General features: G+C 38.0%; 10 protein-coding genes and 1 long non-coding RNA gene across 18 annotated transcripts in view; 6 read left to right on the top strand and 5 right to left on the bottom strand.

Annotated features, from left to right (window-relative positions):
• The window catches only part of LOC307133598 (craniofacial development protein 2-like), a 1416430-nt gene extending 1345485 nt beyond the window's left edge, over positions 1-70945 (bottom strand). Inside the window, exons 1-2 of the mRNA XM_079828716.1 lie at positions 70778-70945; positions 70468-70724 (exon numbers count right to left, since the gene is read on the bottom strand). Of these exons, the coding sequence (XP_079684842.1) occupies positions 70468-70486 (19 nt within the window). The 5' untranslated portion in view covers positions 70487-70724; positions 70778-70945. The remainder of the gene's footprint in view (positions 1-70467; positions 70725-70777) is intronic.
• On the top strand, positions 5936-26841 carry lipea (lipase, hormone-sensitive a). 5 transcript variants are annotated; one of them, XM_079828702.1, is made up of 12 exons: positions 6011-6193; positions 8295-8408; positions 9049-9304; positions 10132-10416; positions 10590-10680; positions 15566-15711; positions 16310-16495; positions 16685-16837; positions 16926-17070; positions 18672-18899; positions 23719-24104; positions 24180-26841. In XM_079828702.1, exons 3-12 carry the CDS (start codon positions 9059-9061, stop codon positions 24411-24413), a joined length of 2100 nt encoding a protein of 699 aa, XP_079684828.1. In that variant the 5' UTR covers positions 6011-6193; positions 8295-8408; positions 9049-9058; the 3' UTR covers positions 24414-26841. The 5 variants fall into 5 exon arrangements, with proteins under 5 accessions (XP_079684826.1, XP_079684825.1, XP_079684828.1 ...); XM_079828701.1 differs by having other exon boundaries at positions 6038-6201; XM_079828700.1 differs by lacking the exon at positions 8295-8408 and having other exon boundaries at positions 5936-6193.
• LOC307133599 (putative ATP-dependent RNA helicase ddx6) lies at positions 29594-42690 on the top strand. 2 transcript variants are annotated; one of them, XM_079828718.1, is made up of 14 exons: positions 29594-29737; positions 30558-31438; positions 31884-31947; positions 32091-32195; positions 34895-35024; positions 35116-35262; positions 35356-35450; positions 35601-35723; positions 35820-35948; positions 38079-38195; positions 38298-38361; positions 38478-38579; positions 39962-40209; positions 40764-42690. In XM_079828718.1, exons 2-13 carry the CDS (start codon positions 31254-31256, stop codon positions 40186-40188), a joined length of 1488 nt encoding a protein of 495 aa, XP_079684844.1. In that variant the 5' UTR covers positions 29594-29737; positions 30558-31253; the 3' UTR covers positions 40189-40209; positions 40764-42690. The 2 variants fall into 2 exon arrangements, with proteins under 2 accessions (XP_079684844.1, XP_079684843.1); XM_079828717.1 differs by having other exon boundaries at positions 40759-42690.
• Positions 44182-55937, top strand: tomm40l (translocase of outer mitochondrial membrane 40 homolog, like). 2 transcript variants are annotated; one of them, XR_013817448.1, is made up of 11 exons: positions 44182-44259; positions 44728-44933; positions 46128-46195; positions 46299-46391; positions 46522-46623; positions 48394-48499; positions 48650-48772; positions 51342-51418; positions 51526-51628; positions 52770-54336; positions 54775-55937. XR_013817448.1 is itself a non-coding variant. In XM_079828724.1 (10 exons), exons 2-10 carry the CDS (start codon positions 44729-44731, stop codon positions 52907-52909), a joined length of 1017 nt encoding a protein of 338 aa, XP_079684850.1. In that variant the 5' UTR covers positions 44182-44259; position 44728; the 3' UTR covers positions 52910-55937. The 2 variants fall into 2 exon arrangements, 1 of the variants encoding a protein (XP_079684850.1); XM_079828724.1 differs by having other exon boundaries at positions 52770-55937.
• On the top strand, positions 57569-58372 carry apoa4a (apolipoprotein A-IV a; the record flags this gene model as incomplete). Its single annotated transcript, XM_079829715.1, has 2 exons — positions 57569-57705; positions 57796-58372. The coding sequence occupies 2 exons, from the start codon at positions 57569-57571 to the stop codon at positions 58370-58372; spliced, it is 714 nt and encodes a 237-aa protein (XP_079685841.1).
• A 2871-nt stretch (positions 70946-73816) lies between the features above and the next one.
• Positions 73817-78380, bottom strand: LOC307133615. The gene is made up of 3 exons (XR_013817450.1): positions 78346-78380; positions 76447-76599; positions 73817-75603 (listed from the first exon to the last, which is right to left on the bottom strand). It is a non-coding gene; the product is annotated as an uncharacterized lncRNA (long non-coding RNA).
• Positions 74774-76935, top strand: apoea (apolipoprotein Ea). Its single transcript, XM_079828737.1, has 4 exons — positions 74774-74857; positions 75095-75245; positions 75370-75657; positions 76431-76935. Exons 1-4 carry the CDS (start codon positions 74815-74817, stop codon positions 76741-76743), a joined length of 795 nt encoding a protein of 264 aa, XP_079684863.1. The 5' UTR covers positions 74774-74814; the 3' UTR covers positions 76744-76935.
• LOC307133589 (uncharacterized protein) lies at positions 77310-100448 on the top strand (the record flags this gene model as incomplete). The annotated part of the gene is made up of 5 exons (XM_079828696.1): positions 77310-77573; positions 88492-88609; positions 89689-90003; positions 90079-90375; positions 90477-100448. Exons 2-5 carry the CDS (start codon positions 88526-88528, stop codon positions 100446-100448), a joined length of 10668 nt encoding a protein of 3555 aa, XP_079684822.1. The 5' UTR covers positions 77310-77573; positions 88492-88525.
• A 636-nt stretch (positions 100449-101084) lies between these two features.
• Positions 101085-112366, bottom strand: psmd4a (proteasome 26S subunit ubiquitin receptor, non-ATPase 4a). Its single transcript, XM_079828720.1, has 10 exons — positions 112285-112366; positions 108851-108991; positions 108628-108742; positions 108305-108391; positions 108100-108168; positions 107784-107999; positions 106041-106149; positions 102027-102158; positions 101883-101935; positions 101085-101680 (listed from the first exon to the last, which is right to left on the bottom strand). The coding sequence occupies exons 1-10, from the start codon at positions 112308-112310 to the stop codon at positions 101510-101512; spliced, it is 1119 nt and encodes a 372-aa protein (XP_079684846.1). The 5' UTR covers positions 112311-112366; the 3' UTR covers positions 101085-101509.
• Positions 112367-112836: 470 nt separating this feature from the next.
• On the bottom strand, positions 112837-137179 carry pip5k1aa (phosphatidylinositol-4-phosphate 5-kinase, type I, alpha, a). Of its 2 annotated transcripts, XM_079828707.1 has the most exons (17): positions 136965-137177; positions 136590-136693; positions 135479-135512; positions 134882-134916; positions 132538-132627; positions 131267-131397; positions 131052-131169; positions 129755-129907; positions 129333-129632; positions 123124-123320; positions 120853-120936; positions 120730-120778; positions 120519-120603; positions 120239-120430; positions 116293-116419; positions 116062-116155; positions 112837-114656 (listed from the first exon to the last, which is right to left on the bottom strand). In XM_079828707.1, exons 2-17 carry the CDS (start codon positions 136602-136604, stop codon positions 114654-114656), a joined length of 1707 nt encoding a protein of 568 aa, XP_079684833.1. In that variant the 5' UTR covers positions 136605-136693; positions 136965-137177; the 3' UTR covers positions 112837-114653. The 2 variants fall into 2 exon arrangements, with proteins under 2 accessions (XP_079684833.1, XP_079684834.1); XM_079828708.1 differs by lacking the exon at positions 135479-135512 and having other exon boundaries at positions 136965-137179.
• A 5003-nt stretch (positions 137180-142182) lies between these two features.
• On the bottom strand, positions 142183-143377 carry ecm1a (extracellular matrix protein 1a). The gene is made up of 3 exons (XM_079828741.1): positions 143239-143377; positions 142736-142995; positions 142183-142644 (listed from the first exon to the last, which is right to left on the bottom strand). Exons 1-3 carry the CDS (start codon positions 143294-143296, stop codon positions 142441-142443), a joined length of 522 nt encoding a protein of 173 aa, XP_079684867.1. The 5' UTR covers positions 143297-143377; the 3' UTR covers positions 142183-142440.
• Positions 143378-144179: the final 802 nt, after the last annotated feature.

The raw sequence follows: 144179 nt of genomic DNA, 5'->3' as shown, positions 1-144179 counted from the left end.
TTTAAAGATAAGATAAGATAAGATGAGATAAGATTTTTCTTATCTTTATTTTATATTTGTTTGAACTCTTATCAGCTAAACCCCTACTTAAACCAAGAAAAAAACCCAGTTAGCTTCCCTGACTTTTAAGTAGACATTTAAGTGGTGCTACTGATGCTCGCGAGCCATAGGTGATGCCAGGCCATAGCATGCTGAGTATGCAAACTGAGTTGCCATCTGTAATATGAGAAACAAAAGAATAATTAGAGCCTGAGCTGGTGGCAGCTGGTGAATGGCACCGTAGGCCAGGTGTAAAGAGATTCAAAGGTTAGAGTGTAATATCAAGGCATCACACCTACAAAAACTCAGTGATGTGACATACAGTTCTTTCAGGAAGTTCTCTGCTTTAAGTGGAAGTATATTATAGTACTGGTTTGCATAATATTTTATGTAATATGCAGTTGCAATCAGCCCCCCCCCCCCCCCCTCCCCCTTCTAAAGATACAGAGTTTAATTTTTTTGGTTTTTTTTATCTATAACAGTTTAGTGGCATATCAAAAGTGCTAATGTCAATATATAATGTAATGTTTTGAGTTACGGGATTTTTTATTTTTTTGTAATACAGCTTTATATACAGCTACACTAAGGCTAAGAAGGAAAGTAAAACTGACTAGATATAGAACCCAAAAAAACATTAATACATTTAAGGAGGATTCATTGAAACAAGATTGGAGTAAAGTGTATGTAGAAAATGTGAATGAAGATTACGACTAATTTTTGGCTATTGTAGTGTCCCTCTATGAAAAACACTGTCCTCTGGTAAAGAAAGAGGTAAAAAAGAAATCTGAGGAAAAACCATGGATAACTAATGGAATACTAAAGGCATGTATTAAGAAGAATGTGCTTTATAAAGAGTTTTTAAAGAAGAGGACAGAAGAAGCAGAAAATAAATATAAGACATAAAAATAAACTGATTAGAATCAAGAAAAATAATAAAAATAATTACTACAGTAAATTATTGGAGGATAATAGAAGTAATATAAGAAACACATGGAGAGTGTTAAATGAAATTATCAAGAATAAAAAAGGACACATAGGAGATCTTGAATATTCTTTAATTAAAAACAATACAGAGGTCAAGGATATAACCGTAGTGGCAAATTAATTTAATTATTTTTTTATTGGAGTTGGTCCAGGTTTGGCTGAGGGGCTTGTAAAGCTGGCAGCATAAATTATGTGTTAAGTAAGAATGTACATATTGGTGAATCTATTTTTGTGAAGGGAACTGATGAAAAAGAAATTATAGAGATTGATAAAACATTTAAGAGTAAAAGGTCAACAGATTGGAATGGTATTGACATGTGTATAGTTAAAAGTATTATTGGAAGTATTGTTAAACCTTTAAAGCATGTATGTAATCAATCTCTGAAATCTGGATTTTTCCCAGATACAATGAAAATGGCAAAGGTTATACCCATATATAAGGCTGGTGAAAAAAATATACTCTCAAATTACAGACCAGTTTCAGTGCCCTCACAGTTCTCAAAAATACTAGACATTTTTTTTTTGTAAGACTTAATAGTTTTATTACTAAACACAATATAATGTGTGATCAGCAATATGGTTTCAGGGCTAATAGGACAACTTCACATGCACTTATTCAACTTGTAGAGGAAATAACAACAGCAATAGAACAAAAAAAAACAAAAAAAAAATGCAATGGGGATATTCTTGGATCTTACAAAGGCAATTGACACAGTAGACCATAAATTATTATCCATGAAATTACATAAATATGGAATCAGGGGGACGGCACTTTCTTGGTTAAAAAACTATTTACAAAATCGATATCAATACGTAGAACTGCAAAACTGTAAATCAACGTCCAAGATAATTACCTGTGGGGTCCCCCAGGGGTCAGTGCTGGGACCATTGTTGTTTAATTTATATATAAATAATGTATGGGAGGTGTCAAATGAGCTGAAAACTATTTTATTTGCTGATGACACTAGTTTAATTTGCTCTGGGGAAAATTTGGATCAACATCATGAATTCTTTGAAGTATCAAGCCATTTTGGCAAAGATGGTGATGCCTTCAGTGCAGAGACTGAAGCTTGATCATCAATGGACTTTCCTGAAGGACAGCCATCCCAAAGCATACATCCAAATCTACTCCAGCTTGGTTCAGGGATGAGTCGTAGAATGTTCTTGAGTGGCCTGTACAGTCTTCAGATTTAGATCTCATTGAAACTATTTGGTGGAATTTGAAGAAAGTAGTGGTAAGATGAAAACCAAAGATTATCAGTGATGGTTTGGGCCAAAATTGCAGTAGGTGACAGAAGCTTTTAAGCACTTACAGGAAGCATTGATCGGAGGTCATAAAGAATACAAGATTCTGCACAAAATGTTACTTTTGGGGGTTGAATAATTTTGAACACGTTTTCATTTCTCATCAACTTTACATTCTCAGAATCACTCAAATGTGTATTAATAAACTTTCTATAATAGTTTACCAATGCCCTTGTTGAATTATTTTCATAAGATGTTGTTCTTGGCAGAAAAATGTCTTGCAGGTCAAGTGGGTTGAATAATTTCAATTGCAACTGTATATAGTGGGTCATTAAGGGATTGAGTGCTTCATTGCCTTGTGAAGTCTTCTCTGTCTGTTAAACAAGCGGTTAAAGAACTGAAGAATGTGTAAGTCATTGAGGGCTATACCATATTAAAGTAGGCTATTATTATAAGGAATCCTAAAATAGACACAAACTGGAAGCTGCCTCTTTATAGATGAGATAAGAAAGATAAGATTTTTTTCATCCCCTTGGAGAAAATAAAGTCTTACCGCAAAACATAAAGGGACCCCCTAAATAATTGTGTAGTAAGAAATATTTTGATCCAAGGGCTCAAAATGAGACAAGGATAAATTCTCCAAAATATATTTATGCATGTTGATTATTTTACAACACAGGTTTATCATCTGGAGAGGAACCAGTTTTCTCGTTGACCAGTAGAGGGTATCATGGGAGAAGGAGGCTGAACATGGAATCAAATATCTTGGTAATGACTGCCTCTCAGTGCTCACTGTGACCATTTGTATGTGAAAAAACAACAATAGTAATGCTAAACCATTTAAAGAATTGTATTATTATCGTATTATTATTATTATTATTATTATTACAACCCTGGTCTTACCTCGCATGGAAAATAAATATAGGAAAATTAAAGGGATAGTTCACCCAAAAACGAAAATTAGCCCATAATTTACTCACCCCCAAGTCATCCTAGGTGTATATGACATTCTTCTTTCAGACGAATAAAATCGGAGTTATATTACAAAAGTCCAGGCTAATCCATGCAAGCATTAGAATTGGATTTATAGTTGCTCTGTTTTTGAAGTCCATAAAAAGTGCATCTGCCCATCAAATAAATGCTCCATGCGGCTCTGGGGTGTTAATAAAGGCCTTCTGAAGCGAATCGACATGTTTGTGTAAGAAAAATATCCATATTTAAAACTTTCTGCACTCTTCTCTCACGCACATTGACAGTAATAATAAGAACTATGCAAGGCTGCTATTTATCGACTATAGCTCAGCTTTCAATACTATAGTCCCCATAAAGCTATAGCGTCTAAACTCATGGACCTTGGCCTGAATTCTTCGCTTTGCATCTGGATTCTTGATTTCCTTACCGGCAGACCTCAAGTGGTGAAAGTAGGCCAGTACTCATCCAACTCTATCACCCTGAACGTAGGAGCCCCACAGGGCTGTGTCCTGAGTCCCCTGCTCTACTCTCTCTACACACATGACTGCGTGTCATCCCACAGCTCCACATCTATTATCAAATTTGCTGATGATACTGTGGTTCTGGGCCTCATTTACAACAACAATGAGACCGCATACCTGGAGGAGGTAGAGAAATTAAAATCATGGTGCCAGGACAACTGTCTCTCTCTGAATGTGAGCAAAACTAAAGAACTGATTGTGGAAGAGACAGCAGCAGCCCTACACTCCTCTTATGATCAGCGGGACCCCTGTGGAGAGGGTGAGAAGCCTCAAGTACCTTGGTGTAAACATCTCTGAGGACCTGACTTGGACTATTCAGACACAGAGAAATAAAGCCAGGCAAAGACTTTACCATCTGCGACAGCTGAGGAAATTCAGGGTCTCACCAGCAATCCTGAAAACTTTCTATTCAGGGGCCATAGAAAGTGTACTGACTCAGTGTATCTCAGTGTGGTATGGGAACAGCTCTAATCAAGACTGCAAAGCCCTTCAGAGAATTGTGCGCTTAGCTGAGCGCATCTCAGGGTCTGCTCTCCCCTCTCTACAGGACATCTACCTCAAACGCTGCAAAAGCAGAGCTGTTAAAATTATCAAAGACTCCATCCACCCCAGTAACCTTCTTTTTACTTTGCTGCCATCTGGTAAGCGCTTCCGTAGTCTGATGGCAAAAACTGAGAGACTCAGGAGGAGTTTCTTCCCCCAGGCAATTGGAATCTTAAATACAAAACCAGCCTCTTAACATCTTGATGTCGCTACTAATATCCACTTATCAGTAAGATCTTCATCATTCACTACCTCGATGTGACATACTGTCAGTGTCGACCCGTTTGCACTTTTGCACTTTTACCTCTTATACATTCCTGTGTATCTTAATATTTAAGACTACAGTATAATGCACATATGCACATTGCCTCTTGTACATCATTAACCTTAAATCATTTTCTCATAGCTTTATTTATGAATATTTTTTAACTGTGTATATTGTACTTCTATGTATATTTTCATCTGTGTTGTATTTTTTTCTTTTTGTTTTTTTCTTTTTTCTTTAATATTGCCCTGTCCATGGAGCGGACCTGACTTTCATTTCACTGCTGATTATATATGCTCTATATAATTGTGTATGTGACAAATAAATCTCTTGAATCTTGAGTTTCACTTTCAACATTCAACACTTTTCCACAGAATGCGGTCCGCCAAAAGTTTACTTAATAAAGTTTTAAATATGGATGACTTGAATATTGAATATGACTAAATATTAGGATGACTTGAGGGTGAGTAAATTATGGGCTAATTTTCATTTTTGGGTGAACTATCCCTTTAATTTTCCTATATTTATTTTCCATGCGAGGTAAGACCAGGGTTGTCAGTTTTTACTTTAGTGTATATTTCACAGGGTGGGCTTATTTTCTGTATGTCAGTTTCTTGCTTGTATACCTTAAAGTTACAATAGCTATTATGTACTATTAGATCTACTAATATAATTTATTATACTATTAATTTATCACACTGTTGCGTAGCCTACATAAAATTGCCATTAAACAGCCTATTAATAGGCATAGCAAATATCTGCAGATATAGGATTCAAAAACATAAAACCCCAAACAAATATTAATGAAAAAAAAAAAACTCTTGTGCCGAAAACACAGGTAAACTGTATTTATCGATAAATTATGTTTATGTATGTAGCCTATGTAGGCTATAGCTAACGACTATATTTTTATATAAAAGCCTACTAGTATTATGATTATTTGATTCCCCTATAGTCTATACCACACCGCTAAATTGGAATAGTGCATAGCAAAGTCCCTATTTCACCCAAAAATATTGTCATTATTTACTCACCCTCATGCTGTTCCAAACCTGTATGAATTTCTTTCTTCTGTTGAACACAAAATACGATATTTTATAGAATGTTGGTAACCACCAGTTGACGGCACCCATTGACTTCATCCATATATATATATATTTTTTTTACTACTATGGAAGTCAATGGGCGCCGCCAACTGTCTGGTTACTGACATTCTTTTTCGGGGGTCTTTTTTGTTCAACAGAAGAAAGACATTCATGCAGGGTTGGAACAACTCGAGGGTGAGTAAGCAATGACAACATTTTCATTTTGGGGTGAACCATCCCTTTAAGACTATTTACTGTCTTGGATAGTAGGCGTCGATTGCAATGGAAGCGTTCGCGTCGCGTCACTCGGGTAAACAGGACTGCACTGAACTCGTGTACCCATGATGCTGTGAGTCAGTCGAAACTTTGACAGGCACGGAAGAGGATACAAGCGGGCAAAAACACAAGACATCATCTACCATACTGTTTATGAAAATGCACGAGTGTCGATAGCATTCTGCTGTTCGATATGCGGGGCCGCTGTCAGAGATCGCTCGCAGTTCAGGCGCGACTTGCACGCGCAGTTCATTGAGTGACAGGTAAGCAGGTAAGAGATGTTTTACAAAACATTCAGTTTACTTAGGTAAAACTTTTCTGTGCGTGGGCAGCTGTATTGGCCCTCGTTAACTAAATGTGTGAGTCGGGGGGCACAAAACAAAAACGTTTCGTGATATCTATTTCATCGCATAGAAAGTTAATGAGCAACCTATCGCACCCTGGAGCAGCAAGTGCTGCGTCAGTGCGTCGCGCAAAATGGGTTGCCAGATCCTTTTCGATTACACGTTGTATTCAGCAATGGCTACTATAATAGGCCACACTAGCATTTATTGATAAATACTGAGGAAAACGGGCTACATAACTAAAACACGTTTGTCAATCAAGAATAACATTCACACAGAGAATAAGGGTGTCATAATTGTACCTTTAGGGGTACAACAGCTTGTCACTGGGGTGGGGAAGTAGGCCTACCCTTAAAAGGACACATTTTTACCTTTTTTTGTCACCACAAAAAGGTTCATAGTAGTACTCTTTAGGGTACAACAGCTTGTCACTGGAGAAGTACCCTTAAAGGTGAACTATGTAGGATTTTTGCAGTAAAATATCCAGAAACCACTAGGCCAGTGTTATATATTTTGTTCAGTTGAGTACTTAGAATGTCCCAAATGTTTTCAACTATTTGTAAATCGTGAGAAAATTGCTATTTTAACCAAGGAACCGGGACGTGTGAGCTATGCATGTTAGGGAGTCGCCTGTCGATTGCGTCATATCTGCGTCACCCTCGGTCTCGGTTTTATTCAGTGAAACACTTTACTCTCACTGCAGTGTGAACAAGTGTCATAGCAGCCGCCGAGTGAAAGTCATAACTTCCTTTTCAACACACTCAGATATATCTAATACGATAAACAGAGTTGCGTTACCTCAAACTCATGACTGGAAAAGAGGAAGTACCGCCGGCAACCGTGTCATAATAAAAGTCCCGCCAGCGACTATGCCATAATAACAGTCCCGCTCTTCAATCGCTCCTGCGGCCTTGCTCAGCTCCACAACACTTGGTCCTGCTCTGCTTCAGACTACAGTAATGTTAATAATCGCATCCATGAACATGATTTCTGCCCGAGTCCTATCCTGACTGTTTCCCACCGGCTGTGAGGTGAAGACCACATGTCCCGAGATTCTGCGCTCAAACGTGCCGTCATCAAACTACGCCTTTGTTTTGAACAGGCGACCTCTAGTGGACGGAAAAGTTACATAGTGTAGCTTTAAAAGGACATCTTTGTACCTTTTTTTACTCCTAAAATATACATATTAGTACCTTAGAGCAGTGGTTCCCAACCACGTTCCTGGAGGACCCCCAACAGTGCACATTTTGCATGTCTCCTCAATCAAACACACCTGATTCAGGTCATCAGCTCATTAGTAGCTACTCCAAGACCTGATGTGGGTGTGTCAGACAAAGGACACATCCAAAATGTGCACTGTTGGGGGTCCTCCAGGAACGTGGTTGGGAACCACTGCCTTAGAGTACAAATACGTACCTTAAGGTATTACTATGAACCTTTTTGTGGTTAAAAAAGGTACAAATATGTCCTTTTAAGGGTACTGCCCCAGTGACAAGCTGTTGTACCCCTAAAGGTACAATTTTGACACCCTTTTTCTCTGTTGGGTGAAACCTCCATCATCCATTTTCTCAAAATTTTTTTTTTAGAAAATTGTCTATTTTCTCCCCTTGCCAGTCAAAGCAAGCATGGAAATGTCAAATATTTATAATAAATATGTATAAACATTTTAATACAATATTTTAATTATTAAAATAATTGTATTAATATTTAAATACTTAACGATGTTGACAAAATACCATATTCTGCACATCACCACACATCGATTCATTGCAGCTGTCATTTTGTTTTTTTCTGGTGATCTACTAAGACCTACTTAAAACAAGGACAATTATGTGAGGAAAATGAATGTTTTTATTTTTAGATTTAGCCTGTGACAGAGTTCATCTATTTTGATCCAATATTTTACTATACTGTATTTGTGTAGCCTAATATCCAATACTATCACTTAGGCTACATGGTGGTGGGTTTAAAGTGCAATGGGGCTTTTTTTCATTGATCAGATGTGATTGTTTTCCTCCAGGACATGATCTGATTGTGAAACTGTGAAAGCAAATGGGAATCTCCGAGTATTTAAGTGTTTGTTGAGTAAAGTGCTGAATAGGGATCAGTTCAACTGTAACAGTGGCTGCAGTGTGTAAGTGAATAATTCATTTCTAAGCTATTATCCGTATCCATGTTTGAGTCTGGTTTCCTTTACAAATTTTGCATTTCCTGGGGCAAACAGTTTAAATTTTATATATTACAGGTCACAGCTGATTAGTCTACTGTATCTAATGATAAATTGGGTCTTTTATTTGGCTACTGAGATCCAGTGTCATGACTAACATGACGCATTGGCACTGCATGTTTTCATCATGTTCTGGAACTCCTATTACAGTGATTATAGCAGAGGATAATCAAATCCTTTTAGGAGCTTTTTCTTGACCTCTTGTGTCACACATCGAACCACTAAATATCATTTACAAGTATTACAACTATCATGTGGCGTTCCTCCAAGCATGTGTTTTCAGAGAGTGGCCGGTTTTGTAAATTGGACTTTGATGACGCAAGGGTTGGATGCTGCAAGAATATGCTGTGATCCAACATTGAGTCTTTGTGTCGGTTGACTAAGGCCGGTATCTGCCAGTCTCTGCTCTCTCTAGTTAATATTCATGACATTGTTTGGCCACTGCCTGACAGAGTTTTATTGTTTGTGTTTTGTTTATTTGTGCTTTGCTACCTGTTCCATTCACATTCGTAGTGATGTTGTTTATCTCTGCTCTTGCCTCTCTCAGTTTGTCAGACATGGATCATAAGGATGTATTCGCATCATTGCAGACAGTATGTTCAGAGGTTATCTTGGCTCTTAATGGATCCCTCAGCAATTCTTCTTCACATGTTGATGCTACGGATCGTCTGTTGGGGGTGATGAGACAGGTTCAGGAACATGGTCGTGCTGTTGAACCCTTGATCACTGGATTTACTACTGTCTATCACCATTTTGATTTGGATGCACAGACCCCCGGCAATGGATATCGGACATTAGTCAAGGTAACTGCTAGTTGGTTGCAAAACTGATGAGTGCATAAAAAAAGGGAATTTTTTAAGCTTCAAATTTGCAAGTAAGTTTGTTTTACTTGCAAATGAGTGGTCGGATGCAAAAAATGGCTTGTCGTAAAAAAGAACTTGTCAGCGGTCAAGATAAATGCTTTTGGCTGTAATTTAGCGGTTTACTAATTTTATAGGCTACCTGTTAATGCCTTATTATGGTATGTGAATTCCTGTTGAAGTTTAAATTAATCATTTTAAATTATTTATAATTTTAATGATTAAAATAATTAAATTGTTGTTATTGTTATGTAAATGTAATTTTTTTTATTGTTTATGTACACTTCCGTACACTTCCAATTGTTTTGATCAGTAAAAAGAGTGATATTGTGAAATATTGCTAAAATTTAAATAAACGATTTTTCTTCTATTTAAATATATTTTAATAAGTAATTCATCCCTGTGATGGAAAAGCTGAATTTTCAGCATCATTACTTTAGTCTTCAATGTCACATGATCCTTCAGAAATCATTCTAATATTTTGATTTGGTGCTCAAGAAACATTTATTGTCAAATTTGAAAACAGTTTTGCTGCTTAATATTTTTTTGTGAAAACCGTGATTCTTTTTTCAGGATTCTAGATAAATAAAAAGCTCTAAATAACAGCATTTATTTGAAACAGAATATTTTGTTACATTATAAATGTATTTGTTGTAGCATTCTTCTTTGCTGAATAAATACTGTAAGCCCTATACTAAATTCGGACTGACCCTTAAACTTTTGTACGGTACTGTTAAAAAGGAGGCCATTGACTTTTCTTGTTCCCATAGGTGGTCCATTCCTGCGTCATCCACATCATCCAGAAGGCCCGTTACATCGCATCAAACTGTACTGGAGCGTTTTTCCGGATGGACCATAATGTGACGGAAGTGGAAGCATACTGTAGTGCCCTGTGTCAGCTGCGAGCATTACTTTACCTGGCACAGATACTACTCAATGACAATGCCCTTGGTCAGCTCTATTCACAGGACGAAGGGGGTTTAAGCAAGAGGTTTGTGCAAGAGTACATCTCCATGGACAAAGCTTGTTTCTATGGCCGCTGCTTGGGCTTCCAGGTGAGATAATGTGATCACCTCTTTTGCAAATGTTTTTCATTTCAAGTTTTTTACTGTACTATCAACCACCCATAATTAAAGGTGTTTATCGTTTCACTGGTGCATGCAGTTTATGATGTATGTAAATTTGTTCCAGAAACACAAAGTCTCTATTTCTTTGTCTCTCCTACAAGTTTCCCCCCTCTCTCAGGCCTTTTCTACAGACAGTGGTCATCAGTATGGTGTCCTTTGGTGAAAACTACAAGAAACAGCAGACTGGGCTTGGTAAGTGCAGCCTCAATTGGATGCATCAAAATCCTCTCATAATATTAGGGCTACATGATTTATTCTTTTCATGCATTTATGTCTGTTATTTATGAAAGCTTTACTTTTTTTCTCAGAATTGCAGAATCTCAAAATTCAGAGAAAAAAAGTCTAAATTGTGATATAAAGTCGCAATTCTGAGAAATTAAGAATTGCAAGATATAAACTCATAATTCTTACTTTTTTCACAATTACGAGTTTATATGTCACAATTGACTTTTTTCTCTTTTTTATCAATATATTTATTATTTTCACATGAACGATTTACAGAATGCGTTCAGTATAAAAGTAGACAATCTTCTAACCACCCTACCATCCCTATCCGACCCCTCAATAGACAGAACACTCAAATAGGCATTATTACAAGAAAAAAATTATAATAATAATTATAATAAAATAAATAGAAAAAAAAAAAAGAAAAAAAAAAAAAAAAATATATATATATATATATATATATATATATATATATATATATATATATATATATATATATATATATATATTTAGGGGTTCAAGTAAAGAAGGGTTACATTAACACATCAGTATGTTCAATCAACATCCACATTATTCATATATAATATTATTTAATACATTTGCCCCAAATCTTTTCGAACATCGATGGGTTTTTTTTTTTTTTTTTTTCAGATTAAACATTATTTTTTCAACAGGAACATAGGATGAATGTTCTCTAAGCCATACAACATGACTGGGTGGTTCTTCTGATTTCCATTGTATAGCTATACATTTCTTTGCTGCTATAAGAGCCATCTTAACAAAACGTAAATTCCTTTGATCAAGTTGGAGGACCGATTCATTTCCCAATAGCATAAATCTTGAATCAAATGAAAGCTTAACATTAATAATCTTAACAATAGTTTGTATTATATTTTCCCAATCGGTTTCTAGTTTCGAGCAGGTCCAAAACATATGCAATAATGTACCAACCTCTGTTTTACATCTAGGACAACTGTCTGAATATGAATCACTAAACTTTTGTAATCTTTCAGGTGTATAATATACCCTGTGTATAATATTAAACTGTATTAGTCTGTGTCTACTGTTGAATGAAAATGTTTGAGCATTTTTACAGATGTATGATGTAAGAATCTTGCTCAAAGGAACATTCAGATCTGTTTCCCATTTAAGTCTGGAAGATAAAACATCCTCCCCATATAATTCAATGACGTTGGTATACATATAGGACAAAACCTTTGGACCCTTTTTTTCCTCTTATAATATTGTCTATTTAGAGTGAGGAGAGGGGCCTTAAATGACCTCCTTGTAATGTAGTAATATAATGCCTCACCTCAAAATATTTAAAAAAATGTTTAACAGGAAGAGAGAACTTTATTCTCAATAGTTCAAATGTCATTAGTGTGTCGTCCTCATATAAATCTCCGAACACTGGAATACCCTTATTATACCAGTCCAGTATTGTGTTATCCCATCTCTTAGTACCTCAGGAAGAGCCGGGTTGCAATAAATTGGAGTATTGTTATATACTGGTAATAGCCATTTAAAAAAAATGTTTAATCTCGAACCACAATTTGCATGTATGTCTAATGAATGGGTTATCAATCTCCTTTGTAACACAAGTCAGGGGGATGAATTACGCCTTGTCTAGAGGAATTTCTCCTGCGTGGTATTTTTCAATTTGTATCCATGCAGGTGGAGATGTACTATTCACCTGTCAAAATCATACCACTCTCATTTGTGCTGCCCAAACATAAAGCAAAAAATCTGGGAGTTGTAATCCACCTTTTTAAAATGCCATATGTAATGACTTAAGTTTAACCCTTGGAGTTTTATTATTCCAAACAAATGTTCTAACCGAACTATTGAGATTATTAAAAAAACTTTTGTGGGATAGAGATCGGAAGAGTTTGAAATAGATATAAAAATTTAGGAAGCATGTTAATTTTTATGCAATTTATCTTGCCAATTAGTGATAATGGTAGTGAGTTCCATCTTACCAGGTCTATCATTACCTTTTTAAGTAGTGCGGAATAGTTCAAAGAATATGCTTCTTCCAACTTAGAAGGAATATTTAGTCCTAAATAAACTACCTTTTCTGAATTCCATGAAAAAGGGATGTTATTTAAGGGCATTTTCTCATTTTCTCCGCAGCCAAATTCAGTGGCATCATAACACTTTTATTTACATTAATTTTATATCCAGATATTTCTCTACATTTTCCCAATAATTGAGATAAGTTAGGCAGCGATGAGTCAGGGTTAGTAACGTATAACATTACATCATCTGCGTACAATGATATTTTATGTACATAACCTCCTATCTCTAGCCCAGAGATTGATTCGTGTGCCCGAATTGCAATGGCCAGGGGTTCCCCCGCTAGTGCAAACAGTAACGGTGATAAAGGACATCCCTGTCTGGTTCCCCTTGACAAATTAAAGCTCGAAGATAAATCGGAGTTAGTACGGACAGTTGCAGATGGATTTCTATACCAAAGAATAAAAGATGGACCAAAATGTATTTTTTGCAAAATAGCTATCAAATAAGGCCATTCAAATGCTTTTTCTGCATCCAACGAAAGAGCAATCACTGAAGAATCGATTTGTTTTGCTGAATAAAAAATATTTATAAACCTCCGTATATATTATCAAAGGAGGATCTATTTTTAATAAATCCAGTTTGATCCATATGAATTAAACTAGGCAAGACCTGCTCTAAACGTAAAGCGATCATTTTAGTGAAAATTTTGTAATCAGAATTAAGCAGTGAGATTGGTCGGTATGAGGTACATAGATTAGGGTCTTTGCTGGGTTTCAGCAAGACTGTAATTAAAGCCTGATGTAAAGTCTCTGGTAATTATTTTTTATGAATTGCCTCCTTGTACATCGAGAGCATCGGATCGATTAATTTGGGAAAAATTTTTTTTTATTATAATCCATTGAGAAACCGTCCAAAGTTGTCTATATTATTCTTTATAAAGTGCAACGCTTCAGAGTTATTCAATAAATGGTTGCTAAATCGCCAGAGCTTACAATTCGGCAATTCCAGAGAGTGTTGCATTGATATAAGTAAAGGGGCATGATCTGACAATATTCTTGGTTAAGTACTTTACCAAAGTTATTCTCTGCATAGCAATTGTTCCTCTTAAAATAATACTGTATATATACCGGATTTGTCTTTATCCACAGACTCCGTTTGAAAGGGTATATTTTTGTCAATAAGTATACCCACCCCTCTGGATTGCAATGTAAAGGAAGAAAAGAAAACCTGTCCAATCCACTGCTTTTTAAGATTTTGATTTTCAGAGTCAGTCAAATGCATTTCTTGTAGCAAAGCGATTCTGATGTTATGTTTTTTAAGGTATAGAATGACTTTTTTCCCTTTAAGTCTTTGATTTAACCCATTGACATTCCAGTAACATACTTATATTTCAGTGTACTTGACATTAACTATGGATTAATGCAGCCAAAAAAATTTAATAACTAAAACATGTGTTCTGTCTACTATCCCCAACTACTCCCACCACTTCCCCAAACGAAGTGTGGAACTTTGAATCCCCATGACTGATTGTGCACCGTAATATGCGGTCGAATTTGACTTCCTCTTCCTTATCCAACCTAACTAGCTCCCAAGCTCCGTAAAATGTTTGACTTAGAATACCTTGTGGCTTGCCATTTTCCGTTGGTCGTTGCTGCAAAGTGCGATGAGCTCTTTCAATTTCGTAGATCTCGTCCTCCTTCCCCAGAATCTTAGGTAGCCATTCTTTCAAAAAACCCACTGGGTTTTTACCTTCCACTCCCTCGGGGAAGCCGACAAGACGTAAATTCTAATGGCGAGATTGATTTTCGAGTTCATCAATTTTGTCTTTCAACTGCTTAATTTCGCCGTCAACAGCCAGCTTGACATCCACCACATCCTTGTGAAGTCCCGTTATTGCTTCTTCCATCTCCATCTGTTTTGTTTCTGCCTCGACCACTCTCAGATTTGTTGATTGTAGTTCATTACACATTTTCTCCAATGATTCTGCAAACTTACTCAGACGTCCGTCGATTAACTCTTGAATTCTGAGAAATCCTTTTTCCATTTCTGCGTGGAACCATGGCAGAGGGTCCGATCTTGGCAGCCTCGCGTCTTGGGCATCCTCTTTTTTATCCGTTTTCTTTGGATTCTGCATATTTATCGGAATGTTCGAGATGCAACAGAGTTATTATTTTTAAAGAAAGTACTATTAAGAGTCTTTATTGAGGATTTAGATGGAATTATTCGGGAGCTCCATGCACCACGTCTTACTCTAGTGCCGCCATCACCGGAAGTCCAGTTGACTGTTTTCTCAGAATTGTGAGATACAAACTCGCAAGTCAAAAGTTTTATCGCAATTCACTTTTTTTCTCAGAATTGTGATATATAAACTCGGAATTCTTACTTTTTCTTGCAATTGGGAGTTTATATATCACAATTTACTTTTTTTTCTCAGAATTGTGAGATATAATCTCGCAATTCTTGCTTTTTTCGGGCAATTGCAAGTTTATCTCAATTGACTTTTTTTCTCAGAATTGTCAGATATAAACTAATATAATTATAATATTATAATATAATAATTATAATATAATAGAAATATAATATAAACTTGCAATTCTGAGAAAAAAGTCGGCTCACATTTTTCTCGCAATTGCGAGATTATATTTCAAATTCTGGAGGAAAAAAATCTGAATTGTGAGATAAAAAGTCTCAATTACCTTTTTTAATTTTTTTTAATTCCATGGCGGAAACAAGCTTCCATAATTATTCCCGTAAAATAATGAGGACATTTTTCTCTTTCAATTCTTACACAATTACATATCCCTTTCGTCAATAAAGTTTGATTTATTTACAGGCATGGCTGCCCTTTCTTTCTTCACATCGGGCAAATATGTGGTGGACCCTGAGTTGAGGGGGAAAGAATTTGAGCGCATCACTCAAAATCTGGATATGCAGTTTTGGAAAGCCTTTTGGAACCTTACTGAGTCTGAGATATTATCAGTAAGTGCGATTATGTTTATGCATGATTCTAAATGAGAACCGATTAAACAACATCCGTTATATTGTTCTTGATCTTTAGGTTTACAATTATATTTGCAGTACTATTTAAAAGTGTGGGGTCGGAATGATTTTTAATGTTGTTGAAAGTCTCTTATGCTCACTGCATTTATTTGATGAACATTTCTATTTGAATATATTTTAAAATGTAATTTATTCCTGTGATGGCAAAGCTGAACTTTCAGTATCATTACTCCAGTCTTGAGTGTCACATGATCCTTCAGAAATCATTCTAATATGCTGATTTGCTTTTCAGGAAACCTTTCTTATTATTATCGATGTTGAAAACGGCCGTGTTGCTTATTATTCTTGTGGAAAGCTTAATTATTTTTTCAGGATTCTTTGACCAATAGATAGAAAGTATTTGAAATAGAGTATTTTTGTTACATTATTCATGTATTTACTGTCACTGTTGATTCTTTGCTGAATAAATAAGCCTATACTAATTACAGACTGACCCCAAAATTTTGAACGGTAGTGTACAAAATAAGACACAGGTTCAAACGGTCTTTTTTCTTTCTTATTCTGTTTTTCTCTGAAGAGTTTGACGAGGATTGCTTCCAGTGTGGTGCAAGTGAATGTAACATTAACTGTGCCAGCTGAAGGTCTGAGTTTGCCACTGGCCTCTGACCCCAATCTCTCAGTCGATGTGAACCCTCCACTTGCACACTGGGGCCCTGGGCCGGTCAACGTGCGCTTGATCTCACACACACTCCGACAAGGACAGGTTTGTGTCTTCACATAATTCATTATTAACATATTTATTCAGGACAAGCAGGCTCTGAGGGATGTTTTCAGTTACTTAGAATGAGCATGAATAAATGTTTTCTTCATTCTTGTAATTAGTTAGATCGGCTGCTAAAGTTAGCACTAAGCATTCAGCTGAATTTCCTCCATATTTGATCTCTTTCCACAGGACAGTGCAGAACTGTTAGCACTTTCTCGCCCTGAGGGGCCTCAGCTCACTCTGCCGGGGAGTTTCAATCGTCAGACAGCTCCTCTTTCTCCCTGCCTGCTCATACACTTCCATGGAGGAGGCTTTGTCGCACAAACTTCAAAATCACATGAGGTATGCCTGTGGCAGTTTTACCTGCCTCTACTATATTTCACATACATTTTTTGCTGAGGCCCTCTTTGTCTTTTTGTCTTTATTGTAGAATTACTTGAAGAGCTGGTCAAAGGATCTGAATGTGCCTATTCTCTCTGTGGATTACTCACTGGCTCCAGAGGCTCCGTTCCCCCGGGCTCTAGAGGAGTGTTTCTATGCCTACTGTTGGGCTTTGAAGAATTGCCATTTGCTGGGTTTGTATTGCACACCCCTCACTAGATAGAAGCAATTAGTATACATAATGTAATTTTAACATTTACATGTGCTAGCCAATTATTTTATGGCCGTCTAAATCGGAAATTCTAGTGTATTTCTCCTTGTTTAATTATGCTGTCTACTTTGCAACTCCCTTGTTCCTGTCTATGAATTGATGTTGTATGAATTTGTCACAGAGTTAGATTATCACTATGAATTACCATTTATAGCACCTTTTTGTCTTGAGATTTTCATTGTAAATTGTGTCCCTGGACCACAAAACCAGTCATAAGTCGCACAGGTATATTTGTGGCAATAGCTAACAATACATTGTATAGGTCGAAATTATCGATGCCAAACATCATTAGGTTGTTAAGTAAAGATCATGTTCCATGAAGATATTATGTATATTTCCTACTGTTAATATAACAAACAGTTATTAGTATTAGTAATATGCATTGCTAAGGACTTCATTTTGACAACTTTAAAGGCAATTTTCTCAATATTTAGATTTTTTTTGCACCCTCAGATTCCAGATTTAATATTTCAAATATTGTCATATTCTAACAAACCATACATCAATGGAAATATTATTTATTCAGCTTTTCAGATGATGTATAAATCTCAATTTCCAAAAATGTACCCTTATGACTGGTTTTTTTACAGGGTCACAATTGTCCTACGTTGTGACAAATGAAATTTGAAATCCAAACATTCCATACAATTTCTCAATTAACATGAGAATATTGTTAATAGTAATTGATAATATAAAAAAACCTGCATGTACACTACCATTCAAGTATTTGGGGTCAGTAAGATTTTTTTTTAAAGAAAAGTTATTTTAATTCAGCAAGGATGCACGTGACAGTAAAAACATTTATAATTTTACACAAAAAAACTATTTCAAATAAATGCTTTTAAACTTTTTATTCATCAAAGAGTCCTGAAAAAAATGTATCACAGTTTCCACCAAAATATTGAGCAGCACAACTGTTTTCAACATCAATAATAATAAGAAATCTTTCAAATCAGCGTATTAGAATGATTAGGATAAGGATCATGTGACACTGAAGTAATGATGCTGAAAATTCAGCTTTTCCATCATAGAAATAAATTAAATGTATAAGTAAACATTTATTTTAAGGTCCTGACCCCAAACTTTTGAACAGTAGTTATAATAATTATAAAATATTTAGCTTATAAAATATAAATGCTTTTTGAAATATTTTTTGATTAAATATAACATTTCACACTTCAAAACTTCCCAAAAGTATTTTTTTTATGTCAAATACTCATAATTATTATCAATTAAATGTTTTAATTTTGATAACGTTCTAGTTTTTATGACCCAATGATCTAAAGCCAGTAATTTCTAGCCTGTGTGCTAGTGAAATAAATCTAGTTGATGCGAAGGATAACTCATTTAATCTCCATAGAATCCTATAGCCAAGAAAGAGATTTGAACTTAAGGTGCTGAAAAGAACCTTTCGAACTTTATTTTTACCTTTAGGTGTGTTAGCATAGTAATAGGTGTGGACATGAACTGCAATCAATGCCAGCCATACCTCAGAACTCTCTAAATGTTGATCTTGTTACACAGGCTCGACTGCAGAGCGTGTTTGTTTGGTGGGAGACAGTGCAGGTGGTAACCTGTGCATAACCGTCTCTATGAGGGCTGTGTCTCATGGAGTACGCGTTCCTGATGGGATTGTGGCAGCATACCCAGCAACTCTGCTAACAACAGACGCCTCACCATCCAGACTACTCACTTTAATCGATCCTCTGCTGCCTTTGATTGTGCTCTACAAGTGCATCGATGCCTATGCTGGTGAGCTTTTGGATCAAGTCAAGACATGTTTATTTATATAACGCTTTAAACAGTAAAGATTGTTTCAAAGCAGCTTTTCAGTAATAAATAGGAACGAAAACAGAAGCAATGTAGAAATATTCTTCAAATAGGAAACAATAAATTTTAGGGCCAGATTACAATATAGAGCCAGATTTACTAAACAGGGCAAATTAGCGTGAGCACGCAAATACCTGTAAATTGACGAGCGCAAATCTTAGTAAATCACCTTGCAATGATTAATTTAAAAACTCTCCTCCCATGCATTTTGGGTCTGAAAGGGGAACTCCTACAAATGCATATGCAATAAGGTCAGCCACAAAAATACCTCTGTCCACGCCTTTTCAGCGTTAAAAGTTTCCACTGGGTGTCTTTAGAAAATCCTGACAGTAGTTTTTAACGCCAAAAGAGGGTTTGCGATGCTGCAAGCTGTTAGTAAATCTGGCCCATAGTGTCAAATCAATTCATTTATTCACAAGATATAATTTTTTTGGGAAAAAATAGGAACTCCTCATGCAAAATCTTTTACAGTGGGTTCTAAAATTCTGAGATGACGGTTGAGCAAAATATTGGTTGAGCGAGACATTTGTTACAGTATTTATTAAAGGGGTCATGATGAACTGCATTGTTTTATTGTTTTATGATGTTTCCTGGGGTGCACTTATAATGTTAGAATGCTTTTTACATCAAAAATTGTCATAATTTATAAATAAAAGGCGTTTTTCCTACCCTGATGCTGATACCCTGATACCCTAGCCCTCTGCTCTGAACGCTCTGTTTTAAGGGGCGTGTCTGCTGTGAGAGTTCAGTGTAAACACCCACTGCTGTGATTGGCTAACGTCTTTCCATTTGAAATACCTAAGTATTATGCTGCATTCACACCAAACGCGAATAGAGCGCCACAATCGCGTCTACCAGGTCAAGTTGGACGCCTGAACATTTTTAATCCATTTGCGCGTCTACAGGAATTTTTACGCGCGTATAAATTGAGCATTTGAAGCGAAATAGACGCACGTTCAAGGCGCTCCAGGATAAATATGTCATAAAACACCATTCTGCCTCTTTTCATTTTCATTAAAAATATATATTAAGCATTAATAGCCACACAAATGTTGTCCAGGCAACTCCTACATTATCTTCAATGCATTTATATTTAAATACCCTTAAAAAAAATAAAGTTATGAAACTTCTCTTTGCCCTCAGTCAAAACGATTTGGCAGACAACAAATTATAGATTCATGAGGGCAAAGATCGCCCGTTAGATCTACACAAGACAAACCACTACAGGACAGACAATTTTTTTTTAAATAGGCGCTCTCTTTATAAATAAACCACAGATTTGAGCTTTAAACAACTACATTCTCACCTGAAAAAGTCTTAAAACCTCATTTTGTGACACAATAGTAGTATTTTTAAATTATGCAGGGTTTCTCATCACGTCACTTTACCACGTGACCGCATCGAGCCGGCTCCTGATTGGTTAACGCGGCGCGAATTGACGCCAAAGTAAAAAAAATTCAACTCGGGCATCAGACGGGCATTCGCTTGTAAGCACCACTCGCATGTAATGCGCGTATCGCGCAAGACACTCAATTCATGTCCAATTCGCGTCATTCGCACAAACTGGACGTGCGAATGAGGCGGAATCGCGTCCATCGCGCCACGCGAAACGCGTCTATCGCGCCGCAGGACCTCCAGACGCGCGTCAACGCACCTTTCCATTGACTTAACATTGAAATCACTCGCTCCTGACGCTCTATTCGCATTTGGTGTGAACACAGCATTACTCTCTCTTTTGGCGCGTTTTTACTATTACAGCTCTCATGGTTTACTAATCGTGAAAAGTGTTGCATTACATTTAGATCTATGGCATTATATTTAGATCAATGGCATTATATTAAGATCGTGGCATGAAAGGTTGCAGTGATGATCATTGTAGCCGATCACACACATGTTGAGCACATGAAAGCAGTGATCTTTCATCTTCACTAACAGGGCAAACGTGATATAGTTAAGAGATTCGTTGTATAAAATGGGAGTCACTAATAAACTCGCTGTTTGATTGACCACTGCAGCGCATACTGCTCCAACGATTGCAAAAGGAGCTTTCTTTTATCGTTTTCTATATAGAATTTAATCACCGTTAAATAACAGATTATTTTCATCCTACTAAGAGAACTAACGCTAGTTGACGTTTAGTCACTGGTTTGATTTACTGACACACAGACAAAGAACATCTGACTACATGAATCATTACATTTCAGATCAGGCATTAGAATTAACACAGTTACTTACATGTTGCATTACTGTCGAGCCCAGGCACTACACAATATTTTGGAATCCTCAACGGCATGTTTATTGCTTGGTAGCTCGATCTGGTTCAACACTAGGCCTATGTTACATGTGCGAATTGGTGGGCGGGGCTATGGCTGGTTATTGTTCAAGATTTTTCGATCCGGTGCCAATTTCGATTTTTCGATACCGGTTCCTAACGATACTTTTTTCGATACCGGTTCCTAACGATACTTTTTTCGATACCATATGTTTTAAAATCCATTTCAACATCAACAAAAATACATTAAACACAAAACTTTTATTTTCCAACTTAATTAAAACAAATTCTGGTAACACTTCTCACTCAGGGTAACATTATTAAGGAAATGTATTATTATTTATTATTATATAATTAATATTATTATTATTAAGGATTTTTGGAGCCTTTATTAGATTAATCCTTACACTTAAGGTTGCAAAAGTTAGTCATTCAAGAGCAGTGAGTGTCATAAGGTTAATCAAACAACACAGGACAAAGAGAAACTCGGAGACAGCAGTTTATTCGACTGCTGTCACTTTAAGAGCGAACACGGATACGATTACATGCAGTTGCACAAATGTTCACAAGCGAGTCACGATGGGGTTTACGTGCATACTCGTCAAGACGGTAATTTAGTACATATTGTGTGTATTTGACCATTTCAGCGCAATTTGTATTCGCAAGCTTTTTGAGAGATGGCCTGTGTGTGTGTGTGTGTGTGTGCTGAGCGGTTTGAACACTGGCAAGACTTAAAAATGAAGGCAAATTCTAAACTTTAGTGACGATGCGACACTGCCTCTATTGTGCAAGTGGCAAATCCTGTGTCAACTGTGCAGCTCGATTTTAGTGCAGATGCGATGCGCTGATGTGAAGCCATTTGAGCATTTTGAGAGGGAAAGAGAGCGCGTGCGCACGCGGTGATTCACTCGCGCTGTTTGTGAACTTACGTCTCACAGAAAGTTTTCCTTTTGCGCCTTTGGTTGCAATATTCTTATCGCAGATGTTGCAATTTGCTGACTCGGCATCCACTTTTATGAAGTGTAGCCACACTTTAGACCTCTTTGGCATTGTAAAACGACGCGGTAGAACACGTGAGAAAAAACAACTACACTTGTGTTGTGTGACTGCGAGTATCTTCAGAAATCCTCCCCGTCACGTGGTGGTGGACAGCCAATCGTCGGTGCTTTACTTCCTTACATGCAAGTATGCTACAGGCTCACACAGACACAGCCGCTTGGCTTTTGGAACCGAAATTTGGCACCGAAAGATGAATCATTTTTCGATATATTACATAATTGGGGTCGCTTCAAGCTGCGGTCATGAAAAAAAGCCCGCGGCATAACCGTAGACTTGGCAACACTGCCGCTGCCTCGCTAGCGTTGCTGAGAAAGATATACGTATACAGTGACATAAGACATGGCTCTGTTGTGGCTCTCAGCCCGTGGAAAAGCAAACGGTTCTTAGAAGGCTCCTCAGTCGAACCAACTATGAACTGGGACTAGCTCTGGCTCTGAATTAGCTCTAGCACTGCCTTGATGGAAAAGGGGTAACAGAGAGCCAAGCCGTGGCGTCTCTGACAACACGCGCGCGCCCTGAAGGCAGACCTCTTTCACCTGCGTCCTTACAAAGCTTTGTCATTTTTATGTGTTTTAAGGCCTGCCGGTTTGAACATTGGAGCGATTTTAGACCATCAGATGTGTATTATGTTGAACTAATGCCCTTGTGACAAACGAACACTCAAGACAGAAGCGCGCACATCACGTGAAGATCGCGCGCAGAGACGAGCGCAGAAACGGTGTGTCAACGCCATCCTGTGACTAAAGTAAAGTCACCAAAGTAGCTTAGAAACTCAACCGTTATAGGCATATATTTTAATACCTTTGAAGTAAGTACAAACCACAGCTTCATAATGAAGACGGTATGACTAATTCACACACACTTATCACTCTCTCATTAATGCATTCAGATAAATGTAATGTAGGCCTATGCCTACTAATGTATCTGAATCTGATGTACAACAAGCAGAAATCTGCCCCATAGACATTAACTGCTGAAAGTGAACCGTATTTCCTTTAAGTATTTTAAAATCACAAAGAAATGCACTTTTTCATTAGAAAAAAAAATTCCACCTTTTAATAGTAGAAAATATTTACAGTAAAAACCTTATCAGGAACTTACCCCAAAACCTTATGAGGGCAAAAAAATGGAAAGCAAAAAAAAGCACAAAAAAAAAGCTAAATAATCGTTCATTAATCGTAATCGAGGTAAAATGTTCAATTAATCAAGGTTTTTATTTTTGGTCAAATCGTTACAGCCCTACTTCTAATTCATTATAACAGGTTATTTGGCTTATAGATTTTCGTCTCAGACTTTTGGACCCCACTGTATGTTTCACCTAGTCGTGACAATGCTAGAATGCTCTATATACCGTATGTACAGTGATAAACCTTCTGTCTTATCTGCTTGTACTGTCACTCTCTATCTCAGGTGCGAGTTGTCAGTCAGTACAGCCAGCTCAGCAGTTAGACACCCTGACTGCTTTGGGACAGGACACTATAAAGATTTTGAGTAACTTCGCCCAAGGAGCGTCAAATTGGCTTCAGACTTTTATGGATCCAAAGGCACAATCATCATCATCATCATCATCATCATCCTCTTCTACCACATCATCAAATGGTCCTTCACCTTCCAAGTCACTTTCTGTTGAGAGACCACAGGATGTCCAAGATTACCCAGAAAATTTTGAGCCGCTGCGATCTAGATGTCTGGCGGATATACAGACACCTCACACACCAATAATGAAGAACCCATTTGTTTCTCCTCTACTCGCTCCAGACGATCTTCTCAAGGGCCTTCCGCCTGTGCATATAGTGGTAAGACATGATGAATCTGCATTTCCAGAGATAGTGCGGTAACTCTTGTTTTAATGCTTTGAATGTTTTCCTCAGGCCTCTGCTTTGGATGCCCTGTTAGATGATTCAGTGATGTTTGCCAAAAAGCTGAGGAATATGAACCAGCCAGTGACGCTCAATGTGGTTGAAGACCTCCCTCATGGCTTCCTGAGCCTATTTCAGTTCTCCAAAGAAACCCAGGAGGCAGCAGATATATGTGTGAAACGAATCAAAGAAGTCCTCCAGCAAGAGGAACTACCTGCTGCTCAGAGGCAGCCGGGGATTATTTAGACAGGGAAAGTCATGATGGTCCACAAAAGTCCAAGAAATTACAGTAATCAAAATAAATAATAAATAAAGTGAAACTAGCTTTGACCGGTTTCGGAACCCAAAATTAGTCTATTAGTCTAAATTAGTCTAATTATCTAATTATTGCCAGCTCAACTCCTGGATCCAGCTTGCAATACCAAAATCATATCGGCTAAGGCTTAATATGCAGTTTTGTGACTCATTTTTAGATGTTCACAATGACCATTCACTGTTCTGTTCTAAATGTCTAAGCATCCACCAAAATTTCACCATTGTGCCTGTAGTGATGCAATAAGATTTATCCTAGCTGCTTTTGCACTACATACTTAACACTTTTTTTTTTAAAGTAACTGCATTGTGGCTTTTATTTGTCACAATTTCTGACATCTTGTTTTAGCTCAAATTCAAATGGTTTAAATGTTTAAACGTAGGGGTGTCAAACACACAGCCTTACTTTCTCTAATTTAACTTGTGCTGTGTTCAAAAGCCTTTACTTACTTTGATGTTCCCAGTCAAAAATGACCGGCCTTTTAAAACTGTTTCTAAATGTCTCAGTACTCTATATTATTGGATAAATATTGGATTCAATCTTTTTGTCAACTTGTTTTAATTGGCACAGGTTTTGCGTTTCTTTTTGGATCTGATTGGGCCTCATTTATCTGAGCTTATGCACTTCAAATTATGACCCGAAAAAGCATTATTTGTGGATGATTTTGGCGATATTGAATAAAATGTGAAGAAAATTCTGCAGAATTTATTGTTCCACAATTTAACCAGGAAGTTAAAAAATAGCACAAAGTCACACCTGTGGTGTTCCCAATAAAAAATGACCAGCCATTAAAGTGAATGGAGGAGACTGTAAATAAGAGAAAAATGTTCATCATGTTCACATATGTACTTTTGTGCTTTCAAACATAAATGCCTCGGACTTGTGCATGTGTGGATACATGCACACTCACGTTATCACACATGCACACACACACACAAAACATGTTCTTGTGCACAAACTACTTTGAGTATTACACACATTTTTTTTTCACAGAGATGAACTTTATCCTATTCTGAAATGCATCTTATATTCATTCATCCAACGTTACCACCCACGTGCACACACATGCGCGTATGCACACACAAAACATGTTCATGTACACAAATTATTACATGCTTTCTTTTTCACAGAGATTATCTTTATCCTATTTCTGCATCTAATATGCATTCATCCATCCAACAGTACCACACGGTTTCATGGGGACTTTTTTTACTGTGCAAACTAAATTCTATCCCCTACCCCGAAACACAACCCTCTGTTTCTGCATTTTTACATTTAAAAAAAATACATAATTTAATATGATTTATAAGTCGTTTTCCTCATGGGGACCAAAACATTTCTGGTATGTCTATCCATGTGGCGACATTTTGTCACCATAGTGTCGGGACACACACACACACACACACACACACACACACACACACTTGAAATGTCTTTGCCCTGCAGTGACCCTGCTACAAAAAAGTCCTTCTTTCAATGTCAACAGCAGAATATTGTACAGATGATTGTTACTCATCATTTGTTGCAATGTCTTTGATCTGGAAGCTCATGCACAGACAGCTTCTTGACCATTGTGCTGCCACTAAATTAATGATAAGCAGGGTGTTATGTGACATTTATATACCGTCGCTATAATTAGTACTTTTGTCACAGTTATTGTGAAACATGAAAATCCCAAAACACATTGTTATAAAATTTTGTCTGGAAGATGTGATGAAATGAAGAAGAAGAAAGAAGCACTTAGGCGGGGTCACTGTGGAGCATTTTGTGTGTGTGCACGTGTGTGGTAATGTTGGATAGATGAATGGATATTGGTGGCAGTTCATAATAGGATAAAGTTCATCTCTGTGATTAAGAAAGCATGTAAAAAAAAGATACATACAAAAAAAAGATATTTTGAAGAATGTCGGTAACCAAGCAGTTGACATTGACTTCCATAGAATTTTTTTTCATACTATGGAAGTCAGTGGGGCTCATCAACTGTTTGGTTACCGACATTCACTGTGTGTTCTGCAGAAGAAAGACATTCATACAGGTTGTGATTATGCACTTTACATCATTTGTGTTCTTTCTGTTGTCTACACTTGAACCTTTGTATTAGCTACCATGTTACCTCATAATTTCCTCAAAAAAGAAACCGGTCAGATGCACAAGAAACATTTGCTTGTGACCAGTTCCTGTTGTAGTAAACTAAACATCTGAAAGGTGTTCATTACCATAACCAAATTAGAATCACAACATGTTAAACTGTGATTCATCCCCCCTCAAATCTCCAAAAATGTTTGTTCTGGATTTTGATCAATTGAATGTCAAATGCAGAAATAAACAATCCACTATTTTCATTAAAGCATCTTTATTTCCAGAACTGTTTTGCGTCTGTATTTTGCAAAATTGAGCAACTATATTCTTTTATGTGTAGGCAATAGAGCTTTTTACAAAACAGATTAAGGCAGCTTTACAATGATAACAGGAAAATAATGTATGTTTTGGCTGTACGCCAATTCAGTGTTGATATATTTCCGTTGTAAAAAAATAAAATCATAAGTTATTAATTTCGTTAATTTATCTATACCCTCCTGAGACCCAGAAAAAAAGGTTTTTGAATTTAGTATTTTTTTATTCATGTGTTATGATATGTCCTCTGTAGTTGACACCAGGACTCAGTTGTTTAAAAAATAAAATGACCTGAAAATGCATGTATAGGCAAAAACAATGGGATTTATTTTTAATTCGCCAATCAATTTTTAGGTTTCAGGGTTTTTTTTAAACAAACTTTTTTTTTATTCTGAACTATGTTATGAAAGATATAATGAAATGCATTGATATACCATTTTACTTTATGCAATATGTGGGTAAAATGGCCATACTTGGATTTTCCCATTCAATACAATGTATCTATACACTGCGTCTAATTTGCATATTAATGTGTTCTTGGTGCAACATGTAATGAAAAAAGAAGTGTAATAATCGGAGTAATAATTGGCAACATTTTCATAATAATCTCAAATATTTCATAGGAATATTGATATGTAATTTCTTTCCCTATTAACTTGTTGTGTCTTCAAAATGCCTGATAAACATGATTTAAGTCCTGGCGTCCATTTCAGTGGACATTTATGAAATGAATGCCCTGTTTTGTAACAGAAAGTCATATTTTGATTAGAAACCACATAACATTTTCCTGAGATGTTGTTTATAACAAACAATTTGAAAATGAATCTGATTTAAATTATGATTAAAAAATATTATCATATTTCCATAAGAGCGCTAAACATTAGTGTCAGCCGTTTTTAAAGACCAAGAAGAAGTTGTTGTCCTGGTGAAACCTCCAAACATTTGGTATCTCTGCAAAGCCCCGAATGTGCTCTTTAAAGGACATCCAGACTATGATGTCAGAGAAATTCACTAAAATATAATGTCCACTACAGTGGACAAAAGTCTATTCCTGGGTCCCAGGAGGATACAGCAGCTCTGGAGAAAACAGCAACGTCATCATCGTCGTCCAGCTCAGTTCAGTTCTCACACAACGTCTATGCAGTCGGAACAATAATATTGTTGAATATTAACCCTTTCATGCATGGTGTCCACATTTGGGGACAGTTAATTTAACTCCATTTAGGGTTCATTTATCTTGGTAATTCTCTCCAAACCACGTGAGGGCAGTGTCAGTAGATTGACTGCAATATTTTAACAGTGGCTACTGTCTTGCATCCCAAATATTCATTGCTTGATGACATCATTAATCCAAGATGGCTGACAGCAAAAGCCATGTGCCAAATGCCCCAGGCATATCTGTGAAAAACTTTTACATAAGGAGGTCAATTGTGCTAAAAAAAAATTTGTATGTACAGTAAAGTATGATGAATATGTTAGTATTTTAAAAACTAAAATTTAGAGTAAAATGTCGTTTTTATACACCAAAAACTAACTGTCCACGTATGTGGACGTCATGCAACAGTGGAGTCAAATATGTTTTGAATTGTCTTATATTGTAATAAAACAGACATTTAACCAATATATCAACATAAATAACCATTCAAAATGACATATTACGGCATTAAATGGCAACTTTACACATACATACCAAGACAAATTAGCATTTTGCCTTCCAAACAGGGACAGCACAGGTCAAGCACTCAGTTCAGAATAACAGAGAATATCCCAGAGGACAGTGTGTGTGACAGTGACCGCACTGATAAGGAGTGTGTGCCAGCAAAGCCCAGCCCATATTGATTAGGTTTCCACCTATATGTAATTAGCATTATAGTTCCTACACTATGGCCCGGTTTCACAGACAGGGCTTAGACTAAGCCAGGATTAGGCCTTAGTTCAATTAGGACATTTAAGTAACTTTTATAAACGTGTCCAAGAAAAAAACATTACTGGTGTGCATCTTGAGACAAAACAATGCCACTGACATATTTTAAGATTTGTCAGTGCAAGATTCTTTCAGTTAAAACAGTTCAAACATGCATTTTAGTCTAGGACTAGCTTAAGCATTGTCTGTGAAACCGGGGGTATGTGTTTTATCGTTGTTATATTGTAATATTAAGGTTTTAAATATCTGAGCTGTTATGCATAGCATAAAATGACTTAATAAAAGCACAATATTCCATATTGTCATCTGTCCCATTTTACGCCTTTGTTGCATGGTGTCCACATACGTGGACAGTTAAATAATTTTTAAATGAAAATTAATTTTGTAAAAATTTAAATGGATTTCAATTTTAGCATCATATTAAAGTAATAAAAAGAATCTTAAAAAAATCTAGATAATGTTTTCCATAATTCATGCATGAAAGGGTTAAGTCACCATAAGTTCGAGTAACAGTAGGATTGTGAAATCATTCATTATTAATTAAAAATATTTTCGTATTTCAATATGATAAATATTATATTTATATTTGTTTATTGCTATTTTTTATTTGTTTTATCAATAATATTAATGATGATTAAAAATGCCTGAAACACACTAAGTTTACCATAGCAATTTTAAGGAGAAAAAGAAAGAAACGCAGTAAATAAATCAATGTTTGATAGTTGTAGGGTCATAAGAGCCTCCGTACTGTTGATGGCAGCATTTCAGTTGTGCACCGCTCATATGAACCCCAATGACGTGCAATACATGTCGACCGTGTTGACAGAAATACAACAAAGAGACGAGCTGCTTGTAGCGACGTGATAAATAAATACCACGTTGATAACCAAGTAATTTACCTAATATGTAAGGCAGCATAGGATATTGATACGAATAAAGGTAAATGTTTGATTTTTACTCTCGTGTATTATGAAGTAATATTATGATGTTAACCAATTAGCTTAGCACAAATCATGTGCTAGCTAACTAAACTATCTGATCTCAGTCTGTTTATGAGTTGCCTTAAAGTAACAAGTAAATCGATGTTTAGTTTGTTTGTGTCCTGGAAACAATTATCAACCTCATTCTGTGTTTGAAATGCATGTGTTTAAAAAGTTAAATCCAGACTTTTATTTCATATTCCAGCGTTGTGGAAACTATTGACGAGACACGCTGCTCGTTATTATATTTTGCTTTTAAAGGTTGTAGTGTAATTTTTTTTAGTTTTAATTCACTGAAATGTAATTATTTGTAAACAAACGAAAGTAAATGTGGATCTAAGGTAGTGACATTTAGACTATTTACCAACGTTGTACTGTTGCCATGATGTTACCATGTGTTTTTTTTTACCGTGTTAATTCAATGTAATTCCAATAAGTACCACATAAATACCATGTTTTTTGAATATGGGAATCATCATTATGGTGCATATCACCATAATTTAATTATTTAATACCATCACAGTACTTTTTGTCAGAGGTGCATTGGGCAATATTATCAAATTCTCAATAGAATGGACAGTTTTATTAACCCTTTTAATTTACAATAAATTACAATAATAACCATAGGTTCCACCAAAATAATAGTTAATATATTTTCTACTGTAAAACCATAATGAATTACTATTTGGAATCCCTCAAAGCTTCCAGAATTTTTCCAGGTACTTTGCAGAGTGTATTGTTTTTGATTTTCACATCGTTTCTCTGTTTCTGTGTCGCAGGTGTGGGAACAACTGGAGGAAAGGACATACACAAGACTTTCAACTGGCTATTTATAGAGCTGGCTTGTATTCATCCCTGTTTCACTTTTGAACTGCGTCACGCTGAAGTGTTGCTTCATTTTTTGAATGTGTGATTCTACTCTCAGATGTGCTGGAGTGAATCCTACCTGTGTATAAATGAACCGAGACTGGTCTCCCTGATCAGGACATTTGAGAATTTTACTGCATCTGAACAAGAAAGAGAGATAATCGGCAGCCGAAAGACCACAGAGCACTGTTTTTGCACAGTGTAAATATTGCATAAGTGTAGACACACAAAAAGAAAGTTCTGGTCTGAGGAGCATTCGGTCTTCCTGTACTTCACATTGTGTTCTTATCACACCTGTCCAGGTATAATTTTCTATACTCTGTGCAGGTGTGCAATATTTATGCATATAAATATTTATTTATCTTCTTTTGGAAGAGCTCTTGTAATACACCTTAGGTGGCAGCGTTGCTCTTATTAATAGAGCCTAAGCTGTATGTTGAATCTGTAAATATATCATAAGATTCTTTAGTGAAACCTTTTTACAGAGACCTTGTGGACACTGTGAATGGTTCATTAGGTCTTATTAGACCTTGGTAAGGCTTTAGAAAGTGAAAAAGACGTGGGGAAAAAAGAATATAAACTGAAAATACCCACAAAGCAGTGATAAAATGGCTACAAGGATGGAGAATGCTGGCCCAGTTGTCATGGGGTTGAACACACACAACAGGCAGTGTGTAGGGCAGCCTAAAGCCCCCTCTCAATTAGGACCCCAAACTCCAAGTGCTCAGCTTGGAAAGGAGCTCATGGGGACCCAGAAACCTGCCAATGCATTTCAGGAAGGACCTGGCATCAGGTAAGCTTATCATTGTTTCACATTCAACAGGCTTGATTGCTTGGAATGAGCTGTAGTCTATTTTAATATATTTAAAAATGTAATTTATTCCTGTCAGGGCAAAGCTGAATTTATTCCAGGGTTCGGTGTCACATGATCTTTCAGAAATCATTCTAATATGCTGATTTGCTGCTCAAGAAATATTTCTTTCTTTTTATTAGTAGTGTTGAAAGCGGTTTCATGGAATTTTTTGGGATTATTTAGGATTATTTGATGAATAGTAAGTTCAAAGAAACATCATTTATTTGAAATAGAAATATTTTGTAACATTATAAATGTCTTTACTGTCACTTTTGATCAATTTAATGTGTCGTTGCTAAATAAAAGTAGTAATTTCTTTAAAAAAAAACCTTTTAAAATGTATTGCGTATGTATATATGTATTCACTTACAATACTTACACACAGGTTTGGTGACGACTGGAAAAGAAGCCTACAGCTTCCCTCTAAGGACAATAGAGTCAAAACTTCTGTAAGTCTTTTAGTTAAATGTTTTAAACCTTCACATTTTAAAAATGTCCCGAGCCAATATAAGGATGCCTTGTTTTTCCACCAAACATATAAGTACAGATCTCCTAATGATCCAACTATTTCATGCCATTTCTTTCTCTCAAGGATGTGACTGCAACCAAAGGAAATGAGTTTGAAGACTACTGCTTAAAGAGAGAGCTGCTGATGGGCATTTTTGAAATGGGCTGGGAAAAGCCCTCTCCCATTCAGGTAATGGATACAGCAGCTGCGAAACCTAGACTTGTAGACAATTTTTGCATAAGAATATCCTAGATAAAAACCAGTGCCCTCCTTTTTTTTCTCTCTATCTGTTTATTCTCATTCTAATATTTCAGATAATAAACCTAGAAAAATCCCCTGCATTACCAAAAGTGGTAGTGGAACTACTACTAGCATTTATTTATCTTTGTTAATGTTAATTTCAACATTTACTAATGCATTCTTAAAATCTTGCTAACATTAGTTAATGAACTGTGAACTAATTGAAAAAAAACCATGAACAGCTGGATTTTTATGAACTAACATTAACAAAGATTAACTAATGCTGAACAGAGGTGTTGTTCACGGTTAGTTCATGTTAACTAACGCCTTAACTAATATTAACTAATACAACCTTATTGTAAAGTTTTACCGCTTTTCTTGCCAAGAAGGTCAATTCGGGTTGCAGGTTGTGCAGTCAGAAAAGACAAAAACCAAAGCCCCTCACTTGTTATTTTATACTCTCATTTCGGTGGGTGGGTGCTTCTTGCACAAAACACAAAAACAAACTCCTTAGTTGGTGTTATCTGCAGCTGTCACACCTTAAGTGAAAACACAACTTTCCAAGAACTTGTTCAAGGCTACAGACAACGAACACTAGTTCTAATGAGAAGAGTATCAAAGATCATCAAACAATAATGTTTACTACAGAAAACTAGAATTCCCATTATATTTAATAAGAACATTTTATATAAGCTCAATATAATTAAAAACGCCTTGTATGGTTTGATATAGTTTGTTCAAAATTGTGTATACGGACATGCTACTTTTGCACATACTGTTTTTCCACTACTATAAAGTAGGGAAGTATTTCAGATACAGCCATTTACTTCATCCCTCAATGATTCAGCCATTTGAACAAATGGAGTATATGACTCAATGACTTACTCATTTAGACATTTACCGCCACCTACTGGCAGTTTTTGTTTATCATTAGAGAATCATTTCATATTTCCATATGAATAAAAACCCCATTTAAGGGATAGTTCATCCAAAAATGTCAATTCTGTCGTCATTTACTAATCCTCATGTTGTTTCAAATTTATATGCAGATTTTTAAAGAAGATGGTTTGAAAACAAACTGTTTTGATTACTATTGACTTCCATTGTATGAACAACAACAAATGCTGAGACATTTCTAAAATTATCTTCTAAATCATGACAGAATTTTCATTTTTGTGTGAAATACCTATTTGAAACCCATTAATCTCATGGTAGTATTTAATTATAATTGCAGTGTAAATACATTCATGCCACCTCTGAGCTGCAATAAACAATCTATAAATATATATAAATATCAATTCTGATGCAGCTTCTGAAAAAAAAATAATGGCAGTTGTAGGCTGAAAGTTTATGGCCTGGGTTCACAAACAAGGCTTCGATTAAAGGAACACTCCACTTTTTTTGAAAATATGCTCATTTTACAAGTCCCCTAGAGTTAAATAGTTGAGTTTTACCGTTTTTGAATCCATTCAGCCGGTCTTTGTATCTGGCGGTAGCACTTTTAGCATAGCTTAGCATACATCATTGATTCTAAACAGTCCATTAGCATCTCGTTCAAAAAATGACCAAAGACACTTTCAATATTTTTCCTATTTAAAACTTGACTCCTCTACAGTTACATCGTGTGCTAAGACAAACTGAAAATGAAAAGTTGCGATTTTCTACACCTATATGGCTATGAACTACGTTCTCATTCCTGCGTAATAGTCGCGGATCTTCGCGGCCGTACCATGGCTGCAGCGGGGCAATGATTCGTTGGTATTCTGTGATCATGGTGGTAGTATACACCTTCGACTTACTATCACAGCCCTTTACAACACACAGAAGGATGGCTAATCACACCGGTAAATACACAACACAATTTGTCAGCTGCAAGCCTGAAACTTTCTCTGCAACTACACAAACTTAGTGCCGGTCACATTGAAAGTTACCTAGCTGGGGGCTACTTTCAGGCGCTGTAATATCATTGCGCCGCTGCAGCCATGGTACGGCCGCAAAGATCCGCGACTATTACGCAGGAATGAGAAAGTAGTTCCTAGCCATAAAGGTGTAGAAAATCGCAACTTTTAATTTTCAGTTGGTCTTAGCACACGATGTAACTGTAGAAGAGTCAAGTTTTAAAGTGTCTTTGGTCATTTTTTGAATGAGATGCTAATGGACTGATCAGAATCAATGATCTATGCTAAGCTATGCTAAAAGTGCTACCGCCAGATACAAAGATCGGCTGAATGGATTCAAAAACGGTAAAACTCAACTATTTAACTCTAGGGGACTTGTAAAATGAGCCTATTTTCAAAAAAAGTGGAGTGTTCCTTTAAGCCGGGATTAGACCTTAGTTCAATTAGGACATTTAAGTGGCTTTTACTAACATGCCTTAGGAAAAAAGCATTACTGATGTGCCTCTTGAGACAAAGCAATGGAACTGACATATTTTTAGATTAGTCTAAGATTAGTTAAAACAGCTCAAACATGCATTTCAGTTCAGGACTAGGCTTAAACCTTGTCTGTGAAACCGGGGGTATGTGTAATACATTTTGTTGAATGAAATCAAATGTTTCTTTTTTTAAAGCTACTTTTTAAATACTTTTCTCATCTCAATACTGACTATAGTGACTCATGTCATTTTTATATTTTTTATTTTATTTTAGGAGGAGAGTATTCCTATTGCCCTCTCTGGACGCGATATACTGGCTCGTGCCAAAAACGGGACAGGAAAGAGTGGTGCATACCTGATCCCCCTACTGGAGAGAATTGACATGAAAAAGGATCATATCCAGGGTATCGCTCTCTCCCAACTTTTTACGCAAGATATACCTTTTTTTTTATCCCCCATTTCTTTTCATTGTGCTATCCTTCTGTTTGCCTGCAGCCATCGTGATGGTTCCCACTCGTGAACTAGCTCTGCAGGTCAGTCAGATCAGCATTCAGATCAGCAAGCACCTGGGCGGTGTCAAAGTCATGGCAACCACAGGTGGGACCAACCTTCGAGATGATATCATGCGCCTGGACGAGACGGGTAATGCTCAGTAAAATATACCCAATCATAAAGAGATTACAGTGTGATCATCTTCTGCAGTAAAAGTATGTTGTTCAAAACTCTCTTCTGCAGTTCATGTTGTTATAGCAACGCCTGGCAGAATTTTGGACTTGATAAAAAAGGGCATAGCCAAAGTGGATAAAGTTCATATGATGGTTATGGATGAGGTGAGCATTACACAAGCTTAGATGCCCATCAGAATGAATAAAATATTATTTCCTGTTGCACACTAATTGAACATCTTGACATTATTTAGGTGTTTAGATGTTACTACTACCAATATCAAAGTTCAAGCTTCATTGCCTGTTTTATTGTAGGCTGATAAGCTGCTCTCTCGGGACTTTGTGGTTCTTATTGAGGACATCATTAGTTTCCTTGCGAAGAACAGACAGATACTGCTCTATTCGGCCACGTTCCCCATCAGCGTACAGAAGTTCATGGTTGGAGAAATCTTTTGAACACATTTATAGTTTCATTCTGCTTATCTCTCTTTCCATCTGAAGGTTTTCCATTTATTCGCTTTTGTGTGTCTTCAGGCAAAGCACCTGCAGAAGCCCTATGAGATTAATCTGATGGAGGAACTGACCCTAAAGGGAATTACCCAGTACTATGCTTACGTCACAGAAAGACAGAAAGTCCACTGCCTCAACACACTGTTCTCCAGGGTAAATAGTGAATTCCATTTTTAAAACATTTTGAAAAGTAATTTTTAGGCTGGGTTAAATGTCATGTCACAACCATGATGTAATTTATTTATTTTTTAACCCCCTAAACAGGATTTCACACTTGTAGTTCAGTTCTCTTGGTTCGTTTGGTCCAGACCAAAAAAGAGTGATACATTTAATCCTGGGCCCTCATTTATCAACAGTGCGTAGAAAAGGTTCTATATTTTGTCCTATGAATTTAATTTAGAATGTGCCACAGTACAAGAAAATCTGTATTTATCAAACGTGCACACAGTTCACATGAGTAAGCAATCATTATTGATAATTCCCACATGTGCGTAAGTACATTGCTCGTTCACGGTCATTAGCATTCGGAAACGCCTCCAATAAACCATATATGGTGACAAGTTGACAACACTTCCCTTTAAAAATTCACGTGATTGTGTTTTTTCCTCAATGCAATAATGGCAAAGAAGAGGAACTTCACAAACATAGAATAAATCGCGCAACGATTTTTAACAACAACAAATTTGCGTCACAAATGATTTGCACGTTAACAGAATGAAACCCTTTTCTATTTACATCATTAAATACGTTGGTTGATGGTGCTTTTATGGCGATGTGTGTGCAGTCTGTGGCTCCAATTATGTTTGGGAATCTGGCGATGGCATAAAAGCCCCGTTTTATTTCAGCTTGTTGAGGATTTCGGCAAGGGAACTGGATGTAGGTTGGGACCAGGGAAATAATTGCATCCAACATTTGTCACAGCTTTTATAGGGTTAGACACCAATTACGCATCGTGTTTAAAACTACAAAAATGATAAATCGAGTGTTTTATAATTAGAAGAAACACAGGACATATGTGATTTGCTTAAAGGTGAACTATGTAAGATTTTTGCAGTAAAATATCCAAAAACCACTAGGCCAGTGTTATATATTTTGTTCAGTTGAGTACTTAGAATATCCCAAATGTTTCCAACTATTTGTAAATCGTGAGAAATTGCTATTTTAACCAAGGAACCGGGACGTGTGAGCTAAGCGTTTGAGGGAGTCGCCTGTCGATTGCGTCATATCTGCGTTACCCTCGGTTTCTGGTTTTATTTAGCAGAAACGCTGTACTCTCACTGCAGTGTGAACAAGTGTCATAGCAGCCGCCGAGCGAACGTCATAACTTCTTTTTTAACACCCTCAGATATATCTAATACGATAAACTGAGTTGCGTTACCTCATGACTGGAAAAGAGGAAGTGGCGCCGGAGACCGTGTCATAATAAAAGTCCCGTCGGCGACTATGCCACAATAACAGTCCCGCTCTTCAATTGCTCCAGCGGTTCCTTAGCTCCACATCACTCGGTCCTGTTCTGCTTCAGACTACAGTAATGTTAATAATCGCATCCATGAACATGATTTCTATCCTGACTCTTTTCCACCGGCTGTGAGGTGAAGACCACACGTCCCAAGATCCTGCGCTCAAACATGGCGTCATCAAACTACGCCTTTGTTTTGAACAGGCGACCTCTAGTGGACGGAAAAGTTACATAGTGTAGCTTTAGTGCATACTGTCTTAAATGCTTTTTATGTGTAGTGTCGTTATTCTACCACTAGGTTCTCTGCGTAAGCATGCTCCGAGGTGTGCCTATGTTTACACACATTTCTATGTATAAGTACAAGTTGGTAGATCCCACACTTTGCGTGAAACTTTTCTTATAATTTCATTGTGCATAAATCCTCATTGTTGATAAATGAGGGCCCTGGTTCGCTTAGCATTGACAGTCATTTTTAACACTGAACCTAAAGATACAAAAAAAAGCTGCATTTACGTACCGAACTTCCAAAACAATGTTGTATGCTAGGCTAAATGCACTTTTTGTATGTGCGTACATATGATGGATTTTTTACGAGCTGAGAACTCACGTAGAGCTTATAAAATGTGTAAAGGAGTCAAAACTGCACCAGGAATTCCTCCATTACACACAAACAAAGATCTGCTGCAAGAAGATGCCGTTCCGACAGCAGCACTGAACTGTAATGGGCAATATTGCAACTCAGTTGTGGTGTTGTGATTTTGTGAATTTAACAGAATGCATAGTTTCTACAGTTGACATGACCAATGCTCTTGCACTCTCCACAGTTGCAGATCAATCAATCCATCATCTTCTGTAACTCTACTCAGCGAGTGGAGCTTTTGGCCAAGAAGATCACGCAGCTGGGCTACTCCTGCTTCTACATTCACGCAAAGATGATGCAGGTATGTCTTTTGTCGTTGTCAGTAACCAAATGTTGCCGTTTTTATGCAGTTTTTTTGTGACTGGCTGCAAACATATTGTGCTTTATTTCATTCACTTGGCAGGAATACAGAAACCGTGTTTTCCACGACTTCAGAAATGGACTCTGCAGGAACCTTGTTTGCACAGGTGATTATATCTCTTTCTTTTGCATAATTGTATAATAATAACCTCTTAACCCCAACTATAAAAATAAAATGTATGTTTCTAATTCCTAATTCAGTGAATTTATGTTCTTGAAACAGATTTATTCACTAGAGGCATTGACATCCAGGCAGTAAATGTGGTCATCAACTTTGACTTCCCCAGAAATGCAGAAACATATCTGCATCGCATTGGACGCTCAGGTGAAGTACAAGCATAAAAGATGGATTAGTTTTGGATTAAATTATTTAAATTTTTATTTAATATTTGAACGACTTCAAATCACCCCAGTCATTCTAGAATTATTAATTCTTTCCAAATAATGCAATTTATCTGATGAAACCGTTTTCATATCACAATCTACATTGATAAAAAAAAAAACAGTCCTAAAAATTGTCCAGTCCTAATATGAACTTTAACACTTTTAATATAATTTATGGTATTTTATAATTTTTCTAAAGTAAATAATTATAACCTTGTTTTTAAATTGTAGTTTATAGGGGTGTGCCGAGATCTCGTGCCACTAAACTGTGACGAGATTTCTTGTAGAGGTGAAAAGCTGTCTCGTGTCATATTGTCATGACGGAGTGTGAGGGTGAAGTTAGGATAGAAAATGCCAATGCTACGCTTACATTACGCCTCCACTCTAGTTTTGCTTTTTATAGAAATAAAAACTATTTACTTCAGGTGGATGACAGTCGCTTCAATTCCATCAGCTCATCCAACAAGAGCTGTTCGAGTTTACCTAGCTAGTGCGCACTTCCACTGATCACGTGACAAGAAGACCATGAACGTGTGTTATGAGTGTGTGTTACGTGTTAGTGAAGCGCTGGCATTGAGTGTGTGTTACATGTTAGTGGACTGGACCGTGGCGGAGGATTCGTTGCCCAGCAGAAGCGTCAGACTTATATTTTAAAATGTGCGTTCAGCACAACCGCTCCTATTGCACTATTCACAGAGTACACACGATTGCGAAACGTGAAAAATAAACGGGAGCGCACATTCAAACGTGATTTCAATACTGTTTGAAAGCGGCTCCCTGAGGCACGCGAATATCTCCTAGTATCTTGTTGCAATCATCCCTTAGCTCTGTATCATGCTTGAAGAAAAATGTGCTCTCTGTTTGCACTTTGAATATTGAGTACTTTGATTATGGTTATTGTTTGCACTATTGGAGTTCAGTTAGGAGGTCAAAAGAAGCTTGTGCAGTTCTAAGGTCTGAAGAGACAATCATACAGGAAAGAAGCCACTCAGTTGAGTTTTTGGCTAAACCTTTACAGTGCTTGTTGTCTTTTACTGCATATGATAATTCATACTGAGAAAGTAGAACTGAAATGACATTAATTACAAGATGATGAGTTGAAACCTTTCAAATGCACCTGCAAACAATTTTTCTAGTCATGCATTTCATCATTGAGGATTTCTTAAAAATACTATGTAAAAAATCTCATCTCGTCTCGTTCTCGTGAACCCAATCTCGTGTCTTGTCTCGTGAGATAAGTGTCTCGTCACACCCCTAGTTGTTTATAATGTGTTCTTATTAATTACAAACTAATATCTTATGGTCGTTGTGTTTAATTTGTAGGAAGGTTTGGGCATTTGGGTTTGGCAATCAATCTCATTACCGCTGAGGATCGTTTTAACCTGAAGACCATCGAGGACCAGCTGATTACGGACATAAAGCCCATTCCCGGCAGCATCGATAAGAGCCTGTATGTGGCAGAGTTTCACTCCGTGAATCCTGACTGTGAGGTGGAAGCAGAGGCGGACGCAGAGGCGTTTCAGCCTGCCGATGGTGCTGACGCCCTTTAGGGAGCACCATTAGAAGAGCAGGTGAATGCATACAGTTGGGTGGGCATGTTAAAGGGTTAGTTCACCCAAAATTGAAAATTAGCCCATGATTTACTCGCCCTCAAGCCATCCTAGGTGTATATGACATTCTTCTTTCATACGAATACAATCAGAGTTATATTAAAGAAATGTCCTGGCTCTTCCAAGCTTTATAATGGCAGTGAATGCTTAAGTTTTAAATATGGATATTTTTCTTACACAAACGCATCACTTCGCTTCAGAAGGCCTTTATTAAACCCCTGGAACCGTGTGGAGTACTTTTTTTTATAATGGATGGATGCACTTTTTTTGGGCTTCAAATTTTGTTTTCGTCTGAAAAAAAAAAGTCATATACACCTAGGATGACTTGAGGGTGAGTAAATTATGAGGATTTTCATTTTTGGGTGAACCATTCCTTTTAAGAACATGTTCTTAACTTAATTCATTAAATTCTTAAGTTTCTTTATTGATCTTGTATCAAATATTGCAATGTATTATATCTACATATGAATCAGTGATCATTGGAGTGACTTTACCTTCTGCTCTTTCTAGGACAGTTGGAGAAATTGAACCTGACTTTTGCACAAACATCTGCCATTGCACAAACCAGTTACTTCTCGGCTCATATCTTTCCTCATCTTTTTCACCTCAGCAGTATTTTTTTTTTTTAAGTCCCTGTCAATGTTTTGCTCTTTTGTTTGCATTTCATTGTTCATTTTTGGGGGGGGTTATGCCTCTTTATAAATGACTAGACATTCCAGTTGAGATTTGCAATAATAAAAACAAAGCATTCAGAGAACAGTTCCTGTTTGATAGAAAACGGTATTGGTGAAAATGGAGCATAGCATGCCTGCATCATTAGTTGAGAATTTATACTCAAACCCTAGAACAAAACATGTTTAACCCAAGTGCCTTAATATATATCGTCTCTGTCTTAGATTGATATATGTCATTGCTATGTTGAAGTATTCCCAAAGACTAAACCGCAGGGTTTTGCAGCATATTGGTGCTACCTGATTCTGTGACGGAATCATTGGCATTGATTTACTTCTAACATTTTCCGATTTTGTTCATATTCAGTCTGAGGCAGCTGTAGAAACCAGCATCCATTGAAATATTGCAGAGCTCAGGATTGAGGTGTCAACACTAACATTGCACTAAACTGCCTGAGAAAAACATCTTTTGCATTTATTATTGGTGTTTTTTGACGTTTCATTGGCAGTCATTGACAAATGGTTGACAGTATTGTACATTTGGAAACCATTAAGAAACATGGAGGTAAATTATGTTTTTTTTTTAACAGAGACAATTTGTGGATTTTTTTTTTTTTTTTTATCTTTTGATAATTTTTTTATATCATTTTGAAACTATTAGATTTTCCTAATTTAAATGAGCATGCCGAAATCTGGCATAATGTAAAAGATCCCAGGTGAAAAAGATGTACTATTAAATGCATAAAGTATATTTGTATTGTACTAAAAACATCAGTACATTTTCAATGTGTTTAATATTACGTATTTTTCACCTGGGATGTCAGACTACTACATGAAATCTGATTTAAAAGTCTCCACAAATGATGTTTAAAATCAAATGTCTGAATGCAGTTATCAAATCCCACACTTTCATGCACAAAGACGTCAAATATTTGTCAAAAGGGGCTGTTTGGTTCATTTTATTTTCATTCATTCAAAGGTTGATCAGAAGAGCATTTTGTTGTTCCCGCTACGTTACATCTTTTACAGTTTTCATTTCTTTAGATATTAATGAATGTATGAAGTGGCTAATGAATGGATTTTGACATTGCTATTTACCGAATTTTTTTTTTTTTTTTTTTGCTAAAATGTTTGCTTTTACCTTTTACTGAATTTTGCCTTTGATTCATATTCTGTCTAGTAAATTTTTGTGGTGATACAAAAATATACATAAGTACTTATCAACATATTACTTGGCAGGAAGGAGGTAACTTGTTTTATTTCTATTTGGATGTTTGCAAGAGGAACTTTTCATAACCTTGTGTTGCAGTTATGAGAGTATTTTTTTTCTTTTTTGTGATCAAGACAGAGTATTTTTGTATAGCAAAATTGTAGCATCTTCTCAGTGGCAGCTGTTTTTTCCCCACCCAAGAGATGTTCTTTATTGCTAAGCAGGGATATGTGGCATGTAGCTCAAAGCTTAGTGTAGAAAGCTCAGTTTGCATGTTTCTTTAACTATTAAAACCGCACAGTGCAGGCAAATGTTTGTTGTCTAGCTAAATTAGGAAACCTTGAGCCAGATTATACATCTCTGCTGATGATGCTGTGCAGTTGAAAAAGAAATTTGTAAGATTATTATTAGTATGTTTCAAAATGGACGAACTTTAATTCTTTATCCATCCTGCAGTGATGAGCTGTTTTTTTTTTCTTTTTTCTTTGTTGCTGTTGTTTATGGTGAGGGTGTTTCTGAAAATAAAAATGTATATGTTCTATAAATAAATGGGGGAGCAGATTTTGTGGGGACAAATGTTTACTTAATATTGGATTTCAGGATAAAAACTGAAGAAAACCAAAAGTGTATGTATGTACATGTATGCCCATCCAACAAATATGCAGACATGCATGAATGCTGTCTGGTTGATTTATGTTTTGTCCTTATTGTTAATTTCATTCAAATAGCTTGAGGTTATAGTATAGTTGGAATAGAATGAGTGTGTAATGTCTCCCAAAATTCAACACATTCAAATCAGAGATAACCATACAGGCTTTTTACTTTTTTACTCAGTGTGAAAAATTAGGCCGTTACCTGCATGTATTTCTTTAACATTGCATATGCCATTTATCGATTTAAGTTCGTGCCGGGTGATGTATTTTTGTATTTTGCAGAGGCAGCTCCTAAATTATTAAACTTTCCTATTAAATTGACTTAAGCAGCACAGTTTATAGTCTGTCAACAATTAATGAAATTATTTTAAATGCTCTTTTGAATATAAATGTTTTTAAGGTGGTTTATCTGAAATTTGTCACACAAATATATTCATAAAGCTTATTAAATTGTGTATATATATATACACACATATATATATATATATATATATATATATATATAGTCATTGGCTGCTAATTAGAGTTTTATAGTTCAACTGGCTAGCTTTCATCTCGCCCCTTGGTTGTCACCATTTATTTCATTTATACACTTAAGGGGATCCATTGCACAAATCGAATGTCTAAACATTAGTTCTATTTGGTTGCAATTATAATTCAGGGTTAAACACCCCCCCCCCCCCCCCCCCCCCCCCCCACACACACACACACACACACACACCAAACCGACCTCCAAAGCAGATTCCATGACCTTCACGCAAATGCCCCTTTAACACGCAAACCAGCTTCTTGCTTACGTAGTGATTGACAGGTTAACAAACCAATAGCCATTCAGCTTGGGTTTTGTCGAGTTGAAAGTAGGAGGACTACATGGGAAAGCGTGTAGGGTGTTCGCCTTGTTTCCAAGAATCGGTTCTTTCGAACAGTTCATCTGAACGAAGCTGGCTAAGCAATGCTTTTCGTCTTGGCGTAATTGCGTCATCTCGCGTTGGAAAACCTTTTTCCTATTACATTTTAACGATGGTGTTTTAAGTTTAAGAATGTTGAATATTCAATTTATTAAAACACACAATCGCTCACAGCCATAACATTTCAACTCAGCCTGCTTCGAGTTTATTTATTATACAAAATCCCTCAAAGTGATGGAAAAAGAAGAATGCAATCAATCTTTTTTTAGAATATAATATGATTTACAAACAAAACCATAGCCCCTTGTTTGTGTTGGTTGTTGTTTTTTACTATAATTTTTCCTGTTGTAGCATATTTGTATTTCTTTTAAGCATCTTTTCTGTAATTTCTAATGCAAAGATACTGATATTGTCCTGTTGTTCAATAAAAAAATAAACTTGCTTCTTGTCAAAAGATTCATTGAAAAGATCCGACTCTAAAAGAATGATTCATTCACAAATCGGACATCGCTTGAAACCTGAAACACGTGGTTCTGTAACCAGGAGAACCGTCCTCTGTGAAGCTCAACGTGAGTTGTCATTGATTCATTGTCATTGAGCTTCTTTTTTATTAAATATACTGTACTCTTAGGGATAACTCAGCTAGAAACACTTTTATTTGTCACATGTAAACGGCATTTATTGCCAATAGATTTAGTGTCTGACGAATAACAAAAAGCATGTGGCATTTAGCTTTCGAGCTAATTTATCAATGAATTACTGGTTGAAGTACGTCTGTTGCAGTTTAGGCTGGACCCTTAACGAAACAGCAGCAGCTACTAATCGTTTAAATCCAATTTCGTTCAGTCATTTTCTTATACTAATATATAAAGACCTTCAATGACTATTTAAGGCTTGCTATTGCTTAACCATAGCATGCATTGTTTATCATCCACACATGAAAACTACTGACTTTACACCCAAATGAATGAGTATAGCTCATAATTTGAGCATAAAGAGTGTTCTCCATCTCTGTAATCTCATCTGTCCTGTCTCAGAATGGGCAGTGTGTTGGCTGCCAGCGCCCCCAGCCCGCCTGCACCAGGGCCAGGTGGATCAGGTTTGGTGTCAGTGCCACCAGGATTCTCGATGCCCTCCGTCTCACCCGTCTCTGTCCCTGGCAGTTCTTCAGCCGGGCACCAGGAGACCGAGCCTCCCCTTCCAAACCCCGGTGGCTTTGAAGAGTGCCATCGCAAATGCAAAGGTAAACATAATTTATTATATTATTATTAAATAAACTAAGATTATTCAGGGACTCAAAACTTTTAACAAAGCCATTTTTAATTTACCACGTTTTCAAACAACTGTACACAGATACTTAAATCTGAATTTGTTGATTTATTGACGGACCCTGGACCACAAAACAAGTCATGAGGGTCAAATATTTCAAATTGAGATTTATAAATCATATGAAAGCCGAATAAATAAGCTTTCTGTTGATGTATGGTTTGTTAGGATATGGCATTTTTTGGCTGAGATACAATTATTTGAAAATCTGGAATCTGGGGGTGCAAAATAATCTAAATATTGAGAAAGTCACCTTTAAAGTTGTTCAAATTAAATCCTTAGCAATGCATATTACTACTAATAATTAACAAAATATCTTCATGGAACATGATCTTTACTTAATATCCTAATGATTTTAACCCGATTATTTTGACCCAAACAATGTATTGTTGGCTATTGCCACAAATATACCCGTGCGACTTATGACTGGTTTTGTGGTCCAGGGTCACATATATACCTGAGTTTTGGGATCAAGCTTTGGGATTTTTTGGAAAGAAATTAATACTTTTATGCTGCAATCATGCATTAAATTGACCATAAGTGACAGTAAAGATGTTTGTTAACGTTCTATTAATCAAAGATTCCTGGAAAAAAAACTCACAAAATTATTAAGCAGCACAATATTGATACTATTAAATACATTTTGGTGCTTTCTTGAGCACCAAATCAGCCTTTTAGAATAATTTCTGAAGGATCATGTGACACTGAAGACTGGAGTAAAGATGCTGTCATCAAAGGAATAAATTACATTTCAAAATATACCGGTATTGAAACAGAAAACCATTATTTTAAATTGTAACAACATTTCACAATATTATTGTTTTTACTGTATTTTTGATCAATTAAATTCAGCCTTGGTGAGCATAAGAGACTTTTATTTTCAAATGTTAAAAAATATTACAGACCGTAAATATTACTGGTTTGAATGGTAGTTTGTATCCTGCTTCCTCAGTTCAAAATAGATTCAAATTCAGGTATTTCATTTGAATTTAAAAGCCCTTCTCAATTCAATTGTACCTTTGTAACTGACACTGCTTAGAATTTTGGTGATTACAAATTATGAATGTGATTACATTCATGGTTTTTACACTTATGTCTGTTTGTCCCTCAGAGGTTTTTCCAATGCAGATGGAGGGTGTTCGATTAACAGTGAACAAGGGCTTGAGCAACCACTTCCAGGTAAGTCCAGTGTGTTCACTGGTGGAGCTGAATATTTCTGGAGCCATGTTGTTGAAGACAATCTTCCCTGGTAGTAGCCATCAACTCCTGTTTTAATTCCTAGGTGAACCACACATTGATGTTAAGCACTCAAGGAGATTCCAGTTATAGGTTTGGAGCTACTTATGTGGGGACCAAACAAACAGGACCAGCAGAGGTACATGTTTTGCAGTATAAATAAATATACACATGTGAAAATAGTTCCAGAACAAATGTCTTTTTGATTTGAAAAATTAATTAGTGCTGTTTACCCAAATATATATAGTTTACCTTCATTTTTTCGTCAGGCCTTTCCCGTCATGGTTGGTGACATGGACAACACAGGGAGCTTAAATGCACAGATTATTCATCAGATCACAGACAGAGTGCGCTCTAAATTTGCCTTCCAGGTGTGTATTTTGTGAAAAGAGCCTGTCCCCCAGTTTCACAGACAAGGGCTGCATCCGAAATCGCATACTTCCCTAGTACAGTCATGGCCAGAATTATTGGCACCCCTGGTAAATATGATCAAAGATGGCTGTAAAAAATAAATCTGCAATTTTTATCCTTTTGATCTTTCATTAAAAAAATGCGCAAAATTCTAACCTTTCATTGAATGAAGTAAAAGAATTGAAAGTGGGGGGTAAATAACATTATGACATAAATGTTTTCCCGAAAACACGTTGGCCATGATTATTGGCTCCCTTTTACCTTTTTATTTGTCCTGATGGAAGATCCAACCACGGCCCATTAAAAGATTTCTAGCAGATGCCGTCAGGTTTAGATTTTTTTGATCTGCTGGTATTTATTAGAATCTATGATGCCATGTATCGGAACAAGAGGTCCAGGACCTCCAGCCAAAAAATAGGGGCACAACATTAAAGATCCAGCTGTATATTTAACCGTGGGCATGGGGTACTTTTTATTTCTGTTTGCACCAAACACATTTGGTGAGTTTGCTGTCAAAAAGCTCTTCTTTTTTTTGTAGTTTCATCTGACCATAGAATCCGGTCCCTTTTTAAGTTCCAGAATATGCTGGAGTTTGTTTCTGGATGAACAAGGAGATTTTTCTTGAAACCCTCCCAAACAACATGTGGTGATTTATAGGGGTTGTTTGATTTTTATTTTTTAGGCTTTCTGACCCCAAAACTCAACTAATCTCGGCTATTCTCACACGTCCTCTTCCAGGCAGATTCGTAACATCTTTAGTTGATTGGAACTTCTTAATTATTGCCCTGATGGTGGAAATGGGGATTTTCAATGCTATTTTCTTACAGCCACTTTCTATTTTGTAAAGCTCAACAATCTTTTGCTGCACATCAGAACTATATTCTTTGTTTTTACTCATTGTGATAAATGATTTAGGGAATTTGCCCTTTGTGTTTCCTCATATTTATACTCCTGTGAAATGAGACATCATAGCTAGACAATTTCATGCTCCTAGTCAACCTGGTGTGCTAAAAAATATAAATATAATATATTCTTAAGAGATATTTTACACATAAACAATTTTAGGGGTGCCAATAATTATGGCCAACGTGTTTTCGAGAAAATCATTTATTTCGTAATGCGACCCCCCCCCCCCCTTTCATATCTTTTACTTCAATGAAAGGTTAGAATTTTGTAAAACATTTTAATGAAAGATCAAAAGGATAAACAATGCAGATTTTTTACAGCCATCTTTGATCATATTTACCAGAGTGCCAATAATTCTGGGCATGACTGGATATAGTTGGCAAAAACCGGTATGTGATAAAAGAAGTATGTCTGAACTCACAGTACTCATAAGAGTAGGCAAAAAGTACCTGGATAACCTACTTCTTCTGACGAGATTCTGAAGTGTGCATACTATCCTATGAGGCCACGGGAGAGGATTTATGAATGGTAGTGAAGCGAAGCAACTGATGATGGTAGGTCATGTGATGATGAGAGCATAGAAAATATAGTATATCCGAATTATATTCATACTACACACATTCATACTATACAGAACATACCTTTTTAGCGGCCATGAAGTAATCACATATTCAAAATAAGTACCTACTAAAGAGAGTATGCGATTTCGGGCGCATCCCTGGCAAAATCTAAGCCCTGTCTGTGAAACCAGCCCCATTTGTGTTTATTCTTTATTGATTATGATAATATATGAAATCATTGCTGGATGTACTTGTGTCAATCAGACGCAGCAACAGAAGTTTGTGAACTGGCAAGGAGATGCTGAATTCAAAGGGAAAGATTTCACTGCTGCTGTGACCTTTGGCAACCCAGATGTGTTGGTGGGGTCTGGTAATTATCTTCTTTTTCATCCATGTTTATTCGTGCAAGCAGTTTGAGTTTATTTTAGAAGCTGTCTTTGTTTTGAGTCATGTCCTTTCTTTAGTTAACTTATTTCCTCTCCGGTTCTCTTGTCCCTCTCCTCCCTCGCATCTCTCTCAGGAATTGTGATAGCTCATTATCTCCAGTCTGTCACTTCGTCGCTGGCTTTAGGAGGAGAGTTGGTGTACCACCGCCGGCCAGGAGAGGAGGGCACAGTTGTGTCTCTGGCAGGCAGATATACAGGTAAACGCATATAAAGATAGTGTAGTAGTTAGGTATGCGAGTATCAAATTTTGATGCATCTTTTATCAAGGTATGTTGAATTGCATTATGAAACAGGTTGAAAAGACAAACAAGTGTTGTCCTATTAATGTGCCCCTATTATGCTTTTTCAGATATAACATTTCATGTAGTGATATAGCTGTTTGGGAATGTAAAATTGCAAATTTTCCAAGTCCCTCCAGAAAAACGTGATTATGCGATCGCATAATTCAATGTATAATCAGCAAAAGTCTGCATATTTATGCGGGGGGCGCATTTTTTCAAATACGCCGCTCTTTCGCTGCATAAATTGCAGATTTCGGCATCCAAAATATGCAGGTCTTGCATGATTTCATAATTTGCACAAAAGTCACATATATCTTAGCAGAAAGTTGAAAAATGTTGCATTTACTTCACACAAGAGCCATTTCCCCCTATTGCCATGGGAATGCTATGAAGAGACGTAATTACGCGACGTGAACATCATCAAAAAGCTGCAGACCCTGCGATGAAACCATGATGAAGCACGCAAATCATTATCATTTGCCAACAACAATAAGTGCAAAAGACAGCGCAAAGCAGTTTCCCGGTGTGTTACATGACATTCAGGAGTTGATGCAAATTTACAGTTGTAAGATTGCACTTTTGTTACCAGTGGGTTAAATCATACTAGTTTCAAAAAACTTACAGTTGTAAGTATATTAGTAGTATGTACATTTACGTTACAGTAAGAGATTGCACTTTGTGCATTGGAAGCACTTATTTTAACAGAAGATGTCTGTTTTGTATAGCTACCTCTGTAAAACAGGAAGCACACATTTAATTTTTTTTATATTTTTATTCATTTTTACAGAAGTTGTAGCATATTCCTTTTGTAAAGCTACAGAACTTGTTTGACTCAATGTTTTGTAAGTTTGATTGAGCCATGTGCTTATTAAGGTCTGAAATAAAACAAGATGAGAACTTAAATATTCCCAGCACTTTCTGTGACTTAGTATGCTTTTTTATCATAGGAAGTAATAAGAAATGACTCTTTGCATTAAGATAGTAGCCTAGTGAGAACAGGGTGTTGGGGGAATCACTTTTCATTCAATTTCATTGCATAAAATTGCATAAATATCCTGCATATTCCATCCTGCATCTGTAGTTTCAACTGAGGCTTGGAAGAGTTTGGTTTGTGTTTTTGAAATGTCGAGAAACCGTTGTTTTCTGTGCAACGAAAGCAACTTCCAAAGGATTAGGACTCGGGAATTGCTACGGTAAAACTTACGCCATTGTTACTGTTTGTATCACTGTCTTTACAAGCACTGAGGAAGCCTCCGGAGCTAAAATTCAGATATGATAAAGACCGTTCTGCTTCTGGCACGCGCTGTAGACCAATCACAACTGGCTGGGCCATCTGACCAATAAGAGCAGAGTAGGAGGGGTTTAGAGAGGCTGAATCCTTTATCAAACAATTTTCTGTAAGAAAAGAGGTGATGCTGCAATGTATGTTATGAGAAAATTAAAGTGTTTTGGATTTTGATGCATGTAAACCTGTTGCAGGAGACCTCCAGAACAAAATTAGGAACCTTTAAAATAGCATAATAGTGGCACTTTTGTTTTGTTTGTTTTTTTTTCTTTCTCAAATAACAAAAAGAACCTTTAAAGGAATAGTTCACCCAAAAATTTAAATCCTGTCATTAATTACTCACCCTCATGTCGTTCCAAACCCGTAAGACCTTCTTTCATCCCTGGAACACAAATTAAGATATTTTTGATGAAATCCGAGGTTAGGAACAGACTGCAATGTTTTTACCACATTCAAGGCCCAGAAAGGTAGTAAAGACAATAAAATAGTTCATGTGACTACAGTCAGAACTGTTCACGTGAGCACAACGACGCATGCCCGTGATGCTGACGCAGGAGTTGGCCAATCAGTGGCAATTACTGAGCTGGCATTCTGACGTAGAACCCGGAATCGCTGCACTGTGTTTACAACGTGAACAGCATAGGAGACTGACATGGAAGAGAAGAAATTGTCATTATTTTACTTAATATTTGCGCACAAAAAGGATTCTCGTCACTCCATAATATTAAGTTTGAACCACTGGAGTCACATGGACAATTTTATGTTTTTATTACCTTTCTAGGCCTTGAAAGTGTTAATAATGAAGCAGCCTATTGGGGGGCAGAAAGATCTCGAATTTTATCAAAAAAATCTTAATTTGTGTTCCGAGGATGAACGAAAGTCTTACGGGTTTAGAACAAGATGAGGGTGAGTAATTTATGACAGAATTTTCATTTTTGGGTGAACTAACCCTTTAACATTCAAATAGACTAAAACAAAACACAATAAAAATGTATAATGTAAATGATATTTCAGCATTCAGACAATTCAGCAAAAGTACACCACTATAAAGAACAATAAAGAAATCAGATCACTTTCAGCCAAGATCTAGAAATTATTTCTGGACTGATATGTTTTAACCCAGATTTAAAAAGTAAAAATGTTTTTTTAATAAACACCATTGTGAATTGAATTAAATTCTGAATGGCTATTTTCAAACAGGCAGCAACTGTATCGCCACATTGACACTAGGAGGAGCTGGAGCTCACGGGTCATATTACCACAAAGCCAATGATCAGGTAAACGTTGTTCAGCAGAATGATTCATGGCTTTATTCATTAATTTATGCTGTTTTATTGCTTTATAATGACCTTTGTTTTGTTGTTGTTATTTTTGTTGGTATTAGTTGCAGGTTGGCGTGGAGTTTGAAGCAAGCAGCCGTATGCAGGACACTAGTGTATCATTTGGGTACCAGCTGGACGTCCCCAAAGCCAACCTTGTCTTTAAAGGTTGGTACACATACATTCTCACATACAGACAGCATTCATAAAGATTTCATCATTTTGTAAAGTTATGATGAATTCAACAATTGCCTTTGTTGAAATATTTCACAAATTTATCAACGGGGAAGGGGGCTCAGAAAGCTATAGTGTCATTCCGTGTCAACTCAACCAGAGGTCCCTGGCTCAAATTTTCGATTTTGTTAATATTTTTTTCTGTAGAAATACAAACTTGAATAGTGATGAAAGCCAAAATATTAAATGTCACGCATGTATATTTATTGAGTAATTCACAGTTTCGTAGAGGAGGGTCAAAATGACAATTTTCACCTTAGATTTGGAGCCAAATTAGAGGGGTGTAAAATGACTTTAGAAAGATGGCAGCGTCATTATTTTATTTTTACACAGAGATTGTTAGGTCTATTAGTAAAATCTGTTGACTTCAGCAATCTTTGTTTCATTATACGTCAACGATGACAGTTAAAAAATGGGGAAAAGCACTTATGTTTTTTTTGTTTGTTTGTTTGCATGCAAGTATTAAAGATACTTTAATAACCTTTTAAATTCTGGTTCTGAATAACCTTTCCTTTTGGTATTTATATTTTAAAGTCCCTATATGGTTAAATCCCAGAGATATGGAGATCTTAATGTGGCTCCATGAGTAAATTGTACTATTTTCAATAGTCAAAAACCAAATGTGTTTCACTTTGCATGCAGCTGATACTTTTTTCTTTTAAAGAGGAATATCTGAAGAACAAATAATGTTGAAACTATAAATGTATCTTGTGTTTTTCTATCAACACAATTGCATAGAACATTCCTGTCTGAGTGCATTAAATATTATTTTTCCAAAGTTTGTGTCCCTGCAACTCAAACAGTATTCAAGATATCTTAATATCCTCCTAGATTCTCATTCTTAATAAACTTTCCTTTTTGAAATCTTCATTTTCAAGTGTCCGAAATTTGGTTGATTTGACACAGAATGACCCTATATCATTCTTGGATCAGCATTCCGATCTAATCCTCTTATTTAAAACATTTCGACACTAAAATAGTGTCGTCATTAACTAGTCATTCTTTAGGATTGTTGCAAAATATGCAAAAGTATGTGATATACCCTGGTTTACAGATTTTTTCACTCTATCTGTAGGTTCTTTAGACAGTAACTGGGTGGTTGGAGCTACCCTTGAAAAAAAGCTGCAGCCTCTGCCTCTGTCACTGGCTCTCTGTGCTTTCCTGAACCACAGAAAAAACCAGTTCCAGTGTGGGTTTGGCATCACCGTTGGTTAGACCTACCTTCTTTTTTTGGTTAATTCTTCAGTTTACACACCAGTGCCGTTGCTGGTGAAACGGTAAAGGTTGGACCCACTTGCATATCCACACTTGTACAAAATCAGTCAGTAACTAAGAAGCAAAACAAAGAAACATTTGTTGTTCGTTCCATGTATCAGACCAACCCCAGGGTTTTCATTGTTATTCTTGTAATATAAACAAAAAGCAATGAAAATCCCAATATCCAAAAAAAAGTAACATCACCACCTGATGCATAAGGAGAACAAATGCACATACACACATACATTTGTCAATCTCTTTGTTGTTTGTTATCGTTCAGTTCTTTTGATAAATTATTTCCTTGTTTATTTTCATTTCATTGTCACAATCTTTTTAAAATTCGTTGCTGGATATCTGTACTCATGTAGGCACCTACATAAATAAAAAATGTGGATAAATTATTAAAACAAAACATATCTAACAAACTGAGATGTAGGTTTAATATTTGTAATATTTATGCATTTGTGTGGGTGTGAAAAATACATTTAGAGGTAGGAAGTCTTTTTTTCTTATACATTTGTCTATGCTACACTGTTGAATGGTTGAGAAACATCCAACTAAGCCCAATATTTTCATATTATATTCTGTTAACTAATACGAAGTCTATGACATTTCATGTGTCATAGTGTTTTTCACCATATGCAGTGCCTTCATAAATGTGTATATTGAGTATTACCTAATGACATTTGCACACCAAGTGGTAAAATAGATTGTGTATGATTAAAAGGTTGTTTGAGTGTAATACTGATTACAACTATTTAGACATATTAATGATTATAATATTGTGTCTGTAAAGGATATGACTTCGCTTTACTAACATTATCACATTCACAAAGAGTACATGCAACAAAAGAATATAGAGAAAAAAAACCTTTGTGCCACCCTGTGTGATTGTATGTTCAGCAAATATCAGGCTCTTTTAAATGCAGATAACTGTTGTGATGAAGAGGGCAATGTCCAGAAGGATCTTTTAAACCTGACACATCAGTCATTATTACATCAACCGTATATGTTAATACGTGCAGGCCAACATCCACTGACACAAATGTACCTCTGCACCTAAAAGATAACTTCACATGACTGCAAATGAATAATTGTGAGAGAGTGCTATTAGTTTTAACTTTGTCCATATTTAGTGTTATTCCATTTGGATTATAGCAATGCAGTTTTTTTTTCTTACAGATCACTAAACCATAATTTTATTGAAAAATATAAAATGACTTCACTGTAAACCCTAAAAAGTTGGCAAAAAAAAAGGAAATCTTCCATTTTTGTGTCTAGTTGAGAAATTGAAAGTTTAAAGGAACACGCCGACTTTTTGGGACTTTAGCTGATTCACTGTATCCCTCAGTTAGATAAATCCATACATACTCATTCTCATCTCCGTGTGTGCATAAACTCTGTCTGACGCACCCACCGCTAGCCTAGCTTAGCACAAAGACTGGAGGTAAATGGCTCCAGCTAGCCTACTGCTCAATAAGTGACAAAATAACGCAATGATATTACACATAACCAATCAACATATCAACATAACCAATGTGACAACCTGCTTGCACAGATAGTGTGCTGGGGACTATTTTCAGGCGCTGTGTAATATCATTGCGCCTGCTGCACCCATGGTACGCCTGCAAAGTTCCTTGATTATTACGCAGGAATGAGAGTATAGTTCCTAGCCATATCCGTCTAGAAAATCGCAACTTTTCATTTTCCGTCAGTCACAGCATCACATGTAAATAGGAAAATGTTGGCGTTATTTTGTCACTTACTGAGCAGTTGGCTAGCAGGAGCCGTTTACCTCCAGTCTTTGTGCTAAGCTAGGCTAGCGGTGGGTGCGTCGGAGAGAGTTAATGCATACAAACGGAGATGTGACTGGTATATACAGACTTATCTAACTCTGGGGGATACGGTGAATAAGCTAAAGTCCCAAAAAGTCGGGGACTTTTTTTTTTAAGTAAGCAAAATTTACAGATTTATATTTTGTATTTTAATTGCTCTTAAAGGCATAGTTCACCCAAAAATGAAAATTAGCCCATGATTTACTCGCCCTCAAGCCATCCTAGGTGTATATATATATATATATATGACATTCTTCTTTCAGGCGAATACAATCGGAGTTATATTTTAACAAAAGTCCTGGCTCTTTCAAGTTTATAAAGGCAGTGAATGGCTGTTTCTGTTTTGAAGTCCATAAAAGTGCATTCATCCATCATAAAAGTGCTCCACACGGCTGCAGGGGTTTAATAAAGGCCTTCTGAAGCGAAGCGATGTGTTTGTGTCAGAAAAATATCCATATTTCTAAATGTTTTTTTTTTTTAAAGTGTAAAGTTTAAATATGGATATTTTTCTTACACAAACGCATTATCATGTAATCTCAAATATTTGTAATGGAAACTTGGCTAGCTTTAACTACCCTACACCCCAATCATGAAAGAAAAGAAAGTTTGGAAATTTGTGAAAACGCTGTCATGGAAATTTGCTTTTGCCACTGGAGCAAATGGAAATCTAAAAAATATATTCGCTGTGGTCTCCGCTATAGAACTTTACCCAACTCTGACGACTTCCGCTTCTGAGAACCCTGTTGTATAAAAGGGAAACTGCCCTTTTAAAACGGAAAGTGTTTTATTTAATTAATGTGATGGTTCGTTGACATGCATCTTTCTTTTCTGTTATAGCATGGATGATTTGAGCAACAGTGATATTAAACTATTTTCTGCAGGAATGCAGCCATAATAAACTGTCTTCACTGGAATGCAACTATAGATCAGTATGACAGAAGCTCAGCAGTCAGTTCTCAGTGTTCTCCTTGACCTGATTGATAAGTGCAGATGAAAGCAGTTTTGATTGCATGATGGCAGTTTTGTGTAATTGGATAAATGCCTAGACAAGCGAGTTACAATATTGCCTAAAGTAACCTTTTACCTCACTGATGTACCCCTGATTTGTTCTTTTAAGACTGTGTGACTCAAACCAATAAACACAACAGTTTAAAATGAAATCAAGATTGTTGAACAATGTTTGTTCTTTTACTCTAATATAGCAAGGAGAGCTTGCTGAATCCCACTTTGAAAGGGCAGACCTAGAACCATCAACATTTCACATGCAATTAAATAATATATATATATTTTTTAAATCTCAAAACATGGTTACACAGAACCAAAACTGCATTTCTAGGACAGGTTTTATAGAGTTTATGTAAAGCATCTGGATTACAGTTAGAAGTTTTGGTTCTGTGTTTATAGTATGTTATAGGTTTCAGGAAATTGTATTAAATATTTACAAGACACTCATTTTAGATATATTGGTAACATTGGACAAACTCAATTTAATTGAGGGCAGGTTTTCCATCCAATAAATATGTGTAGCTCCAACTCATTATTTATAACATGACTTTTTTTATACTTGTAAAACTTAAATTAAAACATTTAATTGGAAAATCAATTATAAGCAGTTTCATTCATCATCACACACAATGTATATAATGAAAATATAAGAAAAGACTGGTGTCACTCTAGACAATAGCATAGATTAGTTAGCGAGCCCACAGCCTGTAAGCACAGGCGCCACTCTTCAACATAATTGTAACCACAAAATAAAAAAAAACATTAAAGAAACTGAAAAAAACTCAAACATAACTGAACATTAAACACTAACATTAACTAACAACATATTTCCTTTTACAGGAAAAACATAAAATAACCCTTTTTTTTTATTTAAAGAATTTACTCTCCTAAGGCAGTCCCTTACAAAGTATGCTGGGAACTACAGATTCATGTAGTTTTAACACAAATGATTTGAGTAAACTTAAGTTTTAAATATATTAGGTTGATTGAACACAATTAAATTAGGTTGTGACAAAATTAGATATGTTTAAAGTAAAGTGAACTGAATTTAAATGTCATCTATGAAGGGCACATTCACTATTATCTATGACTTTTGCCTCAATAAACTCCTAATTTACTGCTTATTAATGGTTAGTAAGATAGTTGTTGTATCGTTTAAATGTAGGATTAAGGGGTGTAGAATATAAAGCATTAATATGTGCTTTATAAATACTAATAAATAGCAAATAAGCACCTAGTTAAAAGTGAGAATTGTTCACCATACTAAAGTGTTACCGATATATTTGTTATACAGTACTTGCATCAGAGTCCAAGTCACAGATCTGAGTTTGGTTCAGTTCAGTTGATTTCATGATGTGGAATGAGTGACATGGCATGTACAACTGACAGCAGGGCACTACCTTCTGGACTTTACAGCCTTTATCAGAGCGCCGCAATCCATTTATATACAGTGCTGATACCTTCTCGACACTTACACACAGAAGAGGACAAGAGAAAGGTAAGGAAATTAAAATGGCTTATGTCCTTTTAAGTTAAGTGCAAACTAGTCATAGTGGTCTTGTCTGACAAAAGGATTTCTTTTTTTCTTCTAGAGCTAGCAGCTAATCATGAAAATCCTTGTAGTGTTTGTTATTGCAGCTTTCTCTGGTAAGCATTCACAGAATTTTATTAACTTCTTAAAAACTATGTTTTATTTTCCTTTCATAACTGGTCAAAATCATTATTTACATACATTTCTTAATTAATTATGGTGAATCCATTAGGTTGTCATGCCAATATGGTATGGCAGGACCAACCAGAGCGCAGTATGGATCTGGTGAAAAATGCATTTTGGAATTACGTGTCTCAGGCAACTCTCACAGCTGAGGACACACTGCAGATGATTAGAAACTCAGAACTGGGTCAAGAAATCAAGTAAGTAAATTAGATGATGAACTGATAAACTGGCTATAAAACAAATCATAAAACTTTGAAGAACACGAACATCCATTTGTTTCTCCACAGTAACAGGATGTCTAAAAGTGCTGATGCCATCAACGGATACACCCTGGCCATTCAAGGTCAAGCAACTCAACTGACACAAAATCTGCTGGCCAAACTTTCCCAGGAGGCGGATCAGTTGAAAGTGCGCCTGGAACAGGAAATGACATCTGTGCAGTCCCAGCTCAAGCCTTATGCTGAGGAGATCAGAGCTGATATTGAGGAGCAGGTTGAGCGGCTGAAGAAGGATGTGGCCTCGTATGCAGAGACCCTGAATTCTGAAGCCCTGAAATCTACTCTGGTTCAGGGGGCCGAGGAGCTGAAGGCAAAACTGGAGAGAAGTTTCATGGAAATGGGTCCCCAAACCGAGGAGCTGAAGCAGAAGCTGGACCAACACCTTTCAGAGTTTCAGATGAGCATGACTCCATTAGCCCAAAGCTTTCAGAGTCAGCTGGCCCAGGGAAGTCAGGAGCTTCAGAAGAATCTTGCTCCCTTTTCAGAGGAGCTGAGAAAACTGGATCCATATGCCCAGGACCTGAAGGCCCAGTTAACAGCTCTCTGGGAGTCTTTTGACAAGATCAGCAGTCTTGAAAGATCTTAGAGACTTTATGGAGACCTTATGCAAAATGACTTTATGGAGACCTTAAATGCAAAAGGGTGCTTCTGTTACCATGAGGGTTTCACCTAATATATTTCTTTGTTGCTCATGTATGTTTTTCAAAAAAAATTGCTAAATAAAATCATGTAAACACTATGTTTGATATCCACATTTGTAAGATATTTTACAATAACATCTCATGGCAGCATGTACAGCCATTCATTAGCTACTATAAACACACAAAACAAGGCATGAAAAAGAAGGAAGAAAGATAAGAGAAGACATTTTTTTTATAACAAAATACATACAGTGGTTATTGGGACATAGCAGCCTGTGGGCTTCAAGAAAGTTCCAAAGAGAAGACCCATTATGCCAAAAGATAGAGATAGCATCAACACCTTTGATGTAGGGCTCATAAGTGACTTTTTTCTAATGGCAAAAGTGTAGTGGCTTGACTCATCCACATTTTGACTGAAGGTATCTGTGAAGTTGACGATTTATTACACATCAAGAGATTTGGAGACAATGCAAAAGTCTTTCCAATAATCTTGAAGTGAAGTAAAGGCCAAATATGGCAACCCATTTGTCCTCTGCATTTAACCCATTCAAGTTAGTGCACACACATTAGGAGCAGTGAGTAGTGAACACACACACACAGCTAACTTTCCAGTAGGTTTTAATCTTAACACAATCCCAAGGAGGATCTCTAATTTCTAATGCTGTGGTCCATATTCAATAATGTGTGTGTGGCTTCAGAACTTTTGTTTCACCATTAGTGTGATTACTTAAGGCTGGAATACATATCAATTTAAAAATCAAAACAGATTTTAAAATTCATCATCATGCACTTGCCGACTTTGTAAATAGCGTAATGAACAGTACATTCCAGGGCCCAGTTTTATGGCGGGCCCCCTCTCTGACTGCAACAGTGGAGAAAGGTTTGCTACATTGTGATTGAATCTTGGTGGACTAGCACAAACAAATGTCCAACACCATCAGATAAGGATAAGGATGCTAGGCCAAACTGACAACGTAGAATCCATCCTACATTTGATCTTACGATGTGCGTACATGTGATTTAGAGAATGTATAATCACAAAAAATGTGTGTACACCTCTCTTCCAGAAATGTTTCAATCGCAAATGATCTTGAACTTATGAACAGCTGAATGGTTTCCGATCTCTGCGTTGTAAGCGGCACTTAAATAATGTAATTAACATATATAAGAGCAGCAGTCAACGTCTAAATTCTAGGGGTGTAACGATTCATACTACATCGATGTATCGATTTATTTTCCTACGATCTAACTACATCGATCTGTGCTCGGCAAGTTGGCCTTCCGGACGACATATATCGATCTAACATCGTTTTAAAAGGTAATCAATCGATTGTATTGATCATCGGAAATAACGCATTGGATTTAAGCACGTCAGACTTTAAATTGATGTTTTTTCTTAGCACTTTTAATGATAAAGGCGTTAAACGTTACTCGATTCAGTCTGCCTATCTGTGACATCATCGCAACGCACGCACCAGCAGCAGCGCTAAGAAAACAAAACATAGCATGGCGTATGGCAGAGGAAAAGCCAATGAGAGAGAAATTATCAAGCCACCAGGAGAAAGAGCTAAGTTAGTAACGTGTTACCTGTACTTTCAACCCTTGCTAAATGTTACCTGTGCATTCCTGGGACCAGTGTGCCAGTAGAGCGAGTTTTAGTACTGCTGGCGACATAGTGAACGCACAGAGAAGTGTTCTGCGGTCAGATCATGTTGATATTTTTGAAAAAGAAATCTGTAGAGTCATTGAAGAGTAGTTGGTTACATTTTATCTTTTGTTAAATATTGTTTGTTTATTAAACTGAGAGTAGTAGCAGGTTCAGCCAGTTTATTCAAACTGAAGAAATGTTGGTTGCACTTTATTTTTGATATTAATATTGTATTTGTATTATTTTAATGTTGAAAAACAACAGCAAAAGTAACAGGTAAACCTACTATTAATTAAACCTGAAGAGAAGTTAGTTGCACTTTATTTTTGATATTAATATTGTAATATTATTATGTTGGATAACAAAAGCAGAAGTAGCAGGTTAACCTACTGTTGAAATGTTGGTTGCACTTACTGTGCTTTTATTGAAAATGTATTGAATATTGAAAATGAGAGCAGAAAAGGTTAACTTCCTGTTAATTCAACCTAAACTGTTGGTTGCACTTTATTCAAATAAAATTTGAATGCATTTGCCATTAATTGTTGTTTACTTGTTTATATCCATAATTAATTGATACCTGATTCCCTTACAAGAAACAACAGGAATCTAGGAAACTTCACCTGCACTGACCAGTATCCAGATATTTATTTCAGTCACACAATTTTTGGCTAAAAAGTTACTGAATCGATTTCAGGTCACTGAATCGTTTCGGATCGTATCGTTCTAAATGAACCAAAATCGTCCTTGAATCGTATCGACAACCTCAAATCGTGATACGAATCGAATCGTTGTTAAAACGAATCGTTACACCCCTACTAAATTCTTTACTTTGGAACGGCGAGCGGGCAAGAGTTGCTTAGATTTCCAAATACCTACAGTTCTCCGAAAAGTGTGTACATCTGTTCAGACCCTGATGTGTTGCTAAGTATTTTTCCACGTCAAAGGCGTGACATGGATTTTAGCATATGCACAATCTAAGATCAAATCTGTGCGTACACACATTTTATATATGAGGCCAAAACTAGTAGACAAAAAGATGAATCTAATATTTGGTGCTTCACTTTTTCTGATTTTATTTCCTATTTGCTAAATTATTCACATATTTATGAAACATGGTGTTTCATTTAATTGTTATGCCGATGATACGCAGATTTATCTGCCATTTCAAAAGGAAAATGAATCGGCTATGAGCACGCTTTTAGACTGCCTTAGTGACATTAAGGGCTGGATGGTGCAACATTTCTTAAAATTATCATTTCTTTTAAATAAAACAGAGATTTTACTCTGCGGTCCAATTGGAAATCACACCACTAAACACTCTGCTCTTGGATCGTGGGCTGATTGTGAAAAAGTAGTGGTGGAAAAACCTAGGGGTATTGTTTAACTCTGAATTTAAATTTGACAAGCAAATTAATTCTGTGGTCAAATCATCCTTTTTTAATCTGAGACTTTTAGCGAAGCTGAAGCCTTTGCTTTCTTTCAGAAATTTGGAGACAGTTATTCATGCTTGTATTTTTTTTTCACGTCTGGACTACTGTAATACTGGGGAGTTAGGCAGAAAGCTATAGCGCACTTACAGTCAGTTCAAAATGCGGCTGCGAGATTGTTGACAGGCACTCAAAGGCATGATCACATTACTCCGGTTTTATTCTCTCTCAAATAGCTGCCGATCCGTTGCAGGATCGAATTTAAACTTTTATTGTTTGTTTTCAAGTCTTTGAACGGTTTAGCACCAAAGAGACATTAGTGAACCGGCACTCCGTTGTGAGGCCCCTGAGATCTTCTGAGCAGTGGTTCCCAGATACAGATTAAAACTCTGGGGGGATCGTGCCTTTGCAGTTGCCGCCCCCATACTTTGGAATTCTTTGCCTTTTTGTATTCAATCCGCTCAGACCATTTCCAGCTTTAAATCCCTTCTAAAAGTTCAATTATTAACGACCGCCTTTAATTAGCTCCAAGACTGAAGCAATCCTAGTCGGCACACCACTTCAGGTCCGGAATTCCGTTATCACCAGCATTGCTTTCTCTGATCAGGATATTCCACTTTCCACATCAGTCACCAACCTGGAGGTCAGAATGGAATCGCAACTTTTGAAGCTCACATCAAACATCTGTGTAAGACCTCCTTCTTCCACCTCAGAAACATTGCCAAACTTCATCCCATACTAACACTGGCAGATGCGGAGAAGCTTGTCCACACCTCTTGTCTCCTCAAGGCTGGACTACTGCAATGCGCTCCTTATCGGGATCCCAGGCAAAAATCTCCAGAAGCTGCAGTAAATTCAGAACAGCGCTGCTAGGATCCTGATGAGGGTGCACAAATACGACCATATCAACCCCATTCTCAAATCACTCCACTGGCTTCCTGTCTCGCTCAGGATTGAATATAAGATCTCCCTCCTTACTCATCAGTGCATCCATGGTGACGCACCCACCTATCTCAAGGAACTCCTCACCACACAAACATCCACACGTAATCTTCCTTCTGTTTCAGCGCATCTTCTCAAAACTCCCACGACCAAACTTCGTACCTTCGGGCCTTCTGCTCAGCTGCCCCCAGTCTGTGGAATGCTCTCCCTGACCACTTGCGGATCCCACAGACTGTAGATGCGTTTAAATGTGGTCTTAAAACCCACCTTTTTAGCAGAGCTTTTGATTGATTTGTTACTTTAATTTTTCAGTTTTATTTATTCTTATTTATTTCTTTTTTATTTCTTTTTTATTGTTTTAAATCTGTAGCACTTTGAGATTTTGTTTAATGTAAATTTCGTTACAAATAAAATGTATTATTATTATTATTGATAATATACAACAATGCCAAGGTCTCTGGAACGAGGTTTGATTAAGTGATATTTCCACGTGGTTGAGTAAGCAGTCCGATGGAGGTGACTTCTTCCACTGGTTGTGCTGGGTGACATTGCAGTGGGGAAAGGAGCTGGAATCCGTTTCAACAGCCTTAAACACGAAGATCTGTGGGATGCTGATTTCCTGGAGCACCAAAGGGTCCTAAAATCTGGAACACGTAGATGAGGCCCTGAAGTAGGTGCAGAAGGTCCTTGTGATGAAGGTTCGACGTAGGGTAAGGAAGGAAGAAGACAGGGGTCGGCGTGACTGGGACACGTGCTCTTTATTTAAAATACAACTCAAAATAACAGCGCTCGCGGGCGCAAACAGCTCTCAAATTATAGCAGCTTTTAACCACTTTCTCCAGCAGACAATATTTCTTGGCACAGGTCAGGCAGATAGCAGCAGTGGTGTCCCAGTCCCTCTCTCTCTCCATCTCTCTCTCGCAGTGGCTTTATAGCTCTCTCCACGCCAATTACTGTAATCAAAGACAGGTGTTTTTAATCAGCGCTCAAGCCGCTTACTCACCGCTCGGATCCTTTCCTTCTCTCCGCCCGCAGACCTCGCGAAAACCACGCCCACCTCACCACATACCCCCACCGCACGACTCAGGCCGGGGAGCCATCCGGCCTGCAGCCCCCCCCACCCCCCCCCCCCCCCCCATTCCTGGAGAGGAAGTCGGCCACAACCATCTGAGCACCCGGCCTGTGGACCACCTGAAACTTAAAGGGCTGAAGAGCCAGATACCACCGGGTGATCCGCGCGTTGGTATCTTTCATGCGATGGAGCCACTGCAAGGGGGCGTGGTCCGAACAGAGGGTGAAATCCCATCCCAGGAGGTAATAGCGGAGAGTAAGAACGGCCCACTTGATGGCAAGACACTCCTTTTCTATGGTGCTGTACATCGTCTCTCTCTTAGAGAGCTTACGACTGATGTACAGCACCGGCCGTTCTTCACCCTCCACCTCCTGAGACAGGACAGCGCCCAGCCCTCGGTCCGATGCGTCAGTCTGCAGGACAAAAGGGAGAGAAAAGTCAGGAGCCGTTAATAGCGGTCCGCCACACAAAGCAGCCTTTATCTTGGTGAAAGCCTGCTGGCACTGCTCCGTCCACTGAACCGTATCTGGCACTTCCTTTTTCGTTAGATCAGTCAGCGGACTGGCGAGGTCCGAATAATTAGGCACAAACCTTCTGTAATATCCCGCCAGCCCCAGGAACTGTCTAACTTCCTTTTTGGTCTTGGGTCTGGGACAGGTCGCAATCGCTGCCGTCTTATCAATTTGGGGACGCACCTGCCCGTGACCCAAGTGGAAGCCCAGATACCTTACTTCCACCCGCCCAATCGCACACTTCTTTGGGTTGGCCGTGAGCCCAGCCCTCCTCAGCGACTTCAGGACAGCCCGCAAATGCTGCATATGACGCTGCCAATCCCCGCTGTAGATGATAATATCATCCAGATAGGCAGCGGCATATGCAGCGTGCGGCCGGAGAATTCTGTCCATCAGACGCTGAAAGGTCGCTGGAGCCCCGAACAAGCCGAAAGGAAGGGTGACAAATTGGTGTAACCCGAACGGCGTGGTGAAAGCTGTCTTTTCTTTGGACAAAGGAGATAAGGGGATCTGCCAGTATCCCTTAGTTAAGTCCAGTGTCGAATAAAACCGAGCAGCACCAAGCCGGTCCAGCAACTCGTCAACCCTGAGCATTGGATAAGCGTCGAATTTAGACACCGCATTGACTTTTCTATAATCCACGCAGAAACGAACGGAGCCGTCAGGCTTTGGAACCAAAACGATCGGGCTCGCCCAGTCACTGTTGGACTCTTCTATTACCCCCATATCTAACATTGCCTCCAATTCGCTCTGAACTATCTTTTTTTTGTGTTCGGGCAAGCGATACGGGTGGCTACGAACGACCACACCCGGTTCCGTCTCAACGTGGTGATGGATGAGATTCGTTCGACCGGGAAGGGGCGAGAACACGTTGGCAAAATCTGTCTGCAACCTTTTCAAGTCGGTGAGCTGCGAGGGTGAGAGGTGATCTCCACCAAGGGCCAGGGCAGCGGATTTGGGCTTTGGGAGTGCCTCCGGTCCGAGATCCACCTCCCCGCTCACTACCGTCGCCAGCAACACCGACTCTGCCTCAGACCATTTTTTTAGAAGGTTGAGGTGATAAATCTGACGTGCCCCGCCCCTATCCGTACGAAGAACCTCATAATTGAGATCGCCAACTCGCCGTGTGACCTCAAAGGGCCCTTGCCACTTGGCGAGCAATTTAGAGTTAGATGTGGGAAGCAATACAAGTTCTTTATCTCCCTGTGCCTATTGTATTGCGTACGTTGTCTGTCCTGAGCCTGCAACAAATTCTCCATTGACAGCCGCCACAAAGTGTGGAGTTTTGTTCTCAGGTCCAGGACATACTGAATTTCGTTTTTGCTATCCGAAGGTCCGTCCTCCCAAGTCTCCCTAAGGACGTCTAAAACCCCGAGGGGCTGGCGTCCATAGAGGAGCTCAAAGGGGGAAAACCCCGTGGAGGCTTGGGGGACCTCCCGTATGGCAAACAACAGAGGTTCTAGCCACCTGTCCCAATTTTTGGCATCTTCCCGCACAAACTTCCGAATCATGGTTTTCAACGTGCGATTAAATCGTTCCACCAGACCGTCTGTTTGTGGGTGATAGACGCTCGTGCGGATCGATTTAATGCCCAGTAACTCGTATAGTTCGCGAATTGTACGTGACATAAATGCCGTGCCCTGATCAGTGAGAATCTCTTTCGGGATTCCCACTCGGGAGATTAACTGAAACAGTGCCGCTGCGACGCTCTTAGCGGAAATATTACGCAATAGCACTGCTTCAGGGTACCGTGTTGCGTAATCCACAAGAACCAACGCAAAGCGGTGCCCACGTGCAGACCGTTCTAATGGCCCGATGAGGTCCATACCAATTCTTTCGAAGGGGACCTGCATTAGAGGAAGGGAGCACAATGGTGCTTTTGGGGTGGCCGGAGGATTCACCAACTGACATTCACGACACGCGGCACACCACCTGCGCACGTTCTCGTGAATGCCCGGCCAAAAGAAGCGGGCCATGAGACGGTTTAGTGTCGCTGTCTGACCTAAATGTCCGGCCATTGGGTTAGAATGAGCCGCCTGGAAAAGCATTTCCCGACGGCTCCTTGGAACTAACAACTGGGTTGTATCTTGTTTCGACTGGGCATCTTGGGTTACCCGATACAACCTATCTTTGATGACCGTAAAATAGGGGTAGGAGAGCGGCTGGTCAGGTCGGAGAAGTCGGCCGTCGATGGAGCGGACCTGTTCGAACGCATGTTTGAGCGTTTCATCGCGGGACTGTTCCAGGGGAAAGTCATCGCGCTCAGAGAGAATATTTCTCTGCAGAGCGCTCATTTCCCCTGAATCAGGTTCCCGAGGTCCCGGCTGAGCTTCCCCGAGCTGAACCACCGCGGTCCTTCCTCGGTCTCTCTTTCCCCAAGAGGCACCCGAGCATAAACAACCCATCAGTTTATTAAATGCCGGCCAATTCGTCCCCAAGATAATCGGGTGCCGGAGGTGCGGGTTAACTGCAACCTCAACACTATGCTTTTGTCCCCTAAAATGAATCTGAACCGGCAGCAGCGGATAATTCACCACTTCCCCCGTGCACACACCGCACCTTAACCACGCGGCTATTAACCAAAGCCCGGGGTTGAATCAGACTCTGGTGGATGGAGGTCTGGTTGCAACCTGAATCCACCAGAGCATGATACGTACCCCCCTTAATACTCACTGGTATTTGGTACAGGCCGGCCTGACCGGGGGCGGCTTGCGGCTCATCGGGGACCCGGATCAGCGTCCCGACCTCCATGACTGGACAGCGATCCACAAAGTGTCCATGGTCCCCACAGCGCCAACAAGCCAGCCCAGACCTCACCGCTACCCTGGTGGCAGGAAGCGGCTCGCGCAATTGGCGTGGAGAGAGCGGAGGGGAAGAGGTAGCCGCGAAAGAGCCGGTGGGAATCCCCAGCCCTTTAGGCGGAGCCCGTGACGTCACCGGAGGCTCGGCTGGGGATCCCGTCCTCCACCTGGGCGCCAGTTTCGGGGCGGGGGCCCCTCGTGACCTGGGTAGAGGGACAGGAGCAGGAACAGAGGAGGAGACAAAAGGGAGAGAGAGAGAGGCAGATGGTAGGGGTTCGCCGACCCCAGGGCACGCCACCATTTGGTCCTCCGCCAGTTGGATGGCCTGGTCCAGCGACGTCGGGCGGTGGCACTGGACCCACTGCGCAGTCGTCTTGGGTAGCTTGCCGACGAACTGCTCCAGTACCACGCGATCGATTACATCCTCGACGTCACTCCCCCCGGCCATCAGCCATTTGCGGCAGGAGTCCCGGAGCTGTTGGGCGAAGACGAAGGGTCGGCCGGACTCATCGAGGCTCATGGTCCTGAACCTCTGACGGTGCTGTTCCGGGGACCGGCCGACCCGCTGTAGAATGGCCCTCTTCAGGTCCTGATAGACCAGGAGGTTCTGGACTGGCAGTTGGTGGGCGGCTACTTGTGCGTCTCCGGACAGCAACGGAAGTAGCCGCATTGGCCAGTCCACGGTGGGCCACCCCCGGAGCTCGGCGGACTTCTCAAAGAGGTCCAGGAACGCCTCAGGGTCGTCCTGGGGACCCATCTTCAAGAGGGGGACGGAAGCCGCCGGGTCAGATGATGAGTGGGGAGTGGCCTTATCCTCCCGGTCTATCCAGCTCCGGAACAGCTGGCGGTCCTCCTGCTGAGCCTGGAGGAGCAGCTCGAACTTCTTGCCCTGCTCCTCCCTCATGGCCAGCATTTGTTCATGTTGCTCTTGATGAAGACCTGCCAGCGAGTGGATGATGTCCGCAAACGGCGTTCCTGACGGAGATTGCATGGCGGCGGCGTTCTTCTTCCCTCCCGGGTTTTCGGCACCAGTGTGATGAAGGTTCGACGTAGGGTAAGGAAGGAAGAAGACAGGGGTCGGCGTGACTGGGACACGTGCTCTTTATTTATAATACAACTCAAAATAACAGCGCTCGCGGGCGCAAACAGCTCTCAAATTATAGCAGCTTTTAACCACTTTCTCCAGCAGACAATATTTCTTGGCACAGGTCAGGCAGATAGCAGCAGTGGTGTCCCAGTCCCTCTCTCTCTCCATCTCTCTCTCGCAGTGGCTTTATAGCTCTCTCCACGCCAATTACTGTAATCAAAGACAGGTGTTTTTAATCAGCGCTCAAGCCGCTTACTCACCGCTCGGATCCTTTCCTTCTCTCCGCCCGCAGACCTCGCGAAAACCACGCCCACCTCACCACAGTCCTTAATCTGGAACACGCAGACGAAGGCACCTCGAAGTGAAGGTTTGCTGGCCTGATCTTAACCTTGTTGCAAATGTCTTCTGCCTCTCTGGGCCAGACACTCAGGACTTGGTCAATCCGCTTTTGTCTCTCTGGCATGAAGACTTGGGACGTGCTGTAGTTGTCTCGCTGGACTAAAACTTTGAACGTAGTGTTTGTTAATGTCTCTTTCCTCACAGGCTGGAGGCTCAGAACATGGTCGTATCTGTTGCTGCCTCACAAGATGTAGACTCAGATCCTCAGATCTTTTGTTGTCTCCCTGGATTAACCAGAGGCTCAGAACTTGGTTGATCTGTCACAGTCTCATCCTTGCTGGACAGACTCAGAACTTGGTGAACTGTTTGTCTCTCTCAAGGAGAAACTCAGAACAAGAAGTATATATTGAAAGGGTACCTTTATCCTTTTCTGAATAGGAGGAGATTGCAATTTGGTGAACTGGTTGTCTCTCTCAAGGAGAAACTCAGAACAAGAAGTGTATATTGAAAGGGTACCTTTATCCTTTTCTGAATAGGAGGAGTTTGCAATTTGGTGCTTTTCCATTCCAGTGTTGCGATTGGCTGCTGGCATCAGAGGTGGCACACAGTGTGGCCCCACCCTTCTTTCCTCTGTGGAACTCATTTGCGTACTGTGCACAGCTAGAAGTCTTTAATGTGTCTTTAAAGTTTACCAAGGCATTTCTCACTTTCCAAACCACCATCAGAACACCCTTGGCAATATTCTAAACAAATACACACCAAACATGATGGAAAAAGATTGAACTGTTCATTCATTTGTTCATTATCAGCTGATTCGGTGTATGATTAAAAATAGCTGTCACTGAGAATACTTATTTCTCTGAATAAGTATGAAATGGATGTGTGTAGTTTACATCAGTCTTAAGGTTTCAAAACCTAATTATGAATGGATTTGGATGGATCATTGTGGTCTTTCTTTCCCTCACTACTGCTAAGGTCCTGTGGAATTTTTATGGCAGTCACAGACCAGGACATTAGGGATTAGGTCTCTAGGTGGGTGAAGGGTACAAACTGCTTGTGGACCAATGAGAAGTCCTGTCCTTCCTGGGCTTGGTACCAGAAGTCTTCTTCTTGCCCTCCAAGAGGTGTCTGGCTGTTATCCTAGCATCTTTATCTGATGATGCTGGACAGTTTGTTTGTGTTAGTCCACCAAGATCCAATCAAAATGTAGCAAACCTTTGTCCACTGTTAAGGGCAGAAAGGGGCCCGGCCATAAACTGGGCCCTGGAATGTGCTGTCCACTACACCAGGCTCAGTCGGGGTGCCAGTTCTCCTCTGGCCAACGAACAAACAGTGTATGATTATGAATCAGGCAACATTACAAGTCAGAAGTCATATTAGATCGGAATATTCAGAATATTTGTTTCTAGTTTCATCTGGTTGAAGATCAGAGTCATCTTATGTGAGATGGGTTTGTTGAAGATCAGAGCCGCTGGATGTCGTGTCGATGAGGCCTTCTCAGAGGAGACTCTAGTTGACACAATCTCTGCAGAGATCAATGAGGCCTATGATTAATCAGTTCAAAAAATAAACACAAAACCACTCCTAATTGAAAGAAAACAAGTTGATAAAAAGATTGAATCCAATATTTGGTGATAATATTGCATAATGAGTAATTTATAAGCTATTTTTTGTAGGCCGGTCATTTTTGACTGATAACACCACAAGTGTAACAAGGTGAAAAACACAAAAAAGGGACCATAATAAAAATAATAAAATGTTAAAAGTTATTATATTCTGTGTGAACAAAGTCAGTAAGTTTCAGTCCAATGCAATAACATTACCCAGTATATTTGGGTAAAAGAAAATTCTCTTTGAGTCAAAATGGCCCGAACACAACATAAGGGTTAACTGAAAATAACTTTCACTGATATTTCTTAAAATAAGTCAGTGCCATTGTTTTGTCTCAAGATGCACACCAGTAATTCTAAGGCACGTTTATAAAAAATGTTATGTCCTAATTGAACTAAGGCCTAATCATGGCTTAATCTAAGCCCTGTCTGTGAAACCGGGCCTTGATGTACAGCTGCGCTCGGCTAATTCAATCTTCACACTCTGCTTTTACTGGTGGAATGCGAAATCAGTCAAGATTGGCCACTAGGCCGTGCATAAGCCCCATTTCCACCAAAATTACCCGGAACAATTTGTACCAGGAACTTTTTTTCCCCCAGACCAGGGCCGGCCCGTGGCATAGGCGAAATAGGCAAATGCTAGGGGCGCCACTCATCCATAGGGGCGCCAAAATGTATTACTGATACTATTTTATTCACATTCATTTTAAATATTACCAAATAAAGCGCAAAAAAACGTAACTAAGTCCCCCGCATCTTCCCGGTCCGCCTCATCGATCTCCCCCGCCGAGCTACTGAAGTGCGTCAGAAATATAACGCGTGATCAGTTTAACGTTGGGAATTTGTTGTGTCGCGTCGCCTCTCGCCGCATCTAATGTAGACAGGATTGCTTTCATTTTTAAGGGTGTTGGCCGCTCGCTCCAGGTGTAGACACGGTGAAAGTTGCCTGATAATTTATGACGGATGGCCGAATTGTAGTGTCATAAAAAACAGAAGCCCTCTGATGCAGGCAAGATAAGGGAAACACTGCAAAAATGCTCTTCTTTTTCGTATTTTTGTCTTGTTTCTAGTCTAAATATCTAAACATTCTTAAACCAAGATGCATTTACTAGATAAGTAAAATTGTATTTTTTCTTAAGTGAGTTTATGCTTAAAACAAGCTAAATTATCTGCCAATGGGGTGAGAAAAATAATCTTTTTTCTGATTAAAATCTTTCATGTTTCATGTTTCTGTCCCAAACAGAAATTATATCATTTTTCTCACCCCATTTAGCAGATAATTGTGCTAGTTTTAAGCTAAAACTCACTTAATTTTCCCCCCAGAAAACAAGGAAAAATTTTATCTAATGTCATTTTACTAGTAAATACATCTTGATTTAAGAATTTTTTGATGTTTGGACTGGACACAAGAAAAATTTACTAAAGAAGAAGAGCATTTTTTGCAGTGTAAAGACAGAGGTAAAGTGATGTAATGAATGAACAGTTTATTTAATTGCATAGTAGTAAAATACTAATGTACGCTAATTAATTCCAGTTTTACCTTAAACTATATGCAAGCAGCTGTTTTGGGTTCTCCAGTGGCCACAGACAGTGTATTTTGTCAAAAAATAAAAAAATCATATCTGTTTTTTTAAACGCATGTAATATCACTTTTTTAATAGCCTAATGTTTTTACTCTACAGTTGTGCAGTTTTAAGGGGACATATGGACATTTTAAAATGTATTTGCGGAAATTAGTAATGATATTTATATACAGGTTTATTTAAAATAGCAAAATTTTATGTAAATTTGACATTAAATATCTACATTTCTCAGTTTAATTCATGGTGAAAACATGAATGTGCATATTAGTGGAAGTTTGCTGCCATCTACTGGAAAACAAACACTTTTGCTAGTTCTCAATAGTTTGTGCTTGTACTTGTTATTTGTGTTTAGGCTGTAATGTGGCGTAGGTGCTATTTTTGTATAGTTGAACTATCACAAGCCTTTTAAAAAAAATTAAATAATAATAATATCATGAACATAATGATGGGGTAGAATGGACTGGACATCATATAAAACAACAACAATAAAAATTAAAAAACATCAATGCATTAAAAAAATAAAACAGTACCAGTGTTTCCGCAACTTAGACTGATAACATGTAGTGCTAAACCTTGATACAAGGGGCACCAAGTAAAATCTTGCCTAGGGCAGCAAATTGGTCAGGGCCGGCCCTGCCCAGACCTGCTACTGTCTAAGTTTCCACTGCGGTCTAAAGTACCGTGAAGATTAGGCAAATTAGTCCAGAGACGTGTGACTGCACGCTGCTGTTCCTTCCAGTCAGCGACAGACAGTAATCATTTTTGTGCGATACTGTCTGTAACAATAACACGTGGAGGTATGCAAGCAGTGCTGCCTTAGCTGGTTATGTGGTTTACAAAACGGCGGAAAAGAAACGAGCACTGATACTAAAGCGTATTCTGAAAGCTCGTAAAGCTAGCAAACATTGACCGTGCGATTGCTGAGACAACGCGCGCCATCGGACAGAAAGAGCAAGACTGATATTTACTGAACGCAGAACGAACCTCGCAAGACTAAAAATGCCGGTTTAAATAAAATGCTGCGTGAGCTCAACCGATCAGCATGTACAGCACCCAAGTCCCACCCCTGAAAGTTCCAGAACTTTGAAAAAGTACGACCTCGCGAGCAGGGTCATTTGGAGGGGGAAATATTTAACCAGAACTTCATTTAGACCCTGGTTCCTGCGGTCGAAACACTCCGAGTACCACCCCAAAGTTCCTAGTTCCTGGGGAAAGTTCCTGCGGTGGAAACGCGGCTATATACACCGATCAGGCATAACAGTGAATTATGCCAGTGAAGTGAATAACACTGATCATCTCTTCATTACAGCACCTGTTAGTGGGGGGGATATATTAGGAAGCAATTGAACATTTTGTCCTCAAAGTTGATGTGTTAGAAGCAGGAAAAATGGGCAAGCGTAAGGATTTGAGCGAGTTTGACAAGGGCCAAATTGTGATGGCTAGACGACTGGGTCAGAGCAACTCCAAAACTGCAGCTCGTGTGGGGTGTTCCTGGTCTGCAGTGGTCAGTATCTATCAGAAGTGGTCCATGGAAGGAGCAGTGGTGAACAGGGTCATGGGTGGCAAAGGCTCATTGATGCACGTGGGGAGCGAAGGCTGGCCCGTGTCGTCCGATCAAACAGACGAGCTACTGTAGCTCAAACTCTCAAGTTAATGCTGGTTCTGATAGAAAGGTGTCAGAAAACACAGTGCATCACAGTTTGTTGCGTATGGGGCTGCATAGCTGTAGACTAGTCAGGGTGCCCATGCTGACCCCTGTCCACTGCCGAAAGTGGGCATGTGAGCATCAGAACTGGACCACAGAACCATGGAAGAAGGTAGCCTGATGAATCACATTTTCTTTTACATCACTTGGATGGCCGGGTGCGTATGCGTCGCTTCCCTAGGGAACACATGGCACCAGGATACACTATGGGAAGAAGACAAGCCTGCAAAGGCAGTGTGATGCTTTGGGCAATGTTCTGCTGGGAAACCTTGGGTCCTGCCATCCATGTGGATGTTACTTTGACACGTACCACCTACCTAAGCATTGTTGCAGACCATCCTCAATCCAATCGAGCATCTGTGGGATATGCTGAACAAACAAGTCTGAATCCATGAAGGCCCCACCTTGCATACAACAGGACTTAAAGGATCTGCTGCTAATATCTTGGTGCCAGATACCACAGCACACCTTCAGGGGTCTAGTGGAGTCCATGCCTCGACGAGTCAGGGCTGTGTTGGCAGCAAAAGGGGGACCAACACAATATTGTTACAATATTGTAATACGTTAAGCTTGATTGGTGTATAGTGAAACCTCCAACACTATTGGCCAGGGTTTGTTTCACTGTCCAACCCCTTAGGTAATAATAATAAACTAAATGCGATAACCAGGCAATAAGTCTTTTAATGTAAATTGCGTAAATGACAATGCATCAGTGTCTGCACATTTATATTGATACTCCAATTGAGACCTATTACACAGATACCTTTATCAAAACAACCTATTATTTAATCTATTAACTACGTCAAAATGACTTCATCATGGACCTCTTGCACAAAGACTTCATGTAAGAAATGCTCAAGATAATAGACTCATTCTCTCCTGAATGAGATGATAGCAGTTTGCTGACATGGTGTCTTGTGTTTTAGTTACTTTAAAATACAATGACATTTTTTTGATTGGTAATTGTAAAACAGACATGGAAAATAAAACCATGTGTAAAAAGAAGCCAATAATGGACAGAAGAAAACATGTCAAACGTGTTGTTGGTTTACAGTGCAGAACACGTACAGCTACATTTTAAGCATTACAATGCTCATTCCAAGTACAAAGTGATAAAATGGTAACTAGAAGAGAGATAAATGATAAGCTCTGATCCTTGAATCATGCAAAGCAAATGTCATGTTGCATAATAATGAAATATTACCATTTTTAACATTTACTTACGAATTTCATTATTGTCTCACTTTTTAAGACGTGGTCTTTTCTGCCCTTTTCAATTTCTTTCTTTGATTGTTTTGAATTGACCATATTTCAATTGTGTTCAATGAAAATACATTGATGTTCAAATATTCTGTGCTTTCACGTAGGTGGCAAGATAACCTAAACCAATGGACTACATACATTTTTTACAAAACAATTTTGAATTATAGCACATCTTGTCCTTTTGGAACCTTTAATCATGCAACGTGGAATGGGATACTGCGATAAACAAGTATCTGAAGAGAAGAACTTTGGACACAGGCTGCCAATTCACCTGTTCATAGTCACATTATGACTATCAACATGACTGTGATCCAAGTCATATAAATACCAGCTGTTTCAAAAACTCTCGTTGCAGAACACATTGGAAGATCTGTCTGGTGTACTGTCCAAAAACAATCATGAAGTTTGTGGCGGTAATCCTTGCTCTCGCTGTCATTTCAGGTAAGAGACAATCAACACTGCCAATCTTCACAAACAGTTTATTAACCAGATGCTAATTCAACAGAGGCTGGTAGTTTGATTTGATGCATATGTTAAGAACTTGAATCATTTGAACGGATTATGTGATGGTTTTCACTGAGACCTTGACCGTACAGATGGTGTATCTACAACAATGGACTACATTAACAAAATATTCCAAGCGCTAAAGAGTATTTGATCTCCATTCTGACTTTGCAGGCTGCCAGGGGCGCTTCCTGCTTCAGGATGAGCCAAAAAGCAGCTGGGAAGAGGCAGTGGATCAGTTCTGGAACCGTGTGTCTGAGCTGACCTCTAGGGCTGAGGAGATGAGGGACAACATCAAGGCCACCCAGCTCGCCAGAGAATTAGAGTGAGTAAATGCTACAAAACATCACCGCAGAGCAAACATCTGAACAGCTCAGTTTACAAAGATGCGGACAAAAGGGAAGAAAGCTGATTTATGATACTGAAATTCATTTTGAAATTCTTTGCAGCACACTGATCAGCGACACTATGATGGAGCTGCAGATGTATAAAGATGACCTGCACTCCAAACTGGCCCCGTATGCGCAGGAAACTGCCCAGAAATTCAACGAAGATCTGCAACTGCTGGCCAGCAAACTCCGCACACACATGGAGGACGCAAAGGATCGTGTCACTGAATACACTCAGGAGCTCCGGACTATGGTGGAACAGAACGCTGAAGACGTGAAGAACAGGGTCAACACCTATGCCAAGAAATTAAGGAAACGTTTTAACAAGGACATCCAAGAGATCAACAAGTAAGTCATGGTATTAAGCTTAACTACATGACATTTTGCATATCTTTTGCTCCACTTCTATAAAAGGTACACCACCGTGTTTTTTTTTTTTTTTAGAAATTAATAAGCCTACTTTTATTTTCAACTTTGTTTCAACTTTCTACTGAACAAAGAAATGCATTACTGTTTCCACAAAAATATTAAGCAGCACAATTGTTTTCAACATTCATAATAATAAGAAACATTTCTTGAGCATTAAATCAGCATATTAGAACTTGAATAATGCCTGCTGAAAAATTCAGCGTTGCCCTCACAGAATTAAATTGCATTTTAAAATATATTAAAATACAAAACAGTTATGTTAAATTAAATGTCACTATATTTTCCTGTACTTTTGATTTTTGAGCATAAGAGACTTCTAACCCAAACGTTTGTGCATAAAGCAAACATAATAACTTAATGTTCTTATTATTATCACTGTTTAATATTCATGAGATTCATTGTTTAATATGCCTCATCAGTTTAAGATGTACATTCGATATACATAAATAAATAAACAGATTTTCACATTTTGGTTCCGATATTTTCACTTCTGCGGAAGGGAAAATATGATGTGAAATATGATACGTTTAGTTTAAAATGGAAACATCTTGTAATATATTAACAAAACTCTATTAATAACATAGATATGCACTATTTTGTAATATTTTTTATATATATATTGCATATAGAAAGTTATACTACAATATTCTATGAAAATCTACATTTTGAGCAATTTGTCCTCTGATCTAAAGGAAAATGGAAACATACTTTGAGGAGGTTGGTTCTCGTGCTGCTCAGGGTGTGGAGGATGTGAAGGGTCGTCTTGAGCCTTACTTCACTGCAATGCAACAGCGTGCTGAAGAGAAGCTGACAACTCTGGGAGAACTGCTGAGAAGCCAGGGTGAAGGAGTAAAAGAGAAACTGGAATCACAAATGCAGGACCTCAGAGAGCAAGCTGAGAAGACCACAGAAAATATGCGTAACACTCTTCAGGAAAAATCAGAGGAGCTACGAAATTGGTTTGAGCCCTATGTCTCTGAAGCCAAGAAGCAACTAGGCTATTAATACAAGTGCATAAGAATGAGGTCTCAGAAAAATTATTGGATTGACTATTGTAACTTTCCATTCATAAATGAAGGTATTGGAAATGTAAAAGCAATGAGTGAAATAGCTATACCTACCACCATTAGTACTACATGTATGAAGCTACAGATGTAGACTATGTCATGTAAAGCATAATAAAAAAAAACAGCATCCACCAATGAATACGAGTATCCTTGTTATACACATATATATTGTTAATTCATTCTACATGCACATGGGTCAATGACGTCATTAATTTTCGTCTGAATCTATTTATTCAAAAATAATTTATATGATAAATTATAATTAATATGTTTTAATTTCTAAATTAAAATAATTTTGAGGGTCTTAGAGTCAGAAATGTAAAGGTCATGTCCGGTCATAAAATGTAACGTTTTTCAAACCAACGTAAAAACAAAAATGTACGTTTTTGAACTAGATTTTAAATTCTCCTATTCATCAAATATAATTTGTCATTGACCCTTATGTTGTGTTGTGTGGGTGTTTCCAATTGTCCAATATGTAACTTATATGAAAATGCACTCTCCAGTTCAACACATAAATGAAATCCCGAGCAGTCTCACACACCACCTCTCGGTCTTCCGGTCTAATACGGATGTTGTGTTTGGATACACCAGGACCCCACAACAGACCACCACGAGGAACATAAGCAAATGTATTAAACACGAAATATAACATACACGACACCAATATTCGTTCAGTAATAACGCTCTGAGATGAACGGGCATACTTATAACAGCAAATGATACATGACCGCGAGCGAGACATGGATTAAGCGTGCAGACCTCTCGGTAAGTGCACTAGCCCACTGTGTTTTCGCCCAGTGGCTTTTCTTGTTTATTTATTAAAGAATACAAAAAATGCTTACCAGAACTGCTTTATAGTGTTTATCGAGCAGACGACAGACGGGGTTTTAACGGGGCATCCATATAAATCGTGTTGCATGTAAGTTTTTTTTTAAATAAATTAAATAAGGTTTTGTTTGCAAGTTAGCATACAGCTAAGATGCTGGCGCGACCAACAAAAACACGTAAGTCAAACAAAACTTCTGAAATGCTATTTGTGCACTAGTAGTATACGCCTTTTGGCCATATTTTACGGTCGACTGCACAATAAATCCCCTCCCGTGTTTTGCAAGCAATTTAGTTACGTTAATTCTTGCCCCTTGTGCTTTTGAAATGAACATGGAGGTAAAAAAAAACACTCTTAGAATATTAACGAAAAATGTTTCAATTATTCTTTTATTTGTCTGTCATTAGCAAAATAATCACTTGTGGAGTTGCGTTTGTCAGGATGCATATTTAGTCATTGCTTGAATTTCTGTCTGTTTTTATTTTTATTTTACATAAGTTACAGAAACCTTTTAACCAAAACAAGTAACTTTGAGTGTATGTTGTATTTGTTGGCATCAACAAATGCACATTTACAAGAATCATAATTGTTTAATTAATTTATCAGTTTGCACACTGTAAAACAAAATCTATTCCTTTACTAAAATCTAAAATGAAATAGAAAATATAGTTAAATGGATGGAAACAAAGATGTTACAAAAATTTGGCTTACCGTTACTTCCTTACTCTGTGCCATAGAGGTATGTCGGCTATGTTGGGGCAGTTTCAGACTTGAAAATGTTACCATATAATGATAGAGAAGTTGCAGGCATGGAGAATATAATAAATTAAATAAATGAAATGAGAGTATTATAACATCATGGAGCAATCAACTTTATGGAGTAGTCATTTGCTAATAAATAAGGTGTTGGTCAAGCAGTGTGACACTTAAAAGGTTCATGAAACCCTAAAACAAATTTTTTGAGAAGTAAACCGTTGCAAATCAATGAACAACAGTAGCACTCAAGTTTATCATAAGGGGAAAAAGTTTTTTCCTTTTTTTGGAGCTATTTCGTTATTCTGGTTTAAAAAGCAAAGTTGAACCAACGCCATAAAGTGAGGTATATGCCTTAATTTTGAGTGGTGATTGGCTGGACGTCATCACTGGAGACACGTCTACTTCATCAGTTTCTCCATATTATTAATGAGAATAAACTCTTTTTAATTAGGGGTGTAAATCGGACGGTACATCGCCATTTCAATATCGATTCTCATAGCCAGCGATACAATATTTTCCGATACGATTATGGTACGATTCGATTCAGGGGTATATCAATTCATATTCAATATTATGTGCCAATTTTACACAACCAGTTAAATTTTTATTAACTCACAACTGCAACCAAAATATATAACATAAACATTTATTTCAAAAATTCACATCCTGCACCCTGATTGGGACATCCACAAATAAAAAATTCACAGTAATCTAATGACAGCTTATAACATGACAACAGTCAAGGAAGTATTTTAGGCTTCTGTGCAAAAATGTGTAATGTCAAAAAAACTGATAAAAATGTATATATATTAGGGGTGTAAGGGTACACGTTTTCATACCGAACCGTTTTGGACCAATATTGTCGTTCTGCTGAAGACAAAAGAGGATATTTTGAAGAATGTCAGCCCCATTGACCCATAGTATTTTTTTCCCTACTGTGGAAGTCAATGGGGTTCATCAACCATTTAGTTCCCCATATTCTTCAAAATATAATCTTTTGTATTGAGCAGAACAAAGAAATTCATACAGGTTTGGAACAACTTGACGAAATGACGACAATGACGACAGAATTGACATTTTTGGGTGAACGATCCCATTAATTGATACATCAAGCATATGTTGTCTGAAAAAGAGAGGCGCTTTTTAATTGTGATTTTTTTGGGTATACATTTTTTGGTTATAATTTCAGTTTTATGCAGACTGTCAGGACACGCTTTCATGCAAAATGGAAATACCCACGTGAATTAGTCCAGGGTTTTTCCTGGGTCAAAAATGGTCTTCGGTGGTGGTACACACACACACACACACACACACACACACACACACACACACGTGATCTGCGAGCACAATACTGACAATAAAAAAAAAAATGCTAGTAATTTTGATCATCTTATTTTGATATCTCATATTTTTGTATGATCTCTTACATCGATGTTTGTTTCTTTTGTTCCTAATTTTTTACACTATTAATTTACAGATAATTGTTTTGGTATATAATCATATCAATATTAAAAAGTAGCATTAAAAATTAACAAATATCCTAATTTTCTGCCATATGCAATTTAATAAAATTATCAGCTAGCTAATAACAACTTTGTTCTGGTTTCACCTCACTCCAGTCTAAATGATTGTAGGCTATTTCAGTGTTGGGGGTAACGCATTACAAGTAACTTGAGTTACGTAATATTACTTTTTCAAGTAACTAGTAAAGTAACGCATTACTTTTCAAATTGACAACAAAATATCTGAGTTACTTTTTCAAAAAAGTAACGCAAGTTACTTTTTCACATTTATTTGACTGACAGCTCTCCTGCCCCCATGTTGTGAAAAATAAGAGGAAAGGCGTTGTGTGTGAACATGATGGTTATTGTAGTTCTAGACTAAATGTGAGCATTTATTTATCTCACTTGCACAATAAAGATTCTGTACTCCTCAAAATGAATAAAATCAGTCAAATGCAAAATCAGAGTACTCAAACCTCAAATATATAAATGTTAAATAGAACAAATATTTTTATGCATTTAATCTACCTTTATTGACCAATGTCGTGCTGCTGACCTTTGATGATTCAGTTAAGCCATGAGCAAAAATTACTAGATTTTTTGTTTTTATTGGTAAAACGTTTTTCTCCTGCTTCCTATTCTTCCATTATCCAGAATGGCAGCACATTTTTACCTCAGCCTGAGGCCTATTATTTCAATTTTGGTATGAAGAGGTCTTTACATTTGCACAAAAAATGACTTTTTTTGCTATTAAAAAACAAAACTAAAAAGCAAGCCCAGCCCAGGTGAGAAAAAGTAACTCAAAAGTAACGTAACACATTACTTTTATTAAAAAGTAACTAAGTAACTCAATTAGTTACTTTTTAAGGGAGTAACGCAATTTTGTAATGCATTACTTTTCAAAGTAACTTTCCCCAACACTGGGCTATTTATTTTACTACACATTGTCAACAGAAATAAGCTAAAATACTGTTGATAATTAAACATAATTCTTACTATCCACTCTTGCACAAGACTGGCCGCGGATTCTGTGCACGCGTTTGCCGCCTGTCAGCGCTCGCGCAAGTGTACCGAATCTAGGCACATTACTGTAGGTCTTAAAGTGAAAGCAGCTCAATATAGCCTAGCCTATACCCCCTCCTGCCTGTGTGGTTAATATTAATCAAACAACAACAACGGGGAAAAACAAACAGTAGCCTACCTAAACTTAAAGCACTGTTTGTATCTGTATATTTAAGTTGTATTTATTTGTCCTATTGTCAAACAAGATTCATGCATTTTGTTAGTTTTATTGCCATGTGTGACTATTGTGCATCTAACATAATGATATGGTAAATGTGGCATCCTAATTATGGGGGAAAAAAACACACACAAAAAAACATGCACATTTCTGAAAATGACCACCACAAAATCAGTAATTTTTTTGATCTCACAAAAAATGTATACATACACACTCACTATCGGTCAAAAGTTTGAGAACGGTAAGATTTTTAAAATGTTTTTAAAGAAGTCTCTTCTGCTCACCAAGGCTGCATTTATTTGATCCAAAATACAGCAAAAAAAAGTATTGATTTTTTTATTTTTTTTTATTTTTTATTTTTACAATTTTAAAGAACTATTTTATATTTCAATATATTTTAAAATGCTAATTATTTCTGTGATTCAAAGCTGAGTTTTCAGCATCATTACTCCAGACTTTAGAGTCACATAATCCTTCAGAAATAATTTTTTTACTTTCTATTTCAGATAAATGCTGTTCTTTAGAACTTTCTATCCATCAAAGAATCCTAAAAAAAAATTGTTTTACACAACTGTGTTCAACACTGATAATAATCATAAAAGTTTGTTGATCATCAGATCCTCATATGAGAATGATTAGTGAAGGGTCATGTGACACTGAAGACTGGAGTAATGATGATAAATTCAGCTTGGATCACAGGAATAAATTACACTTTACTATATATTCACATAGAGAACAGTCACAACAGAACTGTCACAATATTACAGCTTTTTTGTATTTTTAATAACATAAATGCAGCCTTGGTGAGCAGAAGAGACTTCTGTAAAAACATTAAAAAATCTTACCTTTCTCAGACTTTTGACCAGTAGTGTGTTTGTATATTAATCCTGGTGGGCTTAATCCTGGATTGAGCTATGAGGAAGTGCAAGTTTACTAATACTTTGTTGAATTTGAATAAATTAATTTGCTTTGCAAGTAATTTTGTGATTTTGCATTTCCTTCTGTACGTTTTTTTTTTTAATTGCGTGATATAGGTCTTAAATTTAATTCATAATGGTCTTGAAAAGGTCTTAAAAAGTCTTAAATTTGACTTGGTGAAACCTGCAGATACCCTGGTTACCTGTTAACATGCAGGCAGCCTATGACTAAAAATCACTAGATATCAATTTCTTCATTTTTGTCAGGAGGTATGCAAAATCAAGAACAAGTCTACATCTTTAATATGAAATATGTGCCTGCATCTACTGCGGGAAAAAACACCTTTACACTGATGAAAAACGTATGGATTGTCACATACATAATGTCTCAGAGAGAAGTAATAGGCTATAATGCTATAATAAAAGCTAACGCTGTAGCTGAATAAAAAGAACTATATAAGATACTGTAAAATAATACATTGTCTGCCTCATTCTGTGATAAGAAGCCACATCAACTCACAAAAAGGACATTTCAAACACTCAACTGACGATATGAAGTGAGTTAAAATATGTTATTAAATATTACAGCGTTTGCTACTGATCACAGCCGCTCTTCACTAACACCTGGGCATATATTTATTTAATTAAAATCGCAGCCTTTACACTTTCATAATCGCATATAAGCCAAATCGCGATTGCGGTTCGATTTCGATTAATCGTGCAGCCATAATAAAGATTCATTTCTGCGATGTGGAAAACACAGACGGAATCCAGTCATAAAAACGGAATTTACTGCATAACGCGGAATGTCATGGAATTTGTCAAAGTTTTGATGAATAAATAAAACGTAGGTCAGTACACTTAAATCAATATATACTAGTGTCTGTGAATATTAAGCCGCAAAAAGACTGTTTAATTATGAATACTGCATGTCTCTGTGTGAATGAATGGCGCAGACGCGCGGTTTCATTTACTTTGCGCACACTGATACATGCAGTGTTTTTCAGCCTCTGCCGCCTCAATATATGTGGACATGAATGCATGAACCTCATCTCCAGTCACTTCATGAGCATTTTACCGTTTCATACGACAAAATCTATCATAAACACACAGAAACTCGACGGTCTTCACGACAACCCGTCCAAATAAAAGTTCAGTTTAAATATTGTAATTGTCACAGAAATATATTAATGTTGTAGAGTAGAATTTAGCTACATCTAAATATAAAAATAATATATGTATTAAATTTATACAGTGAAGAATATGCAGTGTTATTTAACATTTGTTTACTTTATTTCTGTGGAAACTGTTAAACCTACCTAAAAATCACTGTTTATTTCATATTAGGGCTGGGCTATAAAACGATAACGATATGTATCGCGATACACGGAATCGATATCAATAAAAAATGCATCCGATAAAACGTTTGATAATTTTTTTCTTTGTCGGAAGAAACCAGAGGTTGCGAAGCAAGTTTGGTAGCATAAACAAAGGCATTCGCTCTCTGGTAACCAAGCAACGTAGGGCGTGACATAGTGCTGGGCGGTATAACGGTTCATACCGAATACTGGTATTTATTTTTGTTATGATATGAATTTTAATGATACCGCAATACTGGTATATGTCGCAATCAGACACTCGGAACGCGGCTTAGCGTCACTGTTCGAGGGGTCACGTTTCACTGATGCACTGTAGTGAGAGCACAGCTGATTATTGCATCGCAACCTATGGTAAGTCCGAAATCACCCCCTAAAGCCTCATTCACTATTATTCCCTACGTTATCCACTTATATTGTTCACTTTAAAGAGTGAATGAAAACTAGTGAGTGAATGCGGACAGCCGTTGTGTGTACATCAACTGTACACTCGTTATTGCTGTGCAATGTGAGATTGAATGAGTGCACTCAATAACGTCCACTATGGTTTCGGACACCACTACAGATGGCTGTCCCTTCAAATAATGCCCTATTTAAGGTTATAGGGGGCGATTTCGGATTCAGCCCTTGATTACAACGGATAATTCAAACTACACGCGGCGCGAGAGAGCGGTTTCTGCGCGGAGCTGAGATTAACGTTCTCCACATGGATCATATTATAGCACATATAGACCGGAGCGAGCGCATTTAAGTTTTTTAGATTAGATTAGATTCAACTTTATTGTCATTACACAAGTACAAGTACAAGGCAACGAAATGCAGTTTAGGTCTAACCAGAAGTGTAATAGCAGCAAGTGCAGGATATACAACGTTTGCATAAGTGCAGGACATGGAAATGTACTGAGTATATATAAATATATATATAAATAGAGATGGTTATTACTATAAACAGAATTTACAGGTGAATATGTACAGTGAATAATATACAGATGGTTATTACTATAAACAGAATTTACAGGTGGATATGTAATATAATATACAGATGGCTATTACTATTTACAGAATTTTTATGGACATATTTCATATATTCTAGTGCTCTAAACATAAACCTGCAGCGTGTGTGCGCACTTATTTCATCACGTCTTCTTCAAATGAAATGTAACGTTATGCAAAGGACACTGAACGATGACACGATGGGTTATTCTGCTACACAGAAGACGATGTAAGTTAATAAATAGGCTGACAATTCAAACAAGAATGGGCAAAAATGTAACTTTCTTTCTGTGTTAAACTTACGTGTGCCATTTGTTCAGAGACTGTAGTACTTTTAAATGTATTGCAAATATCCTTCGACCTTTTAAATGTTCTTACGCGTTTCTTCCTCGTTTTGTCAGTTTTTGTTATAGGTTAGATTTTTAAAATGCTTAGTGCCCTCAACTCTTTTTTTTTTAAATCTCCATGGTCATATTTTAATATGCATTTGTCTGTAATGAGTGTGTTGCATGTGTTTTATTGGTTGTTGTCTCCCCACAGCATCATTTTGTGGTGCTTTGTAAACCTGTAGGCCTATTAATTCTCTTGTGGAATTTTTCTACAATATTCACTCGTGACAGTAAAATAGGGCATTCTAGTCAATCTACTGCAGTATTTCCTCTCTTAATTAGTAGAAAATGTGGTTAACACCCGGTCATGCATAGGGGAAAAAAATACCGTCATATACCGCAAAACCGATATAATTTTGAAAAATACCGTGATATAAATATTTGGTCATACCGCCCAGCACTAGCGTGACACGCCATATCGTTGTCTCGTGTTGGATTCTTCAGTAACAGAACCGGCGAGGAGTTCTATAAACCATCAGGAAACAGTGGTGAGAAGTAGTAAGGTACTACACAAGTGACAATGCTTACTTTAGTAAACTTTACCAAAACCACACTACGAAAGAATAGTGTAAAACCCAGTATTAGGCCTACTTGTGACATTAGAACAGAATATATGGATGGGAGAACATGTATATAACTAAATTAACAATCTCTTAAACATTTTCTCATTTCTCTAAACATTTTTATTAAACATGAATCTTTATCTTCATTAAAAGGGCTTATTTCTGCTATTGTTGGCTCATTTTTGTAAATATAAGCAACTGATTTAGACGTGCAAACTGGGTGCCGGTGTGGTGAGACATCATGCTCGGCCAGATTCGCCTCGAGCTCGCGAATCTTCGGTTGCGGAGCCACGCGGAAAGCTCACCACCAAGCGAAATGGGGGCTGAATCCAAAATCATCCCCTATACCCTCAAATAGGGCATTATATGAGGGGACAGCCATTTGTAGTGGTGTCCGAAACCATAGTGGACATTATTGAGTGCACTCATTCTATCCCACTTTGCACCGCAATAACGAGTGTACAGCCGATGTACACACAGCGACTGTCCGATTTCACTCACTCGTTTTCATTCATTCCTTCAAGTGAACTGTATTAGTGGATTAACGTAGGGAATAGTGAATGAGGGTTTAGGGGGCAATTTCGGATTCAGCCGGGGTCTCGCACTCTCAACGTGCACGACCACCCATTTCACGTTGACGTAATTTTTGTTGCGCGCACCCTCGCGCTCGTGCGGACGCGCAGAGTATAAACATGTTTACATTAATTATTTGGGTGTTTTCCATGGTTGTGTTGACATTTCTACCTTTATAACTGAGGGGCTTATAATCAGAGGAAGGTCAAGTTTAAAATACATTTTTTTAATGTAAAATGTTTTTCTCCTGGTCCTTATTTTAAATGGGTCATAAAAAAATCTATAATTATCGATATCGACCGATATGAAACACTTATATCGTGGTACAGTTTTCAGCCATATCGCCCAGCCCTATTTCATATGTATCTTTGTTCTGTTGTATTTATGTATTTATTTTGGCCTGTTGAATGTTAAATGGATCCAGTCTATGTTCATTAGAAATTATTTGATAATGCAGCTATAAACTAGCTTCTAGGCTATAAGTTAATGTATGTTTGTTTTTTTACTTTGCTGATTTAAAACATGATTAATATATTATCTATTTTAAAGGAACATGCCAAGTTTATGGGACTTTAGCTTAGCAACCTACTTTAGGTTAGCTACCTGCTTGCACAGAAAACGTACTGGGGTCTATTTTCGGGCGCTGCATGGTACGGCTGCAAAGTTCCTTGATCATTACGCAGGAATGAGAGTATAGTTCCTAGCCATTTCGGTCTAGAAAATCGCAACTTTTCATTTTCCGTCGGACTTAGTACACAATGTAACTATACACATCACATGTAAATAGGAAAATGTTGATGTTTTATTTGTCACTTATTGAGCAGTAGGCTATAGGGCTGCACGATTAATAGAAAAAAAATTACGATCTCGATTCAAACATAAGTGCGATCTAATTTCTTAATGTTGGCGATTCACTTCCGTGTATTTCCCTCAGATCATGCTGCGTTCACGCGTTATTGGTCACAGAGCTTGTCACACTCACACAATAACAAAACACTAACCAATCAATCATAAATCTCCACTTCTCTCCTCTCCCTCATTGGCCATGTTCCGCTGTTACTGACGTGTAACAAGGCGGCAGACCTAAACGGAGTCAGATTTGTAGCGGTAAGATGTAAAAATGAACCCCAGTGTGAAAAATCCCGGTGGCGACGGTGAGAGTGAGGGTGTAACAACAACATTGGTACAGAAAAAAAGGAGCACATTCCACCGTGTGGAGCTTTTTCAGGTTTAAACCTGAAGACGATGCGCAAAGAGTTATTTGCAAACAGTGCTTTTTAATCGTCGCAGCACCGCAAGGTAACACCACTAATCTAGACAATCACGTCAAACGTCACCACAAAATACAGTATGAGTTAGCCATGAGAGACAAGGGAGCCACACCACAAAATACCAGCCGCCAGACCACGCAAACTTCCATAACTCAGACGTTGTACGGAGCATCGCCATACCCTCCAAGTTCCCAGCGGCACAAAGATATAACAAAAGCCCTTAAGGCTGTCACTTTTTATTCGATATTCGAATATGCATTCGAACATGACGTGAAATATCCGTAATCGAACTATAAATAAACTGTCCGGTTTTTAAAGTGCCATGCAGAGCGGGTACCCACGAATATTGCTGAAACGGGTGAAAAACATCCCGACTGTGTCGGATACGTGTGCGGGTCGGGTCGGGTCAGACAAGGGAGAACACGGGTTTTAAACAGTCACGTGCAAACGAATATATATAAAAAATATATGCATGTACAGTGCCGCCGCTCCCATTACGCGCATCACGCGCTGCGCGTCGGGCACCAAGTGCTGAGGAGGGCACCACAAGAAAATGCTCTCTCCACCTGTATTTCAAGATGATAAAATAATTTCAAATCCATATTAGTTTATTTGTTCCCGCGCACCCTCCCAGGAGAATCTGCCTGCACTCGTCGAGATGGATCCTGAGCAGTTGAAGAAAAAAATAGCCGCAAAAGTTCATCGCTGAGGAAGCAAGCAGACAACTGTTGTAACAAACCAAGCACAAGCAGTTCTATCGAATATTTTTGTTAAGTTTGGTCTCTTAATAACACTGTCTTAGTACATTAAGCCACGTTAAGCGTTTTCTTATAAAAAAAATAAAAAATGTTTTATTTATATTTACATCTAGTCTGTCTACATTTGTTGTTTCTACATTTTAATTTAATTGTAACTAATTACTTTTATTTAACATTTTTATTCATTTTAAAGTATAAGAAAAAATGAGAATCGTGTAAGAGAATCGTGATCTCAATTCCCATGGAGAAAAATCGTGATTCACATTTTAGCAAGAATCGTGCAGCCCTAGTAGGCTAGCTGGAGCCATTTACCTCCAGTCTTTGTGCTAAGCTAGGCTAGAGCTCAGACAAAGTTATGGCACGTGTTCCTTTTAATGACAATTTATATATAAGAGTGCAAGTGACAAATACAAGTATTGGATCTGCCAATAATTGTTTGTTAAAATCGGTATCGACCCCAACAAATCCTATCGGCACATCCCTACTTTAAACTAAATCTCAACTATTTCCCCCTCACAGGCATTTTACGAGAGCATTTTAAATCCGATCAACCATGGACGGCGAGTTACCACCATGGAATAAACATGGAAGCCAAAACAGCAGAGTTCCCTATAATACAGCAGGGGAACGTCAGGAGGTAGGTTACAGTAACTATATTTCTGTACATTATGATAAAGTATTAACTAGGGGTGCACCGAAATTTCGGCCGCCGATAATGGCATTATTGGTTTCGGGCGAAATAAAAAAAACAGCCGAAAATATAAACCGAAAATGAATGTCACCCGCCCCTCCCCTCATCCGTGTGTAAGCGCTTAAAGCCTTGTTTATACTTTCGCCTGGCTCCGCAGCGCGAGCCTCCGCTGACTGCGCGCGCTCCTCCCCAAATGGACGAGTAGTTTATACTCGACGCGCTCGCCACTGTGCTATTAAGTTTCACTCACGGTCGAGCTCTTATGACGCGACGCGTCTGCCTATCAAAGATTAAGCATGTCAGCGGTATGAGAACAAATAGAGACGTATCCAGCTGAACTACCCATTGCCAGAAGCGACAATCCCCTTGACTACTGGTGTGCGAACGAAGGCCGCTTTCCATTGCTTGCACGGATTGCACGCAGGTTATTTATCTGCCCCAAGCACCAGCACAAACAGTGCACAGACAGACTATTCCGTGCAGAATCTCATGTTCTTAATGAGAACCATTCTGTGATTTTTCTGTGCAGTTATTCAGATAATTGTGGATCTCTTTTTGCAAAACTGTTAAAAAACTATTTTATTTGATGGAACATAAAACTTGAAGAATAATATTATTTGGTATTATTATTTATATTTATTGTAAAAAAAATATTTTAGGTTTTATGTAACTTAATAAAAGTTTGATTATTTTATAATCAATTTCAGATCCATTAAATTCAAGCTATATATATATATATACACATAGACACGTTTTTAAAAGAAGCCATTTTCAGCTTCAGTTTCGGTTTTCGGCCTAGTGCATCCTAAATTTTCGGTATCGGTTTCGGCCCAGAATTTTCATTTCGGTGCATCTCTAGTATTAACTAAGGTGAATTATGGAGAGAGAGCAGAAGAGTTCTCCCACAGAACCTGGCTCCAAAAACAGCCAAAGGTAAATGATAGCAACTGAATAGCAACATTATTAGGTTGCATCCAGCTCTTCCCTTCTGAACTTAAATATCTCTTTTTAAATATTTTTTTTAGGATCATGACTTGATAGGAGACAGCTTTGCTGCTGGAGAACCCATGTCATCACTGTCATCTTGTATGAGTGGTGCATTTAAGGCTTTGTTACCAGATTACCATGGAACTTCCTCGGAAATGACAACAAGCTCTGTTAAATATTCATGTTCTCCCGATAATAATTGTCTCATTAAACCTGGCACTGCAGTGGATGAAAAGATAGTAGTGGAGAGAAGGGAAAAAAGTGATTTTCTGAAAGACCCTTTGTGTGAAGCATCAGCTAGTGTCACACATATGCTTCCATCCAGATGTGCCCAATATGTGCCTCAAGAAAAGGTATGTGAGCTCTACAGTGCATACCCAAAATTAATTGTTATTTCTTTATTGTAACCTCCATTATTTCTTTCACAGGACCAAGACCAAGGAAACTGTAATTGGACATCAGTGATCAAAGATTCTTTAGAGATGAGTAATGGAATGGAAATGGAACAGTCTTTATCCATGGATGTATGTGGCCCCTTAATGGGCTTGAATCCTGTATATAAAGGACCTGAAACTGAGGCAAAATTTACATTAAAGGACCACTATAAGATACCAGGATCCAAACTAAATGAGAAGCAGGATGGTCATGGAGTGAAAGGAGAACCGGATTCCTTTATTTCAATGTTGTCAGATGGCACCAGTAAAAAGAAAGATGTTCTGGAAATGGTAGGAGCAAAAATCTTTTGAGTGTATATTTTATAAAACATTATTCACGCAATCAAACCACAATTAATTAATTTATTGTCATGTATTTAATCTATTTGTAGGGGGAAAATGATGAACAAAGCATATTAGATGTTGGAACATCTCTAAGAACAGAGGAACTTGGAATGACTGGAATCAGAGAAAATGAGCCAGGGTTTTTACCAGAATTTAATAGGAGTTCATACACTCCTTTTTCTTCATCAGAAGGTTTTATGAAATGTGAAGAGTTCCTGGGTATTCCTTCTGTCAAGCAGTCTGTTGAACACACCCTCCAGGGAACAACACAAGGACCCAAGACATGCAAGGATGTCAGTCCTAGAAAAACTGCGGGCACAAATATTTGCTTCAAACATGCAACAGTAAACAATGAAACTGTTCTTGAAGGTTCTTCTGTATATGGTCTTCATCATCTTGATCTTCAAAAGGACTTTAACCAAGCAGAGGTTACAGGTGGAAACACTTCAATTAATACCCAGGATCATTCTTTTGAGCATGATGTGCAAGACAAGAGGGTAAACACAAGCAATCTGCCTGCCTCTGAGACTACACTAATAGAGAAAAGTGCTGCATGTCTTCCCGAAACTCAATACTTTGGCAGGAAACTAAAAAAACAGGATCATGATCTTGTATCCTCTTCAGCCTCACTGGGCAGTCAAAATCCAGCTGTGGTCGAATGTGAAAACTCAAAACTGCAGATTCCAACAGAAGATAGGACCTCAGAGAGCAGTTTGTCTGTACCAGAACAAAATAAAACTGTTTTTCAAAAGACATTTGTTAACACAAAAAATGCTGAACTCGGTCTAAAGGTGGAAACAGGATCTTCCCCTGAAATTCAGAACTTTTATTCAGGGTCAGAGACAGTCCCAGATCAAACTGTTATATCCAACAAAATTCACCTTGATTATAAATGTAAGGATTCTCAAATAGAACCAGGGGAAAGTGACAAATTAAATCCAAGTACAGTACTTCTGCCTTGTGATGAAAAGTTACAAAACTCTGAAAATATATTTCTCAACATTACTTCAGAAAACAGTATTCCTCCACCTACTGAGAATGTTCATGCAGCTCCACCTTCTTTCACATCAAGGATTGATTGCTCCTCTCCGCCTAACCTACAGAAAGCATTGCAAGAGCATAAGAAATCAAGAAAAAGAAAAAAATCTGAACTTGAGGAACTAATTGGGCCGATACACAAATCAAAAAGAGATGACGGTTCAGTGTATGGATCAGAAATATCAGACAGTGCTGTCAAACCAGACACAATTGGATGTGAAGACACTAATCAAAACTTTTCATTGACTAATCATGACAGTACTTCACTGAAAGAGGACTTAATTAAAAATGGTGCTGTTAACCCACCTTCATCTACAAGCAAATCACTATGCCATTCACAACTGCAGGTGACACATCTTGAGCTAGTGGCAGAGACCTCACAAAAACCAGATCATAGTTGCTCTGAAACCTCTCAGGTAAAAGTACCGTCAACCACCATGATTGACAGGAAGGCTGTTTCTAGAAGGAAACTTAAGAACAAAACAAGGTTGTGTTTAAAAGCAAAAAAATCTGCCAGACTTGACAATCAGTGTTTGTCTCAAGGTGCTGTCTTGTCCTCAGAAGAGGACTGTACAACACATGTTCAGGTTAGTGAGACCACCCTGTTGAAAGACAGTAACCCAGCGATAATCCAACAGGCCGTCTCTAGATTAGAGTCCGATATTGCTGAGTGCAGTTCAGAAAAATCTACAAAAAAGAAAACATTGCAAACAAAAAAATATGCTCTGCAAACACTACAAAGCAAAGGTGATCTGCATGTTGATCCCACAACATTTTCAAAAGTTGAGGCAGACTTAATGGACTCCAAGAGGCATCAGAAGGTGCGAAGACCTGGTATTAAAGCTTCTAAAGGCAAAAATTATAAGCATGCAACTAGTCTCCTGAATAGTCAGTCTTTACTAGAGTCTGTGAGTCAAACAGATTCTGTTTCAACCTCAGTGACTGAGCATTCAAAAAGCCCTCAGAAAAACCCAAAGAAATCAAGGCAAAAGAAAAGAGCAGATATCAACAATGCAACAAAAGCCCCCCAAGAGGATATTCCCTTACCATTATCAAAAACTAAGGAAAAGATGGTGATTTCCAATACAAGGACTGTGAAAGCAAAAATATCTGTAAAGAAGGCTACTAGAACAGATGACTGTGACACTACTCTTTTGGACATACAACCTTCTATGACCACTCTAAAGCAAACCGATTATGTTCCAACTGCGGGAATTAAAGTTGAGTCTCCAGTTGTTCTCCACACGCAGAGGAAGTCATTGAAAAAGAAATTGTCAGATGTACATATACCTACAGTGGATCAAACAACAGCTCAACAGAGCGTTTTGAATCCACTCTCAGAATCTGATGCCAGCATTGTGCAACCAACTATGAAAAGGTTCAGTCCAAGAAAAACACTTGACACAGTCAGTGAGAACTGTGAAACAGCTCATTTGAATGAGTCAATGTCTTCAGTTGATTCAATGTCCGCTACAGTAACTGACATTTCAGGTGTCAGTCTAATGAACACCGAAAAGACATCAAGTAAATGGAGGAAGACAAATATCAAATTTATGGAGGAACAAACATCCACTACTAGCCAAAAGGGAGATGTTCTTGTACTGCCTTCAGAAGATTTAGCATCTATCGTGGTTTCAAATTCAGAAACGAATGTTAAAGTAAAAAAACTTGCTAGAAACAATACAAATGACACCCACTTAAATAATTTGTTTGAAGACACATCTTTATTAGCATTTGTGACACAAGAAAATTCTAGATCACCTTCAAAGATTGACTTTTCAAGCAGTGTTAGACAAACTAGCACACTGAAAAAGCCAAGAAAAAAGACTGTAACCAAAAACGAGGCAGAAGAAATTCTCAATATAGAACAGCATGAAGATTTTGTTGCAATAACCTCGAAACCTAGTGCAAACACAGTGGCCTCCAGCTCACAGATGACTTTAAAAGAAAAAAGATGTGTGGAAAATGCAATTACCGAGGAAGTAAAGGACAGCCATGCAACTTCTCTTTTCGGCATGCAGACTTCTACAGCCACTTTGCAGAACACTGAATGTGTTTCAACTTCATTTGCTCACAGCACACCAAAAAAATCTAAGAAAATGTCTGAAGCATTACATACACCTGAAGTTGACCAATCAATGCAACAAGAACTCCATCCATTTGATTCTGCGTCAGCTACACAAATGGATCATTCAGATATTCCAAACCAAAAGAAGATAAAAGTGAAGACGAAAAGACAGAGTAAAAAGGTCACTAAACGCAAAACACGTGTTACCCAAGCAAACAGCAGTATTAGAGAACAGTCTTTTCCAGCTACTGTGCAGCAAGAATATTCTGTTTCAAACAGAAACACAAATTTAAGGTCAGAAGAATTGACAAAGAAACATAAAAAAAAGAAAACATCAACACTAAAAGTCAGAAATGTTCAACCAGAGGACCATGCTGAACATCCTACAGTTTTGTCAGCACTTTGGCCTCCACTAATACCTCTGGGCAAGGATGCAACACACGACCCTTGCATAAAAACAGACGTTGAGAATGAATCAGCTGAAAGTCATGTTGAAAATCAGGTTTTCAACACTACTGAAGATGTTGCATGTTCTCAGAGCTTGTTGAAGAAGGTAAATAAAACGCAAGAGAAACAATTGCCAGTACAAAAAGAAGATGAGCAAAGCAATATCCTAGAGCTGGCTCACAGAGAGGACAAAAAGTCAGATGCGCCATCTGTTGTGCGGGATGTAGCCTTTGAGAATTTTGAAACGTTAGAAGCACACAGCTGTGACCAGCAGAAGAAGAAAGCCAAAAAATCCAAGAAAATTGAAGAAACGCATGAATTTGCTAATGTTTCTTTGTCACAAGAGAAAAAAACTGGATCAGATGAGGCAGGTGTCATGGTCACCTTTACACAGATCCAAGATTTCTGTAAACTACATGATGGTCAGGCTATAGGATCACAGCAGCCTGAAAAAGATGAAGTCAATGAAGAGAGTAGAATTAAAGACCTCAAAGCCACACAAAACCCTAAAACAAAGAGTAGAAAAGCTGGACGAAAGAAGAGGAAGATTGCAGGCCTGTTAACTCAAACAGTTAAAGAAGAGGAACAAAAAGATCTATCTTATGATAACAGAATTGCCTGTGATTTTCAAAACAACACACAAATTCCAATTTCTGACAGCTCACAGAGGACAGCAGTTATTCCAGAAGAACCAGTAATTGACTTGGGTCCATTTGTTAAAAATGTGTCAACCCAGGGCTCTTTAGACATCACTGAGTGTCATACAAGGCTTGGAGAGACTCTTTCCGGTTCCATGCAGCCTGCTGATTGTGAAGAGCAATACACTGTTGAGCAAAAGTCACCAAGACGAGGAAGACCCCCGTCAATTAAAAAAAAGAAGCAAAAGTTATCTATAGCACATTTAGAAGATGACGCCTCTCCATCTGTCCAGATCTCGGATCTCTCTTCATGTCAGGATGGCACAGAGACTCTTTCCAGTTCCATGCAACCTGCTGATTGTGAAGGCCAGTACACTATTAAGCAAAAATCACCAAGACGAGGAAGACCCCCCTCAATTAAAAACAAGAAACAGAAGCTATCAATACCACATTTAGAAGATAACGCCTCTCCATCTGTCCTGATCTCGGATCTCTCTTCATGTCAGGACGGCACAGAGACTCTTTCCAGTTTTATGCAACCTGCTGACTGTGAAGGCCAGTACATTAAGAAAAAGTCACCAAGACGAGGAAGACCCCCCTCAATAAAAAGCAAGAAACATAAGTTATCTGTAGCACATTTAGAAGATAACATCTCTCCATCTGTCCAAATCTCGGTTCTCTCTTCTTGTCAGGATGGCACATCGACTCTTTCCAGTTCCATGCAACCTGCTGATTGTGAAGGCCAGTACACTATTAAGAAAAAGTCACCAAGACAAGGAAGATCCCCCTCAAATAAAAGCAAGAAACATAAGTTGTCTATGGCACATTTAGAAGATAATGCATCTCCATCTGTCCAGATCTCGGATCTCTCTTCTTGTCAGGACGGCACAGTGACTCTATCCAGTTCCTTGCAACCAGCTGATTGTGAAGGCCAGTACACTATTAAGAAAAAGTCACCAAGACAAGGAAGATCCCCCTCAAATAAAAGCAAGAAACATAAGTTGCCTATGTCACATTTAGAAGATAACTCTTCATCGGTCCAGATCTCAGATCTCTCTTCTTGTCAGGACGGCACAGCGACTCTTTCCAGTTCCAAGCAACCTGCTGATTGTGAAGGCCAGTACACTGTTAAGCAAAAGTCACCAAGACAAGGAAGATCCCCTTCAAATAAAAGGAAGAAACAGACGTTATCTATTGAACATTTAGAAGATAACACCTCTCCATCTGTCCAGATCTCAGATTTCTCCTCTTGTCAGGACGGCACAGAGACTCTTTCCAGTTCCATGCAACCTGCTGATTGTGAAGGCCAGTACACTATTAAGCAAAAGTCATCAAGACGAGGAAGACCCCCCTCAATAAAAAGGAAGAAACAGACGTTATCTATAGAACATTTAGAAGATAACACCTCTCCAACTTTCCAGATCTCGGATCTCTCTTCATGTCAGGACAGCATAGAGACTCTTTCCAGTTCCAAGCAACCTGCTGACTGTGAAGGCCAGTACACTAAGCAAAAATCACCAAGACGAGGAAGACCCCCCTCACTTAAAAACAAGAAACAGACGTTATCTATAGCACATTTAGAAGATAACTCTTCATCTGTCCAGATCTCGGATCTCTCTTCCTGTCAGGACAGCACAGAGACTCTTTCCAGTTCCATGCAACCTGCTGACTGTGAAGGCCAGTACACTAAGCAAAAATCACCAAGACGAGGAAGATCCCCCTCAATTAAAAACAAGAAACAGACGTTATCTATAGCACATTTAGAAGATAACACCTCTCCACCTTTCCAGATCTTGGATCTCTCTTCATGTCAGGACAGCATCAGTTCCAAGCAACCTGCTGATTGTGAAGGCCAGTACACCAAGCAAAAATCACCAAGACGAGGAAGACCCCCCTCAATTAAAAACAAGAAACAGACTTTATCCATAGCACATTTAGAAGATGACAACTCTTCATCGGTCCAGATATCGGATCTCTCTTCATGTCAGGACAGTACAGAGACTCTTTCCGGTTCCATGCAACATGCTGACTGTGAAGGCCAGTACACTAAGCAAAAATCATCAAGACGAGGAAGACCCCCCTCAATTAAAAACAAGAAACAGACGTTATCTATAGCACATTTAGAAGATAACGCCTCTCCATCTGTCCAGATCTCAGATCTCTCTTCATGTCAGGACAGCACAGAAAATAAGGTCAAAGCAGCTGCAAGTCCAGTGAAGCAGAAAGTTGTCCAACCCCTTAAAAAGAGAAAGGTAGTGAAAGTGGATAATGTAACCGTTACCAAACAATTGGGGACTGATCCCTCAGAATCCCTTCAGAGTCTTACTGATGACTTGTCACACAACATCCCTGTACCCAAGCATAAAAAAGGGAAGAACTTCAAAAGACTTAAGTTGTCAAGCTTGAGAGTATCCAGCAGAACATCTGAACCATCAGTCAAAGGTTTTCAAAAAGCAGAAATACATTCCCTCTCTCAAAACTCCACAAACGATTTCAATGAGGAAGGGGAAACATCTTTGCCTATGCCTGGGACAGCAAAGAAACAGAAACTCTGTGAAAAAACTGCTATACTAGATGGAGATGTCCTGGCGGATATAAAGATTGAGAATAAGGCAAAAGTTAAAGTAGTGAAAGGAGGAAAACGTGGTCGGAAGAGACGAAAAATTAAAGAACCACCCCCTGATCTTGTAACTGAACAAGAGGAACTTCAAAGATTAACAACAAAAAGCAAAAATAACAAAGGACAAGATTGTTCTGAACCAGCCAAAAGTTTACTGACAGAGTTTAGTATAACTAATGAATGCTCCACTGATGACCAAAATAATATAGTCACATCAGAGACAAAATATGTGAAAACTAAGCTAAGCAGTGTTGAAATGATCCCTGCAATAACTGTAGAGACCTGCCAGATAACACCAAAAACAGAGGTCCTATGCAGTTCTTCCACTCACCTGTCCTCCAATTTAATGAAAGAAGTCAAGTACAAAGAATACGATGCTGAACCAACTGGAAAAGATTTATTTGCGGTTATTGATCAAACAGGAATCTCTGGTGGAGTGTCTAGTGGAATCTGTAACTTAATTTCTAGCAATGTGGGCAAAGAGGAGTCAGAAAACATTTTTCTGGATACAAAAATTAAACCCAACATTGAGCTGAAATGTACTCAGAAAACAGATGAACAAAGTGTGGAAATGTCAGGGGAAATAATACTGGACAACTTATCTGAGATAGAAAATGCATTTCAAACATCTACAGAACAGAAAGTGGATGGCTTCACACAGGATAGTGAGAAATGTGTTGTAATGAGAACTAATACGAGAACAATGAGATCCGAGCCTAAAGAAATAATGAAGAAACCTCTCACATGCAAATACTGTGGTGTTTCCTTTCGGCACATTACAGCATACGCCATTCATCAACGCATTCATACAGGTGACAAACCCTATAAATGCAAGAACTGTGGAAAAACCTTTGCTCAACTGTCTAAACTCAAGTCTCACCGTAATGTACATAAACAGGATACCTCTTTTCCTTGTCCTTGCTGTAGCCAAAGATTCTTGCAGAAAGAAAATTTGCTACATCATTTTAAAGTCCACCTGCAGGAATCAAAAACAAACAGTGGACCACAGAAGGACATTAAAATCAAGAAAAATACTTCAACAGATGTGTGTTCAGAGATCCCAGACAATTACAGGTGCCTTATTTGCAAGAAAAACTTTGTAAACCACCTCGAATTGCAGAATCACATGCAATCGCATGAAGTGGAGAAGGCCTTGACTTGTAAAGACTGTGGAAAGAAGTTTTGGAAGCTGTCAAGTCTCGCAGCTCATGAAAAAAGTCACTGGCCTGTTAAACCATATGCATGTTCGATTTGTGGAAAAGGCTTTAACCAGCTGAAGGCCCTAAAAAAGCATTCTCAGGACCATGCCGGCGAGACCCCTTTCTCCTGTTTTCACTGCGGTCATGGGTTCAGTGCTCTGTCTGCACTTAGGATGCACCAGGCATCCAAAACATGCATTGCAAGGAAGAATGATGGGGCAAGCGGTAACATTGAGGGCTTTATTGTAAGTCAAGGAGTTGATGGTCAAGTGAACACACCCGTATTCTTCAAGTGCCAAATATGCAAACAGCTTTTCAGGAAGTGGTGCCAATACACTCTTCACCTTCAAACACACACCAGCTCTCCCCCATACATTTGTTTTTCTTGTGGACAGTGTTATGAGAAGGATTCAGAGATGAATGTTCATTGTGAGGTTTGTTGCCAGTCAAGTGGGGAGGAGCATATTTGTGGTGCATCACTATCTGAAATCCTGAAAGGTGTTACCCAAACCTACCCTTTAAAGTGTACCTCATCTCAGACTCTACCAAGTACAGGATTTCAGCTGAATTCCCAAACGCAGACCAGCTCGGAACAACTCCCACAACTGCCTAAAGTGATGGATGTGGAGCCTTCACAAACAAGACACACAACTTCACAACTTCCTAAAACTTATTCTACCCAGTCACCCATCAAGCTCCCAATTGCCGAATTGCCCACTCAGTCGGATGTTAACTGTACATCTACAAGTAGCTCTCTAGAATGCATTGAAATCACTCCGAGTCTTTGGAAGTTTAAGTGTTCCCACTGTGGTCAGCGATTCGAGCGGTACAGGACTTTGAGTGCTCATCTGCAAATGCATGCTCCTGGTTTCAGATATACCTGTGGACATTGTGGACAGTTCTTTGAAAGGTGGAGTAAACTATGGTTACATCAGCGGCGTCATCGCCTAAAAAGCCGCTGTTACTCTTGTAATCAGTGCAATCTGCAGTTTCGCTTCTTTAGCTCCTTCAAAGAACATATGATTGACCATGCTGGGCAGAGACCGTTTGCTTGTCCGCTCTGTCCCAAAACCTTCATTCAGGAGGCAAGCTTACATGCTCACCAATGTGAGTCTCATAAACTTTGTAAAAGTCTCAAATGCGATGTCTGTTCTAAGACTTTCAGTAGTTTAACAAACTTAATCAAGCACAGTCTTCTGCACAATGGTTCTACCTCTCACATTTGTCTCCCTTGCAATCTGTCATTCACAAATACAAGAGTCTTAAAGGAACACTTGAAAACGCACACCACCTACCACGGTCCGACCCTCCCTGATATCCCATCAAAGCCCCTTGATTTTCCTCACAAATGCAAGAGGTGTAAAGCTAGCTTTTCAACAGGAGATTTGCTCTATGCTCATCAGATACGGCATTCCAGAGATCCAAAGTCTCATGTGCATCCAGCAAAAGCACCTACCTCGAAATTGTCCGATTCTTGTGACACACCATCTACCCCATCCTCCACTCGAAGGAATCATATATCAAACCTCAAACTTGATGGCATACCCAATGATGAAAGCATGTATGTTTATTCCCACCCTGACAGGCTCTACGTGCCCCATAGTCGCAGAGTACAGATTCCAGTCATTAATTTGGACCCTGATGAACAAGAGGAGGTGTCAGACTCTCAGAATACCAGTCCTGAACTTCCAACTGGTGAAATCACTGCTCCGTCCAACAGCACGCCTCTACCTCAGGCCACAGCAGGTCAGGAAACCACCAACCCAAATTTAACCGAAAGCATAAAAGAGATGGAAAATGGTGAACTTGATTACAGCCGCAAGCTTTCGAGAAGAACTAGATTTGTGGAGACAAGTGTTGATATGGAGGTAGAAATGACTGCTCGAGAAGAAGAGTCGCTGGAGAGTTTTGAATGTGCAGACTGCACTGAAAAACTTAGCAGCGTGTTGAGCCTTTATGAACATTACATACTTCATGCAATGGGAAATGCATATGGACAAGTACATTGATTATTGATAATGTTGGAAGGTAGATGGTTTCCCACATATTTACGTTTGAAAATGAATTTTTATAACATGTTGACACTTTTACTTTTTTTCTTTTGCATGTTTAAAGCTAATATTTGCAAAAATGTTTATCTTGTATTTTAGTTTTTGTAAAGAAGGGTGGAAAAAAAAGGAGCATTACCATACCTCTTTTCTCTAACATGCTCTTTGAACCCTCAGGGGCATTTAGTTTAAAAGGTTGTTGTTGCCCAATAGGCATTCCTAGAGACTGTGCTACAAGGGTCACTGCCTTATTTCAAATCATCTCTGTACTGCACATTTATCGTCTTGATTTGTGCCTTCGAGAGGTTTACTTCTGTACAAGATCTGTAAATAGCTATAGATAAAACTGCATAAATACACAACCTGCTAGTCCTCCCCTGTCAAAATCTCATGAGTACATGTTTTAACACATTACAAATTTTGTAATATTGAGAGGTGGTTAAATGTAGGTTAACCTTGAGTGTTCATATATGAGAATGGGACAAAAGCATACTGTATATTGTAAAAACGGAGTAGATCTTAAGAACATTAGAATATTTCTGAGAAATTGTTTTTGCTTTTAAAAGATCCATTTAAAAATATATATGCTTTTCCTTGTAGTCGGATTTTTAAAAAAATAAAACATATTACTTGTCATGTGTAATATTTTCATTATATTGTCAAAAACAATTCTACTGACTAGCCAAAAAAGGACCTGTAAGGCTTCTGGACAGATGTCATACTTTAATGGCAATAGAAAAAAAGCAAAAACCATTCAGAGTACATGTTTTGCATGGGATTATCCAATATTTAATCAATTGTGCACAGAGCAAAAAAGGGAAAAGGCAAGCCATGTGTGAATTTTTGAGGTACCACATAACATTGCAGTAATTTGGTAGTGAATGCCTCATAGCAACTCCATATGCATCTAAAACTGCTTTTATAAGGACCTCTGCTGGCCACTTGAGTTTAATTCATTTCTGCTTTTCACATGTCAAATGGCTTGCACATCAATCACAATCAGTCATAGAACACGGTTGAATTTATTTCTTCTTCTCATCATCTTTTTTCCCCTCTTGTTTGTTACCACTCTGAGAGGCCAGGGAGCCCATGGCATTGCGGATGGCCTCGTTGTTGGGGTCAACACCAGGTAGATTCTCCAGGACACTTTGGAGGAATTCTGGGTCCTGCATTACATCATAATCATCCTCTTCCTGTAGAATCAGTTCAGACAAAAAGACAAGTTAGCAGGGAATATAAGGGAACAAATAATGTTGTCAAGAGGAAAACACCTGGGAATATATATAATAAACAAAGCTAAAATTAAATTCAAATTCAGTCCATTTCTGATCAGCAATTTGAAACTATAAAATGTAGGTTTTATATAGTATACTGAGACTGGTGAGCCAAGCAGACCTTAGATTCCGCAGTGTCCATTGGAGCTCCCGTATCCATTGATTCTCCAAATTCTATAAAAGGATAATAAGCAATATTACATCCTATGTCAAGCACACAAAGTATGTTCTAAGATTAGAAAGGAACAAGAGGGGGGTCACAAACCTCCACCTGCCAGGGACATCTGCATGGCATAGGCTATCTGCTCCTCCTCTGTCATGCTGCTGAAGTCTGGCAGTGCCACCACACCACTCTCAGGCTGAGAGGAAGACATCTTCAAAAGAGCTTCCTCAGATTCTGAGAGAGAGAACAAAAGTGACTGTCTGCAATGGGAATCGACTTCAAGGTAAAAGGAATAGGCCTCACAAATGAGTCGATAACCGATTCAGCATTTAAAAGTTATTCAGGACTGTGTTAATTATATGGAAGGCAAGAAACTATAGATTTGATTTCATGCTTTCAAGAGCTCTCCATAATCAAATCTGGCAGAATAGATTGTACTATAATGAAATATTTGTAATTTAAATAATGCAAAGAAAATATAAATAAAAATGTTTTTTTGCAAAATATCCAGTATCCCTTTATAATAACTTTCGTTAACAAACATTATATGTGACCCTGGACCACAAAACCAGTCATAAGGGTCAATCATCCATTGATGTATGGTTTGTTAGGATAGAGTATTTGGCTGATATACAACTATTTGAAAATCTGGAATCTGAGGGTGCAAAGAAAATCTAAATATTGAGAAAATTGTCCTAAGCAATGCATACTATACTACAAATAATATATATATATTTTTTACATATTTACAGTAGAAAATTTACAAAATATCTTCATGGAACATGATCTTTACTTAATATCCTAATGATTTTTGGCATAAAAGAAAATTGTATAATTTTGACCCATGTATGGCTGGCTATTGCTACAAATATACCCGTGCAACTTATGACTGGTTTTGTGGTCCAGGGTCACATATAATGCAGATCATTAGTTAATGGCTATAAATGAGATGATGTGCTTGTTAATGTTTACTAATAAACAGCTTACAAATGTCCTTAAACTTTCAATTCATATGATCATGCACTTGTCAAATATACTTGTGTCAAAAAAAGTAATTGTTAGGTAGCAGGTACAATGTACTTATTGTGTTCATGTTCTACTGCAAAACACTTTTGCTGCTATTTAGGTGTGATACAAGTAAGGTTAGTGACCGGTTTGGTGGTATGTATGGGTAGGTTTAAGGGGTCAACAGTATACAGGGGTCCATTTGATTAATATAAGGGAGCACTGTTCAAAACTGTTTATATTACATTGTTTTGATAAATGAACAAGCATTTTCTTGAAAAAAAATATTCTCCTATTGAGGTATGATTCAAGGAAAATCCTGTTTAATGATATAGTATACTAAGTGTTGAGGCAATAAAAACATGTTTTGTACCCAAATAACAATTATGCGGTGTTGTCTTTAGCGAGCATTTAGATGACTGCCCATAAAGGTACTAAATGATTAGTAACATATATATAAATAAATATACACACACACACACACACGCATGTATACATTTAAGAAAAATGTGCTATATTTATATATAAAATATTTATATATAATATAAATTATATAAATATATATACAGTATATAGATGCAAATATTTCTTAAATATATACATGAATGAGTGTGTATTTATATACAGTGATGTGAATAACGGCGTTACTAACGGAATTATATTTTTCAGTAACGAGTAATCAAACAAATTACTGTTTCTCCCGTTACAATGCCGTTAGCGTTACTGAGGGGAAAAAAACGCGGCGTTACTATAATTGAGCTCACTGAACAGGCTCTCTGTCAGTCGGACCTGCAACGGGGTTTTTTTTTTTTCTCTGATTGGTGTGTGTGTGTGCGGGCGTGCATGCCATGCGAGTTGGGGGGTGGGTGAGGTGGAACACATAACTGATGATGATTGGTGGGTGGGAGACAAGGTTGCGGTTGATAGTGGTTGAGTTCTCACACACGCACGCACGCACGCACACGCATATGCACAGTCACACACACCAAGTCCAACGACTTCAAAGGTAGCTTTCGCAAACTGGAAGAATAAGCGCTACTTTTCCCTCGTTGAGGTGAAAGGTAAGAATGTTTATGTAACGTGCAACTTATGCCCAGGAAGAAAGAGTCTCTCCACGTCGGTGGCAAGTATCTCTAATCTAATGAAGCGCTTCACATCACATGAAGCCACAAAATTAGTGGCTAAAAACCCAGGTGATAACGCGAGCTCCACTACCAAAGGAGTAGTTTAGTATAATATTTACAAAATATTTACACTACAGTAGGCCTACTGATAATCTTTACAATAATGTATTGAATTTGATAGGTGTCTCACATTGTCCCACAGCAACATTACAATAGTGTACATTAATGTACAATGTTTTATAATAACAATTTATTCTATTTAGTGTCCAATTCATTCATTAAACATATTTAATATTGGGGCATCAAAGTAAAAAAAAAAAAAAAAAGTAACTCAGTAGTTACTTTCCCTGGTAATTAGTTACTTTTATAATGATGTAACTCAGTTCCTAACTCAGTTACTATTTGTAAGTAGTAACTAGTATCTATAACTAATTACTTTTTTAAAGTAACGTGCCCAACACTGTTTATATATGCATAATTATACACAGTACACACATATTATGTAAACACAAACTGTTATTTTGGATGGGATTAATCGCGATTACACAGCATCGATTTGACAGCACGAAAATGAACTGTTAAGCATTATATATTATAATATAATGCTTAAAGGGGGGGTGAAATGCTGTTTCATGCATACTGATCTTTTTGCACTGTTAAAGACTTGGATTCCCATGCTAAACATGGACACAGTTTCAAAAGCTAAGGTGGACGTTTGATGGGAGTATTTCTTTGCCAAAATTAGTACTTCCTGTTAGTCATAAGTTTCGGAAAGTTTTTTTCATGGGTCCGCTTGACGTCAACAGGGCGGAATTTCCTTGTATGGGCCGTACGGACAATTCTACCGGAAGAGCGCGCGCGAGAGAGAGAGAGAGCGCGTGAAAGCAATAGGCTATGCCCATCAAAGCGCTGGCTCGTAGCCAAATAACCCCGCGTTAAGGCAAAAGTGGATGGAATTTGCTTTTCCGGATTTTCAAATCGCCTAATACTGAAGGATGGAGCGGTCCCAACGATAAAGGTCCCAACGTTGGAACCGCAGGCAGTGAGTAAGACTGCTTCAAATGTCTGTTTTTGCCTATGCCCATCAAGTAGCCCAAACATGACCACGTATTGATCAATGGAGCATGCGATGTATAGTGTGTACATTTGTTTAGCTGGCCACTATTTGTGTATGTTTGTGTATTGTAAAAGCACTCCAAACAACAATACACAAAGAATGGGGAAATATGTTGAACTAAATAAGCGCGCTTCTTCATTCAAATGCGCTACTATTCCATGTCTTTCTATGTAAACACTAGCCTGATGCGCAAAACCAGTCCGCTTACTACAAATCATGTCTACACAAACCACGCGTAAACACACACACACGATATAATTAAAGTATAAATGTGTAAATAACACAAGCCACTAAGCATATTATAGTTAGTGTAACTTATACCACATAGTCGACGTCCTGCTCTAGTCGTTTTTGCTGCTGCTCCTGTTCAACTTCAGCCTCTGGGTCTGATTCCGGATCATAGACGTATGGCTGTATCTGATTAAAAGCCATTTTTTATGTTGAATAAAGTTTTTTCCCGCTTTTAGGGATGACGCAGCTTTCAGACGCACTCAACACAGTAACAGCGGCGCGCGCTCGACATTCTTTAGCTCCGCCCACACGATATGCCCCCAGCCGCACGGCTTTTTTCGGAAAGACTCGGAACAGCGCATCTTCCTTTTATAATTATAATAAAAATAAAGACTTTTCGGAGATATGCAGGATGCAATGCTACTCTATAGGTACTCAAGATTGACATGAGACTGACTGAAACTGAGTGCCCACCCCCCCCTTTAACAGATATAATGATGTATATAGTGATAATGACATTATAATAATATAATGTTTGTAAATGATTTATGAATGAAAGTTAATATAAAGTGTTACCCTTGCCCAGAACCACAGTGCCAACCATCCTTCACTATTTCAAACATCCATACATGTCTTTACCATCAGCGGTTGAGGTGGGAATGCCAGCTTCAGCTGCTGACTGGACGGCCGCCCTACGAGCCTCCTCTTCCTGCCTCTGCCTTTGTTCCTCCATAGATACACGCAGCGCCTATGTATCAAAAACAACTCAAATAAATATCTCCCGTTTCAATGTCATCAGAATAGATTCAAGTGAGATTGCACTAAACCACATTCTAAAATTGCTGCTTTATTATTGCTTTGATCATTTGAATCAATGTTTAAGTGGGGGAAATTATTATTCAATAAAGCTGCTGAAGTTGTAAGCCATGCACAAACAAACAATGTTAAAGTAGCACAGAGCTTTAGTGTTCACCTATTTTGAGTAGTGATGTACCGAAATTTTAATTCTGGGCCAAGACTGAAAATTCAGAATGCACTTGGCTGAAAACTGAAATTGAAAATGACTATTTTAAAAATATTTTTGTATAACTGTATTAATTTTAGACTTTTTAATTCATTTCATGAACTTTACCTAAACACCAAAAAACGTATTTAAAGGCGGCATGAAATCAAATTTTACAATTCGTATTTTTATATTAATATTGTAGTGTTTACTATAACTGATTTATCTGTGCACTTCATTATTTTTAAAAAAATAATTTAACCTTATAATCTTTAATCAAATATGTTAACTTTCCCTCCCCCATCGAATAGACCTCTCTTCTCTCCCGGTCATGTGCTATGGCGCGAGGTAATCGCCCCGTCTCGTTTCTGCACCTCCTCTCAGAAACATGTCACTGATCGTGGTTAGGTGCATTTTTCTCGGTATACACAATACCTTCTTCAAGAAGGACTTGAGGTAAAAAGAGAGAAATATATGAGAAATACAAGCTTTTTTTTATGTAAAAATTACTCAATATAGTCGGACGAACAGCTTATCGTGACGACTCGCAGTGAGGAATGCAGCGTGTGAACATAAGGGAGAGCTGAGAAAAAAGCTTTACAGAAATAAAGCCATAAAAGGCTTAAAAATAAGTAAAATCTGTAGCATAAACCAGCGAAAAGTGAGAAAATATGCTCAGTAACATTATGTAGAAAAGATTTAGAGAGAAAATACATTTATTTAAGAGATAGATCAAGTTTTTCTCCACAACTAAGTGCAAACTTCAAATCTGCCTCCATTTTGTTAGCAACGCCCAACTTCCAACGATCCAATCAATTCCCGAAGGACGAAATCAAGCCTCGCCCCTACATTTTTTCTAATTTCAGAAGTCGTTTCACTCGGATATACGTCACAATAAGGAGAAAAAGACGATCTCAACTTCCGTTTCATGCCGACTTTAATAATCCAGAAATAGAATGATAGAATTAGGTTTCTACTCCAGTGTGTTGGTTAAATTCTAAAGGCATTGCGATATGTTCACAACCTGATTGGTCGGCTTTCATTACATATATTTTGCGACAGAACTTAATCTGTCGTGAGGAGACGACAGAAAATGTCATAATTTTGTTCTCGCAGCCCTGGGAGCGAGAGTATGTAATGGCCTTGAACGTAAATGACTCTGTCAATTTCAACCCTTTAAAACCATTTTGGCAGCCAAAATTTCAGAATAAATCCTTTACTTATAGAAGTGCATTTTAAACAGATTTTAAACAGATGCATCCTGCATTTTAAACAGATGTAGAAGTAATTTGACCTTTAAAAAAAAAAAGACATTTCGCTTGCACGTTTATGGATTAATTCTTCAGTGCAATTATACCAGAGATGAATTTGTATATTACCAGGGCCAGCTCTGGGTCCGCACTGGGGTCCACTCCAAACTCAAAATCACTTGCACCCAGGCCCATCATGGTACCACCCTCACCAGCCAAGATGGGAGAAGAGAGCAGGGCATCAGCCAGGCTGGGCCCAGGGGGCACGGTGACCAGATGAGAACCTGTGCCCTCCTTTCCATTCAGAGTGTTCACAAATGCAGTCAGTTTCTCTGTGTTGAGCTCCTGAACAGATTGATTAAAAGAGACAAAGTCAAAAATTAAAGTAAGGAAAATCTGAAAGGTTTTTAAATGATTAACAAGTAAGAAAGTTTTGACCAGTCACCTCTTCTCCGAAATTTACCACATCTACATTGACTTTTTCTTTTTTCAATCGCTTTGCCAACTTCACCAGCTGGAAAAGATTTTATTTTAAAAAAAAATCTACATTTATTACCTAAAATAAAGACAGTTTGACCAACATGGAAAGATTTTAAAATGTATTCATGTAAGATTTAAAAATTAATTCATGAATTAAAAACAAAACATACATCTTTTTCGTTGTCCTCTACTGGGCTGCCCACAAAAGCAACAATCCTCATCTTGTGGTTCTTGCCTTGTCTATGCTTTAGTGCCAACTACATGAAGACATACAGAAATGTAAATGTTAGGGGATTTAAAATATTACTTAACATTTTCAAAGGAAAATGACCAAAACCTGCATGACTTTCTTTCTTCTGCGAAAGCCAAAAGGAACATTTCTGAAGAATTTACAGGAAGCGTATTCCCATAATATATATATTCATGCAGGTTTGGAAAAAAATAAGTAAATGTTCATTTCTGGATGAACTACCCCTTCATTGAATGTACTTACATGGGCCACTCGTATGCCGGTGCAGAAGGAGATTTTCCCCAGTGGCTGAACCGCATGGAGTTTTGAGAGTATGCGTCCGGTGTCTGGTGTTAAGGTGGTGAGGACCTCACAATTACTGCACAAAAGCAAAACGTGTGTTACATGCTAACATCCCCACTGCCAGTCAGATCATCATCTGGCTATCAATCATAAATCAAATCAAATACAACACAGACAAACTTACTTGGCCATCGTGATTAGGCCCACATTGTTCTCTGGGTTGCTTCGGGTCTTTGAGTGACAGACAATGTTGACCGCATCCTGCTGTGCCTGTAACCTTGTGGGTAGAAAGTCTCCATTCCTCATGTATTCACTGTTGTCCACGCTGTAATGACAATTGAAAACAATGATGAGAGGCACACAGACATCCGGTCTACATCCTTAATGTCAGCATGAAACGGAATGTATGACAGTCTTTGTGCCGCATATATTAATGAAACAGCTTCTTGAACAAGAAAAACTTAGGGACTTGATTTTGTCCATCGGGAAATGATTGCATCATTGTGGTTTGCTATTGCTGTGATCTCATGTAAATGCCAGCGAAGACCACGTCAATTAGCCCTAGGGACAGACCCACAAGGCCAGCTATGAACCAGCTAGCAGAACAAGGTAAATTGCATCTAGTTTACAGTCACTGATAAGACATTTTTCCACTATTGGCTGAACGGCAGCTCTGCTAGACAGACTACAACTCTTCCTCCCAGCAAATGCTGGTTTTGTGCCGAATTTCGACCCCCTGCCAAATTATTACCCCCCTCATTGAAGTCTCTATCTGATTGCCTAATCCTAACCTCATCCCTGATCCTAACCCCTCCCCTCATCTACTCCTAAAACTAATAATCTGGCAGGGGGTAAGAATTCGGCACAACAATGGCATGATGTAATCCCATCTTCAAGCAGGAGCTGGATTTTTTTTTTTTTATGATATCAATCCACAATCACAATATGTTTCATCAATATGTAAATATTCATTTGCCCAGAGCCGAGGAGAACTCTGCCCTACAAAGGCAAAAGGCAGTAACTTCATTTTTGGTCGAAATTGAGTTATTGATATTTTTGGGACATTTAAGACCTCCTTTATCATGTGAATATAAGTATCTTGAGTCAATTCAGTATTTTTATCGAGAAAATAATGGGTTGTCTTAACCGTAACTTACAAAACCCCAGGAGAAACCAAGGCAGAACACCGTAACCAGTTACTGTTCTTTGCCTTTGTTTTAGAACGCTCAAATTGAGTTAGGATCCTGAAGTTACTGTGTCGGCCTGGAGTTACGGCATTCTACGTTTGTTTTACTGTCCATTAGGGCTGTACGATATTGAAGAAAAATGCGAGATGCAATACCTTGTTAAATACTACGATATTCGATATGCGATACGATATTGCTTTAAGTGTGTAAAATCTATTTAAATTATATTTAAAAAAAACATTAAACTGAGAATGATGCCATTTATGTGTTTCACATTCTTTCTGGGAAAAGAAAGCATTGCTACAACTTCTGAAAGTGACCAGCAGTGTTTTAGCAAAAATTAATGTCACAAATCTGAAAAATATTTTTTAACATCAATGTAAACAAACAAATAATGTAATGCCAATATTTAAATACCAAAAACTCTTTGCTTGACTTGGTAACATATCAACCTAAAACTTAACATCAAGAACATCCAGGTAAACAAAGACACCTTAACTAGGGGTGGACGATTATTTTTGTTGTTTTAATTTATCTTTATTAAAAATAAGAACTAAAAACAGTAGTCTTCACATGAATTAAATATACACTGATACATAATAAAGCTACAAAGGTTTTTCAGCCAAGAGCACTGAGTGATTTTCTCTTGTTCTTTTGTTGTTTGACAGACAGCGGCAGGTTTACTGTATTAGCAGGCTGTCACTTTAAGACCTAATGCACGGATCCTACTGACATGCATTTGGTTTCTTTCCCCAACTGATATCGTTCACTTAAAGCATAACGACTGTGTTTACATGAATACTCGTCAAGAAAGCAATTTTGACATAACTGTGTCTATTTGACAGTTCGACTGTTTAACAAGACACGACACAGAACTGAAGGGATCACACGCTTTCAGAGAGGCGGCTTGTGCGCACGTTTCGGGGTGTGTGTCAGACAGCAGACAGTGCGAGACTGCAAGGAGTTGTTTTTCACAAGTTATTGCGTTTAATAACTCTTTTTAACGACAAGCAATTCACATAAGTAACAGTCGTGTGCCCAGTCTATTCTCTGCTATATGCGTCGGCCTAAATCGTACACTTTTCACAATGTTGAAGTAGCCTATTAAAATCATTCAGATATTGCGTGCCGTTGCGATATGCATATCGCAATATGTATATTTGAGATATTTCGATATATTGTGCAGCCCTACTGTCCATTAAAGTTTTCTGCGTTTAAATTACAGTATAGCCTGTGTCATACATCTGTCACTGAAGCACTTCTGACACACGATACCAGAATAAAAGTGTAGGTAGAACAAATAGTTGAGTGGTTGTTTTTACTAATTGCGTTAAAGGATGGTTGAGACAGCTTTGAAACACAGACATCAAGGTCAAGGTAAGAAATTGTGTAACACAAAAGATGCATTAGACTAACAAATTAGATTTGTTTAGCTTGCTAGCAGCCTATAGCATAAATAGGCTAGTCAGCTATCCAATGAATAGGCTACCAAACTCTTCCATATAAAAAAGCTATTGTAAATCATTCAAAATAAATGCCATGGTCACTAGACTTTATACAGGTGTTACTATAATGATTTTGTAAATGGTGATCAGCAACCAAATAGCCTATTGATAATATTGAAGTTACTGCCGTTTGCCTTGGTGTGACTTCACTTTTTGAGAGTACAGAGAACAGTAACTTCAAAATAGGGGTCAAAAGTCACATTTGAGCACAATATTTTATTTATGTAGATAATTTTCATTACTAAAACATCTAATTACCAGATTTCCAGTGTCCTACCTATAATTAATTTGTCTGGACAACTAAAAATCTTTAAAGTAATTTTCTCAGTTCCACACTCTAGCGAGTTAAGGTCTTTTGCCTTACTGGCTGAGCCTGTTTTCTACTGTATTGTATAAATAAGGGTTAACTTGACTGGCTGACATTTTCAAGGAATAAAGAATTAAACACCAGCACATAGTGGTTCTATTTTCACATTACAGTAAGAGTAAGTAAACCGGAGCCCAGCAGTAGACAACTGCTTTAACTAAATGACTGTGTATCAAACCAAGTAAGCTGCCTATCTAGACAGCATTAGAGTGCGTTGGACCAACAGACAGTCAGTGTCACTTCATGACAGTTCAGGAAGACTAAATAAGATGCTAGCAGACCGAGTGCACTATCAATTGCTCATTGTTTATGGGTCGTATATGTGTTTGTTTGTGTGTTAGTGATCTGTTTCTTTTTAATAGATCTACCTGCTGAATAATGACTCAGGAGAATGTCATTCTAACCAGAAACCGACTATTGAATTCTCTTAACTGTTCTCAAATAAGAGCTCAAAAGTGTGAGGGAACGAAAAACGTATGTATTTACAATAATTAGGAGTAGTATTGACTATGCAAAAAGTACATATATATATAAAACATCGCGTTTGTTTATTTCTTACCAGACCATAGTACTTTCGAGCCCCATCTTGGAAATCCTCTAGTCCGTTTCCCAAAGTGACGGCATCGCTGATTGGCTTACAGATGTAGGACACTGACGATATTTGTAACAGCAAAGCTGATTGGTCGACAGTTACGTCTCTACGTCTCTTCCTGGACGCGGATTAGAAATGCATTTGTAAAGAGTAGCGCCTACGTGTGGTCGGAGGGTACGTTTCTGAGAACAAGATAGTTAACACCAAAAATTAATATGTCCTCACTCACGTTGTTCCAAATTTTCTTTTTTCCCCGCGTAACACAACAGGACATTTTAAGGAAAAGGCAAAATGTTAAGGACTAACTGCCTCAGTTACTATTCACACAGACGCATGTGAATGTCGACCGAAACAGTCATTCAGCATAACATCTCTTTTGTTTTTGTTTTCACAGAAATATGTCGTATAGGTTTGGAACAATGTGAAATTTAAGTGCAGATGTAAACCATAAAGCACATACCATGCATTTAATAAGCTTCAAGATATCATCTGTTAGTAAACCTAACGCAGGAAGTTAATACATTTAACTTTTTTTCCTCAGTGTTGTTTATTTCATTAATTTGCATACAGCATGAAATGTTACAATATTTCCCACTCCAAAAGTCTCAATATCCTCTGACAGAGAGCAGTAATACATGAATGTCATTGTAAGATAGAAATAGTTTTTAATTTAAAGCTACTACTTAAGACAATTCTCAGTTTGAGGCAATAAGCATTTTCAGAGCAAACAGCAATTGCACAGGAATCCCAGATCGTGAGTGTACAGTAAAAAAACGCATTCACCTGCCCAAACAAATTTACACAGCCACCAGGTGTAAGACCTTACATACCTTGTCACATAAAAAAACCTGCATTAGACACTTTGGAACTTGAGTTAAAGAAATAAATTACATGCAAACATACAAATAAATATGACTTTGTACAGAAATGTGTTTTTTTTTTTAGTTTATAAAAATCGTCACAGAAAAAGTTCCAGCAATGTTCCCTTACTCAACCACCTATCCATATATCATAACATTTGCATCTTCATTACCAATGTCTCTGCATTCAGGCTGACTAAGAAGCATGCACATATTATAAAAAATTAGGACGAAAAAGATTTAGTTTAGTTTGACTTCAATTCCACAAAACCGAGAAGTTCCTATGCTACACAGTCTATGTAACCATGCTCTCATTAAAGGATACTCAAGACAGTACAGATGCTATATATTGTTTTACAGTAGCTGTTCTGCCAGGTCTGTCTTATATTTAAAAAATAATAATAATAATAATATTTTGTCCTGAAAGCCGAAATACTGAATTAAGTCTTTTATACGTGGTATAATATTTCAGGAAACGTTACAAAAGTGATCTGTTGGCTTGTGTTTGCTTTAGCTTTCTTTTTTTCTTTTTTGCAAACAATGTAAAACTTAAGCAAATAAATCTCCAAACCATGTTTTTAAAATGAATTAATAGGTCAGCACACATGACAGACTGATATGCATGATATTTTGCAATTCAGCACAATCCACTTGCATAGTGAAAGGCTTTGTGTTAATAACAAGGCAAAATAACTCGTGATTAAGGCACATTTAAATATCCAAAAAACATCACAGTACTGCATTTCTAAAACCAAAATCAAACCCATTTTACAGATACAAAGTTTTGAAAAAAGTGTCTCGTTACGTGATTGTTCGGGCAACCTGATCAGGATTGATTCATCCTACATGTTTTTGTTGTTGTTCTGGGTAGATAATCATGACACATTCCTAAAATGTCTTTAAAAACTCACAATCAGCCAAATTTCCTTTCTTCCCTTAGCAAAGTCAATAACATGACTCCAGCAGATTGGTCTCCTTGGTAAACTAAGAGAAAAAAAGATGCAAGGTCAAATGAAGTCCACTGCAAAACACCCACAGAGGCCCTCAAAAGACCAGTTTGTTCTCCAAGAGCCAGTCACATGATGCAAAGTTCTCATATTGTACTTCTGCTGAGAACATTATCAGGTCCTGGAAGTTCTTGTAAAAATGGAACTGCTTTTGTGTCCTTGTTTGAGAACAGTGATATCACACTGTTGAGGTAATCCAGTGGCATCTTTCTTTTGGTTCCATTTCTTAGCAGCAATATTGGATGTACTGACATCCAAAAATGTACATAAAAAGGGGGGAATGTCTTTATCCTAATGTCTTTACAGTTTTATGAACATGTGCACTTCTCTCTTTTGTAATCCAGATTCTCCTGTTTCCACTTCCCGAACTCCAGCTTACGTTCATGTTTTTCTTTCATCCGGTTATCCTTAAAAGAGAGTAAATCTTTGTCCTTGAGGGCTTTATTTTGTCCTGTTCATCCATAGTCTTTCACTGCAACAGCAAAAGAAAGAATAAATAAAACTCTTTTCTAATAGGGTAGAATGACGAAAACAAGTAATTCAGCATGCTTTGTAGGAGGCAGTTTTCATATCCTGTTAAATGGCACAAAGGCCACATTGTAATTTGTAAGTGTGCATGCACTCTGACAATAGAGAGATCCTTTCATTTCACAACCTTATTTGTTGGCACGGTACAGCAGAGGTTCCCAAATGGTTTCACTTCAGATTTTATATTGGATATGGCGACAACATTGTAGCAAAATGGTTATCGCATTAAAACGAACAAGTTGTGAAATCAAATATAAAAGTGTATTAATATTACCATGCATAGCCTGAACAATATGCAAACTTATTAATATGACAGGCTGAACAAGAATGCATTAACAACAGCACAAGAGTTACAAAAAAAGTGCTATAGATTGAGCCAGCTCCAGTTTGGATCCGGCCTTTGCTATGATTTCAGCCGTAACAGACAATTGCGAAGACTTCAGATGGAGCCAACTCTGGATCGACATACAAAACTATCAAATGTTATGTTAATATTTTAAAAATCACAAGCACAATTCACAATAACTACAAGCACAAGTGCCTGATTTATACTTATGCGTCAGACCTACGGCGTGGTTACATGTCGGTTTTCATTGATACTTCTGCGTCATTGTCCGTGTCGAATTACACACGCACAAGCAGACCGCTAGTAGGCAGGTTCCACGGGCATTTCGATGATGTAACCCACAGTATCAAGGCAAAAGCCGAAGAAGAAGCAGCTTGTCGTGTCCGGCCCTGTCCCAAATGGCACACTTAATATGCACTTCGGTCTTGTGGACTTGCAATGGCTGCCACGTGCGCGTGTCCGTTAAGTCCACGAGACCGTAGGGTGTCCCAATTGTCATTTTAGGTCTCAGAAAGGAGCTAATGAGTCCCCTTCGCAGGAAGAATGTGAGGGTTTAGGGTGCCATTTGGGACAGGGCCTACGTTATCAGATTAGCAGTTCTAGTTGACTAGCAGAGTTAAATAAGAGGCGACCTGGTGCACAAATGCATTTTTGAAATTATGGCAACTGTTTTCAGTAGCGGTGGCTTGTGCACAGACAAGCGCTTCAATCTATTGCTGTTGCGGAGACTCCTCACAATCACAAAATGAAATGCACCCAAGCGTGTCCCTGCTCTTGATATACAAATCACTGATTAATATCTTTGGTTTTAATGAGAATTTTTTTTTTTAAATAAACAATACAATGGTGGATTAGAACCCAGAACCTCTGGAATGCTTAAAGGGTTACTTCCGCGATTAGCAATAAGCTTTGTATCAGTAGAAATCCAGTAGTATATTCGAATGATCGTGCATGTACATAACATATTATATTAAAGCTGTATAACCTGTAAAATGTCTCTTACTTCTGACGTGCTTGTCTGTGGAACAATCTCAGTGAGTGAAATGACTTCGATATCCAAACTTTCCACTGATGACTGGGCAGCTATACTGCTACGACTGGAAGGAAATGAAATGCATTGATATTATTAGTGAAAAGAGCGAGAGTGCATCAGTGTGATAGAATGACTAGTAGTAGTTGTAAAACTCATCTTTCATCAAATTCAACCAAATCATTTTGTCTAACCATCACATACCTCGGAGCTGGAGTGTTTGTGGAGGGCCAAGAGCTTACAGGAGATGCTGCTGACATGGTTGTATCAGCGGAGCTACTCGTGACCTCATCTTCAGGAACCTGTTGTGGGAGCAGGTCAGGACGAGCACCTGAAGAGAAAAGAAGTGCCAAAAGAGTGAGCCCTCCTTAGTCAATAATGATTTAGTCAGGGTTGAAAGGGAAAAGGGAAAAAAATAACTGCAAAATGCTTTTCACGATAATGTTGATAATGTCTCAATCTAGGCCTCTAAAATGTTAGTTGATTCAAATGCAAAAAATGGAGGCTTTAATGGCATTGGCCATGCATGTGCTGTAGGGGGCAGACATTTACAGCTCTCTTTTGCTCTGTTATCAGCACACAAGGGCATCTAACTTTAAAACTACACAAAGTTATCATGCAGTCTCTGCTAGCATTGAAAACAAAGCATAACATGAACAATATTTTCCACACTCTCAAGGACAAGTTCAACAACACTGGTCACAACACTGAGACCCCAAAAAAGGGAAAAAAAAGTGCTGCATAGAGGAAATTAAAACCCCTTCTTATCTGGTCAGAGAGTTTACTTATCAAAATCAAGCAATTAGAGAAAAATAATATATCAGTACCATATCAGATGGAGATTTTTCTTTTTTGTATATATCAGTATCGGTTGATGCTACTAAAAGGTGCAGTGAGTAATATTTAGGATCTATTGACAGAAATGCAATATAATATACATAACTATGTTTTCAGTGTTGTATAAAGACCTTACATAATGAACCGTTATGTTTTTACTACCTTACAATGAGCCATTTCTATCTACATACATCACAGGTCCCCTTACAGTGAAGTCATCATTTTGCGCCATCACGTTTCTACAGTAGCCCTAAACGGACAAACTGCTCTACAGAGCGCTAGCTACTCTCTGCCGACTTGGGCGACGACATCGTTGTCTTGTGCTTCGAAAGGGAGGGGTCAATGGTGGGCGGTTGCAATTAACAACCTCGCGCTAGATGCCGCTAAAATGTACACAGTGCACCTTTAAAGTAAATGTGATGAAATGGAAAGACATTCCGTATTTTTATGTATATCTGAGTGTAGAGGATAACTGAAAAAGAAAATTTAAAAAAAAAAGCAAGCTGGAGACTTGGTTCTATTCATCAGTTGATGATTACATTTTGAGATGTGGGTGTTGAATTCTAAAGGCAAGGCAGATGAATGATTAGATATGATTCAAATTAAAAAGTGAGTACAATTTATTTAAATATTTAATTGTGCAAGCTTGTTTTCTCTAATTGTAAATGTAGATTACCTCTGCCATCAACTAATGCTGTTTAAGTTCATCTTTGAGAATGTAATAACATTGTTAAATGTTATATTTAGTCATAATGTAAATTACAATTTTGTAATAAATTCACTTATATCACTTTAAACTATTGACATTTGTTCTATGCATTGCGACACGGAATCACCAAGAAACCTGCGATCTTAACCAGTTTAGAAACATGGCTAATTATTTACATTTAAGGCATTTAATAACAAGAAAGAATATTTTTGGCAGTCGTTAGTATTTAAAGCAGGGGTGTCAAACATACAGCCTGCGGGCCAAATACGGCCCAAAAAGGTGTCCAATCGGTCCCGGGGTGTGATTTGAGCAATAATATAAAATAGAGATACACTGACTAGTCCACGGGCAACGGGCATTCGAACGGGTTTTAGTTATATTTTGTTCGATCTCTGTTCCGGACTTGCAAGCAAACTGCTTTGCAATCAATTTCCAAAATGTAATTTGTGTTAACACAGGCACATGCTGAATACGGATGCAAAAATGAGAACACAGATGCGCCAGCAGAGAAAAAAAAAAACTGTAGTCTACCAGGAACAAGCTCACAGTTCACAAAGAAAAATATAAATATTGAACTGGGATTTATATGAATGTATATCTGAAGGGAACCAACTGTCTTCAGAAAAGTTTTGTTGGCATTTTCTTTTCCTCTTATCTCCGTATAAAGAAGTAGCCTATTAATAAGCGCAGTGCAGAGCTGCTTTGTGTACAGCAGTAACTAGGCCTGTTGCAATAATCAATATATTGATAAATCCAATATATGTACATGATCTCAATAATTTTTTGCGATGCAATATATCGCCCATTATGTTTACATGATAATGAATGTCACCAACATTTTACTCGATTGTGCTGTCATCTTGTATGTTTTCCATGACAGAGGCGAAAGTGGTTCCTTCATACACAGAGCGGTTATCGACAGGTGAAAAAAAGGCGCCATTTGAGGCGTTATAGTGTTTTCCTGACAACTACTGACAGTTTGGAAGAATGTCAACGCAAAATGACGAGTGTTAAAGCTGTTTCACAAGGGAAAATGTTTATTTACTATTTATTCAATTTTGTATTTTTTTTTATTTAGGATAATATATTTTTTACCCTTAATTTCCATGATCTAAAGAATTAAAGAGCACCTATCATGGAATTTTGAAATGTACCTTTCATGTAGTGTGTAACAAAGATCTAAGTGAACAAAAACATCCTGCAAAGTTTGAAATATGACAGTGCACCGTATATATAGTTATTTTCTTTCAAAAGTAAGAGTCGACTCTGAGTCATTTTTAAGAATCGTTAGAAGACCGAAGCTTTTTCTCTGACTAGATGACGTCAACTTGTCAAGTTATTTGAATACGATACGCCCACTTATTGCGCTCCAAGACGCCAGTGAAAACTAGAAAACATCATGGCGACGAGACGCTGTGTTCTGAAGTGCGACTCAAAAGCAAACTTTTTTCATCTGCCCAAGGATGAGCATTTGAAGACTAAGTGGCTTGAAGACAAACCATACATCGTCGCGATTGAGTGTTTATTAGTCTTCAAATGTCTCTATTTGCATGTTTCGCGATCTCAGGAAGCTGTTTCCGAAAATATCTGCACAGACTATACCAATCACAACTGACTGGGTCATCGGACCAATCACCGCAGATTAGCGTCACGTAAAGGCGGGGTTTTGAAAAGTGAATCACTAAAGGAATCATTTGAGAATCGCTGTCAAAACATGTAAAAATAAATGCATATTATAAGAAAACTAGTCTTTTTTGTCATTGCATGTATGCAAAACTGTTGTTGGGGACTTCTAAAACAATATTTGGAACATTTTAAATGCCATAATAGGTGCTCTTTAAAAGGTTGTAATTTGAAAGTGTGTAGGTCTACTTGCATTATTATGCTGTTATATTAGGATTATATATTCAGTGGCATAAAATAGTCTTAAAATGACAATAATATCGTTTATCGCAATTATTTCTGGGACGATATATTGCAAAACAAAAAGTAGTTATCGTGACAAAACGCTATATTGCTGCTCTTCCTTAAGCACCACTTAATGGCAGAGAATGAATTTGCAGTTTCATTCAGTTTGTCTACTATTTTTGTTTTGTGCAAGACAGGTGTGTCTTATGTAGAATAATTTCACAAAGCCAAAGTCAGACCATGCTGGTTTTGCTGTAAATCTTGAAATTATACAATCTAATTTAAATAAAAAAACAACTGCTCATGCTCATGTGTGTAGCATCTTTGTTTGGATTGTGATGGCAACACATTTTTTGTTTAAGGCCAGTTTGGCCTGTATAGAATAAATAAACAAATAAATACAATTACAACCATTATCAGAATTACCCACACACATTTAAAAAAAAGCTTTTGTTTTTCAAGTTCTTAAATTATTTTGTAGTTTGTATGGTTAATATTAGTAAAGTAACTGTCAGCGCACTAAGGTTTATAAAAAAAAAAAAGGTAATTCAGCCCGCACATGGTTATATTTTTTCCCATCTGGCCCTCAACCTAAAATTAGTTTGACCACCCTGATTTGAAGCCTTGACTCTTATCTTGCTCAGATACCCTGCTTAACCTTCCTTTTTCTATTTATCTCTCAATGTCTTCTCATACCGCTGTCTCCTTGAGTGTCTGGGCTAAGGGACACAGCTCTACTGCTGGGCAGCTGCACTGTAGTCTGCTGTGGCTGTGTTTGTTCTGCTGCTACAGGAAGGAATTGATGTGATTGTCCAGATACTGCAATGTTTGACTTCTTCCCACCAGACACGGTTCCCGCTCGACTTTTCTTTGAGGGAGAGGTTTTCACTGGCGTAAAAAAAGAAAAGATAATCTTTAACGCGTCAGCCCTTTAATGCAACAAATGCAAATATTCCAATGTAACTATTAAACTTACATGGAGGTTTTTTGAAGACTGTGCTGCACATAAACTTCTGGAAACGATCTGCGTAGAAACTCGGCCGGTGCACGGATACCGTGTCCTGCAGAGGACAACATCAAATAGTAGAGAAAACAAACACAAAATGTTGTATTTGTAAAGCTAGCTCTTTATTAATGAACACTGAATAAACTACCATAGTTTATTCAGTGTTTGATATGTGACATACCCCATCATGCAGCAGAGCTTTCCATGAGTGCTCCAACTTCTTTACAAGCCTAAATACAGAAAGTTATTAGCAAATTATAGGGATTTATTATGAAGAAAACAAAGATGTGGAAATACAATCTACCTATAAGACTGAAGGATATCAATGATGCCGATAAAAACCAGCAATCTTTCTCCTTTTGAATTGAATGCTGGAATTCCTCCCATGCTGCAAAGAAAGAACAAATATTGCATGTTATCAGTTGTGCAGGCACATAGTAATTCCTCAGGAAGAAAAATCATAACAGTACAATAGCAGTTCTGGGGGGTATTCCAGAAAGCAAGGTTAAGCTATCGCCACATATACCTTGAACTAATGCTGGGCGGTATACCGGTTCATACCGAATACCGGTATTTCTTTTTTTTATGATATGAATTTTGATGATACCGCAATACCGGTATATGTCGCTTAAACAACGTTTGGAACGCGGCGCAGCGCGTCATTGTTTGAGAGGGGACCCATTTCATTGATGCACTGTAGTAAGAGCAGTCAGAGCACAGTTGAGATCGCATTACAGCACAGCCTATGGCTGTATCCTATACTCTCATTCACTATTCCATACGTTATCACTTTATTTGAAGGAGTGAATGAAAACGTGCGTGAAGTCGGACAACCGTTGTGTGTACATCGGCTGTACACTCGTTATTGCGGTGCAATGGGATAGAATGAGTGCACTCAATAACGTCCACTAAGGTTTCGGACATCACTACAAAGCGCTGCGCCCTCCAAATAATGCTATATTTGAGGTTATGGGAGCGGTGTCGGATTCAGCCCTTTATAGTTTAGAATTCAAACTACACGGGGCGCGAGAGAGAGAGCGGTTTCTGCACGGAGTGCTGCGATGAGTTTAACAACGCTCACCACATGGGTCATATAGCACTGATATAGACCGGAGCGAGCGTGTTTAAATTTTTTATGGACATATTTCATAAACTCGAGTGCTCTAGACATGAACCAGAAGCGTGTATGCTCGCATATTTCATCACGTCTTATTAAAATGAAATGTGCACTGATTACACTGAGACCGTATGTCTGATCACCAACGCGCTGACACGATGGATTATTCAAAAGACAATGATGTAAGTTAATAAATAAACTGAGAATTCAAAGAAGAATGAGCCAAAAAGTAACTGCTTTATTCTTTCTGTGTTAAACTGACGTGTGTCATTCGTTCAGAGAGTCCTCTTAAATGTATTGCTAATATCCGCGTTTCTCTTCGTTTTGGCAGTTTGTTGTTATATAGGGTTCGATTTTTAAAATGCTTAAGGTGCCCTCAACTCAACTTTTAATATTCAGGTGTCTGTAAGTATGATTCTGAGCGTGTTGCAGGTCTGTGTTTTATTGGTTGTTGTCTCTCCACAGCATCATTTTGTAAACCTGTAGACCTATTAACTCTAGTGTGGAATTTTTCTACAATATTCACTCGTCATGACAGTAAAACAGGGTATTCTAGTCAATCTCCTTCAGTATTTCCTCTTTAATCAGAAGAAAATGTGATTAACACCTTGTCATGCATAGGGGGAAAAATACCGCCATATACCGTGAAACCGATATAATTTAGAAAAATACCGTGATATACATTTTTGGTCATACCGCCCAGCACTACCTTGAACTCTCGGTTGATTAACCCAAACCTTGCTTACTCGAGGTATGCTGGTTCCAAAAACCTACTTGGTGAACATCACCACCTATTTGGTGGTTGCGCAATCATTTTTTCAATCTCTTTGTTCAAGAAGTAATCTTTATTCACTGAGAATAAGGATTATATTGTTTGTTTGATGCTAATTAATTGAATGCAGATCCATGTGTGAGATGACAAAATAAATATTTGAATTGAGTTAACAATTAAACATTACCTTGTTATAATAGTGTTTTAGAATTAATATATACACTTTTGTATATTATAACTGTTATAATTATATAACACATGTAGTTATATTAATTTAACTATATTAATTATATAAAACACATCTGAATACATCTTAAGCAAATTAACCCTGGAACATAACCTGCTCCGGAGCAGGTTATGTTCAGAGATTGAGTTGCAATGGCTAATTGCATACTTGCTTACTTACTCTTAAACATACCCGGGTATGTCACATAACCTGCTTTCTGGAATACCCCCGAGAACTAGGGATGTGTCACATTGAGTGACTACACCTACATTTTGTCTCTTTTTTTTTTTTTTGGTTTTAATATTTATCAGTGGTGAATTTTTTTTATTTCAAATAAATGCTATACTTTTGAACTTTCTATTCATCAATTTTTTTTTACTAAAACTATAGCCATACACACTCAGAGCTATTTTTTGGTGCTTTGTGGTTTCAAGGTGCAAGCCAAAGGTTGATCACTAACCTTTCATAGGGCTGAGGTGAAGTCCTGCCCTTGGACTCCCCTTGAATAGACTCAATGGCAGTGCAGTAAAGGGGCTTCTGGCCTGGTGCCTTCTTCTGGGTATCAGGCACTGCAGTAGACGCCTCTTCACCTGCCCGGTCCAAGTTGTGGATACCCATCAGCAGACTGTAGTCCATGATCTTAAAGCTCTGTAGTACCTATGGATAAAAGGACATATAGAGGAAGACTGAGAAATCATATTTGAATAAACTATTAAAAGTTGTTGGCAAATGCTATTCACACTAGCTTCGCCTAACAATGCCTGGCTGGGCCAAACAAGATTAAAAAAACATGCAATTTTCAACATCTTATTAAAGCAATTAGTAAAGCGTATGGCTTATTAAAGGGTTAGTTCACCCAAAAATGAAAATTCTGTCATTAATTACTCACCCTCATGTCGTTCGACACCCGTAAGACCTCCGTTCATATTCGGAACACAAATGAAGATATTTTTGTTGAAAGCTGATGGCTGAGAAAGGCTTCAGATAGGCCTCCATTGGCATTCAGTACATTCACACTTCCAAGATCCATAAAAGGCACTTAAAACGTCGTTACAAAGTCCATCTCACCACAGTGACTCTACAATAATTTTACGATGCGACGGCAATAGCTTTTGTGCGAAAAAAAAAATCAAAATAACACCTTTATCCAACTTGTTCTTGTCTTCCGTGTGTGCCTCCACGACGCATGCGCGAGAATATGACGCAGATCCGGCGTTCGGACACATGACCCAGAAGCGATTTTTTTACAAGCAGAGGAAGACGCGCGTGTCTAAGCTGTTGAATTCTACATTGATCGTGCTTTAGGTCTCGGCGTAGTTCTCAAAATGGGGTTAGAGTGTGCATTTCATGGATTCCCGAACCCCGGCGCTACGTCATATTCTCGCGCATGCGTCGTGGAGGCACACACGGAAGACAAGAACAAGTTGGATAAAGGTGTTATTTTGATTTTTTTTGCGCACAAAAAATATTGTCGTCGCATCGTAAAATTATTGTAGAGCCACTGTGGTGAGATGGACTTTGTAACGACGTTTTAAGTGCCTTTTATGGATCTTGGAAGTGTGAATCTACAGAATGCCAATGGAGGCCTATCTGAAGCCTTTCTCAGCCATCAGCTTTCAACAAAAATATCTTCATTTGTGTTCCGAATATGAACGGAGGTCTTACGGGTGTCGAACGACATGAGGGTGAGTAATTAATGACAGAATTTTCATTTTTGGGTGAACTAACCCTTTAAGGATCTTGGTTTTGACGCGATCGACCCGGGTTCGAATCCGCCTTTTGCAGATCACATTGTATGATTTTTAAATAATTAATTTGCATTTTATTGTATGACAAGTATTTGATCACCTACCAACCAATACCTGTTAGTTTTTCTTTAAGAAGCCCTCCTGTTCTCCACTCATTACCTGTATTAACTGCATCTGTTTGAACTCGTTACCTGTATAAAAGACACCTGTCCACACACTCAATAAAACAGACTCCAACCTCTCCACAATGGCCAAGACCAGAGAGCTGTGTAAGGACATCAGGGATACAATTGTAGACCTGCACAAGGCTGGGATGGGCTACAGGACAATAGGCAAACAGCTTGGTGAGAAGGCAACGACTATTGGCGCAATTATTAGAAAATGAAAGAAGTTCAAGATGACGGTCAATCTCCCTCGGTCAGGGGCACCATGCAAGATCTCACCTCATGGGGCATCAAAGATCACAAGGAAGGTGAGGGATCAGCCTAGAACTACACGGCAGGACCTGGTCAAAGACTTGAAGAGAGCTGGGACCACAGTCTCAAAGAAAACCATTAGTAACACACTACACCGTCATGGATTAAAATCCTGCAGCGCACGCAAGGTCCCCCTGCTCAAGCCAGCGCATGTCCAGGCCCATATGAAGTTTGCCAGTGACCATTTGGATAATCCAGAGGAGGAATGGGAGAAGGTCATGTCGTCTGACAAAAATAGAGCTTTTTGGTCTAAACTCCACTCGCTGTGTTTGGAGGAAGAAGAAGGATGAGTACAACCCCAAGAACACCATCCCAACTGTGAAGCATGGAGGTGGAAACATCATTCTTTGGGGATGCTTTTCTGCAAAGGGGAAAGGACGACTGCACTGTATTGAGGGGTGGATGGATGGGGCCATGTATCGCAAGATCTTGGCCAACAACCTCCTTCCCTCAGTAAGAGCATTGAAGATGGGTCGTGGCTGGGTCTTCCAGCATGACAACGACCCGAAACACACAGCCAGAGCAACTAAGGAGTGGCTCCATAAGAAGCATCTCAAGGTCCTGGAGCGGCCTAGCCAGTCTCCAGACCTGAACCCAATAGAAAATCTTTGGAGGGAGCTGAAAGTCTTTATTGCTCAGTGACAGCCCCGAAACCTGAAGGATCTGGAGAAGGTCTGTATGGAGGAGTGGGCCAAAATCCCTGTTGCAGTGTGTGCAAACCTGGTCAAGAACTACAGGAAACGTATGATCTCTGTAATTGCAAACAAAGGTTTTAAGTTATGCTTTTCTGATGTATCAAATACTTACGGCATGCAATAAAATGAAAATTAATTACTTAAAAATCATACAATGTGATTTTCTGGATTTTTGTTTTAGATTCCGTCACTCACAGTTGAAGAGTACCTATGATAAAAAATTACAGACTTCTACAAGCTTTGTAAGTTGGCAAACCTGCAAAATCGGCAGTGTATCAAATACTTGTTCTTCTCCCCACTTTAATTATTTACACATTGCAAAGAACTGCTACTTATATATGGTGTAAATAGAATATATCACTATTTAGTATGCTAGTATGAACACTTAGTATGCTATTTCTACATCTACAGCTATTTGCAGTGTAAATATCATCTATTGCTAAGAAAATGTTATTTTCACTTAGTGTAAATAGAATCTAGTTGCTATTAACACTTGGTGTAAATAGCATCTATCACTATTTGCACAGCGCAAATAGCCGCTGCCATCAACATAAGGTCAATGTGCTATACAAAATACCCTGTAAGTTTCAGAGCTCAAAACTTCCTTGTTAGTCTAAAAAATAGCTTTTATTGAAACCAAGATCAGAAAACCGCTTGTTTCAGATTTTGTTGCATTATTATTACATCAACATAATAGTAATTAAAATATGACAGAAAAATGATGTGTAGGGTACATCATTTCTTATTGGTTCAGTTTAAAATCACAGCCGGGTAAGGAAGACCTGTCAATCCATTTGCCGTCTTTGATGTTGGCGAGATGTGATGACTCATGAGTGACAGGGTTTTAGCGCGATAGAAGATCAGATTTTGAACTTGTAGCTGTATATTCAAGTGATCGCAATGCCCAAGTGGCCTAATTGCAAGATGCTAAAAAGTGGGAAATTCTCAAAACGTGGATTACACCTGTGATGGGAGACGATCCGAAGACTCTTATAATTATGTAAATTATATTTATACTTCTGAAATCAGAACACAATTGAATGATTTTATCGAAACCGAGACTGAATATGGGACTATACAACTCTCCAGATATCTTTTAAACCATCCTTGACAGCAGCTGGATTTGATCAGTTTTGACTGTGCAAAGTTCTGAATTATGTTCTATGTACGGAAAAGACAATGTTCTGTCGGAAGTTAGTGCAACACAAAGTGCATCATTTTGCTGGATTATCGTACAGTACGCATCAATGAATGACACATTTTTGGCTGTCATGGTGTGTGCATGAACGGGTGTGAAATGCCAGCTAATTATGTTGCTTGTTCCCGATCTATTATATTGGCCACTTTTTGCACTTTAATGGGCTTTTTCTAAATGTTGACATTGAAAATGATGCATGTGTTTTTCCGAGGGTTAAAGCCACATGTTAATTCCTTGATTCATTGCATTTAACAGTTTCTACCTTGACATTTTAGTCATATTTGCTCATTCTCTTTAATGTATTTGCCTTGTTTTGATCCATTTTCATTGATTGACATGGCAATACAATTCTTTCACATTATTTTGGCAGTTAATTTTTGCATGATTTTCTTGGAGTGGGTGGGTTTTGATGAGCTTATGGGCTGGAAATTGTCGACCCAATCTGACAACAATGCACGTGCTGCGCTGCCGCTTGAGCCAAGCAGATAAATGGTCTGTGTGGCGTGGTTCAAATGAGTAGAACAAACATTATACAGCTCAGTGCCTTCATGCAGTTAATTAATAAACCATGGTTGTTTCCGATAAATATCAGTGGCCAATACATCCGTGCATCTCTACTTATTTGTATCGTGTCTACACTTTGTTGGTTATAGTGAGAGGATTTACAAAAGCATAGAACTGTGAGCAGTGAGCATGTGCGAAGCAAATCTCTGCCCTTTTGACTGAGGGAATCTCTTCAGTACAGTGACTCATTCAAATGCCTCTATGGCCTTAGCGTTCATGGGCTCAACAGACAAGTCTGCAATTGGTTATAATGCTCACCACTGCCAAAGCACATTGTAAGCAGTAACCTTTGATGCAACACGAGTAAAATTGTGGCAGACATAATAGTATTATTTATTATTTTTCTGATTAATTGTGCAGACCTATTACAAACACAAGATAAAACATTTGGGTTTTCCTAAAAACATTTGGGGCTTGCCCACCCGTAGATTTAACTCCCGTGAATGTGCTAGATGCATTTATTATTACTAGCCATATATTTACAACCAGACATAATCAAGTGCAGACAATGTTGCTGGATCTTAAACAATGTGAAGGGCACAGCTGAATCTTTAAAGAACAATCCAGTTCTGTTGAGGCTGAGACACACCAAGTCGACGTCAAAAAAACTAGAGGAGACGAAAGAAGTCGCCTTGCGTCGGCTGAGACTGGGCCAAACGGACGTGCGTCTGACGTCAGCGTCTTTGACAAGATGAATTAACGGACGCATTGAACAGTGCGCATTGTTTGACTATTTTTTTTATTCGTTACGTTTAAAAGTTGGCATTTCAAGCTTTATATACACATATTTCTCATGTTTGTGAGGCAAGTAGCCTGCTGAGTGTCGGTTTATTTGAGACGCGCTCAAGTTCATGTGCAAACCATGTAATCGCTCCTGCGATTATTGTCTGCTATAGACTATTTGCTTCTTATTTATTAAATCCAGGCAATTATCTGATTAAACGTTGATTAAAATTAAGATACAATTCATACAAAACAAAATTCCCATTAAAGAAATGCTTTCTAAGCAAAATCATACAAAATTTCGTTCAAAATTATTTCTGACTTTCTGTCTTCTGACATATTGCGCATAGTTTCACTTTTTATAATCAATGTAGCCTAGATTGAATTTAAAAATAACATTATAATATTTAAACATAAACAGGAACTTCCTGTAAATGGTCTGAAAGTCCGAACCATACAGAAAATGCTTTCACACTAGAAACGAACCGAACCTTTGTTCAGTTTGATCCGGACCGAGACTACCTCTTTTCGTCGGACCAAATTTCGTCTGTTTGGTCCGGACCGTGGTACGGGGGAGGTTTCACACCTGCAATTTTGATTTGGACCAAACTGAAAAGTCAGAAAATCCGGACAAACAAGGTAGGTGTGAAAACGCCCTAAAACTATTGGTCAAAAAACATGTGTAAACTGAAATAAAATAAAAAATAATAATAAATGAAAAACTAAAACGAAACAAATCTAGCAAAACTGGGGGTGTGGAGAGGATTTTCTTGTGGTGTCCCCCTCAGCACTTGGTGCCCTACGCGCTGCGCGTGGTGGGAGCAGCGGCACTGCCCGGGCGCCTCGCGTTTTTGAAGGAGCGCTCTGAGCGCAAGAAGTTGAAAATTAAATCAACTCTGAGCAGAAAAGCACCCAACGTCATCGCATTTTTCCCCAGTGTCCAATCGAATGATTGTTATCTTGATTAGACTGACAGGACAGCGGATTCGGGGGTTGCCTAGAAACATTAAAAAAATACAGCGCACTGCTATTTTCTAAATTGAAAAACGTCAAAAGAAAAGGCAGTGCGGTGCGCCTCGCGTTTTCAAACCTGAAAAAAGGATTCTGTCTGATCGGGGCCTTACTGTGGCGGAAAATCTAACCTGTGGCTGTTTAGGGAAATCTCTGTATATGGAGCTTCATGTGCGTGAAGTTAGCTGAAAGAATAAAAGCGTATACCAAATGCATAAATGGAAATGTAACTTCTGTCTCCAACACACTCTTACCCGACAGTCTCTTTGAATGGTCCTACAGAGAGCGCTGTAGTGGTCACTCTCCAGCAGTATGCCCTCAGGCATGTCCTGCATAAAGTCTAGGTCTTTGAACGTGGGCAAACCCTTGGACTTTTCTTTCGGCGAAGCACGTCGCTTGTATGTAGAGCCCTTTAGGTCGAATTTTAGGTGCAAGGGTACAGCGCGCGGCAGCAGGTTGTTCATCACTACGATTCGGATGTTCTTCCCCTCTGCCTGAACGCAGTAGAGGCCGTAGAACTTAGGAAGCAGCGTACGCATGTTCTGGTTCAGGTTCTAGAAGACAAACATTGAATTATATGGGAGAAAACAAGGCTTAAAATGTTAAAATAACAAAAGAATGAATTTTAGAAATAAACCATTTTTTAATAAATAAATACAAAGAAACCCTCACTTACCATGAAGTAACCTGGCAGGAGTGTTTGCAAGAATTCTGCCTCTTTGTGTTGTACCGTCTTAACGATAAACTCATCATCACTAGAAACGTAGAAGAGAGACCCGCTCGCTCCAGGGTTAGACAACTCGATAAGGGGTTCACTACAAAGAGAGCACTGCAGAAACACACACACATGCACAGCAGATAACATATGAATGGAGTGTTGCACATGTCCATCACTGAAAAGAGCTTTTGTTCATGAAGTTGTAATCTCAAGCAAAAACTGGAAGAAAAAAAAATTCGATATATCTATTGCCCCGGGGTGCCACTGTCCTCGTACGAGGACATTTATTTTAGTGAATTTCTCTGATACCATAATTTTATCATGTCATAGTTCTACTGGATGTCCTGTAAAGAGCACATTCAGGGCTTTTCAAAGATACCATTTGATTTGAGGTTTCACCAGGACAACAACAACTCCTTGGTCTTTAAAAATTACTGAATTATCAAATATAGCACTCTTATGGAAAATAACAATACTTTGTAATATTTTGTAATTATTTAAATCTGAAAAATGTTCCTTTTTTTTGTTATAAATCTTCATCGCAGAAAAATGTTATGTGGTTTTTAATCAAAATATGACTGTTACAAAACAGGACATTGATTTCATATATGTCCTCAATAGAGGACACCGGGACTTAAAGCATGTGTTTATCAGGCATTTTGGGACACAACAAGTGAATAGGGAAAGAAATGACAAATCAATGTTCCTATAAAATATTAGATATTATGAAAATGTTGCCAACTATTACTCCCATTATTACACTTTTTTCATTACATGTTGCTCCAAGAAAACATTAGTATGCGAATTAGATACAGTAGATACATTGTATTGAATGGGAAAACCCATGTATGGCCATTTTACCCACATATTGCATAAAGTAAAATGGCATATCAATTCATTCCGTTCTTTCATTACACAGTTGATGTCTGTCTAAAGAACTTGGACTGAATAAGACGAAACCAAATCAATCTTTTTAGATTTAAGAGGAACATCACATGATCAGTTAATTTCCATTAATTTTTCATGGCTTTTCCAGCTACAAGGATTACATTTTTTTGATTCAGAATGGTGTGACGATGAACCATAAAGACCATTTTGTGAACCTCTTTGAAAAATTAATTGAAAAAGAACAAGCAAGCTCTCAAAGATTTCCATACAGAATTCCCATGACTACTACAGGCCTAATACAGTTTTAAAATCCCCATATATTTCCAGGAAACCATGGGAACCCATTTTAATGAACAAACAAGATTACCAGGTAGTCATCAGGTCGGATCCCAAACATTTCTCTGAAGTAGCGGAATGCAATGGGAGCATAAGTTTTAAACTTGAAGTCACCATGATGATGACCTGGAGTGGAGCTACTGCCTTGACTGCGAGGATGACAAATACAAGCACATTTTAGAACAATGTGTGACTACTAAAGCAAAACTTCTCTTTCATCTCATGGCTACACATATACAAACGCACCTGGGAAAGAAGATGCTTTCTACCACTTCAAAGTCCTGCATGAGCACATCTCTTTCTGGCTTCTGGCTCAAGCTTCCCACGCTGTGTGTGATGCCCAGCTGAATGGCACCTTTCAAAGCAGATGATGTGGTCTAAAGATTTCCAATGGAGAGTACATGATGAGCAGAAGAAGAACGTGTTAATGTGTAAAGGTCTGTTTACACCAAGAAGGATAACTACAAAGTTATCACCGTTCATCAGCTGGAAAAAAATATTCTGAAAGTGATTCCAGTTAGTGATGCACCGATCATGATTTTACATGGCCGATTCAGATACCGATTTTTTTCAAGCAAGCTGGCCGATTCCGATACCGATTTCCTATTATTATTTTTTTACACAATAAAAGAATACATGAACAAGATGTTTAATTGGTATTTAACAGGCCAAATTGGCTTTGAAACAAGTCCGCAATCTGAAATCAATGGGAAATTGAATTGGGTTGAACTTATGTGAAATTAAAGGCAATAACTGCATATTCTGCAATCCAAACAAAGATGTTACGTAAATCAGCATTTGTTTTTAAATTCAGTCTTTACTAGTGAAATTAAATAATAAAACCAAAGTATATAATTGTTCCAAAATGTTAAATCAAATAATGTTTAGTGCAACGAAAAAAACACTTCCGGAAAAATCGGCAGAAAAATACAAAGAAAACCGGCCGGTTGCCGATCGCGCACTAGAAGCGAAAACCGTCCGGTTCCGATTCTTGTCCGGTCAACCAGTGCATCCCTAATTCCAGTGATATTGTTTCTTTGTGCCATTATCGTTATAGTAGTGGTGTGGACTCTGCTATTCTTTTATATTTAGAATGATTTTTAGATCTATGTCATTATAGTTATCGTCCTTGGTGTGAACAGGCTTTTGTACAAAAAAAAACAACAACAATTCAAATCATCTGTGACTACTCCAGTTTAACGTCATAACTAGAAACATAGCACTAACGCATGCGTCTTTGCATGTGATTTAATAAAACTGAGAGAGGACCAATAACATAAGGCCTGCTAGTTTTATCTTTATGTACATGCCCAGACCATTTACGAGGCTTTATCATTTTAATGATGCTACACAAACAGATAATAATAATCTACCAGATGCAAGTAGATCTGACAGATTCTGGAATGTGCGTCATTAAACTGAGATTGGAAGTTGAACTGCTGATCATTTTGATCTGATCTTATCACTAACAAACGATAAACTAACAAATATTTACAGACTATCAAAACAGCTCGAACCTTTTTATACGTGGTCTCTCCAGTAGGGTCAATTCCTCGGTGGCCCAAGGTCTTTTTGTTCGTCTGGGATGAACTCGAGATGCTCAGACCCTGAAAGATAACGATTGTTCAATAAACACTTTGTTTAAACCATATATACAGGTGCTGGTCATATAATTAGAATATCATCAAAAAGTTGATTTATTTCACAATTCCATTCAAAAAGTGAAACTTGTATATTATATTCATTCATTACACGCAGACTGATACATTTCAAATGTTTATTTCTTTCAATTTTGATTATTTTAACTGACAACTAAGGAAAATCCCAAATTCAGTATCTTAGAAAATTAGAATATTGTGAAAAGGTTCAATATTGAAGACATCTGGTGCCATAATCTAATCAGCTAATTAACTCAAAACACCTGCAAAGGCCTTAAAATGGTCTCTCAGTCTAGTTCTGTAGGCTACACAATCATGGGGAAGACTGCTGATTGGCAGTTGTCCAAAAGACAACCATTGACACCTTGCACAAGGAGGGCAAGACACAAAAGGTAATTGCAAAAGAGGCTGGCTGTTCACAGAGCTCTGTGTCCAAGCACATCAATAGAGAGGCGAAGGGAAGGAAAAGATGTGGTAGAAAAAGTGTACAAGCAATAGGGATAACCGCACCCTGGAGAGGATTGTGAAACAAAACCCATTCAAAAATGTGGGGGAGATTCACAAAGAGTGGACTGCAGCTGGAGTCAGTGCTTGAAGAACCACTACGCACAGACGTATGCAAGACATGGGTTTCAAGACACTCTTGAACAACAGACAGCGTCAGAAGCGTCTCGCCTGGGCTACAGACAAAAAGGACTGGACTGAGTGGTCCAAAGTTATGTTCTCTGATGAAAGTAAATTTTGCATTTCCTTTGGAAATCAGGGTCCCAGAGTCTGGAGGAAGAGAGGAGAGGCACACAATCCACGTTGCTTGAAGTCCAGTGTAAAGTATCCACAGTCAGTGATGGTTTGGGGTGCCATGTCATCTGCTGGTGTTGGTCCACTTAGTTTTCTGAGGTCCAAGGTCAACGCAGCCGTATACCAGGAAGTTTTAGAGCACTTCATGCTTCCTGCTGCTGACCAACTTTATGGAGATGCAGATTTCATTTTCCAACAGGACTTGGCACCTGCACACAGTGCCAAAGCAACCAGTACCTGGTTTAAGGACCATGGTATCCCTGTTCTTAATTGGCCAGCAAACTCGCCTGACCTTAACCCCATAGAAAATCTATCGGGTATTGTGAAGAGGAAGATGCGATATGCCAGACCCAACAATGCAGAAGAGCTGAAGGCCACTATCAGAGCAACCTGGGCTCTCATAACACCTGAGCAGTGCCACAGACTGATCGACTCCATGCCACGCCGCATTGCTGCAGTAATTCAGGCAAAAGGAGCCCCAACTAAGTATTGAGTGCTGTACATGCTCATACTTTTCAGTTGGCCAAGATTTCTAAAAATCCTTTCTTTGCATTGGTCTTAAGTAATATTCTAATTTTCTGAGATACTGAATTTGGGATTTTCCTTAGTTGTCATATATCGGTCTGTGTGTAATGAATGAATATAATAAACAAGTTTCACTTTTTGAATGGAATTAGTGAAATAAATCAACTTTTTGATGATATTCTAATTATATGACCAGCACCTGTACATTAATATTAAAAGCAGTAATAATTTATGACAAAGGAACATTTTAAGCAAATGCTAATGATGTTTTCATCACAGTTATAGAATGGTGCAATTCTTTTCCGTACATAGCCTAAGTGATAGACAGCTTCAGTGATTATAAAGGGTGCTCTTGCCTCACTTCCTGTTTATAACTCATATTAAATTTGAAGAAAAGTTTTGTTTTTCATACTGCTCAGTACATTGCAAAGTTTCTGGATGTACAACTGTATTTAAATACCTGATTGAATCTGAAACAGCAATGATCAACAGTTATATAACTACAGCAACAGACAGGAAAAAAACAATGTTTACTTTGTCAAAATAGAGTGTAAATGCAATACTAACTAATAAACCTGCCACTTGTTCTGAGTGTGTTTCTTTGTCCTTCATTGTATTACAAATTTTTCACTTGATCTTACTTATAAATACATTTAAACAGCATGTAGTCTTCAAATGTTTATAAGTATTATAATCATAAATAATTTACATTTATATTTTCAAATAGTTAACTAAAATATTAAATTAGTTCCAACTGTTTTCCAATGGCATTAAAATTGCAATGGCATTCAAAATTTTACTGGTATTGGCACCGTGACAACACCGTTTACCGTATCACATCAAAAAAGTGAAAATATTAAATAAAGCAGCATATATTTACCTCTGAAGAAGCCATCTTTCGATTTCCAGGAACACCTATACAGTGGCAAAAAGCCATTAGGCATTACAGTGCATTTATGGTTTGCAGCTAGTTGTATTATAATAAAGTGTAAGATTAAGATTCTTGCCAGCGGAAAAATGCAGAGCTCATACTTCAAGTATGTGAGGCATGAGACTTCTTAGACTTCACATTTCCCCCACTTTGCATCAAAACCTGACACTGAAGTGTTTATAACTTGCCTTTGTGTGAAAAACTACACTACAAATAAAATGCAAATGCTAATGCAAAGGCTAATGCAAAAAAGCTGTTCAGAGTCAGACTGAGTTGAGATGTGTCGTTAACCACAACTGTGAGTGTAAACATGCAGCATGAGCATGCACAGACACCTGGGTTTCAATTCCTTTGTTCTTCCAAAAAAAAAACACTGTAACCCAATCACCACACCAGCTGAGTGTGTGGTGGCACTACAATTAAAATAAAGACGAGCACAACCCAAGCAGTCATGGGCCTACTACAGACTTTCTACAACACTGATATTCAAATTAGAGATTATGTGCAAACACAGGCACACATGTGCTTTTACACACGTGCATGTACCTTTCTGCTGGAATAACCTCCAAAATAAAGACATCTGAAGGGTGACAACAGTGATTATTAAAGAAACTGAAAAACTTTATAATTCTACTATCACTAATGAAACATTGAAAGTGACAGTCTATTTTCATATCTCATTTTGTTAGAAAGCATACATGAGCACTGTAATCCACATTTGCATTATATCTCTGCCTCTAAAAATGCTATTTTAAGAGCGATTGGATATCTGCACATTTCATGCATAGTCAGTTATCGTATTGTAAAATCATCATGTGTGCTAAACTGAAGGACACAAAAGGGGGGGAAATAATGAACAACGTTCTGCCAGCACAGACACTTCAAAAATCGAGGTCAGAGGATCCCCAGGGGGCTGCAAGAGAGTGACAGGGGGACTGTGGAAAAGTCTAGAGGAAAAACTGTAAAAAATAAATAAATAAATAAATAATAATAATTAGATTAAAATAAATGAGTAAAGCAATAAATTAAATCTAAATAAATAAAAATTCTGATTAAAATATTAGTTGGTAAATTGGTAAATTATATATAAAAAAATTATTAATATAAATAAAAAATGTGATTCAAATTAAATTAACAAGAAATAAATAACACAATACATCACTACATTGAGTAGAACAAAATATAATAATGTAACAAACTAATTTTAGATTTATAATATTAATTCTGTGGTGTATAAATTGAGTGTTTATAAAAGACAGATGCCTTATACATTTTAGGATGGGGGTCCCTCACACAGGGGTGATTATATTTGGGGGTCAGTGGTATCTAAAAGATTGAAATCCCCTGATCTAGGCAAATTATTTCAATGTTGTAGCTTATAAAGAATGAATGGCGAAATTTACCATTCTATATTGTTTTTTACACAATTAAACACACTGAAAAAAATCTACAGTTTTACATGCTACTGAACAGTATTGATTGTATCTGCATGTGCTCAATAAAGCACCTAACACACATTTCTTACTATAGGAAACCACAGGACTGAGTTACTATACGTGAGATCATTATTTGAAGCATGAGCCCAGTAAAACAGCTTCATCTACTTCACACTAATCTGTCATAATAAACAGCAAGAGGAAATAAAATGCTCTCTTACTGGAGTTCGCTCCATCCGTGGAAACTACAGCCGGCGTAGCCATTTTCTGGCGGAAGTTTCATATGGTCCTGCTTGTTTTCACTTGTGGTTTATGCAACACAGCCCTGAAAGATCACCATGTACACATAAATTCTGTTAGTCAACCCAAAACATGAAGGAAACTAACTGACGCAGGGTTACAAAAAGTTACTTAACTTAGTGTGCTGCCGTGATATGCATTAAAGGAGCGTGGTAGTTACACACTACTTTAACCCGTCGTACTTTACTTTATCATTTAAAAACACTCGATAGATAAAAATGTGTTTGTTTATTTGTTTGCAAACGAATGGCTTAACGTAATTGATAAGGACCACAACAACAGGTAAGAGCGCTTACCTCAACTTATTCTCTTCGTTTTTGACTTAAGAATGGAAAACTATACAGTTAAACTTCTGTTTACGTTCACAGAACGGCTCGATGTCTCGTGCCAATCTCTGAGGTACTCGAACTTATTGTTATTATTACTTTACTGGGTCCATCCGATTTCCGAAGTAAATAACCCGCTGAATCGCACGGAAGTATCCTCGCTCCTCTCGAGCCTCCCAAAACAAGCGGAAGTGACGTTGTTGCGCAGCTCCGTCCTACTGGACGCGGGCGGTGGCTGTTGAACTCACACCAGTAGAGTGGCTCATTCTTGGACAAGTCGGTTTTCTACAGGGGGCGCTCGATGGATAAATGCAACTCGAGCTTCATTCAAAGCTTTTGCTGTTTTGTATTTTCCCTTGGGTTTAACGCGGATATTTGCCCCCGCTTTCATAGACAAGGCGCCTAATAGTCCCCAGACTAAAATGCATGTTTGAGCTGTTTTAACTGAAACCAACTTGTGCTGACATGTCTTAAAATATGTCAGTGCCACTGTTTTGTCTCAAGCTGCCCACACCAGTAATGTTTTTTTTTTCTAAGGCACGTTTATAAAAGCTTCATAAATGTCCTAATTGAACTAAAGCCTAGGCCTATTCCTGGTTTAATCTAAGCCCTGGCTGTGAAACCAGGGGCCTGTACCATGAAGCCCGTTTTGCTGGCTAGCCAGGTAAATTTCAGTTTAGATTGCTCCAATTCTGGGTTTTAGGTACCATGAAAGTGGCATGGCTTTTAGCCGTCTTCATCGTCATAACTTAAGCTCCACATCTAACTAAAATTGAATTTGAACCAATTAGCAGTGAGCAAAGCGAAATGCAATAAAGTCACTCCCCCAGTTTCTCTTTATAATTAAAGGTCAGTGTATGAAAAGAAAATTGCACACACATATATATATATATATATATATATATATATATATATATATATATATATATATATATATATATATATATATATATATATATATATATATATATATATATATATATCATGTATATGATTTATAATTATATAATGATAAATATATATAATTAGTATACCCTTGATCCATTACACACATTTTAGTTTATAAATCATTAAGCATTTAGTTTAAATTAATATTAAATTAATATTAATATATACATATGTAATAAACTGTACAATAAATAAAGCTTTAAAAATGTGAATACACTACCGGTCAAAGGTTTTAGAACGTTACGATTTTTCACTGTTTTTAAAGAAGTCTCTTCTGCTCACCAAGGCTGCATTTATTTGATCCAAAATACAGCAAAAACAGTATTGTGAAATATTTTTAGATATTAAAGAACAGCATTCATTTGAAATATAATGCTTTTGCAACTTTATAAATGTCTATACTGTCACTTGATCAATTTAATGCATCCTTGCTGAATAAATGTATTAATTTCTTTAAAAAAAAAAAAAAATCTTACCGACCCAAACCTTTGAACTCTAGTACAATGTTGCAAAAGCTTTCTATTTCAGATAAATGCTGTTCTTTTGAGCTTTCAATTCATCAAAGAACTGTTTTCAACATTGATAATAATCACAAATGTTTCTTGAACAACAAATCAGCATATTAGAATGATTTCTGAAGGATCATGTGACACTGAAGACTGGAGTAATGATGCTGAAAATTCAGCTTTGTATCATATAAATAAATGACATTTTAAAATATATTCAAATAGAAAAGTTATTTTACATTTTAATAATATTTCACAATATTACAGTTTTTTTTTTTTTATAACATGAATTCTGCTTTGGTGAGCAGAAGAGACTACTTTAAAAACGTTCTTACTGTTCGAAAACTTTTGACCAGTGTATATAATAAACAATATAAACTGATTTCACAACTTTCACTTGCTCTAATAGCAAGATATTTCCTTTATTTATCCTCTTTCATGGAAAAACATTTTCTTATGTGTAAATGCATTTAAATTCTTTATTCTTTATATACTTCAATCTCTTAATCTTCAGCAAAAGAGTTTTGAATCACGTTGGCTCTCTCGCGAGAAATGAGTCACTTTTTCTCTGTGTTGAAAGGCATGTGATTGGCTGTACACTGCAGATGTCACACTTTCATGTGCACGCGCTCCACAAACTCAGGATCAAAGCTGAAAGCTGATGATCAGCATCAGCGTCATGGTATACCAACAAAGCGGGATTGGGTTGGTTTGGTTTTGTCAACTCGAATCTAATCCTGTAACCTAAAGTTTGTGCAGCTATACCATCATGGTACAGTCCCCAGGCCTTGGTCATTCATAAACTTAAACCCTAGAGGTTAAACAAGTGGCTTTTTGTCTTTCATAAAATATGCTAAACTAACAGTGTTGATGTTGCAAAAACGACTTCAATTTCAGCTGTACAGCAGCTATTCAAAACAGTGTCATTTTTCAGCTCAATCTAGTTAAATGTGAACTCGATTTGTTTCAATGACAGTGTAAATGTTGCAGTTACGCAAAGTCCAATTATGTAAAAACACACAGACACAATTTAACTATAAAGCAGCTCCGCACAGAAGGCTTACTTCAGCTCAATTTAGTTCAATGCAGATTCAGTTCAGTTCAATAACAAGTGTCTATCTGGCAAAATTCATCATTATTAAATAACCTCTTAAACTCTGCAGACCCTGATAAGGGTCCGGAATGACATCAAGCATATACTTTACATTTTAAATGTCTGTGGAGGAGGAGCACTGTCCTCATATGTGGTACCCTTTGAAAGCTTAGGATGTACTTTCTGGAGATATGCATCACTTTGGCATTTGTACACGAAATTAGGCGGAAATTACATTAAAAAGAAAAAGGTAATATTCCTCCCTTTAGATCCATTTGAATAAATCTTGCATACAACATGATACAGACAAAATTTTTGCTAGTATTTTCTGGAATCTAGCGGACACAGCCAAAACTGTCTGCAGGCTGCAGGGCCTGAGTTATACACGCTCAAAAATGAATTTATAACCAAAAAATTATAATAAATAAAAAAGCGCCTCTTTTGGGGGGGTGGGGGGATTTTAGGGGAGTATTACAGCTCAGACAACATATACTTAAATGTTTGTCACTTTTAGCAGTGGTTTATGTAACTTCAAAGGGTTTCCTGTAAAATGACACCAAAATTGTGTATTTAGACTACTGTATGTATGGGGAAGCATTTCAATTTGGGTAGGCCAAATCCAGGCGGAAATCCCCAAAAAGGGTCCCAGAGCATAAGTAGACAACCTCAAAAACAAAAGACGATAGTTATTATTCAGTTATTATTAAGTTGTGTTGACTATTAATAGGACAACAATGACATTTTGTACATTTTCATAAAATCATACCACTGTGGCTATGCCAATGTTGTATTGTGTCACTAAAATCAATTATCAAGATGCAGAAGGTTGCAATTTCTTTAAAAAAAATTTTTTTATTCTTTTAAAGGTCCCATGGCATGAAATTTTCATTTTATGAGGTTTTTCAACATTAATATGAGTTCCCCTAGCCTGAATATTGTCCCCAAGTGGATAGAAATGTTGATCGGTGTAAAACCGAGTTGTGGCTGTCTTTCTCTGCCTTTGAGAAAATGACAGCCCAGACTAGCCAATCCTGAAGTCTCCTGGTTTGACGTCCAAGCAGGCACGGTTTCCTCCCTTTCCTCCGCCCAGAGAATCTGGCACGCCCATGCAAACGCTCGTCGAGAGATCATTGCATCATTGCTTGTGAACGAGTGAACGCTGGCAGTTTCTCAGTGTTTGGATGTACAAATGAAAACAGAAGTCTTTTTTCAGTTCCTTCTGATCTGTGATCAGTGATTTCTGATGTGTAGCTAATTATTTATTATTCGTGCACACAATGCGGCTTCTCTCTCTCCAGACAGAACGGTGTTTTCGTGTTTTATATCTTGTGAGTCAGTGTTTTTGTACGTCCTCGTCGCGTCTATCGGTTCTAAAATGTGCATACAGTCATGAGTTTCTGCTCAACATCAGCAGAGATAAACCTCACACACGCCGAAGCTCGGCCTTCAACATCCCCGACCCACAGTACTGCATCTGGCCCACAGCGGAGGCACCAAACGCGGCGTGAGATTAAGCAGAAGGGGGGTAAACTTGAGCATATCCGGGCTAGCCAGCCTAGCCCCACAATAAACTGGATTACATCCGATTACTGCTGTTGTGTCTTTGTTTGCGCTGTGTACTCAACGCGCGTCACTGACGCTTTTATTTTATTTTAAAAATAATGCTATTATCAACACTTACTTTTAACTCGTTCATCTCGACAGCTGTAATGGTACTTTGCATGTGTTACAAAGTTGGTAGAATAATGATGAAGAGACTCGGTGTGACTGTTTATTCAGAACTCTCAGATACAAACACAATAAACTCGCGCTGACTGACAGCGCTCTCATAACTCAGTAGTTACTATAAATAACTTTGTTAGCAATCGCTGAGCTCAGTCTCTGATACATTAGTGATGTCCGGTTCGCGAACGATCTTTCTTTTGAACCAGTTCTTTTTAGTGAACCGAGTCAGTTCACCAAATCGGACTGAATCGTTCTAAACGGTTCGCGTCTCCAGTCAGCGCTGATCCATAATTTACTAAAGTTACTAACTTTCTGACATGAGTGACAGTCCCTCCGACTAGAAATAGACTAATAACCTAAAGTATATGCTGTAACTAAAACAGTTCAGACATGCTGAGAACTGATGTGAAGTGAACTCAGGTCCATCCGTCTCCCTGGCAGACTCGTGCCTGCTCGTGCCTCGATAAACCACGCCCCCTCCGCTCATTTAAAATGCAAAGATGTCAGCCAATCACAACAGTGGGTGTTTTTACTGAAGTCTCACAGCAGACACGCCTCTTGAAGCAGGGCATTCAGCCACAGGGCAAACAGCAGTATAGAAAAAATGCCTTTTATTTCTAAATTATGACATTTTATGATGTAAAAGTCATACTAACAATATAAGTACAGCTCAGGAAACATTATAAAATAATAGAAAAATGCCATGCCATGGGACCTTTAAAATATTTTTTTTTATTAAATTCTTTCACTAAATCCCCAACCTTGACATTTACCTCAGGAATTAGAATGAATGGCAGCTGATATGTATTTATTATCCCAAATATATTTATCATGCAAACAATTGTAAGTGAAAGATAGACAGACAGACAGACGGACGGACAAGCAACAGTTACTCACAAATGAAAAGTCAAGGTTTAACAATGAAAAGGCTTCAGATTTATTTGAATCTATTTACCACTTTGGAAATACATTGAGTGATAGTACGTTTATTTAGCTAGCATGTTTTCTATGGCATACAATAAAGGTTATATTTGAGTTCTATTAGAACACTGAACATGTTTAATTTACTTTTTAAAGCATGTTATATTCTGACTCTTCACAGCTGATTAATTGGCAGGTTTTGTGCTACTAAATCAAATACAAATGCTCAGGTTGTCATATGGCATCTTGACCTTTAACAGGTGTCGGGGTCCCAGGTGAAAATCCTGTCAGGTGGTATTATGGGGGCCCTGTAACCAGAGAGGGGATAGTAGGAGGGGTTAGCAGCCTTTCTTTCAAAGCAGTCCCACCTTTCTTCTCCCTTCATCTCACAGCACTCATGGACCAAGGTCATGGTGGAGTACTCCTCAATACAGAAATGGGACAAAGCAGTTTTCCACTGCAAAAACAAGGAAGAAAAATATAATTATTTTTCTGTTCTGTAGTAAAATGACTGTGTTGGGCATATGTCTCTTATTCTGTGTTCTCACTGCCTGTTCCACACAGCAACGGATCTGTCCAATTCCCTGGGCCAAACCTCCATAGCAGCACTGACGGAACCATTCCTCTAGTCTGTTTACTGCCTTTCCAGCGCGACGAGCGTAAGCATAACTGGATGAAGGGAAACTGTCATCAGGATACCTTGGGCGGCCATTGCCATGAATACAGACCGCCTTGAGATTGTTAACCGAAGGTCTGGCTGGAGGGAAGCTTGATTTCAGCAGCACTCCAGGGTCAAAATTCTGTCCCCCTTAATAAAGGACAAAAAAAAACAAAAATACAAGTAGCCAAAATAGATGAAGGACAATAAATACATATGCAGAAAAGTAACCTTTTTTGTAAAGGCCCATCTTATGTATTAAGAGAAACATCAACATTAACTATTTGAGATCTCTTAGAGAAATCCGTTTACATTTAGAAGATGCTTACGTCTTTTTTTCCCCTCCAAAATAAGACAATAAATAGAATAAAGTTTTGTAGATAAGGCACATACCTCCCAATGAAATTAGATGAAGAATCAAAGTAGCAACAAACATGCTTTTCCAAAACATGACTGGTTATTTTCTGCAGTAAAAATATCCTTTTTCGTTTGCAAATTCGCACTGTTCTTCAGGTCTGATGGAAGCTTAAAAAGACTGCATGGCCATATATATATAAAGGGATTGAAGTGGAATGAGAGGCGTGCCAAAGTTGGTCGGTCAACAGAATTTGAAGTATGGAGATAAGGGCCGGTTATCTGTCTTTAATTAAACTTCCCCATGAAAGCAGTGAATAGTCAAAATATGAATGGCTAGAATTCAACTAAAGTTCACTAAAGTTATGGAGTAAATACTGATATGTAGGCTGTTTCATGCTTTTCCCATGGATTTCAATTTCTTATATGCATGTGCAAAGTGGCATAAATGATGGTTTATACACATTTTAAAAAGGAAATGCTTCAGATTTCTCTAATTTTACGAGTAATGATGATATAAATTCAATGACACAAATGCATTTTTTATATTCTAATAGCTGATATGGCAAAAGTAAACCCTCATCTGACATTTTGCCAGGATTCAGCATGTTTCCCATATTTTAAGTGTGAGAAACAGGTGATGTTTTTAGGGAGGATATACGAGGCTGACTTTGTGAAATGTAGCTTTCAAAACAATTGCACATTTAAGCTGTGCACAGCACAAAGTTATCGTATCAGCTATGAGAAACCTTTTTTCTGACCATATTGTTAATAGCAATTCATGGGCAAAAATACGTAAATAAGTCATGGTTGATGGAAAACATTACACTTATCTTCAACCCTATTCCAAAACATCAACCTTGTTTACACATTTTTATCTAATTAAAATGGATTGCTCACGTACATGAGAGAAATACTCCCATGACTTCTTGCAAACCAGCCAGCTAGTAGTAATGTGTAATTTCATGCTTGAGGAACTG

This window comes from Gobio gobio (genome assembly GCF_949357685.1).
Source record: "Gobio gobio genome assembly, chromosome: 11".
NCBI lineage: Eukaryota > Metazoa > Chordata > Actinopteri > Cypriniformes > Gobionidae > Gobio > Gobio gobio.
Note: the sequence above shows the minus strand (reverse complement) of the source record. Positions and strands in the feature narration are given on the sequence as shown.

Bases quoted from the DNA above. Each gene is read 5' to 3' on its own strand.
- lipea (XM_079828700.1), top strand. From the start codon at position 9,059: ATGGATCATAAGGATGTATTCGCATCATTGCAGACAGTATGTTCAGAG. The intron at 9,305-10,131 runs GTAACTGCTAGT...TTGTTCCCATAG, and splicing joins GATATCGGACATTAGTCAAG to GTGGTCCATTCCTGCGTCAT. The intron at 15,712-16,309 runs GTAAGTGCGATT...TTTTCTCTGAAG, and splicing joins CTGAGTCTGAGATATTATCA to AGTTTGACGAGGATTGCTTC.
- LOC307133599 (XM_079828718.1), top strand. From the start codon at position 31,254: ATGGCTACAAGGATGGAGAATGCTGGCCCAGTTGTCATGGGGTTGAAC. The intron at 32,196-34,894 runs GTAATGGATACA...ATTTTATTTTAG, and splicing joins AAAAGCCCTCTCCCATTCAG to GAGGAGAGTATTCCTATTGC. The intron at 35,263-35,355 runs GTAATGCTCAGT...TCTCTTCTGCAG, and splicing joins CATGCGCCTGGACGAGACGG to TTCATGTTGTTATAGCAACG.
- tomm40l (XM_079828724.1), top strand. From the start codon at position 44,729: ATGGGCAGTGTGTTGGCTGCCAGCGCCCCCAGCCCGCCTGCACCAGGG. The intron at 46,392-46,521 runs GTACATGTTTTG...TTTTTTCGTCAG, and splicing joins AACAAACAGGACCAGCAGAG to GCCTTTCCCGTCATGGTTGG. The intron at 51,419-51,525 runs GTAAACGTTGTT...TGTTGGTATTAG, and splicing joins ACCACAAAGCCAATGATCAG to TTGCAGGTTGGCGTGGAGTT.
- apoea (XM_079828737.1), top strand. From the start codon at position 74,815: ATGAAGTTTGTGGCGGTAATCCTTGCTCTCGCTGTCATTTCAG. The intron at 74,858-75,094 runs GTAAGAGACAAT...CTGACTTTGCAG, and splicing joins TGCTCTCGCTGTCATTTCAG to GCTGCCAGGGGCGCTTCCTG. The intron at 75,246-75,369 runs GTGAGTAAATGC...AATTCTTTGCAG, and splicing joins CAGCTCGCCAGAGAATTAGA to CACACTGATCAGCGACACTA.
- psmd4a (XM_079828720.1), bottom strand. From the start codon at position 112,310: ATGGGGCTCGAAAGTACTATGGTCTG. The intron at 108,169-108,304 runs GTATGTTTTGTT...AATCTTTTCCAG, and splicing joins TAGAGGACAACGAAAAAGAT to CTGGTGAAGTTGGCAAAGCG. The intron at 101,681-101,882 runs GTCTGCTTGGCT...CTGATTCTACAG, and splicing joins TGGACACTGCGGAATCTAAG to GAAGAGGATGATTATGATGT.
- pip5k1aa (XM_079828707.1), bottom strand. The intron at 129,908-131,051 runs GTAATCTTGTTT...GTGTTTCTGCAG, and splicing joins TCCGACCTGATGACTACCTG to TGCTCTCTTTGTAGTGAACC. The intron at 123,321-129,332 runs GTAAGAGTGTGT...TTTTATCCATAG, and splicing joins CCATTCAAAGAGACTGTCGG to GTACTACAGAGCTTTAAGAT.
- ecm1a (XM_079828741.1), bottom strand. From the start codon at position 143,296: ATGTTTTGGAAAAGCATGTTTGTTGCTACTTTGATTCTTCATCTAATT. The intron at 142,996-143,238 runs GTATGTGCCTTA...TCCTTTATTAAG, and splicing joins TCATCTAATTTCATTGGGAG to GGGGACAGAATTTTGACCCT. The intron at 142,645-142,735 runs GTGAGAACACAG...TTGTTTTTGCAG, and splicing joins GTTGCTGTGTGGAACAGGCA to TGGAAAACTGCTTTGTCCCA.